This window comes from Vanellus vanellus, assembly GCF_965231255.1.
Source record: "Vanellus vanellus genome assembly, chromosome: 4".
NCBI classification, from domain to species: domain Eukaryota; kingdom Metazoa; phylum Chordata; class Aves; order Charadriiformes; family Charadriidae; genus Vanellus; species Vanellus vanellus.
The window spans coordinates 42,679,819-42,801,714 of NC_138909.1; the positions used below are offsets into that span (position 1 = coordinate 42,679,819).

General features: G+C 38.3%; 2 protein-coding genes across 2 annotated transcripts in view; both read right to left on the reverse strand.

Moving 5' to 3' along the window:
- CBR4 (carbonyl reductase 4) overlaps positions 1 to 3,665 on the reverse strand; it is a 7,577-nt gene extending 3,912 nt beyond the window's left edge. Inside the window, exons 1-3 of the mRNA XM_082482192.1 lie at positions 3,543 to 3,665; positions 610 to 751; positions 1 to 64 (exon numbers count right to left, since the gene is read on the reverse strand). The exon at positions 1 to 64 is cut by the window's left edge and continues 57 nt beyond it. Of these exons, the coding sequence (XP_082338318.1) occupies positions 1 to 64; positions 610 to 751 (206 nt within the window). The 5' untranslated portion in view covers positions 3,543 to 3,665. The remainder of the gene's footprint in view (positions 65 to 609; positions 752 to 3,542) is intronic.
- A 21,487-nt stretch (positions 3,666 to 25,152) lies between these two features.
- SH3RF1 (SH3 domain containing ring finger 1) lies at positions 25,153 to 113,039 on the reverse strand (the record flags this gene model as incomplete). Its single annotated transcript, XM_082482958.1, has 11 exons — positions 25,153 to 25,478; positions 31,984 to 32,318; positions 34,411 to 34,766; positions 38,232 to 38,491; positions 38,667 to 38,837; positions 41,214 to 41,368; positions 49,491 to 49,601; positions 50,313 to 50,615; positions 57,846 to 57,941; positions 59,312 to 59,587; positions 112,653 to 113,039. 11 exons carry the CDS (start codon positions 113,037 to 113,039, stop codon positions 25,310 to 25,312), a joined length of 2,619 nt encoding a protein of 872 aa, XP_082339084.1. The 3' UTR covers positions 25,153 to 25,309.
- Between the last annotated feature and the right edge of the window lie 8,857 nt (positions 113,040 to 121,896).

Sequence of the window (121,896 nt, forward strand, 5' to 3'; positions counted from 1 at the left end):
TCCTCAAAAGTATTTTGGACTTCTTGTTCATTGGATACATCACAGCTAAGTGCCAGATGTCCTTCTGTATGAAATAAAGGCATGTCATAATAATAGTAAAAGATGGTGTACCATTCATAAACCTTCTTCAGAATTTATCAAGTCAATGGCAAAAATAGATGTTGAACTAGTAACTTGAGGAACCTGTTTAATCTACAGAGAATTAAATAAAGACAATTTTCAAGTATTGTATTGATTAGTTATGTAACAATTTCTTGATTCATGTTTTGACCTTTTGAAATCAGAAGCTCAACATGAGTAGACTAGCCTCAGTTCTGGCTTTGTCAGGAGCCAAGGATGACTCAATTCACACCACCTCTCTACTGTGACTTTCAACAATTCCTTTCATCTTACCTATTCTACCCACAAGATATGAATTGTAACATACTTAACTTTCCCAAAGAATACTGCAAAACCAAGTTGTACTGCTATAGCTTTTCTTTCAAATTTCTCAGCCATTACTTTCATTTTCATCCAGTTAAACAATGAGGTTTATATAATGCTTTACTATTTTTACAAATTACCTAAGCCCTGGGCAGTGAAGAAAGTATTGGAAAGCAGCATACGTACCACCAAGATTACGTGCAGTGGTTTGGGCTACTTCCAGATTTCTAGCAATAATCGCCAGGCGGCAGCCTTTCTGTGCCAGTAATTCTGCAACAGCTTTTCCTATTCCTCGGGATCCTCCAAAAATGGCGCAAACTTTGCCCATCTTCAAAAATAATTCACAAATTTACAAACAAATTATAAATTTCAGATCACATATAGCAGAGAATAACCACCATCTTGTCAATATCATGGCCCTTACTAATCTATAGCATTTTGTAATATTGGATTATAGAATTAGTAATTTGTTAGTTTTTTATTCACCAAAAAAGAAATACTTGAACTAAATTACACACTGCTTCTACAAACACAAGTTAATTCTTAATGATTTCTGAACTAGTAAAAAAAAAGCATGTAATCTAGCATTTCAATTCTACTGTTATAATTCCTATTCAGTTGATGAAATATGCGATTTACGTATCTAAAGGCCATAATGTATTGTTCAGCTGTTTATTCAAAGCCAACATAGTAGTTATATTGTTCTTGCAAGCACTATTCTTGTAGTGAAGTCATTTAGCCTCAAGGTCTCACTCCATCCTAAGCATATGTGTTGGACATCCACACTGCAAACATTACTGAGCATGATTCGATACTATTGTATTCACACTAGTTTAATACTAAGCTACACTACATAATACTATGTTTTACAGCTGCCTTAGGTTTTTTTGTTTCTGCTTTTGAAGAAAAAAAAACCCACTTTTTGAAACGTGAAATGGTTGTGAAGTAGCTAGCTTAGATGTTTAGGAAGGAATGTCAGAAGAAAGTACTTCTGTAGAATGATCTTTTATTCTGCAATCTCTATAAACCAATCAGCTGTTTGGGGATTTTCTGAGGAGCCAGAGGCAGAATCCAAGCAATAGTAATAAACCTCTTTTCCACACATTTGAATAAATCCTTTTTGAACTCAATTAAACTTTGTCTCCATAACATCCTAAGGCAATAAGTTTCATTATTTGTGGAAAAGTACTTCATTATTTGTGGAAAAGTGTTCTTAATTTGCTTTCTGATCAGATAATACTATGCATTTCTCTTCATATCTTCCCCTCACTGTTTGTAACTTCAGAGGCTACTCTTCTGCATTTTATCCTCCTCCTATATCCTCTTTCAGATCTATTTAGTTACTCTTATACACAAGGAAGCCGTTCTGTACATCACTGAAGTCTGTACAAGCTCTTAATCCTGCTACCCTACCCTTTCCCTTACCTAGGTCTATTATACACTTTTTGATGTGTGACAACCTGAAGAGAACACAGTGTTAAGCATACAAGAACACCATCAACTCATACAAAGGCATAACAATTTTGGTCTTCTGCGACAGGGCCTGGAAGAGCAGCTGGTACTTTTCTGTAACAGAAAGTAAACCCATGTGCTTCAAATCAACCCATGTGTCTGCTTCCACTAGCAAGTTTAAATCATCTTCCTAGGAGTAGGAAGAGGTTAAATACTTGCATCTCAGGTGGTGGCCCTTTCAAAAGGACATGTACAAAAACATGTCCTGCATGAAGACAATTCCTTAGTGATAAAAACAGACATTGCTGCCTCACCAGAAAGACTAATCTTTTGAATAGACTTTATTAGGTAGCTAGACTGCAAGAGACAAATCAAGAGGTCTTGAACCCCATTAACTGCAGCTTTTACTGTCTTAGCAGACTAAAGGAACAATCAATCAACCCATGTTTTGCTGAGATTTTTTTGTTAGAATCAAAGTCTCCATCTGCCTTCTCCATCACAACTGATCTCTTCTTTTACTGAATTAGCAAAAAGACTCTTAGAAGTTCTTGCCTACTTGTTGCAGCAATGTTGCACTGGGATCTACTCCTCCATTTCCTCCTCCATATTTTGTTCTTACCAGCACTGAGCATACCTACTCTTATTTTTATTTGAAACATGGAATAATACAGATTAGAAAGGAACTCTGGAAGTCATCTTGTTTAACTCCTCCATCCCTAAGCAGTGTCAAGTGAACCATCTCAGACTGTTTATAAATGCTGTCAGACCTATACGCATGCTCTTTTCCAAATAATTCTGAACGTGCTTGGCTGCACAGGACCCAAAAACCTGCCTGCGGGGAGAGAACTTTAGAACTTAGTGATCTACCCTTCCTGTTCTCTATGAGAAGGGAAAAAAATCTTGGCAAGTCTAACGTTCTCAGAAAGAACGGCCAAAGTCCCTTATGCATTAACCAGTTATTTATAGGGGGCGGATAGGGCCTACTTCCAACACAGCAATATACAATTTGTGTTTTAGCACAAAAAAGCCATACAGATTCCTTGGAGTTGTGAGGGGAAAAAAACTTCAGTAAGAGGAATAACCCTATGGTCCCTCGTCAACCAAAGGCAGGGAAAAACAAGTATCTTTTGAGCAACAGGTCTCTTTAGGTCGCCACACAGCACACGGGAGCGGCTGTTCCACCGTTGCCCTCTACGGCCCTCCTCTTCTTTCAGAACGAACCGTTTAATCTGAGACCGCCAGGGCTGCGGTGGCACTGTCGCTAACCACCTCACAGCTCTACATCCGCCGCAGGACGCCATTCAACAAATGCCTCACCTCGGCCCAGGCTGCCCCGCCAGCACACCGCCCCCGGCTCCGACCCACCCAGGACAATCCGCCTTCCCCCTTCCGCAAACCTTGCTTTTCTCCCCCCGCCTTTTTTGGGGGGGGTGAGTGGGGGGGAGGGGAGATCTGGGCTCCCACCGACCTCCTCCGACCCGGGGCCGCACTTCTGCCCCGACCGACCGACCGAGGCCCCTCACGGCAGAGGGCGGCCGCCCACTGGCCCCGCCCGCAACCGCCGCGCGCGGGCCAACCGCTCCCAACCGCCTCTGCCCCGCCCGCCGCCAAGGGGAGGGAGGTGGGAGAAGAGGCGGGAAGGAGCCGCCGGCCGGCTCCGCGCTCACCCTGCTTCGCCTCCTCGCGGGCGGGGTTGCGCAGCCTGACGCGGAGGGATGGATGGAGGGCGGGAAGGTGCCCCCCTCTCAGCCCGTCTCCCGCTCCCGGGCCGGCGGTCGGGCTCAAGGTGGAGCCCGCGGCGCGGCGGCGGCTGGGAGCCCGGGAGGCCGCGGGGCAGGCCGGGAGGCGTAGTGCCGCGCGACGGTGCCACGGTGGCAGCGCGGCCTCCCCTCACGGCCTCAGCCCGCAGCGGGCCGCGCTCCCCGCCGCCCCCGACAGCGGGAACGGGGTGCGCCGCAGGAGACTGAGGAATAAACCGGCTTTTTTTGTGGATTTCAGTTCCCCTTCTGGTTTCTGAGCAGCTTTGCGTTTGCTTTCCGTATAGAGGCTTCCCCCCGCCCCTCCCCAACACGGTGACGGTTCAGCTCTGAAGTGAACACAGGTGTCATGAGATGATGAACTGATGTAGAACAGCTGTTTACAGCAGCCGTTATTGCTGGTAAGCGCTGGAAAGGGAAGGGCTGAGTGAGGTGCTGTGCCCTCTGAGCCGTCGCCCTAGCCTGGGGAAGATGGAGCTCCCCAGGGCAGGGTTGGCCAGTCACGCCCCAGCAAGCGGCAGGGCCGCTGCCACAGTCCCCCACAAGACACAGAGAATGGGTCTTGGCCCTGCTGCTTTGATTTTACACTTTCAAGCTTTCAAAATATGTTTTATGGCTAGTTATCGTGGCAACACCCATCTGAGCCACTGCTACTATGCTTCTTCCCACATAGCCCAAGTACCCACTGCCAGAATTTATACGGAGCAGGAAGTATCTGCCTCGCTCTGAACTGGAGCTTTCAGTCCTGCCCTTGCTTCCCCTTCCACCTAGAAAAAAAGATGTTTCATGTGTAGACACATACAAGCAGATGAACAGGGATTTTGTCCCCTTTGTTTCCACATTTCTTTGCCCTCAAATCCCCAGGATCTTGGAGGCAGCACTATACCAGTACAGCTAAATTGGAAACACTTGAAGGTAGATAAAACCAAAATACAGAAACACCTGTGAGAGTTCCTGTTTAGTAACCAAAATTAGCTTCATGATATGCAATTAAACTAATATAAGAATTTGCTATATTTTAACAATAATGCTGTTAACATTTATGTCTGATGATATGCTGGAGGGGTTTCTGCAGACTCTTTAAGTTACGCCTACTGAGTACATTTTTTCACCTGAGAAACATGAATAAAACCAATCACAATTGTGTACATGAGTACACTTTTGAACTTTTTTTGAGCATTATTATTATTAAAAGGTTCCACGGAGTAACAAGTGTCAAAATCACACCGGAGTTTCTATGAGCTCAGTGGGAATGTAACTTTGTCCAGTTCTTGCTTTTGACTCAAAGGCTGTTATTCAGGATTTCAGATTATAAATGTTTCCAGGGGAGCTGTACAGGGTTTAATAACATTACCTGTATTCATGTAGGATTCTTTTTCCATGGGTCATTCTTTACATATAGAAGGAGAAGCAGATGTAGGCATTGCTAAACAGATGAACATCTGTAAGAAAAAACAATCTTTTTAAGAAAAGCTGCTATGCAAAATTAGTTCCTTTGAGCAAGTATATTTATATTGCAAGCTGGTCCTGTTTTCAAAAGAGTAAATGAGATTTTGGATTCAATGACATTTCAGAATATGCCACATTCTGAAAAGCTGGAGGTCCCAGTGATGAATAAGAAAAGGCATGGAGAGCTGAGACTTTGACTCAAAACAAGTTGCTGACCAAGACTTTTGGTCTTGGATCAGGATTCACAGGGGAAAATTAGGACTTTTCCTTCAAGTGATACATATAAGCAAAGTAACACAGAAGGAAAAGAAAATTGCCCTTAGTGATATGGTATGTTTTCTGAAGATGTGTATACTACAGACAGAATAACCATGAGCACCATATTGTACGAGGACAGCAGCAGGGAGATTTTATGTGAAAATTATATTAGTAATTACGACATTAACCTATCTGTGACCTGTGTCCTCATCCAGAGAGCTGACCCATCCTTGTAAGAAAGATAAAGAAAAGCTGATCTCTGCTGTAGTGTTAGGACTTTGCTGGCACAGAGTCAGGGCAAGTTTAACTGTATTTTTTTTTTTAAACTGTGTTATAGTTGACAAAGTAAATTCCCTTTTCAAAAGTTCAGACAAGATTCTGTTCAATTCTTGTTCATTAACTGCGTGGTTAAAACAAGATGTGTGTTCATTCATTGGCCAAAGTGACATTAGCCTTTCTCTTCTGGATGCTGGGTTAAATCATGTGATCAGATAGTCTAAGCTGAGTTTGTCTGTGCCAGTTTATTCACACTGATTTCCCATTAAAGCAAAATGAGCTAGTGGGGTCCAAAAGAGAAATCAGTGTCGTACTGAGTACCTCCCCTTTCCGGGGGACAGTAACTGATACATGAACTTGATTTGGTAGACCTGCTCCCACCCATCATGTCCCGGTCTGTAGCAGATAGTTCAATACTATTAATGTGGAATTATAAAATAATAATTCTTGTACTCTCTTGTAGCTCTCCATGTGACCGTGTATACACACATTTGGAAACTGCTGACAATATACAAAATGATGCAGATGTCTTTTTGGAAGCCTAATGCATTCAGGCATTAGAAACACTCTTCCTAAGAGAGTTTTTTATTCTTTTCTTAAAATGTTTCAATCATTCTTCCACACAACTGAGATAATAGAGAAATGCTTCCTTGAAAGCAGTAACAGGGGAAAACCAAAATAACCTCAAACAGGAAAGGATATTTAAGGTATCTAAAAGCATAAAACACAAATCAAAGCATGTCACAAAACAGGGGCCACTAGCCGTTTCTGCAATTGAGGTCCCCTGTATCAGCTTTTTCAAATTCCTCTTGATTTTGGATTTGAGGCTAGATTTACAAAGGAATTTGAGTGCTAATTGTTAACCACACCGGTGGCCAAATCTGGGGTCTCTTAAATTTCTGCCACGAGTCACATGTGAAAGAGTCACACTGCTCTAAAGTCCAGCAGCATTTTCACACTGTTCCCTATACTGCTTGTGAAAGCATACCTACCACATTATATGGGTTTTGTGTAAGGCCTGACACAAAGTAACTTGGAGAATTGGCTGCACTGACACGAGTTGGTCCCATTTTAAACAAACACCTGCTAGCTGGAGCACTCGGCTAAAAGAAAACCTGTTTTCAAGTCTTCTATCTTACTGGAAACATGGTCACAAACTACAGTTTTTCACAATCGAACAATAGTGTCATAACCATCAATCTGAAGCAGTTTCAGTTTATTGGAAAAACAATAAAAAATTAAAGCAAGCCCCAGAGATTTGACCCTACAGCTAGATAATTACTGTCCAGAGATGTAAGAGCTTGGGGATTAAACATCTACTGAAATCAACAGTTCATTCAATAAACTATTTTGCTTTTCAACTGGCGTATTAAAAATTACCTTTCTTGGTTAAACCTGATGATGAGAGTGTGTTTCTGGAATACAGGAGTAAATGGACTTCGAACATAATTAAACCAGCGAAGAGTTTAAAAACCAGAGGTTTCTTCCTTTCCAGGCCAAATGACAACTGGGTGGCAGGTCACAGTCAATACACCCCCCTGCATTTCCCTCCTGTAAAAAAGAAGGGTGTAACTGGACTAGGTGCCTCATTCTAGGTGAGCTCTCCTCTAGACCGTGGAGGAACACCATCGCCAGGGCTTTTCAGCAGTTTCTACTTTGCTGGGGCAGCTCAGCACTGAGGCTGCTGAACCTTTCTGTATCCGTCAAGCCTAAATTACCCCTTTCATCAGATGTGCACTTGTGATTTGCATTAGGGAAAAACAGGTGTAGTTACTAATTTTATATATATACAAATATAATCTATAAATTATATAACAAGTTATACATTGCAATTCCCAAATCTGATATGGCTTCTAGGCAAGGGATGCAAAGCCTGAGATGAACTGCTGAGGAAAAAGCCAACCACCTAGTTGTATGAAAGAAAAACACTCCCCTCTCCTCCCAGTATTTTGCAACTTGGCAAACTTTTCCCAAACACACCAGTTCAGATATTTAAGTGGCCAAATTACCGTACTTTTGTTCTTAAGTGATCTTTTTTTTATTACGCTGCAGTCTGTTTTGTTTTTCTAGACTATCTAAAATCTCTGCAATATTTGTTATTGTGTTGTGTAAGTGAACTTTTATCATGCCAACATGAAGTGTTTTGGTACAATTTAGATGTACTTTTTCAACAAATATGTGGGCAAAATTTTTCCTCTTAAGAAACTTATTCCTGGTACCCCTATGAAAAATCTTTCCTCTTAAAAAACAAAACAAAAACCCCAAAAAACAGAACAAAACAAAGCCATCAGAGGCTTTGGCAAATTACCTAATGTTTTCACATCCTCCTGGCTAAACAGGTTTCCCCACTACGACTAGTATTTTTTCACACTTCAGCATGAGGCCTACGTTTAAGTTAGCACAGTCACTGAACTGCTGCTGCTGCTGCTTCTAGTGAGAAGTCAGGCGCACTACGGAGGCAACAGAGAAAAGCTTTTATTATTGCTGCTTAACCTGTTGCTAAAAATCGAACACTTCACTTGCAGTATCTTCAAGAAACATTTGTCGCACATTCAGCCTCTGTCCACAACTCCAGTCTGATCACAGGCACCGGCCACTCCTACCATGTATCAGCAGACTTTGGATCAGAGAGATGGAAATTAGGATCTCAGCATCTCTCCAAATCTCTTGCATCCCTCCATACATCATAGAATGGTTTAGGTTGGAAGGGACCTTGGAAGATCATCGAGTTCCAACCCCCCTGCCATAGGCAGGGACGCCTCCCACTAGACCAGCTTGCTCCATCCAGCCTGGCCTTGAACACCTCCAGGGATGGGGCCTCAACAACTTCTCTGGGCAACCCGTTCCAGTGCCTTATCACCCCCACAGTGAAAATTTTCTAATATCTAAGATAAATCTACCCTTTTCCAGTTTAAAGCTACTCTCCCTTGTCCTATCACTACATGCTCTTGTAAAAAGTCCTACCCCAGCAGTCCTGTAGGCCCCCTTTAGGTACTGGAAGGCCGCAATAAGGTCTCCCTGGAGCCTCTTTGCCAGGCTGACTCCTCATTTAAGGACTCCTTGTTTAAGGACTGCACTGCCACGGAGTGTATCAGTGTTTAGCTCAGCGGTCCCAAGCCAGTGGGGATGGGGAACAAGGAGGGAAGACAGCTCAGCCATCCAGGAAGTAAATTCACCGCTTTCTGTACAGCACCTCTTAGACAGGCAGCTTTTCAAAACTGCAAAAAGCATCACACAAGAGCAGTCAGCATCTCCCAGCGAGCTAATCTGGGAAACAAGCAAAACTGACACCACCACAGAAGGATACGTCTCACTCCCAGCAGTCTCTGCTGACTATTTTGTATAGAAAGGATATTTTTTGTGTATTGCATATTTCATAAGCGCTAAGAATATCCACTGGAAGTCTGGTACAATAAATTCCAAGTGTTTGAATACTCATGACTGAATAACTCTCCTCCTGTTCTCTCAGAGGCAATTTATTTAAAATTGTATCTAATATACTCAATAAAGAAAATAAGTAGTCTCTGGGACAGCACTTAAAAATAGCTAAATGCCATTTATAAAAGTCCACTCGAAATCTTGCATAATTTGCTTTTATTTCATGTATCAATGCAGTCTTAACTCCCCCATTCTGCCTTTCATAGCCTCAACCCTACTCCACTCACTACATATTTATATAAGCTGCAAAGTAAGATCCATGGCCAATCATGTCAAGAATTAATATATCCTGCAAAAATCTGTTTAGCTATCACTGCAATTGCTGGTGAAAAAAGACTATTTTTGAGAAGTATTCATCAGTAACTGGGGTTTAGGTCCTAAATATACAGAAAACTGCTCTCAGCATTAAGACTAACAGAAAAAATTTCTAAACAGCCCAAATTTCCTTCATGTTGTGATGGAGCAAGTATCAAGGTTTTCCTGTCCTAATATAGTACTAATCGGAGTCTCAGATTTTGAATCTCCACAAATGGTATGGACAAGTCCAAACTTTTGCCTGCTCTGGTCCTGTGATGCAATCTTCTGAAAATTTACTGTACCTACTCACATTTACATTTAGTACACTGTATGTGCTGTGTCTTAAAGTTTGCTTTGTTGGGGAAAGGGAAGAAAGCGGGATGTTGGGAGAAGACAAGGAAAAGAGGGCAAAGTCAGAAAGAAGGGTGGGGGGGGATAAAGATGGAAAGATTCTACCTAATGATTTGGACTGAACTCATTAGGGTAAGAAAATTCATCTAAAGGCCTGTACTGCAGGAACAGTAGAACATAGTTAATAAGCAACATGAGTTGGTCCTTCACTGCCATTCTCATGAGAAGCTCTAAGAACTTATACGAGCAAAGTCTTTGTTTTATAAACACAGTAAATAGCCCCCAGGAAATAGCAGACCTGAGACACACAGAAGTGAAATACTTCCACGATTCCTCCTAATATCTACTCTGAAATTTGTAACTTTTATGAAAAGGAAGAGACCAAAAGCTGTTTGAAGCAGGAAACTGAAGGCATATCCACAAGCATTAAACTGTTTTTATAGCCTCACCTATTTTAGCATATGTTCATTATGTGACCGTGAATCTGTTTTCAAGGTTAGCCCTAATGAGGCACAAATTTACTGAGTACAGGAATACCAACTTAATGTAGCACATCTACTTACTGACAGAAAGCAGCAAGTCAAGGGACCGTGTAGTCATCCCCCCACAATTGCAAATCACTGTGATCCTAAACATAAGGACTTACACTGGCAAAACTTCAGCTGATCATTTGCCAGCAATGAGTGTTGAACACAGTCCATAATAAATGGCAACTGTGATAGTGACAATCACTCATCTCTCATAGACTGCTCACCTCCTTTATCTTCACCAGTATTATAGGAAATGTCAAAAACAATATTCTTTACAGCTGTTACCCATTTTGCAGCCCGAAACACATACAGCAACACTTGGAGAGCTTTCAAGGAACTCAGTTCCCAACATTCAATTTTCTTTATCAGATTGTCCTAAATAAATCTCATTTCATGTCGCATCTCCTCACAGAAATATTTTGCTGTCATTTCGTCCTGCTCATGTACTTAACTGAGCAGCTGAAGACTTCATCTTCTTGTGACATACAGAAGCCCTTACTGCTGTATGTCCTTGCAATGTTTGAGTATTAGAGTAGTAAATCATAATAATACCCCATCAGCTGGCTTAATGAGGTAAGAAGTAGGTTATTAAAGATGAGAAGAGGTATTTTTAGATGATTGCTTACACCATTTTTTAATTCATCTATCACAGTGAATATTTTCCTCCAAAAATTACCAGCAGCGATTAACATCCTTGGAAAGAATTAACTATTGCTCGCGCCAGACTATGTCAGATCAAGTAATATTTGATTATATAAAATGCATACCTTATTCCAACAGTTTTATTGTTTAATCATTCCTCATAGGTTTTGATTTTCAAGAGCACAGTTTGTGATGATATTCTACTAGAAGTCAAACATTATTCTACCTCCCTCTAAGAGGTCTGGTAACCACTCCAGCCCTGCCCAACCACACACAGATAATAGTGTGGCTTACAGAAACTGAGGATCGCACAAGCTACCATCTCTAAACTCCAGAAGGGGATCATGTTATGAATCCTGTACATTTATGTTATAGAAAAGAGAAATATTTACTGCAAAGTGTGTGTGTGTGTGGGGGGGGGGGGGTCTAGAAGGTGTGTATTTTACCACACTATGACCATATTGGCTATGAAAATGCAAAAATGATGAACAACTATCCCGATTCAAAGCCATGTGATGCAGGTTGATACAGCTGTAGGGTGCTACAGCAGCCTGTTTTGAGATTCTTTTTTCCAGAACAGGAAAAAAAAAATCACATATATATTTTAAGTACACTTTTTTGGCTTTATCTTCACTTGCCTAAATCTTTTCTATAAGGTTATGTATTGTTTCTAAACTGAACATAAAGAATATACTGTATTCTGCACATTGCAGTGGTAGACTATCCCCAGCCTGCTGTGGACAAGCTCCCCTTTCTGCCTCTCTTTATCCAGTTTCTACATATCACGTTCTTGTTTCTTGACAAAAGAAACACACTCTCACTCTCCCCATCCAAATTCTTTTAACAGACACGAAACACATATACCATTGCTTGAGCAAGGTCTTTTTTTGTTGTTGTTAAGGGAACTAACCTTTGTCAAAAACATCAGTTCTGAAGAGCACCGAAAATTACACAGAAAATAATGAATAAAATTTAGGAATGCAGTACATTTGTCCATGTTTTATTTATTTATTTTTTAAGAAAGCTAGAGGCTAACTTTTCAGAGAGTGGAACTGGAGATTTCAGACTTAACTAAAACACTGAATATTCCAAGAAGATTCAAGCTGGTATTTCCCTCCTAATTTTCAAAGATTAGCTACTAAACCAGAGAAGATGCACAAGACCAAGCATTTATCGAAGACCCTGCTATTTTCCCAAAACCAGATAGCTGGCTTCTCCTCCCAGCTGAGTCTCTGCAGCAAGTGGTTCATTAGGTATGACTTTTTAAGCTGTACCTGCAGCTCCAGCCAATCTTAACTAGAATAGTCCATTGTTTTTATGTCTTTTCCTTCTTCTATATGGTTATTCCATTCATGTTTTTCTCTCTTCCTAGTAGACAAAAGGAAAAAAAAAATGCTTCTCTCTTTCCATCTTACAGGAAAGAGTCATCTTTATTGTCTCCAGCCATAGCCTTTTCCATAATATTGCCCACAGACTGAAGATTTTCAAGCAAAATTGCCTGAATCTGGACTTCAGTGACTATCATTGCATAACACCACACTGCATCATGCATTTCCACTCAGCTCATAATTATTTTAGGCAACCTATACAAGTGGGTAACATTTCTGCAGAGTGTGCAGTGTTTACATAGCAGAACTCATTTCTGTTTACTTCATGGAATCATTGTTGAATTTGAGGATGCCTTTCATAAACAATTATTCTGCTCTAATAGTAACAAGTAACACATTTGCTTTACAGACACCTCAGCGAAGCACTCCTGTCAACATGAGTTGTCTGTCATGTGCTTTAAAATGTTTTGAAAAAAATATGGTATGCCATCTGGCTCACAAATGCTCCTTAAATCCATTGGAATATAAGTGTTTAAGGAAGCTAACATCACATGATGCCCACCACCTAAAAAAAAAAAAAGAAAAGAAAGAATGAATGTATTTATAGAATGATACAAACAAGAAAAAAAGGAAGTGGTTAAATTTTGCTTATAATTTAATTTTCTACAACTAAGAACATGCCAGCCATTTTGGAGAATAAAGACAGATGACAGCTCCTATTCCCAGGAGTTTATGGTCCAAGTTTATTTTCCGAGCGGCAGGGGGAAGGGGAAAAAACCTAGTAAGGGGATGAGATGCTAAAGCAATAGGCTGTTTAGGTTTGTGAAAGGAAGGATGCCCTTATGAACTGAGATTCAGAGGGCATGCTCCAATTTTTTTTAAAGACTTGCCAAGTCAGTTTTTCCCCTCCGAATGTCAGTTCTCCCATCTTTAATTGAGGCTAATGGTTGTCAGCTTGATGTATTGACAGCCCTTGGAAAAGATCTCCTACCCTATAGTTACGGTCTTTTTCTGTGGAAGCACTTTTAGGCCTTACTGTAGAAAGAGGACTACACTTGAAAAAAAATGAATTACCAGATAAAGGCCTTAAATCCCATTTAGAAACGTAACATCTTTTCTTAGGAGAGCTGCTCAATTAACTTTTCATGGGAAATTTAAAAATAAATACATTAGGGAAGGTTGGGAGAGTTTAAAAAAAGAACAATGCTCGATTTAAAAAACCCCAACAAACGGGTTTGACAATAACTGTATTTCCTGTAATTTTTCAAGTAAGATTTATCCTCTTTACTAAAACCTGCTAGATTTCAATTTTCTGAAAGAAGCAAATTCTTAACAAAAACAGAGGGAGTATTTTTGTGGTAATGTATATTTAGATTCAAAAGCTGTTAAATATATGTAAATAAAAGATCTGATAAATATATGTTAAGCAATTCTACTTATGACACATTTGTCCATTGCCTGATGGCAATGACGCAAGAGAAAAGAACAAGCTGTAATCCTGCAGAAAATAGCCCAGAGAATAAAGAGGTGAACAACAGATAACTAAATGGGATAAGCAGTAGAAAACCAGTAAGGCCTCATCCAGCAGACAGCAGGACACCACCTACTGAATAACATGTGAGCTAACGGTGGGTAAATTTTCTCCATTGTAAGAACTGGGTAATGTCGTGCCGACTGACCTTATCCAGCCTCTCGGCATTTTCTCAACTCAATGCATAGCTATTTTTAGCAGCAGAACTCTGCAAAATGTTTTATAACCCAGTTTGGCTGTAATGCTGCATCCAGTTGCAACATCCTTCATAGCTTTAACTAAACTAGGCTTGCTATTTCGTTAAACATTTGAGGAAAAAAAAAATACACTGGAAAATAAATAAGGCACCGAACTCCACTGTTTGACTGTAAATGGAAGCTTTTTGCTCTAAGACTTCTGTAGCCGCAACTCTCGGAAATTACGATGGCAAAGACAAGTCCGTCAATGAAGGGGGGAGAGGGGAGGCTGTAAACAAACACACTTGCTGCCAGCTCTTGTGTTTTGCCATCTGGAACTTTACAACACAGCAGGAGGTTTCAAAACAAGATTCTTGTAAGTTAATAAATCTGTTATGCTGACAAGAGGGTCATTCTGGTTTTGATAAGACAGACTGCTCCCTGAGGGATGAGAAAACTCATGTATGTGGAATTAGTGCGCACTGTCTGTGCTGGCAAATTTATGCGAACACAAGACAAGCCATTGCTGGGCTGTAGTTCTTAATGAGCCTCCCTTGGCATGTGCAGGGCAGCCATGCAGAGATTCATTTGATGATAAAATGGATATGCTATAAAGGCCAGGATGCAGTAGGTATTCCACTCGTGGTAACTCAAAAGCAGCACACGTTTGAAGATTTTTGTACCAGCTGAGAAATCAGAGCTGTCACTAATATTAACCATTTCTGTGTATTTTATCAGCCTAGCAAGCAAATTAGTTGTTCATTTCTTCTGTCAAAAGTAAAAAACACAGGACAGTATGCTACCTAATGGTGTCAGCATTCCATGTATTTCCAAACTTGGGAGAATTACACTTTTGTGTAAATGAAAAATGCAAAGCAAAGCCCAGTTCTACTATCTGACTAAAGCTCTCTCACAGCAACATTGCTGTTTGCATCTCTCATGCCTCTGAATGTAATTGTTTCATAAGTAAGAATTTTCTGGGTTTATTTGAACATATATATGCATTATGCAAAGCACACACAAGTCGATAGAAGAATTTCTAGGTAAAACAGATATCATCAGCCTGGATGACAGCTCCATCTATAGCTCTGTTTCCTATAATAAAATCCATTTATTCTGGTACAGCATGTTTCAGTTCTTTCAGGACACCCACATTAACACATAAATGGCAACTACAGCCATACAAATACTAATGGCATAGTATTCATCCACATATCTTCCCTTGGAGGACAAAGCACTGTAATGCTACAGGTGCTAATTTCTTTTTACAGTATCATTTGAAAGGCACGTCTTTTTTGCAGACATTAACAAACACAGATTATACGTTTGCCATAATTTTCATACCTCTACCACATCCTGTGACCAGAAATCTTCTAGTTAATAGCATGCAGCCATTCAATTCCTAGGCACAGTAATTTTGTTAGATTATTGCAGCCCTTCCTGCAGCTGATATCTAGAATTGGTACCATTTTCAATCCCAGAATTAGTGCTCCCCCTCCCTCACTGATACACTTCCAGTTCTAGTTTGCCTGTAAGGCGAGGAATCAGAGTTATTTCCCTCTTTCCTTTCCCCAAAGCGAACGCTTTCCTTTTTAAAAAGAGCAAAGAAAGGAAGAAAGAAAAGCATATGCACTAGTGTCACACCCTCCAACCCTTTGGACATATTACCCTGAAGTAAAGAGCTTCCCACATCTGTTTCAGAAAAAGACCTCCCTCTCCCACATCCCACTTTTGAACATTCATTGTTCAAACTGTCAGCGCAGATAACATTCACCTTACTTTTTCTTCACAGCTTGGGGAAGTAGTTCTCCCAGGTACCACAAACGTTGCCTTCCTGCCACCAAAACCAAACCCATGCACCTATACTACAGGTGTCTGATCCAATGTCTAGCTTACACCTAGAATTTTATTTCCTTTCCTCAAAGAGAAAGCACATGCTCTCTTAATTTCTAACTCTGCATCTGTAAATTTCTCATCCTAGACTTCAGCAGTTTTCCAGCAATAGCGAGAGGAGACACCACACAACTAATGTTGGACATACACAAGCAGATCAAATTTTTTGTCAGCGTTGCCAGGATTTCTTGGAACAAGTCTCGCTCCGTGCACTGAGCCGCCCGATTACAACAAGTGAAGGCCTTTGCTCTGTACTTGCTTTCAGTGGAGACATGCACTGCTCCCTGTGTGTGTTTGTTTAAAATACCCAGTCGGTAAAGTCTCTGGGATTATTTGCTTAAGCATGGTCCAAGGCATAATTTAAGTCCCTGATTCAGCAAAACTCAGAAGCACCTGAAACTCCCACTGAGGTCAGTATAGCTGTAGTGCGCATACCAAAGGACTACACCAAATCACAGCCATGGTGACTAATGCACAATGTGGGAGGAAGGGAGAGAAAGTATTCTAGGCCAATTCAGTGAACCATGACTATTAAATCTCAAACTAGAAAATGGAAAATGTTACCCGAGCTCTCCAAAGTGCTGTACTTTCCCCTCGTATCTAAGTGTTACAGCACCCAAGAAATCAATTTCATATTTCAAATGTCAATTTAATTTATTTTTGCTGGATTAGAAAAGTATAAATAACTTCTACTTGTAAGTAACATTGCTTTTTTTCTTCCTAGAACCACACTATTTTATTTCCAGGATGGTCCAGAGGGAAAAAAACCCTATGATTCAGCAAAACAACTCATCACACGTTTAAGATCATGTTTAAATCCATTCCTGTTCTGTAAAGTGCTTAACAACATTTTTTGTTCAGAAAGAATCCGATGCACTTAATCCCTCATGAAATGAAGGCCTAGGAGGTTAAGTGGTGCTTGTGAGAAAGACAGAGAAGGAGGTGTTTGGGCATAACATCAGGCTACGTTATAATTAGCCACTAGACATGCTAGTTCTAGCTATAAAAAAGTAATTTAAAGTTATAAGCAAGACATTACATTCATGCCTTAGGGACCTCTTTTATATTTGGAATCACTATTTCAGCATCTAATACCTCTTCCAAAAGCATTTTATCACGTTACTAAATAAATCAGGAAGAGAGCATAAGCCAGTTAGAAGCTATTGTAGATTTGTCAATAGCGCTTTTAGTTATAAGAAGATGGGCTTTCCATTTGTGTTTTTTTTTTCCACTATCAGACACGCTGACAGCTTTAAGAAAAAAACAAAAGTTGATCAGAATATAGTATTTGTCCTTGAAAAAAAATACTATTTTGTTAAAAAATGTTGCTTTTGACAGGATTGTAAAAGCGAAATCATGCAGACAAATAGATGCAGACGGATCTTCAGACACACACAAACAACTAGAAAGAGTTCGAGCCTCTGATAGCATTACCTGATGATGAAGTCCAAAAAGCTGAAAAGTATAGGTTTGATAATTTTTCTCCAAACTAGCTCTTGTACTTGACAGAAAATACTTCTCGTACAGGTGGATTTAGTCATTACTCAACAAAAACAGGGCTTTAGGCTAATTAAATCACAGCTGTGCAAGTACATTCTATTACTGTCAGCTCTGAGAGTGTGATACTTCTCAGTCAAAACCAAACCTGTTAACACAGATTGGCAAAAGTACTAAGAGAGCAGATGGAAAGATTCACACATCATCTCGTTCATCAGTAACACGCTTACGCAGAGTCCACACAACAAAGGTTTGCCAACATAAATATATTACAGTGCACAGACAGACGCATCCTACTGATTGATCTTTTTCCACCAGCGTGACCTCTGAAGAAATGCAACTGCTCTGGGAGCAGACAGCTTTCACTGCTTAGTTTAGCTGTCTGAGGCTGTTGTGCTGCTCCGACAGCAGATCCTGCCATCAGCCCAGACTGCGCTTGCACTTACAGACACGTAACTAGTTAAGTTCTGTTGTGGTCCTCATCTGCCACACATCCAAACACTTGGTCACATCCTGTAACAAACCTCACCAACCTCCTGTGGGAGAGGAGCATTAGCATCATTTACCAAGGGATAGCTTAGTGTCAAAAAAAAGAAAAAGCTGTGGTTGGACCAGACAATGTTTCACTGATCTCTTTAATTACAGGGCTGTTTCTCCTCCCACCCATTCCCCACTGGCACGTTCACTGCTGACACGTCAATCTCTACTAAAAGAACTGCAGCAACTTTCCCAGACTCAGAAACTGGTGTTTAAGCCTGGTTGATCCCGTGGCTGTGGAGAATAGTTGAGAAATGTTACCCCACAGCATTTTATATTTACTATTTAATTTTTCTGGGATCACCTAAGTGTTCACTAACACTACCAAATCAGAGAAACCAAATTATGAGAGCACTGTTGTGTTTTGCAGTTATGGCCAAATTTTATCTGCATTTGACACCAGGTTAATGCAGATTTTCTCACCAAGGAGTATTCTACGTAAGAAAAGGAACAAACGAGAAATATTGTCTGCCATTTTCTTGAGTGCAGCTGTAGCAGACCTCCAAATGGCAATATGGTTGCCGCATGCATTACTGGACCACTAAAAGTTGGTCCTGAACCAATCTCTGGTTCTTCAGACAGAATTCAAAGATCATCTCATTCTTGCTCTCCTTCTCCTATTTACTGGAGACATTCTCAACAGAAACACTCCAGCTCTCTGAGAATTATGTCTAGCAGTCTGTGGCAGAAATCACCAATTCAGTATTAAGGAATATGCATTAGGTGCAAGTAATCAAGAATACTGAATGCCTAGGCAGGATGAGTACCCGTTTTGTTACGAGTTTTAAAACATTATCTCTTTACATGTGTTCTTATCCTCTGTGAATAGGATGATCTTTACAAAGCCCAGTATTATTTTATTTGAAAAAGCTATTGAATTTCATCCTTGTAAAAAAGCTATCAGAGCGTGTATATCAGAGATGTTAAATTACTGAATGCAAAGAATTTCAGTGATATGCAGGGGAAAATAGTTACTTGTGTACTATAAAATTAGAAGTTGGACAGAAGCGTACAGTAAACCTTTGATAAGGAGCAAAAAATAAGCAGATTTTCCTGATCTGCGTGTATTCAAAAGACACACTGAAATTGCCTACCAGAGGAGCGGAGAAAAAGTCTTTGAACTGTAAACGTTTTAGAGCCAGCATTCTTCAGCTTATTGAGAAGTTCAACCAGCTGAAATAAGAAATTTGACCTAGGGCACGTCCCTTGTTGTGGAGAACAAAGTCAATGACCACTTTAAAGTCATTCTGCTGCTGACTCATCTTCTCTCCCAAGCATCCACAGATATACTATGAGAAAATACGGCAGCAACTAACCACAAAAGATTTTGGGGCTAGCAGCTGTTAGCAAACCAAAGCCTACTCTGCAATTGTGGATCTGAAAATTTATAGGTTTGATTGAAAAGTGAACAAGTCTCCCATGCTTTACAGTGCTGCTAAACAGCATCATCTTTGATCTAGTGCCTCAGCTGTACCAGTGGGACAAAGATTTTTTTTTTGAGAAAAGGATAACAACACCCAAATAGCTCTGTATTTTCCAAGTATGAAAATCATCCAGCTCAGTTTATTTCTAACATATTCATTCCTCTAGGGCAGATGAGGTATTTTCTTTCACTATTTAACAGTAGGGGGCATATTCAGTGTATGCCAGCAAAGTTTAATGAAATCAATGAAGTAGCACTGATTTGCAGTAATTGAGAGTCCAACCATGTGTTCTAATGCCAAAGAATCTGGGTATTTTAAAGGCTTATATCGCCTTCCTTTCTGGGAAGGGGGATGCAGGGGGGGAATCAACGTCCATTTGCTTTGTGGAATGGAGTTCCGCCTAAGATAGCGGGGATAACAAAACGCCTGTACAGATATTTAAAAATCTTGAGATTTTTCTTTCTGCCTTTGTAATTAAAGTCGTTTGGTTTTTTTGTTTTTTTTTTGCTGTGCTAGCCAAATATCCCCTTTCTACACTCCTGTACAAGCTGTTCCTACCACTTCGAAGTAAGAATGTAGCTAGTGTTTGGACACATCTTGTGAATTGGTTTTAATCTAAATGACTACTAGAAGCAAACATCAGAAGGCCTTTGGTTTCTGCACGCCACGTAAACAGAACCATTAATATAGGCACTAGAGTTGGCTGCAGAGTGCAGGCAAGTGCTATTCATTTATATGTGCTAAGAGGAATTTTTACAAGCTAGTTATAATTGTGAATAATTGAAATCTGGGGCTAACGTTACTGCACTTAAATTGTATTTACTCCACTGGGTAGGAATGGCAGAGAAGTTAAGAACTGATTTTGCCACTTCTCTTTTCAGCAAAATAATACAGCTGACAGGAGAGAGTACAGTAGAAGGAATGGATACATAGTAATTTCTGACATCTACTAATATTATATTCAGTGCAACCAATATGATGTGATAGACATGCGTGAAATGCTCATTATGATACATTTTGAATGGCTTTTGCACATTGCAGGTTGGATATAGAGAATTCATTTTTGTTTTGTTCCTTGTATCAGGCCAACTCTGATCGAAGTGCTCTTCAGCTGTTCAAACGGATCAGCAAAGTCTCTCACCCACAGAAATCAGTCTCTTGGAGACTTCTCTAGGGGAAGCATTTAGATGTTCCAGCTGTTGATTGTGATCGGAGGCGGGTCTAATCCATCAGAATCTATTTGCAAATTCACAAAAACCAGTCAGCCTTTACTTTTAAAACAAGTTTTACATCACATACCTCGCAAGAACAGGAATCAACAGTTTGGCAAATGAGAAAACTGAGGCTCAAAAAGGTGAGACCTCAGGTTTTCAAGAGGAGCTTCTAACTTCAAGGGTCTCAAGAAGTTTGTCTCCTAGAAAGTAAGAGCAATTTGGATAACACGGTGGAAGAAGAATGCATTGCATCCATACCATTTCCCAAGACAGCCCCCTAATATTAGTATTACTGCATAGACTACGTAGAAAGTGGACACTACCCCATTTATTAATGCAAACCTTCAACTCCTCTTTTGTTTTGTTTTTTTATTTAACTCAGTGTGATATATATACATATATTTTCTCAAAGCACACCCACCATATCAAGCCTTTCAGGTAAATCAGGAATACAGACACATAGTTTTGGATTTCAGCTGTGTTTTGACGTGAGAACAACACTGCAGCTTGGGCCTACGGCAACAGCAGTTGTTCTAGATACAAGGAGCAAACAAATACAAGCTTACGAGACTAAGTAAAGACTGAGGGCTGCATTTTCAGCCTTAGACACCCAAGTTCCTCTTATGTCCTTTCACAGAGCTGGACTCTGGTAACTGAGGTAAGATCACAAGTTAGCCAAGATTCAGGTCCCATATACAGGTCTTCCAAATAATTTTCTCTTTCCCATTCTTTCCCCACATTTAACATCCCTGTCCTCACCATCCACCATCCCCATTCTCTGCTCTTTTGTTTCTATATACAAATGTTTCAAGTATACCAATTTATGAATGATTAAGGCATTCAAACGAATGCCCTGGTCTTGCTCACATCAAACTTCAGATCTGCTATAAGATTTACCATTAACCACTTAGAGTGCAGGGAAAGAGCACCTGAGAGTGATTTGAGAAGTATACATACTGCAGATTTGTGATAAGAATCCAAAGGCGATGGGTGCACTGACATGTCCTACAGAAACCAGTGGCATCGCTATTTATTATGCACACATATGAAAGAGTAGTTTTAGTAGAGGAGTTTTAGTAAGGCCGGACACAAATCTTTTTAACTAGACAAGTGGATTCTTGTGTTTCATTAAAGTCAATATACACCTTTAAACACATTTGCTTAAAGCCACTGGGAAGAACAAGCCAGTTAAAACATTTTGCCAACCCTGTGAAAAAAAGCCAGAATGCTCAGAAGCCATGTTTTTAAGCCTATGCAAAACTATCATAATTGTCGTTACGACTATAAGGCAGAGGTAACGAAGTGAGGTGAACAGGATTTCAGGCACCCTTGGCAAGCCAAATGTTAAAACACACATTAGAATTACTCAATAATTACAATACCAAAAAAACCCCAACACAAAGAAATAGTCTTACTTCTACCGCACAGCCATGATGTTTGTGTGTATTTTTCTCCTACAGACGTACTCATGTCAGATCGCAGTTCTGAAAAACAAATAAGGCTGATTTTCTAGATTCTCTAGTCTACATTTCTACAAATCATGTTGCCTCCCCCCCCTTAATTAAGGAAAGTTAGACTAGATGCTCCTTCTTTACAGAGAGAACTTAATGCTGCATCACTCACTGCTGGCAGAATCTAGGTCCTGGTCAGTCTTAACTGACAAGGTGACTATCGCAGGAGCTGGAACATTTACAGAGTCTAAACATTTTTGCAAACACTTACTTTTAGGATTAACTTTCTACCATTTTCCCAGCAGCCACATGCATACAGTAGACACATAACCGCATTCAAATCAAGAAGATCTCCTAGTTAGGCCGTTACTGTCTGACTGCTGTGCACAGCAAACTTCTTCAGGGCAAATGAGTCTTTTGCCACCAAACACTTTTTCCCCCTCAGTGATAGTTCAGGTAGACACTTCACCCTCAGGGCTGCGGACAATCTCTCAATATACACACAGCAGATCAACGACACTCGACACTTCTTCCTCTAGGGAAAGCACTTTATAGCTATTACATCCCTGATACGCTGTTGACGAGACCAAACCAGTCAGTCATGATCAGACTGAGATGAAAGTTACCTACCTCTTCTGAAGTTACTTGCAGAAATAAGGAGATGGAAAAGATCAGCCACATCCTCAGTTCTCACTACAAATTATATTCATCATCCCAAACTTCTAAAATTACGGAATCTGAAGACTTTCTCTATGAGCAGAAATATGCTCCTATGAATTCTGAAATTAAGTCCTGGTAATTTTATTGTCAAATTCTTTACAAGTCATTTATGTTTTATGTTTCCATACACGTTTTGATTTAGCTGTTTGCTAAGAAAATATTTATTAGGATTGAAAGTTTAACATAGTAAATCAAACACTTAACATTCACTGGACTTCAAACATAGATATAAAATACCTTACAAAATTTTTTATGGATTTACACAATGCAAATGCACAGGGTTTTTCTGTTTCTACACTGAATTAATCCCAAGCCAAAACCAAAAAATAACCCCTAAAAGATCACAAAAAAAGCATGATAAAACTGTGTTTTTGTCATTGTTGCACTGCTATGTAATAAGCCCTTTTTACAAACATTTAGTTAATGTTAAAAAAAAAAATCAATTAAAAATGTATTCCATCTAACAGAACTATTGGATTAACAGCTGATTTTTAACTGACTTTACACCATGAAATTCTATTAATAGAGATACCTTAGTCACTTAGTTTAAAATATGGAGAGTAGAGATAGAAAAAAATTAACCTTTAGTAGTCTTCAATATAAAATGCACTAAGTTTTCCAAAATAAGAATATTATGACACACTAGTGCCAATTTATGCTGACAAAAGCTGATATCAGCTTCTTTCTAACTAAAATTCATTTCACAAAACCTTTATATATTACATGAATATTCAAGTAAACTATTTAAAAATCTTTAAAAACACAAAAACTGAATTATACAGTGTTTCAGAGAGATGGTTAATTTGGGAATGCTGTCATGTCCAACTATATATATTTATAGATATATTTTTTCTTATTTTTAAGACCATCATGATACTACCTGATATTGCAAGAAATCCTTGTCATTAACATTTGATATTTCTCAATGTCTACCTCAAAAAAATTTAAAGTTATAAGGAGTTAACACATCACTGTGTATTTTTTCATCACTCTTTCTGTGTACTGTGTGACACTGAATCACACTACTGGCTTCCCTTTTTAAAGTGCTGAGTACCAGCCAAATTACATCAGATTAAAGTGGAGGTGACTCTGCTCAGTGTCTTGCAAAAAATCACCATTCAACTGCTATAATCAAACAATAAAATAATAATAAAAAAACAAGTTCAGCTGAGTAGCGTGTATGTTCACCAGTGTCAAATCTCTAACAAAACCCTGAAAGACTAACAACACTTTTCTTGCACGCTGCCTTCTTTACATTCGTCAGCTGCAAGGACATTAAAATACTTTATTGATGATTCAAACACTGGCACCTCCTCTGGTTGAAGGCGAGTTGCTCACTAGTTTTGGTCAAGTGGCTTTTGGGAAACTTTCAGAGCAAAATAACCCATCAACAGGAAATTGGAATGGAAAATGCCAACCATGCACAGTTATATTACTGCAAGAATTGAGTAACACATGCAAGACAAAGAAAAGGTCAGAACATACCAAAGTAGCAATGGTTAAGAAGTTAGTAAAGTTTTCACAGTGTTTCATACAGCCTTTTACTTTAACACAAGTGCATCACTTACCACCACTATTGCTCAGACATTTTAAAACATCTCTTGGCCATGCAGATCAGTTTGAGAAGAAAACATAGCAAATTACACTTCCTAGGCAATTTTAGACATTAAGTACAACTTATAATTTTATTTTTATATTCAGTCTTATCAAACAGATGTTTTCAAGATATAATAATTCTAAGTGTTGGGCTTTAACATTCCTTCCAATTTTGTTGGAACCTGAGCGCTAAATGCTCAAAGAACTGGCCCAATATGCAAAGCTAAGCTTTGTTGAAATAGCCAAGTTATTACATAAACAGAAGGTATAGGGAATTTCTTATTGACACTCCTAAATTTCTTCCTTCCTAACCTTGAGATGATCCTAACCTTGAGATGGTTGAATTTTATTCAGTTGTTCATATACATCTTTGCCCCCTGGAAACATTACTCTACTCGGGTGATTTATGAAGAAGTAGAACTAGACTCAAGAACACCACTGACTTTTTTTTTTTTCTCTGTCCAAAGAACAAAATACACATTTATTTTTTTTTTCCCCACTTGGCAAATTCTATTTGACGCCACATCACCACCACTCAACATTAATTCATAAAACAGAGACTTACTCCACTGTCAGACACAGCAGGGGAAAAATGTCCAGAGGATAAACGGGAGGCTCTTTATCAGATATAATTGCTTGCTCATAAGGAGAGAATCCAGCTTCCCCTTAGTTATTCTTTCATAAATTAATAATTTGTTAAAGTCATAGTCACAAGAATTTTAGCCATTACACAAAATTCAAGTTTAAAAAACAAGAATAAATTAGTTACAGCCTTGTAAACAATTGTTCATTTATGTAACATACTTGGGGGGAAAAAAAAGTTCCTCTATATAATAAATCAGACAGTACAAGGCACACATCACACTTAAGAATCCAAAGTGATAAAACCAGCAGATGCCTTCATCTTCTTTGTCCGCTGGTGTAATTGTGCTATAGACACTGTAAAAATATGTAGATTTTTGTTTACATTACAGTCATTTGAAAATATTTCATGACTGTGCTTTTTCTGGTAAAATATTTGTGCTATTTTACAATACAGTATGATTTGAAGCTCTTGGAATGAATCTTCTCAAATGTTCTCTACAAAGCTGCCAGGGAAAAGGCCAGTTTTTCCATTTCGTTGCAGAGTGCCTTTGAACCAGCCATCCTCACGTTTTTTGTGTACGAAAACAATATCACCTTCCTTAAGTTCAAGTTCTGCTTCGCTCTGAGGAGGATAGGATACCACAACCCTGTACCTGTGTAATTAGAAAAAAAAAAAAAAACAAAAAACAAACACACCATCGTTTAGGTTTGGGGTTTTTTTTAAACCAGTGCTTTTGAAAGTATTCCTGCGCACATTAAAACTTACGAAAAGTTTCTTTCACCAAGATTCCTGTAAAAATACATATAATGGTTAAATAATAGGAGAAAATTGTAAACATATTTCTGGATATAAATTTGCAGACTCTTCCAGTCAGTGTGACTCAACAACAATCAAAACGTTCACAGCAGTAACTGAACATAATTTTACAACTGTACGTTTAATACGCTATTATCCCAGGGAAGGCTCTTAAGGAAAGGCACAGAACAAAAAGAAGCAACTAACAAAAATCTATTAATTTGCACTGTTGTTTTAAATTATTTCATTTAACTTAGAAACTTTTCAGGATAAAATGCATGTCATCTTATTTGGACACAATTCCATAATTTTTGTACTACTATATTAACTATAATAAACATTTTTTTAAGTGTTCAATTCAACAATTTTCTTAAGCACCTGATACCAAAAAAAAGTTTATTTTTTCAGTTTACCACAGCAAAATCACTTTTCAAATATGAGTGCATCAAAAAGAGGCTACAACCTTCTATCTTTACTTTTAAACATGCAAAACACTACTCAATGTCTTTTACCATGGTTTGAGTTCACATCAACTTAAAATGCATTACAGCTCTGTGCACAATTGTGTCAATTTCTTGATCAAGTGTTCTGATAGATATTGTAACTCAGTTTCTAGTTGCACAAGCATGTTGTTTCTGCATGTTGAAATCAAGTAGAATCCATGGCTGACTGTAGAATTCAAAAGCTTCCAACGTTAAAAGCCTTAAATGCAACGCTAGCAGATCTGTCGGACAAAATCTAATTTCCAGTTAAAATCGGGACACTCTGCACTCATGAAGATTATATATTACTTAATAGATTAAGATAATAATTATCTTAAGATAATTTATTATTTTAATAGATTAAAATAAATTAACAATGTGATGAAAAAAAATAAGAGAATACTTCTAGTAAAGGATGGAATACCAACTGTAGCTCAATCCAAGTTAATTCTGTAACACCGAAATGGAGAAAGATACTATATTATAGTAGTACATTTTACTTAAGAACATATAAACCAAAAATGAACTCTGTCCCTATAGTCAAAAGCATTCAGAAAGAGTAGCAGCACTGCGTAAATAATTAAAGTCTCTTGGGAAATCTATGTATAGCAAATCATATTAGGACTTAATCAGTTGTCAAATGTTATTTATTAGTGACTTATAAACTATGACTTTGTTTCAGTTATGACAATCCCCAGATTTCAGAGCACTGGAATTATTAGATTCATGCTTCATAGAAGTTACCAAGCCAACTACAAGATTTTTTAGTGTACAGCTTCAGAATGCTCCTCAGCCAACCTAGGCACCATGGCAGATGCCTGCACTAACTTCTGCTGTGGGCAACTTGGGTTTGAATGCTGGCTTGGACATAAGAAGCAAACATTTTTAATAGACTACATGTTTAAGTAAGACTATAAACTACTTGAGATAAAACAATAGCCTATACTCAGGCAGGACAAGATAGTAAAAAATAAGGACTGCAATAAAGCTGTGAAGAACTTCTACTATTGTAATAAACAGTTTGTTTTCAGGCTGAAAATTAACCAGCACACTACATAACACACACATAGCGCTAGTTTTACCCAAAAGAAAGCCCCTTAGAAAACGGGTTTCAAGAAAGAATACCTACCTTCCTTACCTTGTGTTCTGTCAAATGCTGCCCTGTAAACACGACTTGAAATATGCTTGGTTTCAGTTTCTGATGCTGTCCGACAGTAACCTTTGTGTTCTCCTGAACTGATAGACTACTCTGTACTTTCCCTAGCTTCTGTTGCTGCCTCCTGAGCGTTAAAAGCAACAGCTGTGCAAAAACCCATCTTCTCTTTGTCCTCTCTAGAGGATCACCAGCTTACGCAAAAATACTGTTCTCTTGAGCTTTCCGTACAGTTTTGAACTCCCTCAACCCTGCAGTAATTTAGTACTTCCTGTTAACTTTTAGCTTCCCCACTACTTTGATATCCATCTTGTAATCAAATGTCTAAAACAAAGCACAGCAGTCCTGGTGGTAAAATGCTGTTAATGAGAAGAAACCCATCAGGTTTTGCACCTTTAAATCACTTCTTTTGTTACGACAAGCCATAAGATTTTATGCCTCATTTTACAAATGCTATTTGCCCAAATAGAGGTGATCAGATCCAGACTCATCACGCATTCACACAGCTGTCTATTCAGATCACCTTCAATCAGCTATAGAACAAAACCTATTTTTCCAATACCTATTTCATAATCTACAACATACTGCCAAAACTACCAATGTCATGCAGAGTAAAAAGCTTATGATTCAGCTGAAAAGTTCATTGCCAGGTCCCTGGAGAAAAATAATCACATTTACTAATTGTGACCTATGGTTTGGAAAAACATGTTCATTCCCACAGATTTGAATCTTCCAAAACACTTCCTTGTTTATCTCCCTATTCAGTATTTGAAAGTGTTTCCAAAGTCTGAAGGTCAAATTTATGGATCTTTTGTGGTCGCCTAATCTATAATATTCTACATACACCTAATACACAGCATATATTTTCTTTTTATTTTCTTTTTCCAAAGTCTGAAGGTCAAATTTATGGATCTTTTGTGGTCGTCTAATCTATAATATTCTACATACACCTAATACACAGCATATATTTTCTTTTTATTTTCTTTTTCCAAAGTCTGAAGGTCAAATTTATGGATCTTTTGTGGTCGTCTAATCTATAATATTCTACATACACTTAATACACAGCATATATTTTCTTTTTATTTTCTTTTACTGTCTTACAGCATTTTTCATTAATTTTTTTAAATATTATCCTAATTATTTTCATCAGCTAGTAATAAAATATTAATGCTGTAAAATTACGTTATTAATATTATAAAAAGTAAAAGTACTTTAGCTTCCCAGAAGCAGCCACTATATTTGCCATCAGTTTTTTCCCTGATATTCCCAATGTGCCTGGCTGTATCCCACAGTGCTCTTGCTCTTGGTATTTATGAATTTTATTTTTTTGGAGGGAGGAGGTGAGGGGGTGTTGGTCTGTCTTCACTTTTCTCCATTCTACTTTTCAGTGTTAATATTGCCATTTCTCACACTTTTCAATAACATTAAAAAGATTATATATTTCATATATATGTTTCACTTCTGTTTCAGTAGAAACAAAATACTGATTTTCTTCCCAGCTATACGTAGTTGATTTTTGGACAATTATCAGTGGTTTTCCTGATCATCAGGTGGATAAAAATACTTTCTCACATGCAGAAAATTTTAGCTGAGGAAAACACAGAAAGTTGGAATTCCTACGATTACACAAGTTTAAATTTATACTTACTATTCAACTTCTTGCTTTAGTGTCTTTTTCTTACACTTTGAATTTTTACTTTTCATCTCACCTATGTCCTGCTTTTGTACAGCTCTCCTGTCTGCTGAGTAGGTCCCTTGACTCCAACACATAATCAACGCCCATCTAGGGCAGAGTGATGCTCAGCATTTAATTACCAGCACTAAACGCTGCCAGATGTGATAAAACCTGCTGCCCTCTAAAGCCACTGGCCTGCTCACTGGAAGCAGATGTTACACCAGTCATCTTGTGGTGGATAAAATGACTTAGGGTCATTTTAATCACAGAACAAAATTACTGCTGTCCTTCACTGAAACTGGATGAAGGATTCATATTATAGTTTAGGATATGCAGTGATGTGGATTTAGGTTCAACTTCAGGTCTTTAACACCATTGTGGTATGCTGGCAAGTTTATTATTACAGTGCTGTATATTTACTGTAAAGCTTAAGGCTATTTAATCAATGTTTCCCTCTAGAAGAGAAAGGTCATGAAAAGAGCTTGAAATACTCTTTTACTTTTTGTCATGGAAAAAACTAAACCCCTCAGATAACAAAATTACTGTGTATTCATGGCATAACGTGGCTCCCTCTGGGAATTGCTTCAAACTGGAAGCAAGGCTTGGCTGAAATTTCTAACTTCTCTGTTCCTTCTGTACAAGGAACATATGAAGGACAATGGACCACAGCGAGCAAGCCACCTAGTTCACTGGAGGAGAGTGAATATAGGAATGGAAGTAAATTACTGGTTTGCTACAGGCAAGACCTGCAATAGTAAGATGGAATGGAGTGTCATCATCTTCCTGTCCTTTAGAGAAATGGCCACTGGTATTAAGTATACATCTGCAAAGTCATGCCACAAAGAGCTCATTTGCTATCAAACAAATCAAATGCCCATCCATATATTCTGCATGATTGGAAACAAGTTCACTATTTTCACTTTCAATTTTCTGTAGAACATGCAGGAAAGAGGTACTCTACGACAACTTGCAATTTTGGTGAATAGAGAAACAGTGGGATTAGAATAAGAATTTGCTATTGCGTCTTAAAGGAAGCAAGGACTTTGGGGAAAACTCCGTATCCAAACCAGGAACATTTTCAAGTGCTTTCCAGAGTTGAGCCAGCTACTTTGGCTCCTAATTCACGCAGAATAGTCAGCAGAACCTGACTCCTAAATCCTCTAGGCACCTTTGAAAATAAAACTTGAAAACTAATAATTATACTGCAAAGCCAGAGTCAGAACAGAAAGAGTATTTTTTCTTTTTCCAAACAGATGGTAGCCCATGATTAGAAATGTGATATGTAAGAGCACAATAATTTTAGCAATTTCTCTGTTCTTTGGCTTTTTGTTGAGCTTATCCTCATGAATATTTTCCTCCTCAACTCCAAATTTTCACTGAAGATACTCTTGCATCATTAGTATGTTTCTTACCCACCCCTTCTTACAGACTAATAAAGATTAACTGATGCTGTAAATTACTTTGAAGATACTGTGTACAATGTAAGAAGTAAGTATTATTAAGCAACACATTTTAAGCAATTCAGCTTAAAGAAATGGAAACATGACAAGAGCACATCAGCAGGAAAAGAATTAACCCTGCCCTGAAAAGGACAAAGAGAACCCAGATGAAATTCTATTTAAATACACTGACCAAAATTTAACAATTCAACATGACTACTAGGGAGAATGATCTCGTGGTAGCACTTCTCTGGTAGCAATTATTTAAATTTAAATAACAGTAAGGATACAGAGATATATTACTAGATCAATAAAAATATACAGCATCATTTTCTGTAAGTCATTCTGAGAAAAAAAAAATCTCCATCACAGAAGTGAAAACTGCTTTTTGTGAAGATGCAAATAGCTCTACACAAATATCCACTGGTCATGCCAGAATGAATTTGATATTATTTTCACATTCAAAGCATAAAAACATATTATTATGCCAAACAGACTTATGATAATGTGAAAATAAATTATGTTATTCTTAAAGAAAAGTCTTTCAGTATTTATTTTCCATCTGTAAGTGTAAATCTACTTCAGAAATTCAGTATGAAGTAGAAATTTCCTGCAAGGAAACCGCATAGAAAGAGTAATAACCTTTTAAAAAATACTAAGGGTATGACAGAAGTCAAATAAAACACAAACTAGACACTTACACGCTCTCTGGCTCTTAATACATGGATGTAGCTTAAGATCAACGGGCCTCTGGAAATACAACAGTATGCCCACACACCGTGAGTTAATAGTATCAGAACAAAGTCTACAATAGTCAGCATGAATCAGTTCAGTCCCATAGCTGTTAACATTGAAACTCCACTGTTGTTTTTTTTCTGTACACCACACAGTCCTGTAGCTACTGCAAAAGAAATCCTATGACGCTCTTCATATTGCTTGTCTACTACCAAGAATAATAAAAAGAGACAGTAGTTAGAAAACTGCCGCTTCCTTCACAGTCTGTGCAATCTACTGAGGACTTGGAAATTTCAAAATAGGTGGACACAAAAGTAAAGTGACAGAACAGTGCCTGGCAGTTTCAGAGTCCAGACAACTATGTGTTTTTCAGACTCGCTCGCCAGGACACAGAAGCTTCCCTAGAGCTTGCTGTGTGGAGTGCCTAGTAACAGGGCATTCTGGTAATAAAAGCATCTTTGCTCAAGAAATCACTTATTAAGTCTACTCATAAATAATCTCTTTCACCATATATTTAGGTTAGTAGTTAGGCACTGCTAATAACCTTAAAGGACTACCCTGATATTCATAAATGCAATATTATAATGTATTCATGTTTTGCAAAATAGGAGGCCTATTTTATCTACCTCAGTTCTCATACCAGACCTGCAATCGCTGTATTTGAGTGTCTATCCACTCCAAAACCTCAAAGTACCACAAAAGGTAAACAAACATAAACATGAGTGTTGGTTGATAAGCTTATAAAGCACTGTTAAAAAAGTAAGTTTCATTTTTCTGTAAAATCTCAGCATTTTGAAGCAGTTCTAATATAAACTGCAAGTGTCAGAGAGTGGATTTTTTCTTGGTTTGCCTGAGTCTAGCTACGTAGGATAATTTACCTTTCACAGACAAGAGGTCTGGATTCATTCAGGACTGGACCCAGGGATGAGCAAGGCTGCCGTGGTGGAGGTGCTATCGGAATAGAGGAATCCAGGGAACTTGTTTTCCGATGTAGCGTCTCCTGTGCCAGCGCAGAGACCTCGCTGTCAGTGGTACACAATCCAACTTTGCTGTGACCACCTGCTGATGGAAGCTCTGGCCCAACTGCACCTTGCAAGGCTAACTCTGCAGCTGCTTGCTCAGCCTCCAGTGTTGGTGATGCTGGAGGTGACAATCGGGGCTTGCGCTTAGTGGATGCTCCAGAAAGCAGTTTCAGCAAACCTTTCTTTTCTTTCTGTAAACGAAAAGCAGTGCCTCATTTTAGAACAAAAGTCTCCCATGAAGAGCTCAACACTGCCTTCTGATAGATGCCATTATGGTCAGAGAGGACTCAGTAAACTGTGAGAAGATATCGGAGATTGAACAAATTACAAAACATAATTACGAAAATTATAAAAGAGAAAGATAATTATTAAAATTCTAAAGAGAAAAACAGTATGTCATTTAGACCATAGACTAACTAAGTCCTTTCACTTAGTTAAGGCTTACCTTAAAAGTCAATGGCACTGGCCCAAAAGGTTGGCTAGCAAAAGCAGTGAGGAATTAAGATTCCCACAACGGGGAATCTAAGAAGTAGAAAATGTCGTTAACATGGAAGTTTCTAGGAAGGCATAAAGAGTCATTTTAAACCAAGCAGGGAGAAAAGCCTGCCCTGGAGGCTGCTGTTTAGATAAGTGTGTTTTATTTATCCTCCCTCAGTAAGGGAAGACATTCATGATTTAACAGAAATTTGCCACAAGGGCAATGTATTGTGTTTTGCTGCTCTGCTAGAGGGGAGAATTGTAAACATTCTTTTACTTGTCCAGACAGGAGTCCCTGAAAACTATTACTTACCCTGAAGAGAATTATTTAAGTAGCTTTTGTGTTTCTTGTCTTTTTTTTAAGGGGTGTGGCAGTGATCTTCTTACCCACTCTTTGACTAAGTGAATTTAGTGCTTATGAGAGGTGCCAGATTGTAAGCCCTGGAGACAAAAATTAGCTATTTAACCACAGAAAGAGAAACGCATGAGCAATGTGAGATTTTTATTATAGCTTGGGATGCAAATGGAATTGGTGAACTGTGAATGAAAAATCCTCTGTCCTTCCAAGCCTCCAATGACTTAAAGATATTTCAGCAAAAAACTGCTGTCTAGCAAATGGGAAAGAAAAAGAGAAACTCAAAGAAATTAACATAGTCCAAATATTTTAGCATCTTTAACCTTAAACTATAGGTTTTCTAAAAGCCCTGCCTACAGGCACCTCAGTCTGATTCCAGTGGCTATGGCTAAAGTAATTTTAAAACAAAGTTCTAGGTACCTCCATTCAACACTAATCACCAAAAGAATTAAAAAGTGGGTGAGATTAGTGTACAGCCTATGATTAAAACCTTCATAAACTTCATTAAGAAGTGTGTGGGTGAAACATAGTAAGGTAAAGTCTAAAAAATTTGAAATATAAAGTTGTCAAAAGGAGAAAAAAAATTTTAACTACACCACAACTGTAAAACAAAACCAGTTAGAAAGTTGGAGGAATGTTTCTGCCTACAATATAACATAATCACATGGTTTGTTGGACAGTGAGAATGAACTTAGACACAGAGGAAAATACTTCAAATGGAAAGAAAACAGAATAACTACAGACTCTACTGATCTACATTTAGAAAAGATAGAGTTACATGCTTTTTTTCCTTTGTCCCATAAACATTGCTGGTAATGCGTTTTTAATAATCTCTCAGTGTGTCTACTTAGTAAGGAAGGCAACCTAAAAGAATACTGATTTTCACCAAATATTAGGTTTATTTTATTAGACTGAACTTTTTTTGTTCCCACAAGTTAATGGATCTGGGTTTTTTTTGTTTGGTGGGGGTTTTTTGTTTGTTCGTTGGTTGTTTTTTTTTGCATTACAGGGTTATTAGTTTACAGTTACTTATCGATAACATTTGCTAACCATACAACTTTCTAAAGTATTCAGGAAACTGACTGCAGGTAAAGAAAAGCAAAATACTTAAAATTCCAACAGTCAATCTAAAAGTTCTTCTGAACTTTACCCATTCACCTTTTGTTTTTCCTGCTTAGGGTATGAACCTGCTACCCTATTTTAACCCTTCTCCAAGGTCTGCTCTGTATTTTAACCATCCTAAATTATTCTTGTACGGCCAAGAATAAACTTGCCCATAGCTGTAGTCACAAAATGGGTGCCTGAGTTTCGGGCTCAGTCTTAAAAACCTTACAATGCTGCTATTCAGCAGATGTAAGAAAAAAAAAAAAAAAAAAGGATCTCTGGATCTCTTAAAAGCTTGCATGATGAAAATGGAAGAATTCAAGGGAGTGATTTTATTCTCTACGCACCTTGCCATCCTTGTCTGCTTTACTGACAGCAGCATTTCCACCAGCTGCTAAAGCGCTCTCTGGAGACGCAGGAGCTCCAGGGTGAGTGTTTACAGTTCTCCCACTAGTATCTCCCTCCAAAGATGAAGCAGCAATGTTGGGAGAATTCAAAGAAGCTGCTGCACATGCCAGTGGGATGGTTGAGCGGTTCACATTCACAGCCGTGACGTAAGCAGCAGTATTTGGAAGCTGGGGCTGGAGCTGCTGGGAGGCAGAGTGGTGGGGAATGATCACAGCTGCAGGAATAAGGCATGTTGGACTCTGTGCTTGTATGGGTGTGACTGCTGCCGTAGGTCTTTCTTGACTGTGTGCAGCAACTAGAACAAAAGAATAAAAAGTGAGAGAGTTCATCTTTTCACAAGAAACACAAAGTGAGGTACAGTCACTGTATTATAGCTAATCAGTCATAAGAAGCTTCCATCCAACCTTCGTAACTTCCATTTATATTACTATAACGATATCTTACACAGCATCAAATTTAACTCACCAGAATAAAGAAGTAGCATATGCTACCCTACTTGCACCAGTATGCCACAGAAGAATAACAGCACTGCAACTATTGTGGAGAAATGCAAGCTGCTAAGTAAAATGCTTCACGTACAGACAGAGATGCAAAGTGAAGATTACATTTTAGTTTGCAAGAGCTAGCTAAATCCTGCCTGGAACTTGTTTGTTCCTTTTCATATGCTGTGTAGTTGTCAGGGCACATAAAACAAAGTAGGAAGAAACACCCCTTATAGAAGCTGCTAAAAATATAATTGGATTGTTTTCTCTAAACTATTCACAAAATCCACAACAGATTTAGTGGGTCTTTCAAACAATAAGTACAGTGGCAATTACTGCTATGAGTGGTTTCTCTGAAAACGTAAGCTATTGTCTCTTGGGATGTTTAAATATAGAAGTGGATTTATTCATACCCCTGTGAAATAAAAGGAACATCTACACTGGAAGTTGAAGAATAGCACAGGGTTGAATATACTAACCTGAGCTGCAGCCTAGCTGCAAAGCACAGTGCTCTGCATGAACTAATTTATCCTTTCCAAGAAGCAACATTGCTATTACAGTTCTATGGCCAACCCTACACGCTTTTGGATCATTTCAACAGCTTGGGTATCTCCGCACTACTGCGTGGTATGAAGTGCAGACATCTTACCCGAATAATATAAGGCAAAATGCAGCATCCCACTGCTGCACAGCCTCTTTCCTTCAAATACTCTAGGTCAACCCTCTAGCTTGGTGCACTTACATCTCAAATGTATCAATTCACTCTGATTTTTCAGATACTAATTAGAGTTTTGGGCTTCTTATAAGTGATATCCTGGAATCAAGCCTCCAGCACTTGCTCTCTTTATTCTGCCTCTACAAACTCATCTGGTAATTTGGTTAGATTGCATCAACAGTATAGTAGAGAAGACTGACAAAGTTCACAAATTTGATATAACAATCCTATGTTATTATACTCAATTACAATCTCTATGATAAGAAACAAATTCTTTATTAAGAAGAAAGCACCACTAAATGCTGTATCTATCTTTTAATATGTAACCTCTTCCCCTGTAGCAGACCCTCCCTAACTCTGAGTACCATGAACATTTCCAGAAGGAATCAGGAGAGCGCAGCAAGTTTGGTTTTGTAAGAAACAATTAGTAATGCTGCCGTTTGTTCGTGAGACAAAGTCAGTTTTCTTATTAGTATCTGCTATCTTCAAGATATGTCTATAATTACATGCAGCCAATGGAGTACAAGCATGGTCCTGGTTTTGTTTCTTACCCCTAATGGAAACTGTAGGAAAAAATGCTTCAAGTCACCCTATTTTCATACAGTTCATCCTTGAATGAAATAGGCAGAACATACATTTTCTTCCCAGTTCCTTTTAATCAAAGAATACATACCCCCTCAGCGAGGGTGTTGTCAAGCAATGTCTCACTAAGATCATTTGAAGAAGGGTCCTCGAAGTCCTGAGCTAAACTGAAACTGAAGAACAGTCCTGCGAAATGGAGCATTGATCTGTGAAGCCTCATCAAGAGAGTAACATTCAGAAAGGGTGCTAAGGAAAGCTCAAGATGATCGGATTTCAGGTGCTGACTACAACTTGAACTAACACTTGAACATGAAGCAGCCATTATTGCTTCAGTTCTCGTGCTCTTATAAGGGACAGATCTGCATTTGAGACTGAACAAGTACACCTTTACACCGCAATTCGATGTTAAGTTCCCTGTGAAGAGCGTGCAGCCCCTTTGATTTTTCCATTTTGGACCTGAAAAGTTGGTGGAAAGTACGTTGTCATGTCTTCCAGCTGAATGGAACTGTAGAGCTTATTCATCTTGACAGTAGTGCAGAGATGCAGGGACAGAAAGGCCTCTGGAGCCCACAGGAGCATCCTCCTTTGTGCTGTCACTTGCAAGCTTCTAGGCAGCTCAAAAGAAGGATTTAGAGTAGAAACCTCCTATGCCTGAGAGGCAGGAAAGTACAGATGCTTTGCTTAGTTTCTCTTACCAGTTGCCAATAGCACCTGGTTATTTTTATTTAAAGGCAAAGAATAAAGTTGTTACAGAGGACTACCGCATCTGTTCCAGCCTAAGATCAGACAGGAGGAAGATGGGGCCAATTAAGGAAATGAAACATCTAAAGACATATGTGCATATCCTACCTCCAAAAGCAAACATGGTGCTGACATCTGTACATGCACACGGTGTTTTAGGAGACGCATGACTGCGGAGGAAGTGGGCTAATTCATGGATGTTGAAACCATAAGAAAGAATTATCCTTAAGGGAATAAGAGATAATACCATTTGCATCTTTTGCTTTCTCTTCTGCTCTGCCAATAAGAATCTCGTGATGAAAAAAACTTTTGTCATGACTTTCTCAGCCAAGAGATCTTAGGCCGCAAATGCAAGGCTGAAAGAGGGAACCACTGGGATAGTTTGAAATGGAGTATTTTTTTTTCTTTGCTTTTGAGGCCCTAGGAGCAACTGGAACAGATTAGGCTCCAGTTGTGTGGTATTCTCCTAGCCTGGCAAATCCACAGAGGAGTGCACAGATTTGGTAAACAAAAACTCTTGAAAACACCACTATCAATCTTTTAAGATCTGGGTTTAAATAACAAGAAGGCACATTTCACTATGATGTGGCCTGCCCCAGACAGTAAAGTTATACCTGTCAGAAATACAGATGTTTATGACATAGATGCTATGGATCTTGAAGCCAGTATAGTCTTAGTGTTTCAGAATCAAAGATGAAAGAAGCTGCAGTCAAGTTTAGAGAACAAACTGGAATAAATAAGGACCAACCCTGAGCCAGAGCCCTGAAAATAAAGAAGAAATGAATGCTGAAGGTCTTCAAAGATGTTAGGAGAGAATTTAAAAGTGAATGCTAAATTAGAGCAGTCTGTAGCTGTTATGCAGTTAACAATAAAAAAAAAAGCTATGACTCAGATGTTCTTATCACTTTTACTACTATATGAATTGCATATGAGTGGGGAAACTCAAAGAATGACCCCATCCCAGACACTGCTAGAATAAAAACTTCCACCTAAAGTACTTGCTTATAAATTCCCAACAGTAGGAGTATGTATGTACACACAATTGCTTAGAGGAGAATAATAAAAGATTCAACAATTCAGAGAGATATACTGTCATTTCAGAAAGCATTCAACTCTCAAAAACTAGATAAAAATGCCTTAAAAAATCCCAACACATATTTACACATAATCTGACTCCAGCCACTTGCACAGACAGACCCACACATAAAAGGCAGCTTTTTTTTTTTTTTTTTTTTTTTACCTGTTCTAACTGCATTGCGAGCCTGGTTGACTGTCATTTGTCCTGTCACGTGCATAAGGACCTTGGTTTGTGGACTGGTCTGGATATGCGCTGCAGAAACCACAGCTGTGGGTACTGTGCTGGAGCTCACTGTCACACCATTCCCCTGGAGCTTCTGAGATGTTCCACTAGCAGTGGAAGGGCTGACCATAGTTACCACTCGTCCCGTTTGGCCAGCAGTAGACATGGGAACTTTTGTTTGTGATGCACTTGTCACTGTCCTGCCAAAATTAAAAGCAAAACACAACTGAAAAATGAGCTAGTTGCTAAAGTCTGCAGCTCTTCTATTATCCAATTTTAGCATTAAATATAAGAAGAGAATCATGTTGGACTTGAAATTATATAAACTATTTAGAAACTTGTATTAAGTTAACTTGTATATAAACTATTTAGAACCTTGTAACTGGAGCCACATAATTTCCAGGAAAAACACCAATCTTGCTTGTATGCATGGAAGTTCCCTTGAACCAGCCATCTTGACAGCGTTCAAACACTAAGAACATTTCTCCCTTCCGCAGTTCCAGTTCATCATCTTTTCGAGGAGTGTAAGGATATATAGCAATATACCTAAAAGACAGGATAGTAGATGCAATTGGTAAACCTGAAGCACTTGAAAACATCACTTGTGTTTTCTGGCAGAAAGAATTCAGAGATGAGAAGGCATGGCAGAAAGGGTTATGTATTAGTCGATCCATCATACTGCTAAAATATTAAAACAGACATATTAAGGGAAACAATGACCATTAAGAACATCCTCTGAACTGTACTTTAATGTAATATACAATACTTCTAATAAGATTGTCCATTTTCTTTATTAAGTTAGTGAGCTTAATTAAATAGGTGTTTATCAGCTATAGATCCCAGCATATCCCACTTATCTCTCCCTACACCTGTTTCTAGTATGTCTTACACTTTGTGACATGCCAACTCTTTTTTTTTTTTGGGAGGAGTGGGGAACACAGAGAAGTTCTGTTAGTCGGAAGTGAAGGTATGAGAACTACTGTTCAAATTGCAAAATTGCAATCACCCTGTGCAACCGCAGTGACAAAAAATAGATACACTACTAGAACTTGAAGTCTACAGGTAAGGTAGCTAGCAGTTATTAATTTGTAAATGTTATTTCCTTTTTTTCATTCTAAGCAACATTAATGCATAATACAGCGCATCTCAAATCATAGTGAGAGTTCAGAAACATTTTGCCTTTTTTTCTTTTTAAAAAGACATTCTTTAAAAAAAGTAAAACCAAAACAAGCTCCTGCAACAAGCAGTTGCATGCTGGAATATTCCTAGGGAAGTCTTCAAGTAAGATTGCACAATTCCTATTATCACATAAAAAATGATACTGTTTTAACCACCACAGTGTTCTATTTTCTGCCACAGTTTGAACATAAGAAAACTGTTTAAACTTTTTATATAAAAATGTTTATATAATTATGGATCCAGACCTATGGGAAATAGCATTCTAATAAATCACATTTTCTTAAAAAGAATATGCTTTTCACAAGAGGTAGCCAATTAGGATAGATGGGTAGAATATCCCCCTTTTTGAAAAGGATCCACATTTACTTGCAATGCTAGTCTTTCCCACTCTCCTTGTTACTCCAAGGGTAAAAAAGCAGATTTACACAACATTCTCTTCTCAAAATTGTCTCTTGTGCACAGTAATGATAGTATTAACTGTATGCTTCTCCTTTTTCATTATATTTTTGTTCCTTGCTGTCCATCCAGGAAACTGCATTATCTGCAAAAATGCTTTAATGGTATATAGGTACCTGCTAAAGCAAGTCCAAAATATGCTTTAAAGGCACCATATGACACATTGGCAACAAAAGGCTGGTACATGATTTAGGGGTGATCTACAAAGCCACATACTGAAGCTCTACGTGAAAGCAACTGATGTGCTTTAATAGGTGTTCATTACCTTCCCCTTTAGTTAAAACATTCCAAATTTCATTAGTATCCTCATATAGAACCACCTTTAGAAGATGGAGGACGGGAATAAATGAGATGGGAACTTGATTAACTGCGCTAAGCACAATAATCCGTAAGAAGCAGTGTTAAAATGCTTGACACCAAAGAAACAGCCCAAATCCAGATGCACCTGCTATACAAGAAGGGCACTCTTTTGGAGTGGGAGGAAACCTGGTGGGAAGATAAAAATAAAGACACAGAACAAAAGCCATCCTTGCACTATTCAAATGTGTCCTATTAGATGGTTCAGCCACTCCTGAATTTTATTTTTTTCTTTTATCATTCTTATTCTCCAAGCTGCACACAAAGAAGTTTCCAAGAAGAAAGATGTTGTCAGCAGCACGTGTTAATATACAAAATATTTTCACCCAGAAGGATGACGCACATTTGCTTGTATTACAAGTGTGAAGACATAATGCTAACTAGCAGCTTTCTGCCTTTATTCCAAATTGCCACCCACTAATTAACTGAACTGTAGAATCTTCAGTCAAATTTCAATCGCAACTTACACAAGCAGTCTGACAATGACATGCTAATATAACAGTCTAAATGAAATACAGCACTTTCTCTGTTTTGTCATAAGTTATTCCATATGAGACTAGCCTTTTCATTCCATATATAACAGAAAATATTGAACAGATTCACTCCAGAGTTTGCCACTTGCGAGTTATACAGTCTTCACCGCTAACTGAAGGATTCGTTCATCTTCTGTATAAATACTTTATATTTTCGAAGGGAGTCTTTTCTATACACAGCAACAGCTGATCATATTTACCTAAGACATAAATAACCCTCCGTATAAAGGCTGTTTGGGGATATCAACTTTATGTATGTTTTGTTGCTTTTCTTCTGAGTTGTACGGTTGGCTTTCTGGGAATTCTAGCAGAACACAGCCAGCTGGCATGATGTACATGTGATGTTACTGATCTCATTCCATTTTTCTGACTGGCAAAAATTTTCAGTTTTACTTACACACTTGGACGAGTTTGTGGTCGTAAATGTGCCATTTGGTCAGTTGATCCTGATGTAGGCCTTTGTATTACACCTGCAGACTGAGGTCCAGAAGAGGCTGATGCAATGATTGCCGCAGACAAGAGAGGTGGTGGCGGAAGTGGGGGATTCATATTCTGATTTTATGAGAACAAAAAAAAATAGCAACAGATGATCAATATTGTTTGATGAGTGGAATCAGCTGCATTAAAAAAAAATATGATATTCTAAGGAAATGGGAAAAAAAACATCCAAGTTTGGTATTCTTTTATCTACTGGTACTATAGAACTGGAGAGTTATGTTTGTCAGTGCTTCTCTTTTTCCAATTTCAAATCTCGAAGTCTTGGCAGCTAATTAAGCAAATGACAAGCAATTTCTCAGCACAGGAAAAATGGAAAGCATTGTTTCTAATTATAACATCTTTAGGATAGGACTCAACAGAAATTCAGAAGCCTTCCAGGAGGTAGATTTTGCATCCTACTGCTCACTGTAGTTCAAAACATGATTGTTTTTGTAACCTGAAGCTGAAACATAATATACAATTCAGCAGCAGTGCACCCAAACCCACCCCTTCTGGGGGAAATTTTCTTTTGATGTATGGGTTACAAAAGCGAGCACAATATGAGACCATAGTCACTGAGCTATTGTTACCACTTTCTCCTATTCTTCTAGTTTAAAGAGTTAGTTTTTGAAATTCAGTATTATCAAGATTGGTAATCTTTAACAAACACCCCAGTAAAAAGGCACAGTCCTTTTACAGGCAGATCGTAATGGGGGTCCTGCCTACAGACTTCTATGCCTTTTGAGAATCAATGGAGCAATTGTTACCTTCTGCTCTGTAAAGCCTCAGACAATTCTTTAGGACCTTGTGTACTGACACTCCTGGGAAAAGTCTCTCACAAAAGGAGAGCTTTTCCTTCACCCCTTCCAAAAATAATTATTTGTGTTACAACGCACACAAAAAGAGTAATAAAGAACTTCCAACATTTGAAAATGTAAAATTGAATTCGTTTCAAACATGATCTTCGACTTAATGCAATCCTTAATTACTGCAACAAAACTCTACACCAACTCCACTTCAGGTTTAGAAACCACATAACAAAAACATAAATTGACAAAATATACTGTAGTAGTGCCTGGCTCTTCCAGCACATCAGCAAATAAATGGACAGCATTACAGTATCAGTTTGGAAAATAAATAATTGAAAGTCATTGTAATTCCCCTCAAACAACCTACTTCTAAAGTTGGGTTTTTTTGGTTGTTTTTCTAAACAAAAACCTATAAGGAAAGTAAATTTCAGTTCTACACTGTGTGATTATTATCTCTCTGCATTTGGAGAAAGCGTTAGTAAAAAGACAGCTCTCTGAACTAGTTGTATGCTGTCAAAACACAACAAAGAACTGCATGATTAAAAGCTTTCAAATCTAGAGAAAACTGATTAAGTCTTACAGCTTTTCAGTCAAATCCCTTATGCTTAGTCTTGATATAAATTGCATAGTATATTGTGAAATATTCCTATTTTATTTAAAGCTTTTTTTCTGATCATACATTAATTTCTTAAGACCAAACAGGCCTCCTCTATCCAACACAAAGATGACATGACCTGCTGGAGAAACATCATTGTGAGCTTTGATATGAATAGTTGAGTTATTTACAAGAACGGCAATTGCATTTGCTTCACATTCTAGATCCCCATCCAGCCAACAATCTTTTAAAGATATCTTGATAATTCATACTGAAACACCAACATTTCTCTTTCAGTTGCTTTACAGCAGAAGTTATTTCCCCCTCCCAGTCAGTTCAACAAATGTCTTAGATGAATCCAAGCTGAACGTGAGCATCTAACTTTTAGGGAACCTGTCTATAGAATATAAATTCAAATCTTTTTTTAGGCATCTGGATTCCTTTATACATGGTAGAACCTGTAAATCCACATCAGGAAATTATTAGCTGGAAATCTTTAAAATTAAACCTATTCATGCACAATATCAAGGCTGTCACGATTCCACACTTCCTAAAGATATAAACACTGGGCGTTGTATTTTGTTCATTTGAACGCACAATACACATTGAATTTTTAGCTGCAATAAAGGCACCATCCCAGCTCTATTTTATTCTGCTTTATTCAGGTTCTGCTCCCCTCCCCATGTCTATTACTATGGAATGAAACCTGCAGTGAGTCACAGCCCAATTAAACTCCTAAAGTCTTGGCAAGTACTTAGAAATCTAAATAAACTACCTGATAGGCTTTAGAGGACTAACGCTCCTCAGCTTGCATTGCTACAACTTGATAAAATAGATCCAAATGCTCTAGCCAAGTTTTCAGTAAGTTTTCTGGCATGTAACCATTTTTTTAGCTATTGAGAAACGTATCTACCTCCAGAGCACAAGCTAGTTTTGATGGTACCCATCTTCAACAATCTGTGAAAGAATATATGCAAACCCCACGTGATTTAATAAAATATGCTTGTCAAAATAATTAAGAGTATTTTTATTTTAGGTAGTTGAGGGGTAAAAATTGAAAGTTTCTGCAACTACTTTTCAGACAAGTGTACTTTCAAGCATATAAAACAGCAAATAAGTGAGAAATTATTTTTTTAATTAGAAGATGAAATATTACATAATCCGATACTTAATGTAAGTAAAAAGTTCAAATAGTACCTGTACTCATGCTCTAGAAACTCATACATATTACTAAGTTTAAATATATTTAGCCTGCATTCCCGTATCAGTCAACTGAAGATCAATAATCAGCTCACCCAAAGAATAACAAAAGGCACAGCAGTGGAAAAAAACATTCATTAACTGTCTTCGCTCCCACAAGGACTAGGAAAAAATACATGACTTGCAAAATCCCCTGAGGGCTAACAAATTAAGGGGCATGTTTAACATAATTCCTAAACTATAAATATATGTTTATCAAGAACAGGCCTCTCGCTCAAAACCTCATCGTTCCTTTCAGCTGTTTCCTCTTCCCAACAAAAGTTGATGTGAATTTTTGTTGGTTAAGAGTCAGACGGTTTTTATTTAAACCTCCTCCTGACTGACTTACACTATTGAATCAGCTGGAACTACAGGATAGAGCGCTGAATGTCATCAGTATACTTCACAGCTTGTGCTTCATTAATAATAATTCAGATTACCTTATATACTTTAACATAGAAGGGCAATTTTTTACGTGTGTGTGTGGGCAAGAGAACAGGGTAAGAAAGAACAGGGATTTTCTAACTTTTGAAACCTTCAGCACGTAAGTAAATGTAAATCATCCAAATATAGACCATCTATTTCTGCTTGTTAAGTGCACATACCAAAACACCTTTTCAAGTCAACCTATTCAATCTGCAGAAGTAGCAATATGGTTATCTTAGGTCGACTGCAGTCCAAAATACTTTTAACTTCTCCAGAGACTGTAAAGGTAGAATGAAAGGAAGGTAAGTTATCTGTTGTTGCTACATTCTGGTTTTCTTCTGCTGCTTTTGAATGTAACTCTAACTTTGCTGTGGTATATTTTGTCTCTGTTTTTCCCATATCATGATTCAAATCGCATACTTGCTTGAAGAGCTTTTTCAGCAAAATCTATGGCAACTAGATCTCCTCCATTAGATAACGACTTTATAAATTACATCCAAGAATTTCCTCCCAAGTAAATGAGCCTTACATAATTGTACGTGCATATTTTCAGTCAACAACTATTGAACTTGACATCTGCTATTTATATTTTATAAGCAACTTCAAATATACTAAGCACCTACAAGGTTCAAAAAAGCCAGTGGCCAAGAAAAGCAGACCAATTAATGCCTCCATTAAGGGCAAAGTTGTGGTTTGAAGTCCCAGAGAACAGTGTAAGTGATAGTATCACAGTCAAAAGCCTCAGCTGTGAGAAGTTTGTCTCAGCTCATAGCTTCTTCAATTTCAAAGAATCAAACCTCAAAACAAAACAAGAATTAATGCTGCCAGCTAAAGAACAAGGCTAAAGAACTGCTGCTGTATAATAAAACTTTTAAATAAATTATCACAGGTTTTCTGAATGCAAATTAAAATTTGCTTAAGTGATACAAGCAGCAGATAGTGTATATGGTCACTCGACAAAAGCACTCTCATTCTTAAGTCTTATTTGTGTCAATTTTGGCTGCAAATTTGTAAATCACTTACTTCATACATCATTTGGTACCGAATAGCATCTACAAAATATTATTATGGACAAAATAAAATTAATACAATTGGCATTTTTTGAACCACCATAATATTTCCCAAAATAACAACGTAACAAACTAAAACATGATCCTATACGTGTACACAGATAAAAGACTCACAGGCTCCTTTGGGCTAGGAATTAATCTCAACTGCCTTAGAGAAACTTGCTACCCAACAAGACAGCTCAAAATAGCTCCTCTTAATAAAAAAGCCACCTTTATTACAGAAGATAAGAGAAGACCCTAGCTTTTCTTTGCTTCTAGAATCAGGACACATAAATATAGTAAGGACGCATAAATTCAGGATTATTGTAAAGGAATATATCCTTCTTTTCAGTGATGGGGAATCATGCTTCTCCTCTCTGATTTCTTCTTCCTTCCTTAATATGAGTTTGGCATGAAGTAAACGAAGTTGTCTAAACAGCTTGCTCTCAAAGAACAATCAGTTACTTTAAATAGTGTTATATACACAAAAGCAATCGAAAGGAACAAGATTCAATTAAACCATCTTCATGTTAAAGAGAAACTCTCCCTGTTCCAATCCAACTCCCTTGTCATTCAGTAATGAAAAAAACACTGAATGGAAAAGCTTAGAAAAATGTAGGAGTTTATACTTACAAAAGCAAAAAATACAAAAGCAAAAGGAGTCAAGCCAATCACTTCTGATGTATTAAATCATACAATCACAATTGTTCGGTAGCTTAAACTTAATGCTCAAAATGTCAGGGAGGGCATTTCCAGAAGGGAAACATCCAGACAGACAAGAACATGACTTTCTCTCCTGACCTGTCAGAACCGTTTTGCACATTGCTAAAATTAAAACAAGAGTTTATGAAGCTAGAGGAAAAGTGGACGTAAAAGACACACTTCACGGTCTGTGACTATAAACTGCATCATCATCTAATATCATCGATAGTAAAAGAACACAGGAACGACCTGACTGTAGCCTGAGCTGCCAGCTTGTATTTTAGTCATGCTGAAAACAAGTCAAGAAGAAACAGAACATTATGTACAGAAGGTTATTGACTTTTAAAGAGGTTGGCAGAGAATAATTCAGATTCTCAATGGGAATTATATGCCTAATTGGAAACATAACCAGGAACACGGTTATCACAAAGAGAAAGTAGCACTCCAGGATACAGGACGATCATGTGGCAGGAGTTTCACTCCATGCTGCATTTAGCACTGTAATTTAATTCCTGTGGGTACCAATGGTGAGATCGCTTTTGAACAAGCTTATGCAACTAAAGCACCCAAGGTGGTTTAATGACTTTGCACCAGCACCAAAATAAAGTATTTTTCCATGTTGGCATCAAAGAAAGAACTACTGATTCTTAATAACAAACAAAAGTGTTTGTTACTGGGGGGAGCAACTTCTGACAGAACTTTTGAAATTATGCTTTGAATCCTGCCCACCCCATCCTCTCCAAAACATCTCTCATCCACAGATCAAATCAATTACTCAATGTTTGCAACATACATGTTAGCTAGCCTTGTATTCTGCCTAGCAGCACAAAATGGTACCAAAACTGATTTTGTTTGCTCAGTTCTCACAAGTATTTTCTGAAGGACAGGATGAAAGAAGAATACAGGATTACATGGATTAGCACATAAGCAGCTAATTCTTTCTAGTATTATATGTATATCTCATATGCAAAAAAAAGGACCTGGGAGTCCTTCCTGGTGGACACGAAGGTGAACATGAGCCAACAATGTGCCCTTGTGGCAAAGAAGGGTAATAGTATCCTGGGCTTCATTGGGAGCAGCCTTACCAGCAGGTCAAGGGAGGTGATCCTTCCTCTCTCCTCAGCACTGATGAGGCCAAACCTGGAGTACTTTGTCCAGTTCTGGGCTCCCCAGTACAAGAGAGACAGGGACAGGCTGCAGAGTCCAGTGGAGGGCTATTAAAATAATAAAGGGACTGGAACATCTCTCCTATGAGGAAAGGCTGAGAGAGCTGGGACTGTTCAGCCTAGGGAAGGCTTAGAGGGAATCTCATCAATGTTTATAAATACCTGAAGGGAAGGTACAAAGATGACAGAACCATGCTCTTTTCAGTGGTGCCCACTGAAACACAAACTGAAACACCGGAAGTTCAGTCTGATTATCACGAAACAGTTTTTCACTGTGAGGGTGACCGAGCACTGCCACAGGTGGCCCAGAGAGGTTGTGGAGTCTCCATCCTTGGAGATATTCAAAAGCTGTCCGGACGCCATCCTGAGCAACTGGCTCTCGGTGGCCCTTCTTGAGCAGGGAGGTTAGACTAGATGACCTCCAAAGGTCCCTTCCAACTTCAACCACTCTGTGACTTTATAATATGAATCTAAATACAAGGAGATTATTAATTGGTTCAAGATTAACATACATTTAACAGTAGGATTACACAGATGATCTACTGATTGAAGGAGTCATTAACAATAAGAGGACAAAGCATTGCTACAGAGCAACCTGCATTACTCAGTAAGGCAGGGCACAAGCATGCTGTCCGTATAACTGTCAATAATAAGGTCATCTGTCTAAAGAACAAAGAAAGAGAAATACATTTACTTGGATGAGAGTAATTATTACATCGCTACGGATGATAAAAAATTGTGGGATCATGGTGGATATTTAGCTGAACATAAACTTTTTGCTACACTCAGGTCAAACGAATGGATGCAAATTCTCAAGATATAGACATCAGACTAACAGGACAAAAGTGAAAGGGTCATACTATCAATATTTTCATCAATGAAAATGACTGTGCAGTACTGTACCCAGTTCTGGAATGTGCTTACCATGCCAGAAGGAAGTATTGGCGATAATTCAGAAAATAACAGCATAATGATTTTAAGGACTGAAAGAGTCTCAAAGAAAGCTGTCGAAATGCAACCTCTCAGCTGCGACCAAGCCACACGTAAGCATTTACTTAAACAACAAAAAATTGATAATAGAAGACAGACAATTCTGCCTTCGATCTTGCAGACAAATGTGTAAAATGAGCCAAATGCCAAAACTTGAAAACAAAACCAGATAAAGTTAGCAGCAAGGCTATTCATCATGTTTTACTTGCTTTAAAAGACTGCAAGGATAATTAGACACCTAAACAAGATCAAGCCTTAGGGTTTTTTGTTTTGCTTGTTTGGTTTTGGTTTGTTGTGTGGTTGGGTGGGTTTTTTTGTTTGTTTGTTTGTTTTTTAACTGAGGAATTTTTATTCAACTGTGCCCCTCCCCCTAAAGGTTAGGGGCACAACTTTTGGACTTGAAACAAGAATTAAATTTCAAGAATTCCTATGATCAAAATAAAGGCATATTAAGTTCCCTTGAAGATCTCTGCAATCTTTACTGCAGTTAAGGTCAAGCTCTGATAAGTGCAGTATGATATAGGACATTCCAGAGCGTCTCCACTACAAGCATAGCAAAACAAAGAATTTCAGTTGGTTTTGGAATGAAATCCTGCACTTTTTGAATTCTTTGTCCAAATGAAACAGCATTGCAATGTGTTGTTTCCTTTAAAAGATGGCCATTTGCAACAGTTTTTCATATTGACCTCCAAGAACCTAACTTGGACATACTAGATTTTTTTTCATCTGCCACAGGCATACACACAATTAAAATCATTGTATTTAATTAGGAGAAAGCAGAGTTTTGAAACTTATTTCAGAGAATCTTGATAATATTGAGGCAAGTAAGACAGAATTATCTGGTAGCTGTGGTCTCAAGTTGATGGTTTTTTGTTAGATCTTGCTTGTTTCCCCTAACCGCCCCCCCCCCCCCCCCAGTATAATCTCTTTCCTACTCGCACTGAAGAGAAACACTTTTCTGGAAGGAAGCGTGCTTCTTGTGTTTACTACAGAGAAACGACAGAGGAAAGATAGAAAAATGGATATGCATGACAGGATGCAAACATTATTGTATCAATAATGCTTTTGCTATAGTTCCAATTCATACCATTGTCTATCACACAGACAATCATCATAAATCATCATTTCAGATCAGTGTATCAGAACTCGAAAAAAAAAACCCAAAAGACTGTACAGACCAAAGACAAATGTGAAGGCTGGGTTTTCTTAAATGGTACTTACACCAAGAGCGGCTTGGTAGGTAACTTCTGATGGGAAGGTAAATGAAGGCCCTGTTGTGACTGGGCTGCTAGGAGGTGGAGTCACAATTAGCCCTGTAGTACCTATATGAACCTGTCAAAGAAGAAAAAAACAGAAGGGTCAGTTTTGAGTAGTTTAATAAGAGCTGGCTTTGACACAGCTGTAAGCTTCATGGTCAAAATCACTAGTAGTCTACTATCTATAACTTTAGACTAGAACTAATTTTTTGTTAGATACTCATACAAGCAGTATTGGATCACACTGCTCACTTTTTCCTCCCCCGATGTTTCAGAAACTTTGCAGATATGTTGTGACATAAAAGCTTTGAAGAAACAGGAGATTAACAAATAAATAAAGCCAGATAAATATTTCTACTTATCACAATCAGATTAATATGGTACATTTCTAGAATTCATGTAATTTTCAAGTTGAACTTACCTTTTACTTGCATGCGCTTTATTAATATCCAATATCATATTCAATTTAGAAAAATATCCAAGAAATTAAATCACTCCAGTTTCTAGTTTCCACAGTTTAATAAAAATCTTTGTGGCACTTTAGAAATTGACAATTGTGAAAAAAATTAGCTTACAAGACCAAAAATATTTGCTGGCATTGTATAAGAAGTGTTGCAAAATGTTTTCTTTAGATGATCTCATGTTGGAAGATAAACTTTGTCAAAGCATACGTTAGTATTAATTACATATAATTAATAATGTGAAGTAATCTGACAAGATCAGAAGCCTTTATAGTTATTTTTTAAAAAAAATACACAAAAAATACATTTGATTTCATGTAAATTACCTGAGAAGGGGCACTACAGGAAAGTCCCGTCAGCTCACTTATGCGGGCTGCTGCAGTTGGGTTGCTGGAGCTGATGAGGACAGGAGGACTGATTTCCATTGAGTGGCGGTTCTGAGAAGACTGTGAAGACTTGTTGGACATAGTGAGGGAGGTAAAAGAGTGCCGTTTTTTGGTGTTTTTCTTAGTATCAGTGTGCTTTTGAGTTGAATTGTTGTGGGCTGTCCCAGAGGTACCTTCTCCAGAGTCAACAGCAGAACCTGAGGGCTTATCCAGTTCTATCAACTGTTTGGCCGCTGTGTTAAACTACAAAAGATAGTCACATATTAGTATTTTTTTATTTATTAAAAAAACACCATGCAACTTAAAACTGTGATATACTGACCTACTCTACAAATTAGTCATAAGAGTAACAATTTAGTCTACAGAGGGACAACTCTTTAACTACAAACTCAACACACTTACTGTTGGGCTGGCCGGGACTACCCATCAGAGGTAAAATTTCAATCAAGAAAGGACATTATGCTCCAGTGCAGCCATGGATTAATTCAGCACTATGCGCTTCCTGTGTTATCTAGCAGTCAGACTAAATCACAGCGGTCCCCTTTGACCTTATATTATAAAAATCTGTATTACAAAACTTCATGAATGTTCATTTCATTTTAAGCCTTTTTTGTTTTGTTTGTAAGTATACCATAAGCCCCCACCTTTGCACATGGGCTCCTGAAAACATTCCTCCTAGTACCACTTGGTATTTATGCACAGATCTTTTAACACTACCAGTAGTAAAAAACAGACTTCCCAAATACAGATTTAAGAACACAGTAGGACAGACTGAAGAGCCAACTACATCAGTATACTGCCTGACAACAAGTAGCTATATAAGCATAAGACAGTATAATGAGAAAAGAAACATATATTGGCAATTCTGTGGATATACCTTCTCAGCTTCTGAGTTTTCTAATGCAGAGACAGCATCTCTGTGTCTAAGAACCCTCAAATGGATTTTTCTTTTTCTAAGCTTATCTAATGATTTTTTGTTCACAATGAAATTTTCTGTTTGTTGATTTTTTTACAGTAATATTATATTAAATGCAAACAAATCCTTCCTTTCCAATGAAGCAATATGGAATCCCACATACTTTCTTCTTACAATGAAATGTAAGCTATGTAAGCGGAGGAGGGGCAAACAAAAAACCCTACATTTTTTGTTTCCATAAAATCTTATTTTAGATCAATTGGAAACAATAATGTCAGAACTCTCATATATTCATGAGCTGAAGTAACACCAGCACCAGTTTTCTGAATAAGTTCACTAATTTTAATAAGTACCACTAAATATATACTGTACAACACTTATTTGGAGAAGCGTAGCCGATTACGAAGAAAGGAAAAATCTTTTCTGAAGAACATCAGGATGAAAGAATGAAATTAGTTGCTGTGGAAGTACTACTTCTGTTCTTCAGCATATTATTTCTTCTACTTATTTTACCCATTTTTCCACAAGTCTTAAGATACCTACTACAGTCATGAAGAGTTTTAAAGCTGTATTTTACCCCATCAAAACTTTACTAGACAAATAACACATCATTAATCACAATAGCCTCAACGCTGATTTAAATGTAGCTCCCACAAATGACAAGAGCTTATACCCTGAACACTTTCCTATCTCTGAGGACAAGTAGATATATAGGAAACAGTAAAACACAATAAAGAATATATTTTTTTTTTAATGCAGAAGAGATTTGCAAGTGGTATTTGAAAGATGAGATCTGGAAGGAAATTCCATGCATATACAGAAGAAATAGACAAATGAAGTTCAAAACTAGACCTACTGGAACAATGAGGAACTGACATAAAAACCTACAAGGATGTAAGAGCAGGAAAAGTAAAATTATGAAATGCTTGAAGAGAAAGAACTACCTAGAACATACTGCAGCGAAAGAAGGGTGTAATGGAGGATTTGAAAAAGGATACAAAGATGAGAATGTAGAATTTTTTCCTGCATGTTCTTATCGTTGGGCCTTTAGAAGGCAGCTGAAGAGGACAGGAAGGATAGAAGACGATGTCACAGTAGTAAACATTCCTAAGAGAAAGGTGGACACTAGATTTTCCTTCCTGCTAATACCGGACATGGATCATATGGACAAAATAATTTTGTACCACTTGTATAGTACAGAAGATATGTCCATACAGCTTTCTCCAACTAACTTGCAAGCCTGTTATTTAAATAATTATTTTTATTTATTAAATTTTAAATTTACAGTGAACATACTTTTAACAGACCTGTGAGACCAGTGAAAACAATATTATTTTATCACAGAACACCGATATGAGGCTGAAGAATATGAAACAAGTAGAAAATAAGACCAAAAAAAGCCTACTCTGCTACTCGCGTCCTGTCAGGGTCCTACCCTTCATCAAGAAAGACCTTGCAGGCTAATCATTTCATGTACTTTGCATGTTTTATTTTTTCCAACTCAGATTTAAATTCTTCATGTCCTTTCTGAGAATCTGTATCTTCCATATTGTCTTATACAATGGCTGCAACCACTTCTATCCTTATCTAATGTACTCCCTGATTTAGCAAAGAGCCTGTTCACAAAATCACACAGATGAGAGAAAGAAAAGCAGCACTCAATACTAAAACAAGAACTACCTAATCTTAATTGTTAAGGGGCCACCCAGCAGCAAAAAAACAAAACCAAAAGCCACTCTGCTAAAAGCACCCCGAGGTACCTGTTGCACCTAATTATGTTTGTTTACCTCCTGAAGCTATTAACACCTGCAGAATCTGATTACTTCTATACAACGAACAACCTATTAGAGAAAAGTTAAGGCTCACCCATGGGATTGAGTCAAGACTGATTCAAACATAAGCAACGTACGGAACTTTCTTATGTAGAGAAGCAAGCACAAGACAGTAACACAAACCTAAACATGGAAGTGAACTGATTACTGGCTTTTTCTTAGAAGCAACCCGAGGCCAGCAATAGTTGCAGAACATTTTGCAGAGTGTAGTTTACTACTTCCTTGAGAAGAGAAATGAAGAACTTGCATGCCTTCTCCAATGAAATGGCTAGCAACCATTCAAGGTCACCATGGGAATGCATCCCACTCATGCTATGAAGTACTTCAATACAGCATTCCTTTCTGCAACAAATACCCTGTATCTATTCCTGCATTTTCTACGTCAGTTGTCTTCCTGAACAGACGTATTTGACCCAAAGCTTATTTACTTTAACTTTTATATGCAGATTTATTCGTTTTTTTTTTTTTCATTCAACAAAATCTTGTTGCAACAGGTAGCCTGAAATCCAATTCCCCTTCCTGTCAAAATCCAGGAAACAACAACTTTCCAAACGGGGCAAGACAGAGGCGGCCGGCTGAGCCGTGTCTCAGTGCTGCAGGAGGGGTCGAGGCCAGCACACAGGTTTCGCCTGCTTGCAGCCATTGGGAGAAATTACCAAGTAGACTACGGTGCACAACCTATTTCAAGGTCTCTTACAGTTGTGCTTTACTGCACTTATTTTACAAGTGACTTCAGGCATTCTTCACTCACACGTGGATAGTTAGAATTTCAATATCATCACTTTCTGAAATTCAGTGAAAACACCATTATCTCCCTCAAACGATCTTTCTATTCACGTTCATTCAAAATTTTTATGTGTGCAATTTTACTACATCACCATATGCCACGGTGTTACTTTTCCACATTGCCAACACTATTGTTAGTCAAATTCCAATTTCTAGACAAGATTTCACTTTCATATAGGTTTGGAAACAAAGGAGGAAAGTATAAATGGAGCTAAGGTAAACTTTCTCCTTATTTGATGCTATTATTTTTGCTAAGCATCATCCTGGAGGACAGGCAATAGCTTACAAACCTAAACTCAGCTTTGCAATTAAAATTTTGGAACAAATATATTTTGTTCAAATAAACGGAAGAGTCCTTTCACAAATCTTGAACAGATCACAACCATGAGCAAAGCTACATTTATATTAATTTTTGAAACAAACGAAATAGTTCTGTATTACAGGTTTTGTTAGGGAAATTGATCAAAACCATAACACTCAGAAGTTGTCACTGGACTAACATTGAGATTATCACATTCAAGTATAGTGGGGATTACGTGATAATTTTCTACTCAAAATTAACAATCTCAGTTTTCAGGCATAATATACAACATTCACTTTTTACATAGATTTTCTGTTTTAAGGTCTGGGCAGGCAAAACAGTCAAAAAGTAGAGGTAGCTTCCCATAAGAGGTTTTATTTATTCTTCTGAGTTAGTATTGTTACAAAAGCTGGATGGTTTTTTTCTAAGCACTTTAAATCAGATCACATCATTTAACAGTGATAGACAAAGTTTAGCCTAGTAAGTGCATTAAAAAGACCATGCTAGAAATCCAGACTAAAATCCAATCTAAAATGTATAGACACAATAAAAAATAAATATGTTTTGAAACACTCCTGTTTGGTACAAGAGGAGATGCTAATAAAAAACCCAACCTGACACACTAGGTACATAAAATCTTATGTTCTCATTGATTAAAATGTCTTGTTAACTGATGGATGCAGTACTATAAAGTGACAATGAATTTAAAATGCTACTACAGTGAACATTTTAGATCATTTCATGTTTTTTTTCTTCCCCTACATTTCTGTAAGATTGTTTATAAATAAAGCTACAGGTGCTGGATTAATGCAAAGGTGTTTACCAGTTGTTCACCTTAACCTGGGAAAACAAAAGCTGTCATCATTTTCTACTGACATTTTGATCGAAAAGTGATTCCTTTTCCCCAATTTTTATTTTTCTATTCTAGGCATTTATATTTTTCTAGTTGTTCTGTTGAGTGCCAAATAACTTGTAAAAATTTAAGCACTTTTCAGATTTGGAGCATGTTTATTAAGTGATAAACCACTGTACCCAGAACTGTATTCCACATAGAAAAATTCTAATACTGTCTGTTTAGTTCTGATTAATCATTCTCTTTGGAACAGAGATAAACATAAGTTTTATGAACTTCATCATACTTTTTCTAGACTCACTGCATTTTATTTCATCACTGTGCAAGAACCTGGTTGACCTGCTTTTAATGCAAGCACATTGAAATTACATCAGTCAAAAGTCTAGTAATTTAGATACGTTAATCAGGTCTTATGCTAGTAAAACTAAAAGGTTTGTTTGGTTTTAGCACTTCTTAGAAAATAGAATTTCATTTTTTGCAATGTTTTGCATTATTTATTTTTCATTTACAGACACAAGTAATTATTTCATGGTGCTATTTGTCTACAGATAAAGATGTAATGTTTTGTGACTCAGTTAACAAACTATACTTTTAATGGAATCACTATTAAAATTCCTCTCAAAATGTTTCAGTCTTCGCTTTTGTTATTACCACAAATTTATTAAGTGAAAGCAATATAAAAGAATAGAGCAGACAAGAATTATCAAGTCATAAAATGTTCCTCAAGGTAAAAAAGTTGTCCTCAAATATAATCAGAATTTTTCATGGACTTCAACATATCTGAAGTTTATCCTGTGACCTCACCATACAAGATACATCACAAGTATCAGACCTATACTATAGAATAAACATCACAGACTACACTTATTTTAAAGTCAACGACTTCAGCAAATCTCCAGTAAAGGCAGCTACTAATTCACATAAAAAAAAAAAAAAAGAAAAAGAAAAAAAGGAGAAAAAAGGATGGACTAACATACAAAAGGCAAAGATATGTCTGTCATTATGACAAAAAATAGGCAATGATTACAGAATTGGGAAATAGAACAAAAAACACCATATAAAAAATACCTCAAAAATATGAATTACTTCTCACCTTCGGTGTCTTTAATAACAACATACATAAGGATGGTTTGTATAAACTGCATATTTTCTAGAACAACAGTTATATAATCTCAGAAAGCAGGTATTTCAAAATTCAAATCGATGGTTTCTGCAGATCTCACTGCTCTTCACCACAGCATGTTTTGGTTTAGTTTAAACTGAAAAAAAAACCCCACCTATCTGATCTGAAATATCTCTTTGGGTATTATTTACTGTTCTAGATTTCTCATATCATTTTAGTGGGGATTTGCGAGTGTATGCTTGTGCCTGTTCTAAAAGGGTTAATTGAAGATACATTTTCTTAGTTGGTGGAATTTGTCTGAAAATACCAACAGTGAAATACATTTATGTTAAAAATTATATTCAGTCACACATTTTTTTCAAGATTATATCTCCATTTTGCAAACTTTTCTAGAGATGGAAACAGAGTTGTTAGCTAAATAGCTAGCCCAAGTGGCAGCCCTGGAAAGGGCTTTTTCTAACTAGGCTAAGTCAAGTGATTTAACTTTAAAACGCACTACAAAAAACCTTTACTGGCTGAACTGAAGGGCAGTTAATTGCAAGGAGCTAGGAATGAATAGCCAGGGGCAATAACTTCTTAAATTGGCTTTTAAAAACTTCTTAAACTGAAGCCAGAATTGCACTAACCAAGTTAAAACCCCTTTGGTTTTGTTGTTTTTTCAGCCATGCGAAAATTTCTATCTCCAGATACACAGATCCTTACAACAACCTATAAAAATGAATACACATATTTTCCCTTTTTAAAAAAAAAATAAATTCAATGTTGGTTGAATACGGTCATTTTTTAAGAAGTACTCAAACCATCAGCACATTCAGAAACTGAATTAATAAAACCTGACTTTATTCTTAGTATGGTTACACATTTCTTCTGTGGTACATATTTCTCATCCCACAGGTAACGTGAAAAGACTTTTTTCTTTCATCATTCTGCCTCATTTATTTAAATAAAATCTCGTCTGTGGGAGAAGTGTATCTTACCAAGTACCCATAGGATACCTATCAGAAAAAGACAAACATTATTCCAAACCTCTGTATCTTTCAGTAATGCAAATTTTAACAATCATTGTTGCAGCTGTACACACTGTTCTTAATCACCTATGTCCTTCCATACAGAAGATATAGCTTTCAACTCTTAAACTTTTAAAGGCTGGGGAAACTTTCTCACTGTAAATTGTCATTTCATATAAGAAATGCAGGAAGATACAGAAAATTTTATATAAGCATCTTTTGGATGTAGAAGTCAATGCTTTACCTGCCTGCATTCTCTGACTTTCTAGTTGTGCTAATTTGGTTTTGAGAGACAGGTATTAGGGACAGTGCAAAGCTTACTATCCCTCTGACTTGCCGATTGCTTTCATTTTGCAGTTAAGTGTGGTTTGTGATTGACGGCATGACTCCAGTGTTAACAACACTGTCTCCAAATACTTTCATTCCAATTCCATTCAATGAAAACAGGTATCAAACAGCTAAGTAAAAATCACTGGTTTAATTGCTGAGGTAATTAACTCTCCCAGACTAAGCACACAGATCTTGAATTAATTTAGGTCTAAGACTATTTATATCTCAGGTTATTTTAGAATCATCACCAGTACTGATTATTTTTCCTTTTAGAAAATGAAATACACAGTGTGCACAACCTTACTGAGGGCCCAACTTTACTCACCTCAACATACGAAATTGGAAATATTCCTATCTTGTCAGCCAGCATTCCTTCTGCCCAGTTTTCATCCACGCGGCGAATTACAGTCAGAACATCATCCTGTGTGAACATGCAGTGATTATGTCTCCCAGCTCTAATTAAACTTCTAATTTAATTTCCCTCCATAAGGCATGGGTAATCAGAGAGGCGGCACATGGACATGAATCGCAGAGAAGGCACTCTAACAGGAACATGCTGCTTTTGGGGTTGAAGTCGGTTCCAGCTAGTCCTTTCCCTATTTCGCCAGAGTTCAGCTAACTGTCCACAGCTAATCTCAGCCATCTGACTTTGTCCTTAGTGCCAGACTTCCTGCGGTGTTTCAGTTCATGGTATTCATCAGCCCCCCTTTAAGTCCTTGGCATTAATCAACAGAACCGCAATCTTTTTCCTTCTCAACTGACTCATTACCTAGTCTTCCCTAGGTGTTGCTTTTCTACTTAAGTTCTAAAGAACACTGGTAAGCGATACGATTTCTTTCACATCTACGTGGAGCATTTGGATTAGATACAGTTTTGAGTATGTTACATAAAAAAAAGGATTTACATGCACATTAAACATTGTTGTCGCTTATACTGAGATACCTAATTGCTTCCTATGGAAGTTAAAATATTTGGAAACATATATGCTTACTCAAGCGAGACAGCAGATTTAAAAAAAGCAAACAACAGTTTTCCAACTATTAATTAAAATATGCAAGCTAATGCAAATCATTCTCAACAGTATTGTTCTATGCTGTAATATTAACCATTGTCTCTCCACATGGTGATATCTTTCCTTTTTAGAATTTTAGCCATCCTTTTCATTTTTAACAGGCAAGAAAAGTGATTAGCTCACAGTTGATCTTGTGACATTTTTGTGCAATTTGATAAACTAAAGAATCAGAAACTAAAAAAAAGGAACAGCTCTGATTCCTGTTAAAACTCTGTATCATCATGTGCCTTGCAAGACAGAAAATTAATTCCAATAGAAGCAAATAAGAAGAAACATCATATTTTCTAAAAGGCAATTAGTAATATTATAGAATTACAAAGTTTAGTAGTACTTTGTGTCCAGTATGTATATCCTAAAAATGTCACTTACTAAATGCAAAGCTGAAAATAGTACCAAATTCAACAATTTCAAATGAGTGTTTCTTAAGAAGATGGAACACTTTTAATTCGTAACATAGGTTATTTCTCATAAATTAAGAAAATTACTACTGCAATTATAAAAAATTGCATTCTCAAAAATAAAACCTCAGAGAAATTATACATAATTTAGGAAGAGAAGGAAGGCAAAACTAATCAACATAGGAGAAATACCTGCAGAATTACTTGCCCTTTTCATATTTGTGCAGCTCCATTAAAAAAAAACGCAGACAAGAATACAGAACAGTCTTATTATTTCTTACCCAAGTGAATGAAATTATTCAAAAAATATTCTGTTTTTACCTTTGCAAATGGTAAACAGTCTTTATCTGCTTCCTTGTCTTTAACTTCAAAGTCATAAAGTGCTTTGCACTGAGGCGGAGGTTGAGGTAAAGGTTTAATAATTTGAACAAAATTGGTAGGAAAAAAGCCATGGATGCCATTGACTTCTCCATGATACCAATTTTCATCCACCTGTCGACGCAAAATGATGATGTCTCCTTTACTGAATTTAAGATCTCCAGGTTCTTTTCCCTCGTAGTTATACAATGCTTTGGCACATGGTAACTGAGGTACACCCTAAAGAAGAAGAAGAAAAAAAAAAAAAGTCACTAGAATTAGGTAAGTATTACTAATTAGAATTTATATTACATTCTTTGGGAGACTATGAATGAAACTGTATCAAATTGCAAAGTAAAATTAAATACAATAAAATTATTTTATTGCAATGTTTCTACTGATTTTACCCAAACACGTAGGAAGAGTTTCAATTCTCAGTCTTAACATCTCCCAAAATTTCATTATGATTTTCAGTAATGCTACAATGTTGCTAAACACAAGAGAGGCAAAACCCCATAATACTTTAACCCTCATGTACTAGTTCACTAAGCCTAAACATTAAAAAAAACCCCAAACAAACTTGAAAGTATCTTGATTTGAGAGATGTGACAGAAAAATGCTGCAAGAAAATGCAGCACTAGAATAACAAATTTTCTGTAAGACCTTTAAGGCATGTTTTCTGCCTGACTGTCTTCTTATTTTCCTCACCTTATTTATTTCAGAGAATGCTAAGGATGAGGACATAAGGGAGGTGTTTCCCAGCCTGAAAAACAAATCTCCCTTTATTAAAGGTGAGATATTTAATCCTGGGACAACCCCTTTAATTTAATTATTTATTTAAAAGCATAGCTAAAAAGAATTACTGGAACAAAACCCAAAACTGTTGAAGGTCTATCCTTGGGTCTTCTTCAGTTGATTCCTCCATAATATCTCAAAACTATAGGTCATTGGTGCTGGTCTCGAATGCATGTCAGAAGGATTACAATATAATACTCTGCCACCCTCCTTTGTATACGCTGCAGGTATTACTTTTAATTGCTCAGTCCGTGTCTCCACATTTTGCAAGAGTGAGCCATAAAACTCTACAATTCTAGTATTAGGGCTACTGCCTTCAAAACTCTCTTTTCTCTCTAACTAGAGGGGAGCTCACTCTGCTAATGATGCAAATGGCAATAACCTGCATTACTAAGACAGTCTTTCCAATGCAAAGATAGCATTTAGAGTCAACTGGAACACAGTATTTCACGTCTTTAATGCCATCCCTTACGGAAAAGGCAAATTTTAATGCAATTCAATATTGACGATATTATTCACCATGTGGTATGTCTCTACTCTCAAGTATTCTACCAGCTCAGCTTGTAAATTGGAGTTGCACTTGGAATATCTCAACAGATACACACACAATGCAAGGAAGTTGTCAGAAGGAATTACTACTTTGAGTCTGTCTCACTGGGCAGAAGGCAGAGTGCTTGACAATTTATTTCCCATTTTTGTCTTCCAATAGAAACCATTAGAAACCATTTTGTATGGACATCTTTAATTTTTCTGTATGATTTTATAAACAGATTAATAATTTCATGAATGGATAAATATCTTAAAGATTAGCTTATTGGTATAGAAAGAAAATTATTCAAACAGTTAAAGGAAAACCATATGCATATACATAGGTACATACATTTACATATGAATACAGGAAAAATCAGTTCATTCTATTGCTTCTGGGATGGGTACTAAAACTATTATATTAGCAGGATCCATGCAATTGTTCACAAAAACTGATGATCTTCAGACTGAAGCAAATAATGTTTTTCTTCATGATCAAACTTAACTGCATCAGTGCAGAATGTAAACACCACTGGCATACTCTCTATAAACCTAGATAGGGAAAAAGACTAAGACATCAACTGCAGAATTTGCGGGCCTCAACTGATTGAAGGGGCAATTCATGGCCACAATAGAAGAATTTAAAAAAATACTGTAGATACGTGTTTTTTAGTCCTATGTGCTCTCTGCAGAGTAAACAGACAGAATGGAGAAAGCAGTCAGTGTAGATGCAGTACGGACAACTGCAGAGAGAGAATTCAGGGGGAGAGGGCAGGCTGGAAGCAAAAAGAAACACACCTCTACACAAGAGAGGAAACACTGCTCACTTATCCACTTCCATCCCAATAACAAACAAATAAACAAAAAAATATTACAGCCCTTCAGTGATTACAAGCCAAAGAACTACTTGGTAGAAAAAGCGCCCCAGGCAATTAGGGCTACTAGAAGAGATACTCATCTCCCTTGCACTGAGGGAACAGCTGGAGTTCTCCCAGGAATTGCCCTGTTATCCCAGGAGAACGCTTTCTATGTCCCCGTACTGAGGAAGAACTTTAATATCAGTTGTGTGTATAAAATACAGTTAGAAAAAACTGTATTTTTAAAAACAAATAAAAGCAAAATAAACCAGGAATGCCAACACAGCAGATCACATCAAAGTGATCAAACTCATCAATTAGTCATCATTTAATTGTTAGAACTTGATATTGCATTCATGCAGTTTATCACAAAGCCTCCCATGAACAGATCTTCACTCAAACATACAAACATCTGTTTATATTTTACAGGAATAATTTATATTTTACAGGAAGTTTCTACAAAGCTTGTTTCCCACGTTAAATAAAAACGGTTCCAGTCCATAATTTCAAACAGAACAAAGTTCAACAAAACACACACTTAGTTCTCAGTCAGACTGCCAGGGATTAAAGAGAAACGATTAAACTACTCGGAAGAGAAGTAAAGCCAATGCCTTTTCCTTCTGTCCCAGGGGGATGATGAAGCAAGAAGGAGCGGGTGCAATGGGGAGCACCGTTCTCAGTGGTACGGTATCATGGGCCCTCGAGCACTATCTTCACATTCCTCCTCCTCTGCGCAAGCTGGGAGCCGTGGCTCATGGCCGGTGCCTTCTGGGCCATCACGAGGAGCAGCCTTGGGCGGCTTCAGCCCCCCTTCTGCCCCTCCGGCTGTTCAGCAGGAGAGAAGGCCGTGAGGATACGCCGAGCCGGAGTTTACATTTCACTCCATGTCTCTCACTTGGCTAAACATGAAAGGAAGGCTTTGGAAGAAAAAATTTGCAGCCTGCCCTTAGGTTTACAGCTGCCGTTCACCCTGCCAGCTCTTTGAGAAAGCAACAAAAAAAACCCCCAACCTCAGACAAAAAACATTTTAAGGAAATTAAAATATAAAACCCAGAAAGACTCCACACAAAATAAGTTTCTTAGAATTATTTCCTCAGTCCTTATGCAAAATCCTTATGCAGAAATAGTTGAACTTCTAATGCTACTGCTGATATACGAACTAGTTAAAATGCATTTTTAGCTAAGGCACGGATATACATACATTTCACATGCCAGATTCCTTTAAAGAAAATAAAACAATATGCGATGACATCAAAACAAATGGCTCAACAAAAATATGGAAAAAATGCATATGCATTCGTATACATATGAGGCTTGGGTCCCTCAGATTCCTTCTCCAAACCCAGATATTTTGTCTCAGAAACCTACAGAATTAGCTTACAATTTTATACTTTGTCTTCAGACACCTTATTTCGAACTTTACTCCTATTTTTAATGGACAATATGCAACTGTATGTAGTTTTCATGAGCTTAATCCAAGAGAAACTTATGCCTGCACAGAAAAATGAGATCTGATTTCCTTCTTAAAAGGAGTTTCTGTGGCAGAAGCCCAAATATAAATATGCTTACACTGGCATAAACCACTGTACATTGTATAACTTACTGCACTCGGAGCACCAGCATAAGCTAAAGTAGCAAAAATAGTAAATCCCCTCCCAAGGAAATGAATGGAACAGATACTGGGTCATCTGCATCTCTGTTTCCTTCCAGGCTTACCCGGCTGCGGTGCTGCTGGTTGTCACTTTTCCAAGCAACCAAGCCCGGCTGCGAGACCGGGATGCGGCCTGGCTTTCCCTGTGAACCAGTCAGATTTACCCAGAATATCTACACAGTTGTCACCTGTTTGAGGTTTCCAGATACTGAGTGTCATCAAGAGGCCAGGAAGAAATCTTTTGACAGAAGTACTGCTTACGTTAGTAGTTGGTCAGTCAAAAAAGGATTTCTGAAAACCGTCTATGTGCAGAACCAAAGCACGATCAGCCTCCAAAAAAGTGGCCTGCTCGGGCACCTCATCAGCAGTTTTTATGCCTAGCTTTCCTAAACAACTTCTGCCTTCCCTTACAGAAAGTCTAAATCTGAAAGTTGCTATAATTTTGATCTGTGTTACAATAGGATCTTCAATAAACAACCGTTATTTGCAATTTTCTTATAAGTAAAGCCAGAAAAATTATTTCTCGTCATCTACCTTTTTTGCTGCTTTCCATACAGGCCCTAAATCAAACCAGCAGTCACATTAATAACCAGGACAAGATGAGAAACTATTACAAAATCTCTCTAATCACACAGCAATTCTAAGCACAGTAAGTCTAATGCTAGAGGTGCTTTTATCAGTCTTTTTTTTTTTTTTTTCCCCAAAAAAAACCCAACCCAGTGTTATAAGACACACTTGGTTGCCAATAAAAGTTGCCTTTACAAAAAGAAAGAAGCTTGTTAATACAGTGCAGCCAACTTGTTTGCAAGGCAGATTTGGGTTGAGTGACTTCTTTATGTGTACATTCCCCAGTAGATACAGGTATACCCAAGACTTCCTCTTCAGGCTCCTAGTCATTCCTAAATTTAAATAACAATATTGCTTCTTTTAATCTTCTAGTCCATTCTTTTTCATATTGTTGCCTCCTTGACTCAAATCTTTCAATTGCATGCTTTTTATTACTTTTTTCTTTTCTTAATCCGTTGCTTTCTTGCCTTCTTTGGCCTTTACGCTGTCCAGTCCCACATGCAAGAACATCCCATTTGGCACCTATAGGTTTTTCATGTTTCTTTCATCTTGCTGGCTCCAATACCTGTTTACAAGTCTTAATTTAAAGCCATCTGATCTGTCTAGTTCCATTTGCTTTGTTTCAGTCTCCTTTGTTCTTTCTGTACCTACATTTAAGTTTTCACATATTTTGAGACATGGAGCTTACAAAAATGCTTCACTGGAGACCTTCTGAAAATGATTATATTAAAAGATGTGTTTCCTTCAGTAGGATTTCCTTCTAAAGGAAGGAAACATGCTCCCTGTATTAAGCTATAGGTACATTGCTGTCGCCTGAACAAATTAAATACTCAGTTTTTCAGAACACACCAACCAAGAGGCGATAACATTTGAAACTAAGTCTCCCCATTTCTTTTCGAGTTCCAGAACACAAAGTGTCTCCATATTCCAAGAAGAATGTTAAAAGCTGGCTCCCTACATTTATTTTTCTCATCTAAGGAACAATACAAATAAGGTCACATTTGCTCAAAGAAAGGCTAACTCTAGCGTTATTAATCTGCATCTGATGCTAAATTCTTAATGGAATCTATTTTACATACTTCTATCATCAGAACTATCTTGAAAGACTGCTGAGGTCATCAGTGCAAACAAAATTATTTCTAGTTATAGGTTCCTGCTATCTGAATGATAAAAATGCAAGATATTTTTATGTCAGGAGGCTGTATCAGGTTGCCAGTATGCTGTAATAACCATAAAAACAAACCTTTGGTATCACCTGATATGAATTACTATTGCTCTGCTGAATACAGTGAAACAGTATTTTTTTATATGACAGTTCACTAGATTAAGGAAGTGAGCAATGTTAATGTTGGTAAGTATATTCACTTCTATGAGTTTCTAATGACATAGTCGTACTAAATGTCATTGTTCTCAGCACATGTAAAATAAATAACCACACATTTGACTTAAAATAGTAAAAAATTTGTAGTTGTTTTGAAATGCCATATTCAAATGTGGTTATTAGTTGCAGCTTGGTACAGTTTTTTTATTTTAATAAAAGTAGGAGAAGCTGTGCATCAAGAGGAAGCTAGCCAGCCAGGTTACCCTGATGAAAGAGACCAGTTTGAAACCTGTTTGTGTGTAACTTAACAGTGACCTGTATTTGAAGAAATCATTTTGAAGAAAGATTACTTTAGGAAACAATAGCACACAGGATAAAAACCACAATCAAGCCAACATATTTGTTATAATTTCGGAAAGGCTGAACAACTGCAATCAGTAAAAAAATGTAGGTTCTTGATAAATGAAGAAACGGGATAATATTTTAAAAATTATTTAACTCGACCATCAAGTTAAAATTTATTTAGTAGATCTGCAAAGCTTCTCTGCTACTAGCCATTACAGAACATGGTTAACTATTACACAATACGGTGAATTTTCTCTAATACTTATACATGATGACTAACACCAGTATTTGCTCTAGATGTAGTAGTGCATGACATATCAGAATACTCTTTATTAATAGGAATATTTCTTCACTGAAAGGGTTGTCAAGCTTTGGAACAGGCTGCCCAGGGAAGTGGTAGAATCGCCATCCCTGGAGGTATTTAAAAGACATGCAGACACGGTGCTGAGGGACACGGTTTAGGGGTGGACTTGGCAGTGTTTGGTTAATGGTTGGACTCCATGATCTTAAAGATCCCTTCCAACCCAGACAATTCTATGATTCCAGGTTTCAGTCATTTAACTCAGGTTGAAATGCCAAGCATTCCTACAGCCCTTTGCCTGACTCTTTTGAGGACTTTATCAGTTAACTTTGCTCTTTGTAACTTGCAGGAAAAACTTCACACCACAGCCTCAGAAAAACCCAGTAGTTTGTAATAGAAGGGTAGCTCCTCTCCTCATGTAAACAATTTTTATGTGTTTTTTTTTGAGGTAAACTATCAATGACCTACTTAAAGTAGCCAGTTTATGAAAGTCCTTTCTGCTTCCTCTGTCTCAACAGCTTTGGAAGAAAACATCTTGGAATTTTTTATTGTCTGATGTCAAGAAATAAATACAAGGTTGCTTAATATGAGCAACTTGCTCCCACAAAGTTGTTTTGAAATTAAAAGCTGGAATACAGGAGAATGAAAGGAATTTAAAAATGTTGCCTTCAGGCCTAAGCACTCAGACTAATAATATGGAAGGTTAGAAAGGGACATTTACAAAGCTTTCCAAAGGCACCTAGCCCACTCCCTTTCTTTGCAGTACCTGTGGTTTTGAAAACTTTTTTTTTTTTTTTTTCAAATAGAAAGTGTCTTCAGAATGCCACCTTCTTTCCTTTGCCTATCCAAAATGGAAAGTTCTCAGCTACTTACTTTTCCAAGGTTTGTTAAGTAAAGAAAATTTTGAACACTTTCCACTAAACCCTCAAAAGAACTAAACAAGTAAGTAAAAAATAGGAAAAAATGGAGGCGAGAAAATAATTACATCCTGCACACTGCATGTTTCCAAATATTTTAACTGTATGCACTTCTGTAGCCTTCCCTTTTTACTCTGCATTTTAGTTTCCACATAAACTGGAAATTACCGATCTTTGGCATCCTTTGGCTGATCCCCAAATTCATACATATCCTTCTCATCAGGAAGTCACTCTCCCTGTCAAAAGCCATATAGGCAACTGCTTAAAGAACCAAATAATTAATTCCCAAGCAAGAGGTGTGCCATTCTGAGCTCGAAGTCCATATTAAATACAATTTTTCACATAAACCCAGAATACTCTTCTTTCCCATTGGCTTAGTGGGAAGCAGCTAGAGATGCCACGGGCCTTTGCATACCCTTCCATAATCAAATAAAGTATCAATAATGCAACTGTTACAATATGAAATCTGAAACTACTTTTATCAGTCACCAGGAAGAAAAAAAAAAAATCAATCCAACAAAATATTCGCAAAAGATCTTGCTGTAATTTCTAGAGCCAGTACGGCAGACATATTTTACATGACAGCCCATGAGAATTTCTGCAATATATGCAGTAGTTGATGAAGATGTAGAAGCACAGTCAACAGCAGCCCCAGAGAAAGAAGAATCTTGCAATGCTAAGAAACAACTCCCTTCTTTTGTTTAATACAGTCTCTTTTATTTTTTTCTGAATACATTAACACAAAATCTCATTGTATTAGAAAGGAAAAAGGAGTCTACATAACCCTACAGGATATTGCTAACACCTAGAGAAGATCCTATTATTAATGTGGTACACATGGTTGTGCTATGCTGAAGAAACAAAAGTAAGAAACACACAGAAATATTTATGTCGTCTACCAGTCTTAATATGGCTAACCAGAACACCTACCTTCTCTTTCACTTTTGCATGAAACATAAGACATCCATATTGAAAAAAGTCAATCTATTTTACTGTCTGCATTTAAAACTCTCTTACAAATCCGCACTTTACAACACCGCTTTCCAAAACACATTCTGTTTGCTCACTTTAAAAAAAGTTCAACTACTTAGTGCAGAAGATGCGAACATTTGGTTTATCAACAAAGCACTGGAACACAGGAGGCCCTGTCCTTACTTCAGGGAGCTGATATTTTAAACACAACTATCAAAAAAAGCTCCAGAGGGTTTATCAACAATGTAAAAATTTAGGAGTAATGTTCTGTATTGTTCTAAAGGTTTTTACACTTTCAAAATGAACATAAACAAGCTTCCCTCACTGTGATGTGAAAATGAGTATGTTTACTTGTTGCACCAAGAAAAGGAGAGGGAATTACAGGTGAGAAGACAGACTGAAAAAATTGAAAAGAATAAATGAGAAATGAGATTGCCAAGAGCAAACTCTTACCGCGCTTTGAAGGTGAGGAGTTTGAACACGATACAGAAGGAGCAAAGCCAGCAAATGACTCTGAACAAGGGAGTGACTTGGTAAGATTACTCTTGGTGAGATCAGCATGAAGAAACATTCCTTTAATCTCTCAAATACTTTGCTGCTAAAAATTGGGCAATGGGAAAACACAGAGTTGCAAATGAAGAGGTTGCTGCATTTTTTGATGAAAACCTATCAGGGTTGACAGGCGTGACTTTTTATCTGAGCATGCTTTGCTTTCCATTATAGAATCATAGAACAGTTTAGGTTGGAAAGGACCTTGAAGATCATCGAGTTCCAACCCCCCTGCCATAGGCAGGGACACCTCCCACTAGACCGGGTTGCCCAAGGCCACGGCCAGCCTGGCCTTGAACACCTCCAGGGATGGAGCCTCAACAACCTCGCTGGGCAACCTGTTCCAGTGCCTTACCACCCTCAAAGTAAAAAACTTCCTCCTAATGTTTAATCTGAACCTGCCCTCTTCCAGTTTAAAGCCATTCCCCCTCGTCCTATCGCTACATGCCCTAGTAAAAAGTCCTTCCCCAGCTCTCCTGTAGGCCCCCTTTAGGTACTGGAAGGCTGCAATAAGATCCTTCCAGAGCCTTCTCTTCTCCAGGCTGAACAGCCCCAACTCACTCAGCCTCTCCTCATAGGAGAGGTGCTTCAGCCCTCGGATCATCCTCGTGGCTCTCCTCTGGACATGCTCCAGCAGGTTCATGTCCTTCTTATGTTGGGGACTCCAGAGCTGGAGGCAGTACTCCAGGTGGGGTCTCACGAGAGTGGAGTAGAGGGGCAGAATCACCTCCTTTGACCTGCTGGCCACACTTCTGATGCAGCCAAGGATACGGTTGGCCGCCTGGGCTGCGATCACACATTGCTGGCTCATGTTGAGCTTCTCGTCAATCAGCACCCCCAGGTCCATGTCCCCAGGGCTGCTCTCCAGCCATTCCCCGCCGAGCCTGTATTTGTGCTTGGGATTGCCCTGACCCAGATGTAGGACCTTGCACTTGGCCTTGTTGAACTGCATGAGGTTGGCTTGGGCCCACCTCTCCAGCCTGTCCAGGTCCCTCTGGATGGCATCCCTCCCCTCCAGCGTGTCTACCTCACCAAACAGATTGGTATCATCGGCAAACTTGCTGAGGGTGCGCTCGACCCCACTGTCCATGTAATTGACAAAGATGCTGACCAGTACAGGCCCCAGTATCTACCCCCGAGGAACGCCACTCGTCACTGCTCTCCACTTGGACATCGAGCCGTTGACCGCAACTCTTTGAGTGCGACCATCCAGCCAGTTCTTTATCCACCGAGTGGTCCATTTGTCGAATCCATGTCTCTGCAATTTAGAGACCAGGATATCGTGTGGGACAGTGTCAAACGCTTTGCACAAGTCCAGGTAGATGACATCAGTTGGTCTTCCCTTGTCCACTGCCACTGTAACCCCTTCGTAGAAGGCCATCAAATTTGTCAGGCATGACTTGCCCTCGGTGAAGCCATGCTGGCTGTCACCAATCATCTCCTTGTTTTCTACGTGCTTCAGCAGAGTTTCCAGGAGGATCTGCTCCATGATCTTGCCAGGCACAGAGGTGAGACTGACTGGCCTGTAGTTCCCTGGGTCTTCCTTGTTTCCCTTTTTGAAAATAGGGGTTAAGTTTCCCCTTTTCCAGTCAGGAGGAACCTCGCCAGGCTGCCACAACTTCTCAAATATGATGGCTAGTAGCTTTGTGACTTCATCTGCCAGTTCCCTCAGGACCCGCGGATGTATCTCATCAGGTCCCATGGACTTGTGCACCTTCAGGCTCCTCAGGTGGTCTCGCACTTGATTTTCACCTACAGTGGGTGGTTCTCCATTTTCCCAATCCTCGTCTTTGCATTCTGTGTCGTGGGCAGTGTGGCTGCAGTCCTTGCCAGCGAAGACTGAGGCAAAGTCATTGAGTACCTCAGCTCTGTCTCTGTCCCAGGTAACCAGTTCTTGCGTTTCCTTCCAGAAAGGGTCCACGTCTTCCCTAGTCTGTCTTTTCTCACTGACATACTTAAAGAAGGATTTTTTGTTTGTTTTGATGTCCCTGGCCAGATGTAGTTCTATCTGGGCTTTAGCTTGTCTAACCCGATCCCTGGCTGCTCGAACTATTCCTCTGTATACCTCCCAGACTACCCGTCCCTGTTTCTACTCCCTATAGGCCTCCTTTTTCCTTTTGGTCATGTCCAGGAGCTCTTTGTTCATCCATGCAGGCCTCCTGGCTTTTCTGCCTGCCTTCCTCTTTGTAGGGATGCATTGCTCCTGAGCTTGGAGGAGGTGGTCCTTGAATATTAACCAACTTTCTTGGACCCCCCTTCCCTCCAGCGCTTCATCCCATGGCACCGCACCAAGCAGATTCTTCAAGAGGCCAAAGCTAGCTCTCCCAAAGTCCAGGGTGGTCAGCCTGCTGTGCACCTTCCTCGCTGCCTCGTGGATCTCAAATTCGACCATTTCATGATCAGTACAGCCCAGGCTACCCTATGATCAAGTGTTAATGTATTCCCTGCCAAAACAGTGCTAGGTCTCAAATTAAAACAACCCTGCAAATGATACTAAAAAAAAAAAAAAAAAAAAAAGTAACCACACACAGCTCTCCTAAATGAATTTGATTTTAAATTTCTGAGAGAGCATCTGACATTCTACTACCTGCTGAGAAAGTGGTTTTAGGTTTATTTTCCGTCACTTCCACTATTTTCTAGATGTTCAGGTGCTTGTCCAACCTTCTGGATGAACACAACATCACTGTCACACATTCTTCTGAGGTATTCCCTACAAGCCCTTGTTGCCAGGATCTGGAGGTACTTTCACTAAGCTTGATTTAGGACTGGTACCATGTCCTCCCTCTCCCAAAACACCCTCACTCCCTTAAAATTCTTTTGGAATCAATTTAATTCCTTTAATATCCTAACTTCAAACAGCCCCTTGCCAACTGCAGAAAAGAAAAGGTGCTAATTTTAGCTGTCACCGTACTATACACAAACATACCTCCACTGCATTCACAGAGTAAACAACAAACTCCATTTGCAATTTATTTTCACTTATCCTTTAAAATTTTTCATGCCTCACAACTTCCTGGAATATCTATTTTTTTTCCAAAACATTTTTACGGTACTCTACTTGAAGCAGCTGGTCGGCTTTTTGAAAAGGCAACTAATCCTAGCTGAAATTATGCATTTTTTGCAAGATAAATGTTCCTGTATGCTCTTTATTATAACAAAAGAGCTGAGCGAGCCAGAAGAATGCTACGTTAACATTTATCTCTTGTGCCGTGACAAGCTGGAGTTTGCACCTCCCAGTTATTTCAGCCAGACTGTAAAAGTAGACAAACAGCCTGGCGCAAATGAGCCTTCTGCTCAGTGCAGTACTGCTTGAACAGGCCTGAACCCATAACGCCTACAGAGTACTATGCTTCACATTTCATATTGCTCAAAGCAGTACATTTTAGCATAAAAGTATTAGTGTAGAAAACAAAATTCATCCGCATCTTGAGTTTATCAGGTCTGAATTAGGTGGTGGACATTTCCTAGCCATATCTGGCACCACATCACTCCCCTCTGCTGCCACCGTACCTTTATAAGCCCTTCCCGTCAGATCTCCGTAACCTCCCCAGCCTCCGTTCTGCCTGAGCTTTGCCTTTCTTAATTCCATATCTACATGCCCAGTGTTTCTAAATTTCTCTGGCATCACCCATCCCCACTCCCATGTTCCCTACGCTTCCTTTCTGCAAGGGAGCTCAGTGAGGAGCTCCCCACTTTGCCGGCCCAGCCCTCCTGCAAGCCCACCCCACGGCCCCCCCACCTCCAGCCATCCCTGCCCCTGAAGATGATTTAGCTCTCCTGAGGCCCAACATGACTCTGCTCCTTAACTGGCAAACAAATTTCCAGCCATATGTGACTATTTGTCTGTCAAGCAGTGCAGAAAACCATATATCCACCTGTTTATGTTAATTAGCCCCTTACCCCATTAAGAGTTGCCACTGCTTTTAGGTGGGAGCTAATATTTAAGGTGTCAACGTCAGCTACTCCAGCAGATCTTATCCAAGTTTTCTCCCAAGTTGCCCAGCTCTAGACTGCCCTTCACTGTACAGGAGTACTTAATTTTTATTAAAACTATCAACTCAAATATAGCAAAATCTCTCATTATTTTAATTCTACCGTCAGATGCAGGGAGAGTTGCATAAGGAGTCCACAAAGTAGAATTAGATATTTCAGGACAGACAGGAAAGGATTTTCCCTTTTGCTCACAAATGCAGTTGTTTATCCAAGAAGTTTTATTTTGTTTTTGAGCATGACGGGTGAAGAATGGTTAGAAATGCTAGGCAATAGAGGCTTGCACTGAAAGGATAACCTGTTCGCTTCTCGGTATTTTACCACAGAAAAACTACCGGAACTTAGGTCCAGGGAGGTCTAGTTGGTCTGAGCTTGCTTACAGAAGTTCTACTTCTCTAGTCCACTTGCACCGGTGACATTATATTATTAGTTGGTTACAACAAACCAGATTTCACCCTGCCACAGAAACTAGAGGCATGTCAACTACTTAAATGAATGCTCTTTCAGCAACTGTGTTTGCATTCACAGCAGACGGAAGAGGAAATTTGAAAGTAACAACTTGATCATCACTATGCTGTTGTAACACAGATTATATCTCCTGTTTACAGATGATTTCATCAGGAAATCTTCCCCCATCTTTTTTTGCATTTGGTAGACACTGCCTCAAAATGATAAGCTTTGAGTATTATATGCAGAAAGCCCCTTCTTCCCTTCTTGAAAGTAGTCCTCTATTTCAAGATACACATCCTTTCTACTTCAAACAACAATTTAATAGCAATTCTATCCTGTTGTGATATGAGTCTTCCTAAAAGCCCTTTGCCTCTCCAAACGTTATGAGAACCTTGTAGTCATTTTGTAAAACAACATGTGAAGTATCTCTTGGACTTGTACAGCAATTTACCAGTCTCTATCTAGGAAAAACAAGTTTATACAACGTTTGGGATTTTTTTCTTTTCTCAAGTATTTGGAGAAGTTAAGGAAGGTAATTTTCTTCCATTTTTCTATGATATAAACACAAAAGAAACAATCAATTCTTTTATCCAGTTCAATGAAAATGACAATTTTCCTTCCCCAACAAAGGGGGATGAAAATATATACTTCTATATAATGATTTTAATGAAGTAGCTATATGTATGATGACGTTTAATAAGTAGTATATCCTTCTACATATTTTTTCCATTTTGGAGCAGTCTTAAAGTATATGAACTGCACTACATTTTGATGAAACTGAAATGGAAGATGTGCTCCAGCACTGACCTACTGTTCCAACATTCCCTGGAATCAGAGTAGAGTCCAGTCAGAGTATTACCTCTGAAAAAACAGAGGCTGTGACCACCAGGTCCTCAGCAGCCACTGTTTTTCTTCTATTTATCCATTCCCACTGCATATTACTTGCTAATAGAGATATAGCCAAAGCTTTCCCAACTTAAAAGAATTTTTTAGTCCTCGGGTTGTAAAATGTGCCATGATCTCAATGTTTTCTTTGAAATAATTAAAGCAGTTCTCACTCCAGCCAGGTTAATCTCACTAGAAATTTATTCCATGAAAGTTAATTCCCTGATATCCAGACAGATTTTTTTTTTCCCCCCAAACCTGCCTCCTAAGGATTGTAAAACTGCTCAGGTAAAATCACTAATAACAAGAAGGGACTAGATATCAGAAACTCTTTTGCAGGAGATAGAAAGCTCCTCCACAGGGTTGACACCATGCACTTCTTGAGCAATTTTAACATCTAAAACTTTAAGGAGCCTGTCAGCTCCTACTGCACAAGGACCTCCTGCCTTTGAGACTCCACAGTAAGCAAATTAATAACCACCTACTGACATTAACAGGGAATGCACAGAATAATTACGTTCCACAAATAAATTCTCAAGAACAACTTACAAGAAGTACAACTTTCTCATTTAGATAAAAAGTATTTTAATTACGCGGTTCAATCGTAATGCATTATTACGGGAAAGCACTCTTTTGGAGCCAAGAGTTAAGAATCAGATAGGCTAATGAAAGGCAGACGGCTCTTTAATTCTCTCTCTTAACTATTCATGCTACTAAACTGGTTGAGATACATTTGGAAAGCAGAATTCAGTCATGCTGCTTCAGAGTTCTCCGATTGAGACTCCGGCAAGGCCTGGTGGAAGACAACTCCTCAAGCAGGACACTCAAATAAACCGAGACTCCACCACTTTTTGTCGCATTAGTAGGAAAGCCTGCACCTTAAGGTCCACCACTGATGGAGCTGGTATTTCTCAGCTCTTGTATGAAACTGTACCCTATTTATACAGAATCAAACTGGTATCTACTCTTAAAAGAAACACAAATGTACCGTAAACCCCCCGTGAACCGCAACTGCATTAACACGGCCCTCAGCTCTGTAATTGTTGCACTCAGCACATTTGTGTGAATTGGTGCTGACACAAAAATACTGTCCTGAATAAAAAGCCCTGAATATATATGCGTTTGGGTACAAAACTTGCATGTGGTACAACAATGTTGATACTAGGCCAATATACATGCTGTTGTCACACACATTCAACTTTCCTGCAAGGTAAACACTCTTCAACCCACTGACTTGAGCTCAAAGCTCCAAACAAATTATCTCGTAAGCAACTGTTATGGTTTGAAGAACCCACAACAATTTATTGTCATTTAGACAATTATTCCATCATCCAATGACCCCTCCCTACCCAGAAAGGGGCATTGAGGAAAAAACAAGGAAACCTGAAAGTTGAAATATAAACAGATTTAATAGAATAAGACTAAATAATTAACATTAATAATACTAAAGAATCAATATTGATCATGATATCAATATGAAATATACAAGGATTATACCCAGCCAATTCTATCAGCAGGAAGCTGTGCACTCCCAGCAGCGGGCAGCAAATGTCGGACAGTGCGAGTGCGATGGCTTCAGGAGGAAGAGAAGGGCTCAGGGGTCCGGCACTGGGGCAGAGTTCTCTGGATTGCCGCCATCATAGAAGAGAAAACTCTAGAGCAAACTTTCTCATTTATATTGAATGTGATGTTCATGGTATGAAATAACCCTGCTGGCCGCTTGGGTCCAGTGTTCCACTTCGTCCCCACACCTGGTGAGCTCAAAAACACTGAGACTTTGAAACCCGTGTGCCATAGCTGGCTATGAAGTAAATATTTTCACAATTTCACACACTAGAGTCTTCTAAAAATGCAGTTTTCCCAAGCATTAGAAGAGACCTTATTGAAAAGGTAAAATTACTGCTGTGTTGCTCAAACCAGGACAGCAATAAACCCCCCACATTTCTCCTAACTGTCCTTCCTGTGAAGTTTTGTAGTCATTCCATTTTTTCTCTTTATTCACTCAACCCTGTTGTCTCTTTGTAGGATGGCTGAGGATTAGTATTTTATGTGACCTCAGACACAGTTTTGGAAAGTATAGTATAGAAAAACTGATGTATACCATGCCACATTCTGTCCAAAATTTGCTGCCTTCAACAGAGCTGACTTGTAAGTCTGTCCCTGCACTGCCTGAAAGCCTGCATTTAAGGTTGTTTCTGAAGAGCCCATTAAGCCTGAAATGCAGAAAATAATTTTCCAGAAAAGCACCAAGTCTTAAACTGAAAACATCGACAGATGAACAATTTATCCCTTCCGTTAGGAGGTTTCCACTGGCTTACCACGCTGCAAAGATTTAGACGCTTCTTAAAGTACTTGTGTAACTCACGGTAACTTTAGCCCATTATTTACCATCAATCTTCTGATTATGTAAAGCTGTAATTTGTAGTAATTGTTATTCCCTCTTTCTGCCACTTGTTACATGAGATGATTTTTGCTAAATTTGTGGGTTTTTTCAGCTTTGGAAAAGTAGCCCTTTTGTATCACAAAACATATATATACACACATATCAAGGGTTGCTTAAACTGAACATAATTTACTATTTTTCTAAGCAACCAATACTTTGTCTTGAACTTTATTATGACAGCCCAAAGTGACTGAATTCCTGGACTAAGAAATTATACTTCAATCAAATCATATTGTATATGTTTTAATACATTCTGTAAAGTAAAATAATTACCTATATTTTTTTAGAAACGAAAGTTACGTTAATAAAAAGCTGCATAAGATCTTCAGAATAAGAATACTGTACTGAAGAATTTCAGTTTGAGACACTTCCCTTACATTACAAGAAGTGCTTAAGGAGTAAATAATTATTTTCTTTTTTAAGCTTTTTTAAAAAGAGTTGACAGCTAATTACATGTAATATCTCTTTGCTCTCTTCTTCCTTCCAATACTATTTAAGATCTTCTCACATTTCCCAATAGATTAACTTTTTTAAGTACAAAAATCACACTGATCCTATTTCATCATCTCTATCAGTTACAAATCCTGGGAGAGACAGAAGCTAGACCATAAGAACTGATGCAGAAAGCCTGTGAAGGTCTATTTCTAAATGCATTAAAAATCATTCCAAGAGAACAAGCCGTCGTTTACAGCTATCTGCAGGTATCTCCAGTTATTTCCATTATTCTCTATATTGGAAGCAAACCCTGAGAAAGTATTTTGAAATCTGGGATTTGCCAGATCAGACTGGTTACATTAATGCTACCCTTAATGTTGCTGCACTGCACCAAAGTGAGACCTCCTCAATATCAACAAAGGATCAAGTCATACGAGCACAAGTTCTGCAGCTCTGCAATACTTACACTGAACTGGCATATGAATAATTACACTTGTGCCAGTTTTCATGTGTTTCCATAATTGGGTCATGTTATTCCTGTTTCTGTGACTTTCAGCCTTCTGATTTTAGTATTTATTGCAAAACTCTTGGCTTTGCAGTTACTTAAATATACACTCTGATGTATTCACAAATAAATTTAAAACTCTTCTAGCTACGAAAAAAGGCCAAAAAGGTAATACTGCAGTTTCAAAATCTGAAGGTTAAATTAAAGATACCTCCAAACTTTACTTTTTTTTTTTCTTTAAACATGAGTTTGGAAGCCCCTCTCCCCCCTACCATCCTCAATGCTTTGAGCTGCTGGTAACAAAGACTACTTAGTCTTTAACATTATTTATGAGACTTGGAATACAAAACAGAAAGAAGAAAACCACATTCTGCCACGTACATTTCAAAGCATGCTTTGTCTCCTCTACAGGCAACTCAAATCTTCCTTGTTAATAGACTTGACTGAAGTTTCCTCTGGATCCCTTAACAGTCTTTATATAATTTCGGAAGGAAAGGCCAAAGGAATAACTTTCTGTGATAATGATCGTAACAGAAATCCTTATTTACTGAAATGGTAAGACTTTCCACATGAAACTACTTGTTTCAGTTCTTTGGATTCAACTCACAAACTGAGGAGAAAATCTGAATGCAAAAAAAGAAGCCATGGATTTTCTAGTTAAACACAGCTTGAGATGCAAAAGCAAGGTTACTACAGCTTTTTTCCAAAGTATCAAATAAAATACAAAGAAACAATAATTTTTAATAGTATGCTGATTACCTATCCTAAATTCTTGATAATGTTAAAAAAATTAAGAATAGATAAGGTCTGTATAGAATGAAACTAAGATAATTTCTAAAGCATGTCTTCATTTTATATTTACAGTTTTTTTGGAACCTCAAGAAAAGTCTCTCATGGTATGTATCATGCCACTTTCCTTGTAACATGTCTCCACTTTGGTTAGGTATTAGCAAGATCATCCTGCAGTACAAACACAGTTCTACCCTTCAAAAAAAATGGGTATGACACCACATTGCTTCTAAGTATTCTGCTGTGTTGCACGCACACACTTCTGCAAACCTCATTTATCATCCATGTATCAGAGAAAATACGTTGCAAATTTATTACATTGCCTAAAGGAAATCAAACTTATTATCTCATTATTCAAGTGTTCAAATTTAATTTCCTTATAGTTTTTAAGTCTACATTAGCAGATTATATTTAGTTTAAACTTCCAGATGTAAATAATTAGCTCTACATAAAAATAGTCAACCTTGGCAAGATGGTGTCTCCAATGCTCCTTGCATCACACTGTTTTTGTGCTTCCCAAACTTGCAGTTGGGAGTGCTAAATACACATTTCTATTTGTTCCTGCAGAGAGCTATATTGCTCAATAGTTTAGTATCATAAGGTTTGACAGCTGGCTTTTTCCAATTAAATTACTTAGATGTTATGAAGGTCAGACATTGCCTCTCCTTGCCCCTGCTTAAAAAAACCCAAACATTTCTAGGAATATATATAAATTGTTTTCTGCAGGTAAACACAGTGCTGCCTTAAACACCTCCTGCAAATACACCACTAACTAGTTACAAGTAAAAGCTTATCCAGATGTGTAAAACATAGTACAGTTTGTTTTCCTAAATTCTCTTTGCAGCTGATGAAAGATTCTGTGTGAAATGCTATTTAAATACAAGAAACAATTAAAAAATATTCCTTAGCAATTCAATCTACATCTGTAATACTGCCCCTAAAATTAACCATACACAAAAGTCTCCTGTTTAAATTCAACATGAGTCTTTGAACATCGGCACTTAGCATAAAAACATATCAGAAGGAACTGTATTTTACAAATCAGTATTGTCATCATTACAAATCAGCATGTCATTGATTTTCTTTTAAAATATTAAAGACAACAATAATAAAAGCCACACGCACTTTGGAAACTTGTTCTAAACAATAACTGTTATTGTTAACATCTGCTCTAAACATGAGCTAGAATATAAACCTTAACAAAGTGGATGAAAATTCCAAGATTCAATCATGACTTTACGAAAAAAAAAAAAAATCCAATTTGTATGAAATGTTCTATGTCTGCTATGGAGCCAAAGGCAATTTTTAGCTTGGTTACATTCAAAAAGGAATCCCTACAGTCTTGGCCAGCTCCGCTCTCCTCTCTATCAAGCGGCATTAAAACAAGCAGGCATGAGAGTGCCACGTTAGTGCCAGCCTCCGTTTGGTTCTCTGTGGCTGCTGGCTGCTCACTGAAGACATGTACAATTCGACACCAGCCACAGGTGCCGCTTTTCCAGCCGTCTGGTGGAGGACACAACAGTGACAAGCAAACCAGCAAACCACAAATACTGTGGGACCAGTTAACACAGAGGAGATGAAGACGCATCACAGGTCACTGCGATGTTGGTACAGGACTAAATCTTAGTCTAATGAAAGTAAGCAACCTTCTTAACCACAGGAGAGTTCAAATTGAAATGGAAAACTACATGTGCACAAATTGGGGAAATAACGTAGATGGTCGTCTACTCTCCCCCGGCCAAAAGAGCAAAGGAACAAAACCAGTTCTGTCTTTCACTTGGGTTCAGTGGTTTGACTGTTGCAGCTTATCATTAGCTAATATTCAACATACAGAACAAAGACCAATGAGGCAGTAAAGGGAAAAGTGCTAGAAAGCAAACATTCAGGCAGGTACCAAACTAACAATTACAGCGTAACCACAGTTTCAGCAACACACAAACTGAGGCAATGGGATGCCCCTGGTCTCTCGCAGTAGAGACCCATGCTTCCAAATTACCCCAGCACACACTGACCACTTCACTTCGTTCACTGATGAATGTCCATTATCTGACACTCGCTTTCTTAAAATTATCTGCCTTGATAGGGAGTTACAAATCCAGCCTCCCTAAAAAAATCTCATAGCTTGAGAGCGGAAGAGGACAGTAGCAGGCACATAAAACAACCATCAAAATCCAGACTGCGGCAGCCCTGAAGCTACTCAAGCAACGAGTCCTTCACTTCCCTACAAAGAGGATAAAAATACACGTCTGCTATCTTAATGCATAACTTGCTTGCCACACAAAAATAAAGCAAGTCTCAATTTATGAAATGTGTTACAGGGTGACCATTGAGCATAAAGACTTCGGACAGGCTGCTCAGGTTAGGAGATCTGCCTAGCTTTCAAACCTCATCCTGCACAGTGCCAGGGAGCCTCAACACCCCAGCAGGTCCAAAAAACTAGGAGCAACTCATTATTTAACTAGCTCTTAGTAAGGACCAGGACTACCCACATACTGCCACGTGCCCACCTTACAGCTTCTGGTACAAACCACACTGTATTGACTTTAGATACAGCTTGAGAACACATACCAAACTAAAGACTTCAAATTTGTCATTCATTCATATGAAATAATTTCCTGCTTCTTCTTAATTGTTGCTTTCTGCTACATCAACATGGCTTCACAGTCAATGAAGCAGGCTTACCTCCTAAAAATATCAGACTGTAACAGCCACTTCTAAAACATTATGTTTTTTCGTGCCAATGAACTTCAAGAACAAGTGCAAAACCCCCTATACTTAAAATCTCCTATATAAGATCGCTTTAAAGTCGTCTAGAAGAATTAACTGCATCCTCCAACTCAAAATGCCCCTTTAGAGAAAGATCTCACATCAAGAAGAGGAAGGCAAAGATCCCAGTCTAGTTTCTCTTCAAAGAGGTAACCATCTATTGGGTCATCCACAACACAAATTTTAGATTTTCAAAACACACACCTGATGTTTTGGAACACAGAATGTACTAAACAACTTGCTTTGCATAACCATAGACAGACTATTCTCCCCTAAAAGACAGACATCACCCCTAAAAGGTCATTTTAATGATACTTTTTTATGCTTCATATTCCATTAACAAAGGTTCAACTAAAAAGCCTACCAAAAGTTAGCTGCTTCTCCTTAGATGAGATTTTGACACCCAAGTTAGAATAGTAAGACCTCAAAGTTGAATTATTGAGCCTTGTTTTATGTATACACAAATGAAATTATGTTAATATATATAATGCTAATATATTTTCTCAACTTTAATCCTCTGAGATCATATCAATAAAATATAGAGTCAAAAGAAAAATGAGTCAGAACTTGGAATATATTTGGACTGTATACAATAAAACAGAACATAGTTCTACCTCTCTCCAGCCACTTTATCAACATGTTAATTTTTTAAAATATTTTTATATTTACACATACACAGAGGTCATAATCCAAAAGATATTTCCTTGGAAATCTGAATGCAGCAGTTGAGAAGTCAAGATTTGTCTTTTAACATTAGAAATTGAAGAAATCTGCACTTTTTCCAAGAGTTTTAAAACTTGTACAAATTATTTCAAGCAACAAGATTCTTCTCATCTGGCTCTTTGGTGTTTAGTTGATGAAAAATTATATTTATCTGTAACTCCATTTAAGTACCTGTACTAGCACTGTGTGATAACTCTCTTCCCCTCGTGTCTTTGCTACAAATGGTTATTCCTGGCATAGTTAATTACTGTACAGGTTAAGTTTTCTGCTTCTCCAGTCTTCAATTTTATCTTCTACCTTCCATAAAATTAACAGGTCTTTCCAAATCTTTGAGTAAGAATAACTTTTCTTTATACCCCATCCTGATGAAGCTTCCAAAGAAATGCAATATAATAAAAAAAGAAACTATTAAACTTCTAAAACTGTTAGTTTATCCCTCTACATTTTAAGGATGGGGATTAAACCTCCAATTTCTTTCTCTCTCTCTTTTTTTTTTTTTTTTTTTTTTAGCATTTGCCAAACAAATTCTTCAAGTGATGTTTTGGGATATTTTTTACTATATCCAGCAATTAGTTTATTCCAGCAGAGACAACAATTTCGCATCATTAACTCTCCAAACATTAGCTGATCCCTATTGCCTTGCATTTATTACTACTTACAACTATCATTTATTTAAATCCCTAGAAAGTTAATTTGTTTCCACATATGTAAGTGGATGGAATTAAGTGGAGCAGGGAATAGCTTTGGACAAATAGTGTGAGATGAGAACAAGAGACTTCTGGAGAGGCTTCCATAGCACAAGCACTCCACTCCCAGACCTACACCTCCCACATCAACTGAGCAACAACCCGTCTCCTCAGGGAGTTCGGCAGTTCCTCTGGTAAGTGAAAGATATTAGTCTGCTCAACTGGGCTATTCAACAAGCATCAAAAGCTCAATTTTGTTTGTTTTGCCCAAAGTGATGCCACAGAGCCACAGAAACCTGCACTATGAACAGAGAAAGCTTTATCCAAACAATGTTTTGCTCTATTTTACTAAAATATTTACCAAATAAGGAACTTAATACAGCACCTGAGTAAAGAAATAAGGGATGGGAGAGCAAGTAGGGAAAATGAGAGACTGAAGACAGGAAAGGCATGCCCTGTGCCTGTTAGGAGACCCCTCCACAAAGTTAATGCTCCGTTTTTGTATTTAAGAGGAAGGGTATTGATAAGACACATTGCAACACAAATTAGGATTTGAATCTAAAGACAACTTTTCTCATTAGCTTCAGAAAGTGTTAGTATTTTGCCTTGGCTACAGATTGAAATACAAGTCATGCAAAAATTTAATATTTTTCATAAGCTGTACTGATAAGATCCCAGATTTCTGACAGCCAAGTAATTGGTTCAACAAGTGTCATCCCATGGAGGATCTCAGTAGCTCTCCTCCCCCACCCTCTTTTTACCAGGGGGAATAAAAAAAAAAAACAAACACACAACAGAAATCTGTAAGGTGTCATGCTTAAATTCATCCATCCAGGCAACAGTGGAAAACTAATAATCCAAAAATAGCCCTCTCTCTGGAGACAGCAAAATAGCAGATAGTGCAGAGATTGTACTTTACCTACTGGTGTCATACTGAGATCCAAAGATGAAAGGCGTTTTAGTCAAACAACAAAGCAACCCCTCCAACAATACACAAAAGCTTGTCTCATTAGTTCATTGCTGGAACCAATTTACATCTAGATATAAGGTAGCTCTTCCACTGTCTCTCCCTTTCAAATACAACTTATGTTAAAAGCCAGTAACATTACACACTCAAGTCCTCCAAGTTAGTAAATGCTGAGCCAAGACTGCCTGCAGAACTTCACATTATTCCCCTGTATAAGCACTGTAATACAGTCTCTAATTACATGATCACTGTTTCAACTTTCTAGAGACAAGACTGCATTATATTGCTTTCTTATCATTAATCCGTAATCATAAGTCTCCATGTCTTACTCATTTGACCAACCCAGAATACTAAATTTTCAGTTTCCCTTACTAAGGCTTTTATTATGTTAAGCACAACAAAGTTAGTTATAACTATTTAGAATTTATTCAGTGAGATGAGGGAGTGGTGTAACTTTCATTTTACAGATAGAGACAAAAAAAATTAGCAACCAAAAGTCCTCATTCCCTTTAGCTGGCTTGTTTTGCTCCCTTCCAGAAAACACTTAGAGATTCATACAATAGGTACCAGTAATGGCAAACATCAACATGCAAAAATGCACACAGACACACATTTTCCGTACAGGAAACTACTGCATACTTATGAATGGATACTGTGCTATGAATTAATACTAAAATTGATTTGATTACAAAGCCTAGGGAAAAGACAGACATAAGGAAACCACTTCTTTAGAGAGAGTACCTGAAGTACTCAGCTAGCCACCAAGAGACCAAATGATGTTATATCCACATGTGAACAGGAAGAATGCTTTTCCTTTCCAAACATTCAAGAGCAAAAAAAGGTGAGGTTTTTATCTGGAATGCTTGAGAAAGTATTTTGATGGGGCCCACAGTTAGTACTGCCATATCAGCCTTTGTGTTGTGGTTGTCCAAGGCGAGCCAGCTATTAGACTCAATCTCTTTGAAAATAGAGAGAGGTGAAAGTATTGGCCTTTGCAGGAAAACAACCATGGTCCCTTCCTGGTTTGCAGCATTTTCCTGGCCCTGCCTGCCTGAGTGAACCAGTTAAATTACCACTGAAATACCCTGGAGAAGGAGAGAAGAAGGCTTACAAACAATTGCATGATGACAGTAACTCAACCACAAATTTTTAGAACAAAACATCATTTATATCCCAAATGAACACATCAGATTATAGAATTTGTCCCTCGCTTTAAGACCTATAATATCTACTTTCTCCTGTCCTAGACTTTATTTTTTGTTAGCTATAGATTATCTTATACCTTATCTTATCTATCTATACCTTACATATCTTATACCTGGGCCAGAAGAAACTGGATGCAAAATACAACTTTTATTGACTTAACATTTTTTTTTTTTTCTTATTCTCTACCCTCCCCTTCCCCAACAATCTCACTCTTTACTTCTTCAAAATGGACTGAGCTCCACTCCCTTATATGGGCAACTGAGACTTAATTCAAATACTGTGATTAGGCTTACATGCCATCATTATCTATACTTTCATCCATACCAACTCAGGTGTAACCTAAACTTTAAAGTCTAAGCACAAAAAGCTAAAAACTTTGTAACTGTGGTACACTTCCTAATTGTTAAAAATATTAATACTGAAAAAAGTGAATGTACACATTTCCCCCCTCATCCTTCACATCCTACTTGAAGGCAAATATCATTGAAAAACTATGCTTTGCAAATGTGTTTGCCAATGTTGAATAATCAACAAACTCCAGAAAAACTACTGCAGTTAACATTATAAAAAAAAAGTTCTGTAAATGGACCATTTAAATTCATTCTGTTAAATACTTTCCCATTCTGAAAGAGTATTTTGAAGTCTGACTCACAGTTAGGATTACAGTATTTGAGGCAAGCAACTGAAAATGGAAAAGCTAATGCCCATCAGCCTAGCTATTTTCTATATACTGTTTGTATATTAGCATTTCAAAGGACCTATGAATTAGAAATCAGCCATCTCCAGATGTACAGTGGCACTCCGGTTACACAAAAAAAAATTGACAAATTATGTCAGGAAATCCAAGAAAAACTAATCAGTATTTCAAAAAAATATTTAATGCAATAGTTAATGACTGTGTTATTATAGCTTGCAAAATGCTTTTTAAAATCACAAGTGACGATTTAAAAATGCTCACACACACATTTACACTTATGGCAACGCACACAGACTCATCTTAGAAATTGCTTGTTATTACATGGGTAGTCAGCATCCCTACTACAGCAGATTTTATGCATTTTATTACACCCATATGAAAAAAAAAAATTAAATTAATCTCACTCTTATTCTTTTGTTTCTCCAAACAGATAAGCAACGTAAAGTTACAGTTTAGAAGTAGCTGGTGTTACCAGAAACTAGACAGAACATTAATTTCTAGGTGAACAAGCGCTAGTACTTTCATATTTTGGCATGAGCTAGTTCATTAGCAGCTTGATAGTAAAAGCAGAACAGCAGCTTTCTGGAATAAAGACCTACTAGTCTATTTGAATACAAAGCATGTTTTGGACACAACAGAAAAAGGAAATATTTAACATATGAGTTAGAAAATACAAAATTTACCATTCTGATCCTTCAACACATGAAGCTGAATACATTAGAGAAAAATTTACACAGTTAAAATATAACTAACTTCCTTGGGAATAGGTTTCTGTTTTGCAGATGTATTAAGGGCTTCGAGTCTTAGAAAGAAGCACTTGGAAAATGCTGAAGGTTAGAGTTTGTTTTGTTTTCTCTGAATATTTATTGCAGGGAATATAGGCTCTTTAGAAGAAATACACTCTTCTGTTGGCCCTCATTTTTCCCAGAAGACAATAGCTGCTACTGTCCAGCGTTTAAATGACCCTTGCCCTGCCCTCCTACTTTGTTTCCCTTAGGAATGTCATTCATCCTTTTGTAACACATTGCAACTCATTATTGCCTTATTTTTTCCTGCCACTTTTGTTCTCGTCTTTAAAAGAGAACATATACACTCTTTCGGTCTAAGGGAGAAAAAAAATGAAAAGGAAATCATTAGGACTTGGGAGAATGCTCAGAGACAAATATTCATGTTGTACTCCAACGTAATCTGAGAGGTTTTACCCATAAACTTACCAAAAGTAGTTTGTGAGTTAGTGAACTAACCATAGACACAATGAAATACCTCATTAAAATACAAAATTTAAGGATATTTCTATTTTCTCTCATTATTTCTTCTTTCTCATTGCTCCCTTACCTTCATCAACATTTCATCATACGTTCGTAAGGGAAAAGAGATTGCTCCCCAACCCATCTTAGACCAACCTACATGTGATCTTCATATACTCACAGCTTTCCTTAGAACCTGTGAATTTATTTAGTAGATACATAACCCTTATCTACACTAATAGAGTTTTCACAACATATTTGCACTGCTGCTTTTGCTACTTCTGATACACTGGCACTGAAGAACAAAGGCAGACCTCCCACTTCCGTAACACACTGACACAGCAGAGCCAGTATTAGCAGAGACTCAACTTTTTGTAATAACCACTCCTCATGTATACAGAGGTACCACGTTTCTTTGAAAAAGCACCTGCAAAGTATAATTTTAACTTAAGAGTCTAAAAAACAAATGACCTTCAATTTCCTCAACCACTCTACAATAATAGCATTTTCACAGCCAGCAATACAGACTAATACAACTTTCCTTGACCACAGTTCTTTGCCTAAGAGTAGCAAAGACATTAGTAACTAAATAAGAAAATATCCAAAGATCACAGGAGAATGGCAGTTGCAAAAGCTCAAAATTTTAAACTACCCTAGAACTCCTACATATTAAAATATACCTTGGTAATCAAACCTTACTCTCAGAAATATAAAGAGTGGGCATACAAAGATTTTTAGAAGGAATATTCAAAACACTTATTTTAAATAAACATTACATGCAAACAGTTACGGAAAACTTACTGTTACAAAAATGATACAAACATTATTAACAACGCTGTTCACATTGACAATTTATAGTCAAGCCAGTGAGAAAGGCACAATTTAAATCTTTGTCAAAAAAAAAAAAAAAAAAGTTTCTAGAGGATGTGGATGAGGAGACATAGAAAAGATTCAATATTACAGCCATCTACTGTGAACCAGCAACCCTGGAGGGAAAAATGTTTCTTCTCCTTTTCTTTTAGTTCACCAGATATTTCTCCCTGTGCCTGTGCTACATGCTAGCAAGAAAAATGAAGTCTTTGTTTCCCCTTTTCCTTTTATTTATAGTTCTGTGGCTCCAAAAGCTCGCAGTCTCATGCAATGAAAACTGCCACTGGAAACATTACAACAGCATGTCAAATCACACAACGAGGTACTTCCATATCATGTCAAACTACTTGCTGTGGAGAACCAGAGGCCTCTCTTAAAAAAGGATAGCTGATATGTTGAACACGGTATTTCATTCCTGATCCTTTTTCCTTTTCTCCTTTTTCAATCCTACTTAATAACCCAACTGCCAATCACCATACCACAGTCACCAGCGAGAGGGTTTCACGCAACCGCGTTAGCTGGTTCCTGCCACCGAAGCTAACATCAGGATGTAAAACGGGGCCCCCGCAGTCCATCTCTCAATTCAGATCATCTCAACTTTTGCAAACAAATAGGTGCAAAGATCAGCCCAAATCATTTACAGCTTTGCCAACTGGCTCCTCTTTCCTCAGGCTGGAACCCTTGGCAGTTTAGCAGAGCTGCTCTTCTTGGCCACCTTCCAGCTGCCTGCTGGGATGAGCAATATTTACCATCTTACTCTTCAATCAGAGGGCAACAAATAACAGCGTGAGTTAAAAGGGGACCAATTCCCATTCTGACAGGAGTATTTGAACTACTGTCTTTAGGGGAAAAATTCAAATAGCCGCCTACATAGTCACCAAAACTTGACGTAACAGTAGCTTTAATCTTTTAGACACAAGAGTGAAAAGCTCCAGCCACTTCAGAGCAGAAGCAGTCAATGGTCTGAGAGTGCGCATCTTCTCCACTCTACAGCTGCCACCAGCCCAGAAACCTGCTCTGCCGCCAGCTTCCTTTCTGGAAAACTGTTCGGCATTTTAATGCTGTAACACAACAACGTGAGTCACTCTCTTCAAGAGCATCGTGTTGTTTCAAATTAATAGGAACCAAGGAAAAATTACGTTTTACGATCAGTCTTCAATATTATGTTCATACATGAGCATTTGGGATTAGATGCGCGCCGTCCTAAATGCTTGCAAAACAGTGTAAAGGACTTGTAGGAGGAAGGTTCAGGGGCTGATTATATCCACCCCTGCAACTAAACACAACTCTGCCGTGCTAGTAAAAAATTAAAGTTTCAGTCCTTTATCCAGCATGGAGACGAGGGAGGACTAAATTCCTTTTAAATAATACTGCTTTTACAAATTGATATGGCTTACACATTGTGATTGCCTTCAATCAAAAATTATTTTTTCAAAAAAAAGAATTATAAACTATTTCCCTGCACAACCCCCTGTGTAAGCACAATCCATCAGACACACAGTAATTCTAATCATATTTAGTGTGATTTGAACTGCATTCAATTTTTATATTGCAACAACTATAGACAATACAGTTTTCTCCTTAAAGTATCACATCTCTTCTAACGACCTTTCACAAAAGGCTTTTGGCTACCATGGATGACAAATAATGTAAACTAAAACCACAAGAATGTCTAATTAAGAAGAACTGGAAAACGACGCGATTCACTTCAGTTTGCTTTATTTCTTTATTAATGCTGGTACTTTTTTGAAGCAAAACACTGGGCAGAAGTAAAAATAAAGGGCATTTTAGAGTAATTAACAAATTGAAACTTCAAAAAAGAACCAAAAAAGTCAACCTACTTCAGACTTGCCTGCTGAAGTCCCCACTACTTAGGAAACCAGTCTGCTTTTGAAGGACAAGATGACAGTATGAGGCATTCAGCTGATAGACTGTACACTTTTCCCATGTTTCAATGAAGAACGAAGAACAAATGTGAAGAAAAGCACCCTTAATTTTTAAATTTCTTAATTCAAAAATGAAATTTACCTAAAAAAATGTAGTCAAATGAGGGAGGCTGTTTAAAAGGTTTTCACAGAATACAGAAAATTTCTGATTTTGGTGATTTACGGGGCTTTACTTCAAGTAGCAAGTGAGCTTAAAAAAAAAAAAACTATCCTGAGATTAAACAAAAATATTGGATGCCACAGCTCATGGTCTACTTTTTCTGTATCAAAATTTGCCTAGAGCAACCCAAAACATTCACTCCTATTCTTACTTTAGATATTTGTAGTTACTCATAATAGCATGAGATGCTAACAGCTAAACTTCAAATAAGGAGAGGCAAACCTCTGAATTTTATCGCTCATGATTATTAGTAGTGACAGGGCATAATGCTTCTTTGTGCTTTCTCTGATCACTTGAGTGAAATTTGATAGCATCTTTAACACCATACTCTGAAATGGTGCATACATATTGACTTTCAGGAAAGATTATACTATAGGATTTTTAGAACTAATGTGGTAATGTACACAATTGGTTATTTCACACTTTCTGGTCCACAGCATAAAACTTTCTCTATTTAACCTCTAGATCGCATTAACTAGCCCAAAATAAATCATCAAGTTCTGTGGGCAAATCATGCTTATTACTGATTAATGTAAGAATATCTGGCCTTCAAAATAGCACCATGCCAAGGGAAAAAAAAAATCCTATTTGTACAAATGGCAGCAAAGCAGTTAGAAGAAACGTCCGTATCTACCACATACCTTAGGAAACACTCATTGTAAAGTTAAATTTGTACAGTTAATTCTCAAAAAGATCAAGAGATTAACTAGGCAGAGAAGTTTGATTCTCTTCTACTATGTACTATAACATAAAGAAAACTTAATGTTGAAACTTGGGTAATCTCTGTTTTCAAATTTTTATTACTCCTGTAAGGTACTATACTTAACCCACAGCATGCTCTGCTGTGATTTACTATGTACTTCTCATGTGACTGATTAAGGTTTTATCAATCTAAGCAGAGTAAATCAAAACACACGTATCCAAGGTTTAAAAACTGTATTAGAAGATGACACAGTGCAAGTAATTAAGGACTGCACATGAAAAAGGCTAAAGACAAGACTGTATGCTAGTTTAATTATAACTTTCTGAGGTGAATACTCAACCGCACATTAGTAAAGCTGCACACACACAGCTAGAATAAGTAAAAGACCCCTTTTCTGTTTACTGAATGTATAATAGGAATACTTAAACATTAATTAATTAAAAAAAAAAATAACATTCACAAACACAGCACCCTATGCAGTTAATCTAATTTATACTAAAAAATTCTGGTTTATATTACTATAATCTACAGGGGGGTTGTAACCAATTTTGCCAAGACTTGCCTATGTTCTTTTAATACTCTGCTTGCCATTGGGAAATTTCTATTCAATCCGGTTCATCAGTACAATGATTTCCATTTCAACAACTGTGTAGATACAATCTTTAAAAACTCATTTATGAGTAAGCAACCTTAATTTCTTGCGTTACAGAGCTCAAGAGCAACATATAGCATCTGAAAAATACCACACAATATTCTAGCATAAACACCATCAATGTGCAGTACTTCCATGTTTGAGATTTCTCATCTATTACACCCACAAAGGAGATCTAAATGTGTTAGAAACTAAACGTTTTGTAAGTATACAAATTATATGTGCTCATTTCATTAAAAAACAGAAAGTTAGGCAGGGTTTTTTATTGACAAATATCCAACAGAAAACAGATCTGCTCCACTTACTACTTTAAAAAAAAAAAAATTAAAAAAAAAAATCAAATTTGGCCTCAAAATACAATTAGAAAAATTATGTCAAAAAAACAGGTCTATTTCTGTTTGCTACTACTAGTTCTGTCATTCACTGCTTTAGCAATGCAAGTCCACTAATGCAAACAGTAATTTACAATTTCAGTAACATACCTGTTTATGTAAAACTGTACTATTTTTAAGGCTTGTTTTGGGTGTAATGATTTTTGGTTAAAAATTTAGCATAAAAGAAAGCACATTTCATGTATTTAAGAAATGAAAGTTAATTTACTTCAGCAAGCTTTCTGTAAATTACAATTGATAGTTTTAATTGCGTAAATTAGAGAAATGCATTATTTCTCTTTTAGGGCACCTGGATGTTCCTTCATTCCAATATCTAAACGCAGCACAAGATGATTTCTGACCTCCCTTGATCTTAGGTACATCTGCTTGATGGCAGAGCGGTAGATGTGGTCTACCTTGACTTCAGTAAAGCATTTGACACGGTCTCCCACAGCATCCTCATGGCTAAACTGAGGAAATGTGGACTGGATGATCGGATAATTAGGAGGACTGCGAACTGGCTGAAGGAGAGAAGCCAGAGAGTCGTAGTCAATGGGGCAGAGTCCAGTTGGAGGCCGGTAACCAGCGGAGTGCCTCAAGGGTCGGTACTGGGGCCCATATTATTCAATATATTCATCAATGATTTAGATGAGGGAATTGAGTGTACTATCAGCAAGTTTGCTGATGACACTAAGCTAGGAGGAGTGGCTGACATGCCAGAGGGCTGTGCTGCCATCCAGAGAGACTTGGACAGGCTGGAGATTTGGGCAGGGAATAACTTAATGAAATACAACAAGGGAAAGTGTAGGGTCCTACATCTGGGCAGAAACAACCCCAGGTTCCAGTATAGGATGGGGAGCTACCTGTTAGAGAGCAGTGTAGAGGAAAGGGACCTGGGGGTCCTGGTGGACAGCAGGATGACCATGAGCCAGCACTGTGCCCTTGTGGCCAAGAAGGCCAATGGCATCCTGGGCTGTATTAGAAGGGGGGTGGTTAGTAGATCGAGAGAGGTCCTCCTTCCCCTCTACTCTGCCCTGGTGAGACCGCATCTGGAATATTGTGTCCAGTTCTGGGCCCCTCAGTTCAAGAGGGACAGAGAGCTGCTGGAGAGAGTCCAGCGTAGGGCAACTAAGATGATTAAGGGAGTGGAGCATCTCCCTTATGAGGAAAGACTGAGGGAGCTGGGTCTCTTTAGTCTGGAGAAGAGGAGACTGAGGGGTGATCTTATTAGCGTTTATAAATATATAAAGGGGGAATGTCATGAGGATGGAGCCAGGCTCTTCTCAGTAGCAACCAATGATAGGACAAGGGGTAATGGATTCAAGCTGGAACACAAGAGGTTCCACTTAAATTTGAGAAGAAACTTCTTCTCAGTGAGGGTGACAGAGCACTGGAACAGGCTGCCCAGGGAGGTTGTGGAGTCTCCTTCTCTGGAGACATTCAAAACTTGCCTGGACGCCTTCCTGTGCAACCTCATCTAGGTGTTCCTGCTCCGACAGGGGGATTGGACTAGATGATCTTTTGAGGTCCCTTCCAATCCCTAGCATACTGTGATACAAAGTAAATAAGCAGTGGACAAAGTTTAAAAAAAAAAGAAAAAACAAAAAAGGTATTATATTCATTTCACAGATCAAGAACTAAAGACTAATACATCCTGTCTGGAAATTACTACAGCATCTAAAATATTATTGCCTCTATTTTCTGCTCCACTTTCCTGCTGAAGATTATTGTCCATTTGGCAAGGACAACAGGAAAAAGCCCCATGTGCTAGCTCATCAGCAGGCACAGTTCATAACCTGCCGATTAGCCTAAACTGACTTTGTCAGTCACCTTCAGCAGAAGGCAGGAGTGGTAACAGTTTAAATTGCTGTTAAATAAACCTGTTAAAGATCATGATTCAGCTCACAGAGAGACTAAGTGATTTGCCCAATGTCATACATTCAACTTAAGCACTGGAACTTAACAGTATCTCACAGTCTTAATTGCAAGAAAGCACTCATTAATGCATTTTATTATTGAAGGCAAAAAATGAAGTTTCTGACTTCATCCTGATTTTCAGATTTTTGCAACTGCTTCTGGTCTTCTGGTCTTTCTTTCTTTTCCATAACGTACAACACTACCGAAGCCTCCAAAAAGCTACAAAAACCCCACAGCTTACCTAGAATACTCTCTCTTGCAAGATACAAATTCTATCAAATTCATGCACTGCTGTATTTCTGCATGGCTGGGCTAGGGAGCAACCCTGACCAGATGAACCCGAACTGAAAGAGTACTGCTAGATTCATTCTAGAGCTGTGATACAAGGTAATCTCATTCAGCAAATTCAGTTGGAGTTGATTCTTTTTCCCAAAAGTAGTATGTTTATTTTGCCTTTCTTTTCAAAAGTACAAGTCCATCAGCAAAGAAATAAACCAACCTGATAAACAGAAACTAAAAAAGAAGCAATAGTTCTGTTTAGTCACAGCTAGGATTAAGTTATACAACCACCAAGAAAGAGTTTGGTAGATATAGCATTGGATGAAGATTAACTTTGCTCAGTATTTATCTTTTCATCTGCCCATGAAATAAAAAATGCATTTTTTTTTCAATAAACAGACCAAACTATTGCATTTCATGACATAATATTTCATTATTTACTCCAAAAATAAACTACATTTATTCAATACGTGTACTTGAGCTTACCACAGCAAAAAGTATACTGGACATGGCGATTCATCTGTATTGGTTTCTCAAACAGTGAAAGAACACAAGAAAAAAAGCACCATATGAAGATCCTGACCAAATGTGTAGCACTAGAAAGGTCCTTAACACATATATAAAACCAAAGCATGGGAGAAAACTGCCAATATGGTAGGAAATAGAAGAGTATAGGACAGATAATGTATTAAGGGGTACCTTGTATATGTAACATTGGCTGAAAACATAAATATACCAGTATTTATCAATGTATGAATACAATGACTACTAAATATATACTGACAGAGAGAGAGAGAGTATACCGATTGTGTTGCTGTGCCTCCACCTTCACACACACACTGAAAACAACTTTCTAGTACAACCTGTTATTTGTTTCAAAGGAAATAATGGGCTTCAACCATAGCTCTGAAAACAACATGTTATTTTCACAGCTTGCTATACTTACTGCAATGGACAGAAAGATAAACTACTCTGATAAGAAGGTTTAGCAGAGAAGGAAAGTTACAAACCAAAGGAGTGGTATGTAAAATGCATCTTAACTACGGGAGACAGTGTCTTGTGAATCAGCTTCAATTTAATTCTCTTTGTTTCATTCCAATGTACTTGTTGAGAATTACGGGCCTCATTTCCCCAACTGCTGGAAACAGGATTTAAATAGCAATTCATTAAATATATTTTATAAAGTACTTTGGTATCATAATATAATCTTTCTACTAAGTGCTCAGACTCAAATGGAGAATCCAATGGCAAGAAAAAAAAAAAAAAACCACACACCAGGAAAAAATGGTGATTGTTAAAATGCAGATAGTCTTAGGTGAAACTAATAAAAGATTATTTCTTGTCCCTCTTCCCCACAAAAACCTAGGAATACTCACATCACCTCATTTATAAAGAAATAAAACTTCCCATAAGTTTATCCACCAAGTGAATCGCTAACAAGAAAGTAAAAATTCTTATTTCATAATACCTTATTGTTCCTCTTCAACAGTTCTGTATAGAACGTGTACACTGAAATTAATTTTCAGCATCTTCACTCATACACTTAAAGAAAACAAGAAATATTTATTATGCCACTGCAGGAATTAATACTTAATACTGTCCTACTACTACTCAAGTCATACATCTTTAAGAGCCATGTTTAGGTTATGTATTAAGATGTAACATAGACCTGGAATCTTGATGGATCCCATGGCTCTTACCTTATTTATACCACTTAAGACTACAATTTAACCTATTGTTCCAGGCTCCTTCATCTACATATTAATTTATACATAAGACCATTCCATTCAAGATGAAGGCAGCAACATGCTGTCCAGCTGAGGACAGGAGTGACAGGGTGGTTTTGGTGTGCAACTGGTGCCCAACCAGGGTCAACCCATCACAACTAAGAACAGAAGATCATTGTATTTTGGGAAGTACTCAAGTCACTGGAATACTGGGTGAGGTTTTTTGCTGTTGTTGTTTTAAGTGATTGCCCTATTTTGGGGGGAGTTTTTTATTTAAAAAAAAAAAAAAAAACACACACAAAAAACTTTTGAAGGAATCATCAACATAACCAGTTAACTCTAGGAGAGGATTTCAATTTGTGAATACCAGTAAAATAGTCCTCTACAATTCAGAATCAGCTGACTCAGCTGTGGAGAGGCAGGATTTCAGATACTTGCTGCTTCTCTGTCCTACTTATGAGCTACCTGCAGTGGGTCCCTTTTGGAATACGTTGGGAAACCTAAATCAAAGCTCAGCTATGTGATCAAAGCTGCAGTATCTAGCATCTTAACAATCAAGTTTTTCCTCAGTCTAGCAAAAGAACATAAGAATATAAACACAATTGGGTCAGAGAGCCAAATTTGATGTTGCCCACCTGATTACACCACCACATTTCTGCAAACAGCATGTGGGATAAAGATAAACATCTCTCTGCTGAAAAAAAAAAAAAAAAAAAGGTGCCTAAAATTAGTTTCAGAAAATAGCGTTTAACTTAAGATCTCTCACCAATAATTGTCACGGAAAGCACACTGAATTTTAACAAGAGCAACTATGGGGCAAGGTTTCCATTAATAAACTTTATCATTCAATCTACTACCATTAAGTCTATACTCACAAAGACTCTACTGCTTATTAACAGTTCTTTCTCAGCAACATACGAGATTAAGAGGTAGATGAACAGCTTACTTTTACTGCTAAAGTGCTAGAGGCTACATTTAGTTTTTGACAGTCACAGCAGTTTTGATATGCCTTGGTGGCACATTTCATTGCAGTGTTATCGTTACAAATAGAAAAATCCAAACACTAAAAGCACACACAGGAAAACATTAGTGGATAAGCATTTAATGGTCTTGTCCATTTGAGGATGACTCCCTTCAAAGAAGCTTCCAGCACAACTTCGCTTACAGGAAGAAATTCTCCTAATTTTGCCACCCTTGGTCTAAGCAACATCTGAAGCAGAGTACTGATGTAAGCCAGACTCCAGTGTTTTTGGTTCCCCCTCAGCCAAGACCAGCCTGGGTCATACACTGGTAACAACCTTGGCAGCACACTCCTCTACTTCTATCACTGCCAATACTAATGAAACAAAACTAGACGCAAGAGGTTTCTTAGAAACTCAGTGTTAATGCTGCCTGGAACTATCTGTAATGCTTGTACTAATTATTTCTGAGTAGATTAGACCACAGAGTGCCAAGCCAGCCCAGCAGCCGTTTCTGTGCACGCTCTGCTGGGTGACCACATTTCTAAATTCAGAATTATATTAAATGTTTGACACCAACAGAAATTACAACCAAGCTATTAGTTTAAGAATCATTATAGCTATGAAAAGACAATCATCACTGAAGCACCCTGAATTCAAGAGATTAAAAAATACACTCAAGCAATACATAAAAGTAATTTACATAAATAAAAAAATAATCAAGCAATACATAAAAAAAAGTAGTTTTATTTTTAAAAGGCAAACAGTAAAATATACCTGTAAAAATCCCAGTTTTGCTTTTTATTTGAAATACTGCAACGTGGAAAGAGAACAAAGGGATGATTTCTACACACTAATTCAGCTTTCTAGTGCTAACATTTTACATAGCACATTACAGTCACTTTTATGCCCTCATCTGCATGCATCAAGTGGAACAGTTAGTCGTCATCTAGAGCCATAATATGAATATGTACTTGTGCTTCTCAATAATACTATATTTGTACAGCCTCAGTTGTTCTCTCTCCTTAGAGGTAGAAGATTGTGGTTCTATTTCGCTTTTTTAAAAAAAGGAAACAAAAGAATATTACATTGCTCAGTGATTCTTTTTAAATACAGATTCACTACTCAGGCTTTCAAGCACTTCATGCTACAACATAAACCATATAAAATTTAATAATTTTTTCTACCACCAAGAAAGAACATACCTGACACTCATTTCTTATTAGAACACTGAATTGGAAAAAATGAAAGGCTAGATACAATGCTCAAGGTCATATGAATAACTAAAGTCCACATACATCTGAAATCCATTTGCTGGTTATTATTATTTTTAAGGGAATAACATTACACTGAAATTACTATTTTTGTTATTTTTCCTTCAAATTCAATAGCAGACATACAATCCCCACAAGATCATAGAGATATAGCTAACCTGAAACGTAATATTCAAAGTTACGTATGTTTTTAAAGCTCTCTTTTTAAAAGCTATTCAACTTGTAAAAAAAACCTTAATTTATGCTTTGATAAATACTAGTTTCTTTCAAAACCATAATGCTCCAACATCTGAAATTTTATCCCAAGATACTATTTTCTCATTAAAAACAGAAGTCAGAAACAAACTATTTTCTCCTAACTTAATCTCATCTTTACATTACAGAGGAAAATGAGAAGAGAAATATCACAGCTAAGCCAACACAAACAACCAATTTTATGTTCACCATCTGATAGTCAAAAAATAGGGGAAAGCAACTTCAAGCCATACTTAATTTTGTGCTTTCTTGACACAATATACAATCAGAATTATTTTCTCTCACCAAATAATTCACTGGGGATACAAACAAGGATATTAAGAAAAAAAAAGGTGCTATTTCCATAAAAAGTGTCATTAGTGCCTGCAATCCATGATCCAAGATGACATGAGATCCAACCACCAAACCACAGATGTCTTGGCATGGATTTCCTTTAACCTCTATTACAGCGCTGAAAGGGATTGCAAAACAATTCTCTGGCCCAACAACCCAAGCACTCGCTCAGGATGTGGGCAGTTGGGTTTTAATCCTTTTTCCAGTGGATATTCTATTTTCACAGAGAGGAACAACTTCGGGTTTAGAAAGGGGGGCCAAAAGTCTACAAGATTAAGCCACTACGATCACCAGTACCAGTCTCCACAGTACATTAAATACTGAACCAAAGGCTCAATTGCCGTAATTAAGGTGATTCACTTAAAGGAGATTTAATGCATATTGACAAAATGACAGAAGAAACACCAGACTTCTGTATCCAATGCTACTTTTTCTAGTATCTTTTGAAAACGTTGTTTGCAATAATAGAGATAAACCACAAAGTATTTGTTAGCCTTTGATCTGAACAGCTAGCCAACATTCGTAGGTCCTTGCTGGCTTACCTCCATTAGAAAGACAAAAATGAGAATTCAAAGTAGTATTTACCAAGAACAGTCATGAAATCATGAATCCCTGAATATAACATGACCATGAAACAGCCCCCGCATACTACGCAACTGTCAGTGCAAACAGCGAGCCCCGTGCTCTCTCGAGCGTTGTCTGTTACCTTGCTCATTCATGCACACGTCTGCTTTTTTTTTTTTTTTTTTTCCTTCTTTTTAACCTTCTCTCAAAAAAATACATTTTTCTTCAGGCACTAACCAGTCACCCAGCCCTGGTATTTACAGTCAGTTTTATCAGTCCTCATAGGGCAGTCTCCACTGTTACAGGTTTATTATGCTGATCAGTGCCTTTAGCAGCAGCTTCTATTGCTTCAGCTACCACAGGAACACTAAGACCAGTGTCCCTCTAATGAAGGATATCCAACTGCACTCGTTGATTTTTACCAGATCAGTTTTCATGAAAGCCATTAACACTCCTCTGTATTCCAACAGAGTATTTTCCAATGTATATTTTAATAGCAGAGTTCAAAACGGCAATTTTATTTCTATAGCTACAAGACCTTGAAAAATATAAACACAGTGAGTGTTTACATAAAACTACTTTGGACAGATTTCTTCTATTAAACTTAATATGCTCAACAGAAAAAAGAAATCTGCAAAAAGTATTCTTTTCTCAAAACATAGCACAAATCAAATGCTATGGCATCTACTGAGTACCACTACTAAGACATTCAGATTCATGAATCGTAATAAAAATCAACAACCTCCTCCAAAAACAAAGTACAGTTTGGCATCACTATATTTAGTGTAGACTTCAGTAATTGCAGTCTGCACCCAAAGGCAGAGCTCTGTGACACTGACAAAGCCCTGCCATTTGAATTCTGTTCCAAGTTTGGTCTGCCTTTGTACAAAGCAAAGGTTTTCCCGGAGTTGGAAAGCCACACTCTATCAGAAGTTTCATTGACTCTACCACTTTCCCCAAATGGAAACATGCAGAAAGAATGTAAATCTGAGTTTTAAAACACATTCATGCATTCAAACCTTGAAAATCAGTGCATAACTTGATTTCGGCTTATCTGAAATCTTACAAATTCTTCCTAATGTTCTAGCTTTGAGAACCAGAGGTATTTGACTTCACAAGAATTAAATGCTGTTTCTAGGAAGATGTGGGGTCCTAACCTTACATTGTAAATAGCAATTAGAAGAGCGAGCCATGATTTCCTAAACAAGACTGCAGCCAACACCCAGATCTGAGGGTGAAGTTATCCGTTTAAGCATGAAGAGGATTTCTCCATCATCATAAAATATCTTATGCAAACAAAACTTATGAATTCCTGGAGGCAACTATTTAACATTTGCTTGAAACACATGATTTGGAATACCTTGCTTTCCATTTACTATAGGCAAGACTAACCAAGCCCAACTACCAAATATGCTATGATTACCGCATACTGGGCTACAAGATTTTGAGCTATAAGACATATCTAATTACAACGACCAAGTTGTGCTTCTGTTTGATTCAGATAAACCACCTTGAACTTCAATACAGCTATGTGTGATTGGGCTTCAATCTGACTATATCTAAGTGAAGCTGCACTGAAATCTTGCAAGCAGATGAAAAATTTCACACACACAGGTTTCTTCTGAGGACTGTGCCTCTGAATATTATAAATCCATACCCTTCCATTACTGCAAGTACAAAATTGACTCTAAAATAATTTTATTTCTTCTTTTTTAACCATTTCTAATCTAATCTTTATTTTTGAACTGTGCAGTACACTCCAGACAAAAATACACATCCACTCAGACAACCACAGTCTACAAAAAACAACAAACAAGGTCATAAATTTCACCAACCAATCTATCTCATTAACTGTTGTAACTCCCATCAACATAAAAAAAATAAGGAATTGCGTGGTATAGCCTAACTGCATGTGCATTGCAGACATTTCTAAAGCTCTAAAAGGATTAAGGATGCCATGTTACATAAAATTTTACTCAGAGAATATTTTTTAAATGGCATCTGAGATGGCATACAAAATTGTGTGATTGCTGCAGGAAAAAAAGGGGCACAAACACTTCCTGACAGTTGTGTGGTTTTAACTCGCACCTCTTTTTTTCTTGGATTCCTTTAGTGCAAACTCAGAAAATTTGAAACAAGAGTATTGACAGAGACACTTTTTTTTTTTAGTGTAATACTCTTGTAGAATAACCAGTTCCTTTTGTATGCCGTTTAAAATCCATTTTTGACCTTTTTTTAATACTGTTTCTTTTACAGCTGTTTCTTTTACAGCTGGTAAGATAACAAACAGGGAAGCATAAACAACATCAGCTCCCTGTTGCGAGCAGCACAATTCTGACTTGAATATACTAAAAAGTATGATTTCCTGAGTAATGAGCATATACCCACAACAGAAGCTGAAGTTAGAAATAAGCTTTTGTTGACCCTTATGTTTCTTTCTGGGTTGGGAGGTTTCAGTATGAGAAGATAAACACTTCTTGAAATTGTAAACTGCTTTGGGAATCTGTTTCCAGAAACAGCCCACTAGCTATTGTGTTTCTCCACTGAAAAACCGATTCCACTTACTAGTGAAAGTAAAGATAAACAAAAATCTCCCGTACTAAACAAAAATTATGCATTTTGAAAACATGATTCTAGAAAGACAGTTTTCCTTTTACGCATGTTACAGAAAGGTGAGCTGCTCCAAGGGACTGAAAACATAGTCTATTATTTTGCTTGGAGAACCTGCCCCACGAAATTCATTCTTCTTATCTGCCATGACTAAATTCAAAAGAGTAGTAAGATCGTAGCCATGCTCTGTAATGCCAGTAGGATGTTTACATTCTTATTTTCAGCTATTACTAACTGAAGAACTACACAAAAGACCGAAGAAACATGGAAGCAAAGTGAAAGAAAATGCTACAAAATCAGAATAGTCACAAATGGTCTTTTTTTTTTTTTTTCTTTTCTCCCTTCTTTGAGAAACTTTTCTTATTTCCAAGCAATTCTTAGGACACTAGCCAACCTCCTCCTATTGAATGGGAGATTTAAATTTGTAGCTTTATTGGTTCTATAAGAACTGTGAGAATAGTTTATTGGTAATAAAATTGACATTTTTAGAGTCCTGTGAAGAATCTCAAAGTGCTTGAGAGATATGCCAGAAATAATCCTCATGGTCCTGAACAGGAAGTTCTTCAACCATTTTGGAACTGAAATATTCTACATGACACATAGTACATAACATACTATTTCAAAATAAACAACGAAAAATAAAATACGAAGTATTCTGAAATTAAACTACACACATACTGGAAGGATATAGATGGCAGTGAGTCAACACAGCTAATTCTTCTTGTTCTCACCTCTTGTCTAGCCAACTCCTCCACATCAGCTTTTCTATTTTGACGCTCAAACATCAAGCTACCTCTTCAACTTGTTCCTTCAGCACATCCTCCTCACCAGGTCTCTAATTCAATTCTAGTAAGCAGAGACCTGTTTTTCTCAATCCGATTTCCTTCTTTGTCATTTTTTTATCCAATCTGTCTATTGCTGCGTTCCAAATCTACTACCATGGTTTGTTTGCTTTCAACATAATTCACTGTCCTCTATTCCATTATTACTTGACCTTTTGGGTCTTTATCATCCATCAGTATTGAAATTTCTCTGCTGTTTAGTCATCTCCTCACAGAGGCCTTCTCCTGTTCTTTCAATGAGATGAGCAACTGCTTTCATGCCCCATACTCGCTCTGTACTCAGCTCCTCTGCCTCTGCCAAACACAAGGTCACCCTTGGCCTCTCCCAGACCTGGCTTGCACCCTACATCCACCTCCTTTGCTCCTCCACTGTGTTGAACATGTCTGGCAGGGATCCTGCAGTTAGTATTCTTCCACTATAAACTCTTTTTTCCTTCCTTCAACTCCACTACCTCAGCAGCTCTGCTCAGGAGACAGACACAGCTTAAGTTTGACAGGGCTAGAAGAGCCAAAACTGAACAGAAGTAATATGCAGCTTACAGAGGTGGCCACTACCACATTATCTGCATCAATGTTTTCTAAGTTCTGGTCCACAGTCTACTGATTGCCTGAAATCTTTTCAAAGATAGCTTGTGAAACAACCACGAAGAAGCTTTTAATCTGCATATGCATAATGGCAAGGAAACAAACTGTTATCTTCATTTACCCCACTCTATATTTAAAATTTAACCTAATTTTATTGGGCTGTTAAAGCAGGAATTAATACATTAAAAAAAATAATCCTTTATTCCCCCCAGCAAAACAAAGTGATAGCCCTTTTAACTTTTTCCTCCAGTTGTAGGTACTGTGTCTTATACTCAATGGAAGTTCAGATCAGCATTTCTCAGCCTTTCAAAACTCAGAGTAGATATCAACACATATTTCTGGAATACCTATAAGTCTTCCGAAAGATTATCTATTCTTCTTACTTATTGACTATCCCTGCCCTGCTTAGACCGAAGGTCTAAGAAGATTACAGAACCTGGTGGCAAGGCTGAAGGCTTGTTAACTTAATAAGGCTGTGGATTAAAAACTGTGTTAAATTAAACAGGTTTTGAAAATGGCTTAACTCTGCTAGCATGGATAAGATTTAAGACTCTCCTCTCAGATCTTTATCTATCTCATGAAAAAGAAGACTATGTGAGATAGTAGGGCACTGGCACACACAAAAAAGTGAACGTCCACGAGACGTTGATTTTCTTTTAGCAAGCTCTCAGCTTCAGGATAAAAGCTTCATCTTTACTCAAAGGCACATTAGCACAGCACACCAAATTCATCTTTACTGGATTTGTTTAAAATAAGCTTGTAGAACAGCTATGCCCTATATATGCCAACTCAGATTGTCATCTGATTATCTTTGAATACTTTTCATCTTAACACTTTTTAATCAGTCAGAAGTGCCTCATTCTTCCCCAATTTTTTTTAATAAATAAAATGCAGAGCATAACCTAAAGAATTTAGACAGCATGCAAATAAAGAATCGTTGAAGAGACTTGATTCAAATTATTCAATATTGATCCTCTCACTCCTCTGTGCAAGTAAGACTACATTCCTTTTCTTGAGCTCAGCAGCTTGGAAATCTGGTAGGAGTACTTTTGTCTTTAACCAGAGCTTTTCAAAAGCTTGTCTTGTAAAACTGTGGTTCACACAAGATAAAACAGTGTTTCAGTTCTTTAAAAAGCTTTTAATGTACATGTACATTTTGAAAGTTTAGGTGCTGAGAAGTAGTCAAGAGAGGTAATATCCACATATTTCCTTTATAAAAAGGAGAGCAGAGTTACCTCACCTTATTGCAACACTAACGCCATGAAACAAAATCAGTTTTATTAACAAAGGAACACTAAAGACTGGGGAGTGGTTCAGGTGTTATGAAGTCCAACAGGACACTCTCTGATGCCTGGCTTATCTTTTGTGCAACGCTGGCAGCACTCCTTCAGAGAGGAGGAGAATATTTGCATTAATTTTTAAGCAACATTGAAATGCTTACCTTTGATCAAAATGCATTTATGATGAATAGCATACTTCTGAGCTAGAAACTGTAAAATTATACTTTGCACATTTAGAGAAAATAAAACCAGACGATCTATAGTCATCTCTGAAAAATCATGCCAAGTTGAAAGATAGAAATTAAGCAGCAGACCAGAGCTTTTAGTTCAATTTAAAAAAAAAAAAACAAAACACACAACCAAAAAAAAAACACCCCCCCCACCCCCCTAAATTTACACCGTATTTTAAAAATTATTTGTGGAAGGCTGTGCATATCAGTACCATTTCAAACAAAACTATTGTAAGAGAGACAGCACACACACATCTGCACAAGAGAACCTGGTTCTCATTTTTAGTATATCGGACACATTCTCGTAGGTTCTGTTTTTCTTATACTCGAGAGTTTAAGTGCTTATACTATAGGTGGTGGTGGTGAATTAATCAAGGGCCAAACAAGGTAGGAACAAAGACCTAGACAAGAAATTAAATTACTTAAAATTCTGAAGTGTTCATACTCTTATGCTACAAAAACCTAACTTTGAATAACAAATCATAGTGCCACAAGAAGTGTCAAATGAGTGTCACAGTCCTAAGCTTCTAAGGGTACAGGCATAAGTGATTTCTGTGGTGGATTGCTCACATGCACCAAAGTTGATTTTCATGTACCTAGCAGGCCCAGATTCTGAGACACTTTGGCAACAGTGTCTGTAAATGAAACATGAAGAGTTGAGTTTGACTGCCATGTTTCATTTTCCCCTCAACTGGAGAATCCACACCTGTACGCTTCCAGGAAACATTGAATGACATTTTAAAGATATGCATATAACCATCACATGTCAAAGAATTCAAAATTCTGGACTCAGTTTCTCTCTTCGGAGCGATTGTCCTTATCTCTAGAGCATCTTCCTGAGTCCTGATGATTTCCTGACATTTAAGAGCACGCAGAAGAGAAAACAGACTTCACTGTTCGCCTCTGTGCTGACCAAGACCAGATAGGAGCTTTGTGCCCAAACTGCATGGCAGCGCTGGCAATATCTATGGGATGAGAACAAATAAAAGCAGTTATTCAGGCACTCTCACTGCAGCAAGGCTCTAACTAAGTAGGACTAGCCCACTGTTTAGTCTGACAATCAAACAGGGGACAGTGCTGCCATCTCCCCCTCTATACCCAGGATTCTGGTTGCAGAGACAGTGCTATGTCTAGAAGATGCCTGCCAAGATGATAACTTCAACTGCCAGCACTGCTGGGCCAGAACTTGATACAGTTGGAAACCAAAGGAGAACAAAGGACTTCTACAGTAGTGGAATTATTGCTTCCTTGTCCTAACACTTCAGGCTTGGACTGCAGATATTGAAGTATAACTGAAGTACACCAGTTACAAAATTGCAAAACAGCACTCATGCAGGGGCACACATCGCCTCTCAGAAGCTGCTTCTGAAGCAGCATTTTTTCCCCTCTCCCTCTTAGATCTAGAGGAAGGTGAAAATCTGTAACACACACAACATCAACATTCTTCAGCATTCTGAACACATGCCAGAGTCAAGGTACCCATTCGCTTGTAAAGACAGATCAGAAAGGCTGAAGCGATCTTCATTAGTTTGGAAGGTGAAGAAAGATAAGTGCAGAAAAGAGTACTTCCCAAGGAGGTGCCACTCTCCCACCTCAGGGCCATTTCCTTCCTAAAATTAATCCAGCTCACCTCAAAGCAACCATTCTTGGTCCACACAACAGACACAGGCTTTTCCTTCGTGTACCCAGTAATAAGGTGTATGTATGAACAGGGCTGACCAGACAGTATTGCAGCTTTAATTACTGAGACACATTCTTACTCACACTCGGATGTGCATATGGACAACGATTTAAAGAACAGAAAAACAAAACGAGAAAAAGGAAAATTTTAAATCAAAGGAGGCAAAGCAATACAGTAATATTAACCTACACTTTATGTTCCTCACTCATTTAGCAGACTTAGTCATACATACCACAAGAGTGTCTGTAGTCCAGATACTTCAACAGAACATTTTCTTTCTTATTGCTTATTTTATTTTCCCTATGTTTGACACAGTCAAGGACAAATTGGACACAAGAGGGAAGAAAGATATATGTTTTCTTTTTCTTGGAAGTAGTATGCTAAGATCAGAGGCAAGAGAACATTTGAATAAAGGACAACGAAGGAGCCAAAGAAAAGACCAAGGAAGGTGTTAAGCACATCATAAGGAGAAGGCCAAATGCACTGCAAGAGGAAGTCCACCAAAAGAAATACAAACAATTCAACATAACAAGTTTTCAGTTTTATTATCACAGCTGCAGTTTCAGGCTTGCTGTTTTCCACAGTTCCTATCCATACACTAAACACAGGGGTAAGAAAAGGAAGTACCATGTGAAAACCATTTCACTCAGGTAAAGGAGAGGGGAGGAGAAGGAATTCTAGCTGACTCCATCCCAGTCAGGCCCTTCAGCTCTTCCTACTGTACAGGATGTCTATTAAGCCACCAAACAAGAGGTAGCCACTGCAGAAAGCCAGATGCTATGCACACAGAAACACAGCAATAGCACTGCTGACTGACTTTGCTAACCAGACCCTGGATCACCTCTGTAAAGCAATTTTATTGGTATTTGACTTCTGTTGTAAGAAGAGAAAAATTAAAAGATTTTTATTCTCTTAAAAAAAATAAAAACACCCACAACAAAAACAAACTGCTCCCCTTCATGAGCCCATTAAAAGTAAGAGCTTTAGACTTCCTTTTTGTGCAGAAGTTTAGAATTTCTGAATGATCAAAGCTTTTTGAGTAGACCAATAACCTGTAACTCACCGGCCAAATTACAGTGGAGAAAAAAAGACACCATTTTATTTCAGGTAGACTGTTTTAAACGAATCTACAGAAATGGAGGAATATTAAATTGGAAAATGAAGGGAAATAAAGACAGCCCCCTCTTCCACCTGAAAACAAAGCAATCCTACAACAGTATCTTCCACTGACTAAAAAAAAAAAATAAAAATAAAAGGCTCTGAGAAACAAAATCAAAATAGATTTAAGTATCACACTTAAATACTGTGGATTTGTTTAATTTATAAATCAACTTACTTCAAAACCTAATTATTTTCAAAATAAAGGGATTACACTAGTTTCACAGCTATTTTATCAAGCAGATTTATTTTAGCTGGCAGATTAAAGATTGCTATCGAGGTTCAAAGTATGGAATTAAATATTTCCGTACTACCAAACCCATTCACATTATATATTCTCTTTTTATTCTTTTCAAAACACACGCAAATCTACACACCAGCGTGTCAGCTGGATGCAGACTTCTCTAGCTGAAGAACAGAATGCCAGATTACACAGTTGTTTTTTTTTAAGTGTCTGTTTTTTCCTCACTGGGGTATTTATGTGATTCCCTAATAAACATCCAAACACAAAATGAAATTCTTTTAACAATGTAACACTAGGCACTGGACCATCTTTGGTACAGGAAATGGATTATGAAGAGCTCTCCAGTAATGAGGAAATCAATGTTTTAAAGAGTCAACAGCGGTTATCTACTGACCTCAACGGAGACTGTGGACCCATTGTAAAACACCCTATAGATACATCCAAAATAAGAAAGTCAATCTCTGCCCTAAAGAATATACAGTTTAAATAGCAAGTCAAACAAAGGAAGTACTATCAGTCATATCTGCAGATGGGAAACAGAGGCACAAAGAGCTTTGAATGACTCTGTGCAAGGTTATAAAGGCTGCCTGTGGCCCAGCCAGGAACTGAGCCCGGAAGCTCTCAATCCTAGCCCAATGCCTTTAGATACTGAGACAATTCTTCCTTTTGCTTATCCTCCCGCTCTTTACTTTATTACTTATCTCAAAGAGGAAACACGTTAGCACCATGAGAGACAGTCTATTTTCCTTTTATATTTATAATCTCCATTAAATTTTATCTATCTTAACATAGGATACAAAAGAGTTACAAAGAAGTAATTAAAATTGAACAAACAATTGTAAATGTAAAAGCAGAATCTAGTATTTCAGAAAGTGTGAAAGGAAACAAAAGCGTGCATAAATGATTTAGAGAGACTTTTCCAAATGTTTTTTTCTAATGACCACTCTGGAATATGAATATGCACCTATCTCCATATTCTCAAATTAAGATATTTCACGTGTTAAAGTTGCACCTCGACTTACTTTCATAGGATGGAATATATGCAGGAATGGATAATTAAAACTACACAAACAATGATAAGATACTGAAAAAAAAAAAAAAAAGAGAAAAATTGCAAGGGGAAAGCAGATTTTGTATATATTTGTACACATACCTGATTTTGAGGATTGTATCATCAAGTAATGATTCTCCAAGCTACCATCACAAATGCCAATCATGAAACTAACTGCAGTAGCACATTTCTTGCACATTTCTACAACCTTTTTTCCCCCCCAAAGTGGCATGCTTTACAGACTAATCTATTATCACAACGTAAGCCTCTTCTAAGAGTACCTGACCAGCAGATGTTTACCAATACGACATTTCTATACACTGTTTTATTCTACTAACTCTTGTTCAGAGACGATTTAAACATCTGTTCCAATCTACACCTGCTGCTATGCTGGGCAATCCCCATACTTATTTTCAATCCTTTATTAAAGGTATTGATCCATGAACACACATTTTCAGCCCCATTGCTGTTTTCTAATCATTAAGAAGTTTCCTTTGACAACTAAGTTCTGCCAGGGTCTCAGTAGCCCAACAAGTGTCATAGCTATGCCAGAAGCACTTATTTCAACTCCTATCAGGTTTTTGAATCAAACTGTGTGAGCTGCCACCCTGAACTCTTTACTCCAGGGCGGCTAGGATAAAAGAAAATCAATTGCTAACATGATGCATAGAGATCAAGACAGGAGCCTGACCTGCTGAAGTCACCGCAGACCAGAAGGTGGCCCACTGTCACTACTGCCCCAAGCTGTGTGCCAAGTTCAGCTGTGGAAGAGAACCTGGCTCCATTTATTTTCCTTCTTGGCATTAAAGCTGCTTTAGCAGTTTCCAGGCAGGACTACTGGATCACAAATGACCGCTGCTTTGGCAGTATGGATGTGGTAATTTAAAATTTTACTGTTGCTTTCCTGTGTTACACAAGCAGGAGAATGGACATGTGGATTTACACTATGACGCAACACAGCTGAGCATCAGCAGAAACTCATGGAACAACCTTCTGTTTGTGGGTTTTTCTTTCCTCTTCAGTTTATAAGAATTTATTGCAAACATCTCAGATGCTAGTGGTTCTCAACAGAAAAACAAAGTTTTAGGTGTGCATAGAGCAAGAATTTATTGACGAAGTTGGAAAACCTTTAATGAGCATCTTCTAATAACCTGTAATGTTCCTTTACCCTCTCATTTCAAGACTTCACCAAGAGTGCTATTAGCAGAGATATTAGATTTCCAAAATAAAAACAAGAGAAAAGGGAAAAGCTTTAGGACCTTCCCATTGTCCACACTTTAACATTTCTCGGTAAGATTTCCCACTGACGTACAGTATAATACACCCAAATTACCCCATCAATACTTCAATGCATCAATTCAGCATAAGCATCAACTCGATTAGACAGGGACAACTTTTAAGCTATTCATGCTTTTCTTTTGGAAAGGGAAATCATTGGAATCCTTTGCTTATCTCTTCCTGCCTACACTTAGTTCACTGAACAGCTGAAAACATTACTAAAAAAATATTTTCAACAGTGATGAGATTTCAGACTATCTAGAGAACTCCACTCTAAGTTCTGCTGAGAAGACAGTCCTAATTTCTGAAACTCAGACTATAAAGAAATTAGCAGAAGAATCGGTATGTCTTAGGCACATACAAATTCAAGGGAAAAGTCAAACGCGTGTCATCTTAAATCTATGCTCTAATGGAGAAATTAGAACAGCTCTCCAACATCTAGCAACTTATGCACACAGCTACATTTAAGACTGCCGCAATAAGCACACCGTTGTAAAACTACCATAAAGAACTTAAGATAATACTTGTTTGACATACTTTGCGAAAATGACAAGATGAATAACGTGAGCATAAATTTGAAATTAAGTACCCTAAAATTTTCATACACTCTTTTGAAGGAAACACGGCTTGTTATCATGCAGCCCCTCAACAGCCCTCAATAACTTGCTCCTGATAACTAGTCCCAAGCAGATTTGACAACAGACCATGGTTCTTACAGCTCTTCCAAGCTGTCAGCCTAGCTGAAGTTTTTCACTTAAAAAAAAAAAAAAGAAAAGAAAAGAAAAGTATTAAATTAGCATCCATACCAGAGAGGAAGCTGCAGCATGAGTGTAACTATTATTTGTTCTCCCAGGCAAGCTGTCTGCTCAGAACTGAAGAGCTGGGCAGTCAGCACACACAGTTTTCCATCAGGTACAGCAGTATACTGCCTTTGTCCAACCAGTACCCAGGCAAAGGCACAGAAGGCTTTACGCATCAAAACAGCAGGGAATAGAAAGAGGTTAAGAACTTGCAGGGAGAAATTGCAGTTGCTAGGGCAGTGAAAGATTATAGAGGTTACAGAAAGAAACAGGGTTATTGCAGTGGTGGACATACAAGGCACAGGATTTGTTAATCCCCACCACCCACCCAGCTTCATTAGTTTTAAGACTCAAGGAACCATTTGTTTGTTTATTGCCATGTGTCACCATATACATATAGAGAATGCAATATACATAGTACTGTGCAATAACAGGGCAGGCAGCTCCATAGTCATTGATACAGTTCAGGAAATCACACTGCAGTACATGCTGTATTAACCTTTTCTGAAAATTATGGCATCCACTGAAAGGGCATTTATGAGCTTAGTATTACTTCAGGGTATAAGCAGAATGTTTATGACTTGACAGCCTTCATCCACGTTCACTTCATTTAACGTAACAGCAACTTTCATTTACTAGTTCCCCTTCAGCAAAATTAGTTCAGGAAATCTGACTCTGCCACTCATCTAGAAACAGATTTTCCTCTCCAATTCCCAGAGAGGAATTCTGTTTGCAACCATCTTTTATGTTATAGTTAGCAAAACAAGTAGGGCATTCACTTCAACACTGTCTATTAAATTGGCATTTTGCTTTCTGGACTTTTTTTTAAAAAGCATTTTTCATATAGAACAAGGAAAAGTTCTTCATATCTCCCCCTTCTTATCCCTCAGACTCAGCTTGGTTCTTAAAAGTACTGCCTTCCTAGAAAAAAGGGTCTGGGAAAAGTGGACAAAAGATGAGAAGATCATCTTCCTCTGTCTCTCAAAGGGAAGAAGACACAAGAATGCCTGTGAAACCCCAGAAAAAAAGATGTATTCAGACTTACTGTAAAATGCTGAATTACTAACATACATTCAGTATCAGTTAATTGCATGGGGAATGCACATGGTCACAATTTTAATGGCACATGGTACAGCATAACTAATAAATTGAAGCAGCATTCCATATGTTATCACTTTCTACACTGTACAACATCTGGAAATGCAAATGTTGCACAACAGGATATTATAGAACATTTTTTAAATAAAGAGAATATTCCATTCTCAGTTTTATTTTTTCTAGTAACACTTTCAGAAACTCTGAAGCGCAGCCATTCACATATGCAGTACATTGCTGCACCAGAAGCCTTTTTGGAGGAGAAGCCATCTCTGAAAACACAAAGTTATTTACAAAGGTCAACACAAGAATATATAAACAAGTTATACGGTTATTTTGCTTTTTTTTTTTTTAAATTGAAGAGCTTTTGCAAATGCAAGGTACCATGGTAAACACTAAGGTTCTGGAGAAGACCAGACTGGTTTTGATACTGCTGAAGATTCTTTGCAGTATTTATTAAGGTTTACCTTCTGAAAGAAAAAGAAACACCACATCATCTTCTCCCCTCCCTTACCAATTAATCTATATGCAGAACAAAACTCATTAACAGGAAGTGGCATGATAATTATTATTTTTATATTCTAAAGTAAAGAACCTAATGAGAGTCTCTACCAAGCAGAGAAAACAATACAACCTAATGGAAGAGCACCTGTATTTTAAATCCTCATGCAAACTTAAGAGGCATATCTAAGATGTTTTAGAGATATTCCACTCATCTAAGTACAACTGAGGACAAATCAGTGTAAGGCTTCCTTCACTGGGTAAGTAAACTAAATCATTCAGCTATACTTTAAAATGAAGACTAGTCTTGCCTAATGCATGTTTAAGCCCCTCTCCTTGGAACTCCTTAAGACATTTCTTAAAAATAAAATAAACTGCACAAGAAGGAAACCACCTAAACCATTCAAGAAACTTTACTTCAAACACAGGAACTCTGAATATGCAAGCATCACAAAATGGACAGCAAGACCTTTCAGAGAAGCTGATCTGCCTTGTCATTAGATAAAACAAAGCAAGGTCAGTCACCTCACCAAATATATTTGCTGATACAGGCTCCAGAATGTATAATCATAAATGAGGCTATTGAGCCTTGATTATAACATATGACAGAATCTACAGGTTGCATAGATCATAAACAGGAGTACAGACAGAAAGCAATGTTTTCCCATCACAGTACATAGATTGTCCAAATCACTTAGAAAAAATACTTTGAGGAAAAACTAATTAAAGAGGTGAGGACTGAGAGTACAAATAACTTACCAGATCCCAGTAATGCAAAGATTTCTTTTTAAAGGAAGTAAAAACGTAGCTCCTTAGAAGCCAATGGCAAAACCTTCGTCGACTTCAACAAGAAAACTCCCCTGCTCATGTTTAACATTTGTTAGATGTAATTCAGAGAAAATTTACTGATAGTCAGAATCATTACAGAAAGCACAAGAGCCAAAATAAAAACTCTAATCTTGCAGCTGACAAACCAAGAACAATTTCAAGTGTTCTTCACAAGATGTTTATCCTTAACAATTACTTAAGCCTTCCACATAAATTATCTTGTTCTATTTGACTTCCTTTTAATAAGACAATTAAGGTATTGAGATGTTTTTCTTCTCCTTACCTCAACAACTAAGTTTTAATAAGGATCCATTATTACTGGTATTTACATACCATTAAACCAATACTGATAAGAACACTGATGTGTTTTGCTAGAAATCTACAACAGTTCTCAAAACTACCGTTTTGCTGTATTTACTATCTGACTGCCCTTATCCTGAAGCAGAGGCCATCAAATGTTCTGAAACAGTACAGGAAAAGATACGATTGCAACAAAATACCATCATCACATGGTACTTACCCTAACAGGAGGGCTCCGTGCTTGCACCCTTTGCTGCTGTCCAACTTGAGAGGTCTGCAGGTCCTTTGATCCACAATTAGCTACAGTGTTGATGGGGACCCTTAAAGCATTTGTGCTACCAGTCCCACCACCAGCGCTGGGTTTTCGAGGCCTCTGTTTGATGCCATCCAGTAGTCTAACAAGCAAAATATTACTGGGAAGTTCGTCAACACTGCAGTCCACTAAAGTCCTGCACTCTGGGCATCGAAGCTCATTTCGAGAGCTCACAATGCCTAGCAGACAGCGTTTGCAAAATGTGTGTTGGCAAGGCAAGACTTTTGCAGAAGCATCAAGGCGTTCTAAGCAAACAGGACACTCCAACAGATCCAGCAAAGCTGATTCATCCATTTTCTTTGTATTACTTAACCAAAAAACAAATCTTTGCAGAATTTGTGTGTTTTGAGTAGTCCGAGGATATCATGTTACATCCATTCCTCTTCTGACCATGCTCTGAAAATTTTTGAGGGAAAAAGGCATTAACAAGCTGGAAAAAGAGCGAGCAAGACTATTCTGTACAAAGATGCTCATACAAGGAGCAAAATAAAAGATCTCTAGACTAATTCAGTAGATATTTGCAGTAAACGAAAGAAACGTCAAAATAGCAATAAATAACAACAGAAATCTACATTAATATATCTATTCATTTAAAACAGTATAACAAATGCTAATGGCTAAGGTTTTTAAACTCAAGTCCCCATAAATTTTATTCGCGAGCAATTCCATTTTCTCAAGTTATTCCAGAATGAAAAGCTACCCCCAGTACAGCATTATAATACAGCTTACTCCTCATCATTCTTGCTTAATACACATGTATCTCTGAACATATATTTGAAACTAGCCTTTTTCACAACGAGAAGACGGCGACGGTAACTACAGCTGGGTACAAAACAACAGAGTGCACACCAATAAGGCGCAGCAAAGGGGAATTACCTTCATGCCAAGAGTAAGCCAGCAACAGACTACATTTCTAGCATTTCGATGAAAAGCAACAGCAGCACGTTACACACATCAGTCTTGAAAACAGCCTCTAGCTCGCAGGATTTCAAGCTTACCTCTGAGAAGGGGGTTCCTTGCTTACAGTGCCGCCTTTAAGCAGCGCTTCAAAAACTATCGCGAAGTGATTTGCAGCAGGAAGTGCTACTGCCATATCGTTAGGACACCAGGAGCGCTGCGTGTGCAGCCACGGAGGAGGCGAGCCTCCGGCCACCTTCAGCGCATGCAGCGAGGGGCTGGGGAAGGGGGAATAAAATAAAATCCCACCACCCAAAAGACCCCTATAAAAAACAACCATTCCGCGGGAAAGTCGCACCAGGCTGCTCCACAGGGCGAGAAAAGGCGGCTTGTTGAGCTCGGCGGTCCCCGCCGCCCCGCGCCCGCGTACTCGGCGCGGCGAGGCAGCCTCAGCCCCAGCCCCAGCCCCAAGCCCGGGCCCGGGCCGCTGTCCCAGCACTTCCCGCGGTACCACGGCGGAGGCCCGGCACGACCCGGCCGACCCCTCGGGGGCCGCCCGAGGCCAGGCTGCGGGCCAAGTTGAGGTCCTCCACCCAGCCCCGGCCGCCGGCCTGCGGAAGCGGCTGCCTCGGTTCCCCGGACGCGTGCCGAGGCGCTCGTCCCCGCACCTACCTGCTTTCGGGCTCCGCGTCCATACCGACTCCCTTATTTATTTATATTTTCCTCACTCCCCTCTCTCACCGCACCCCCCCTCTCCCCCCAAGCGATTCGCAGGCAGGCAGACCCCGCGGCAGGCGGTACGCACCCCCTCTGCGGGCCCTCCGGGGAGAGAGGGGTGAGCGGGGCCGGCACCCCCCGGGAGGTGCATCCCGCGGCGGGGCGGGGGAAGGACGTGGGCGGGGGGTCGGCTGTCACGCCGCCCCGCGGCCGTGAGGGGAAGGGGGCGGGGGAGGGGGGTCGGGCCTGCGGCCCCTCCGCCGCGCCGAGCCGCCCCTCAGGGGGCGCGGGAGGGTCCCCGGGGAGGCCGAGCACCGCCGCCCTCCCCGTCCCTCACCCGACTCTCACCGTGTGGCGCCGGAGGGGCTGCACCGCCTCCGCTTTGTTCCCGTGAGGAGCCGCCGCCGCTGCTGCTGCTGCTGCCGCCGCCGCCGGCCCCACCGGTGCCTCTCCCGCCGCGGCAGCGCCGAGGCTCCCGTCCCCTCCCCGCCCCGCCGCGCAGGGCTGACGCGAGAGGCGGCACCGCCCCGCCCGGCACCGCCCCGCCGAGGGGGCCGCGGTGGAGGGCGGCCCCCGGGCCGGCCCGGGCCACCTCCCCTCAGCGGCAGCACCTCCCCTCACGGGAGCGGGCGGGACGCGGGGCCGAGCCCTGACGGCCGCCCATTCCTCCCCGCCGCCTCCTCGCCAGGTGCCGTGGGGTGAGGGTTGGCGGGGGATCCGCCGTCGTGCCGGGGGGAGGTGTTTCCCGCCCGGTTCGTGAGGGGGGGAGGCCTGGGCAAGCACATGGGGCTGCCGCCGAGAGCCTGGGGGCGGCGGCGGCGGCGGCGGGGAAAGCGGGCGGGTGGTCATGGGGCCTCCCCCCGGTCTGTGTGGTAAATGAGGCCCGGGGCGCTGGCCTGCGGCTGCCAGGCCCCGCGCAAGGAGGAGCCGGCTTGTGTGGGGCGAGGCGGGGCGCTGTCCCGGGGGGCGAACCGGGGTCTGAGCCCCGGCTGTACGCCCCCTGCTCCCGGCCGGGCCGGGATGGAGGGCGGGGGGAGTCTCGGCGTTTCCCGCCTCGGGGCGGTGGTGGGTGCGGGCAGGGCGGGGAGAGAAGCGGGTGCCCCGTTACACCGAGTGCCGCCCTCGGGTGCAACAGGGCTCTCTGGGGCCCTCGCAGACCCCTCTGTGATGAGGTTGAATGCAGCATAAAGCATTAATCTCGGGCGTGCATGGCCTCTCTCAGGATGACAGAAAGTTATTTGTTAGTGTTGTTCAAGTAAATAACCAAGTGAGGTCAGAAACCGCCCAAAATAGGTGTCCCTCTTGACACATGCACCACCACCCCCCACCCCCTTATGTTCAGGAGATGGAAGTGCTTGCTTTGGAGGCTGTTTTTGTGAAATACTCTACAAGACTTGGAGTGAAGGAGGAAGTAAACCCTAAGGTACATATAAATTTAAAGAAAACAGTAAAAAGGAATTTTAAAGAGACACACTTTTTGAATTGCATGAGGCACCTTGTCTATGGATGGTGAGAAAAATTTAGAGAAACATGTAAGTTTTGACATAAGTTCCAGTTAATGGTCTCGCCTGGTGCAACTAAAAAAGCGAGCAATCTGCAAGCTTCCTTCTTGTGGCTAGTTTTGAGCAGTTCAAGTTTGTTGTCATTCTTACTGAATTGTGTGTGCTTATAAAAAGCTTTTTTTTTTTTTTTTTTAATGAGTTGTGTAGGTTTGCGTAAGTTGATAGCGTGGTAGGCTTCTCTGTCTTGCTTTCTGCATTTGTTAGCTTGGCTGTTTCCTACAGTAATGATAGTCTGTGATCATTAGGATTTCCAAATACATGCTAACACTGAATACATCTCCACATTTTTTAAAATTATTTATTAGGAGTAGCAGAAATATTGAAAGTGCTAAATATCTACAGTTCATTAAGAAATAAGGCTTCCTCCCCCATGAATTCTGGAGTTTAGGAAAACTGATACAGATGGAGTTCTGGTCTGTGTCTGTGCTTTCCAGGGAGTATCGTAATATAAATAGAAGGATATAAACATCTGATATTTAAGAATATTGCCATGTCTCATAGTATTCCTCTGTCTTGTTGTGTGAGTGCTGCCACTACAGAAAGAAGGATAATCAGTGCATTTAAAATAGGGACTTGATGAGTATAAACAAAAGTTCATCTTACAATTGAATTTCACTTTTGGCCATAGCTTTTGCAAAAGATCTCATCAAGGTTGCATGTAATAATTTGCCAGCCTTTCCAGCATAGTTTTGTAAGCAACACAGTTATTGTTGTCTAAACTTAGGTTTCTGCCTAAGGAATGTGAAATCTATTAAAACGGGAGAGAAACTTACAATACAGGTGGTGCACCAGGGAAGCAAGATGAAAGTTCAGGGAAGCAGGATAAAAAGATCAGTTCTTTATCAGGGCTGGTCTTTGATAATGTTTTATGTAAAGTCTGTAAAATACTAAATATATTTTGGGATACTAGCCAAAGCAGTAAACGTTCTGAAGAGTATCAGATAAATATGTTATTTCCTGAGCAGCAGCAGTAGTTAATTTTCAAACAAATATAATCTATGTAAAAAACTGTGCATGTGCGTGCTGATGTACGCCGCTGCCCTCTTACGGATGAAGTGTTTGAGTCGGAGTGGCTGGAATTGGCTCATGCCAGGACTAAAAGGAACAGAGTTGCTGTTACGTTGAAGCATTTATTCATTCTCGCTTCCAGCCTCAAACAGGGAGCTGTACTTTGCACGTATTTACACAAGGAGACCTCCCCTTTTTAAACCATTCTGTTCTTATGTACAGTTCATTAGTTCCTCGTATGATTTTTACTAAGTAACTGATGCAAAGGAGAGATTGCACGGGGTAGAGAACCATTAACAACACAGAGTTGAGTGATGAGGCCTCCAGTTACTCAAATCCCTGGATTTCTACGATTATAATGTCTATTAATATTTGTTCATATTTGTGAAAATACATTTTACACATTTTTGGCGTAATAAATTGTATTTCTGAAGTTGGTTTTCAGTTACAACCTTCTTTTTTTTTCTCTAGCATATGCTGTTTCTCTTCATTTGGAAGCCGTTGGGTAACGGAAGAAGCAAAGGGTGATAGGCAGAACAGCAAAAGCCAAAATGTCAGTAGCAGAACTGGTAACACCTGGTTCCTTTCTTTTTTCTGTGTTGCGTGTCCAGCATTCTTGGTGCATGCAATAAGCCCACTATGTCCTCCTTCCCTTTTGCCAATACCTTCTTTTTCTTCTGTGGGCCTCCTCCCTAAACCCTACTGAAATAATTCCCATTTCTATCACATTTCAAAGTATCCTTAGTTTTTCTGAGTATCCTGTCTTTAAAATGCAAGGCAGAATATACTGTGCCTGGCTTTGAGCAACACTGGCTAATTGATAAGTTGGCAGGCTAGCATGAAGAGATAACTTGACCTTTGCTGCACCCTTTTCTGTAGGTGGGACATTAAATCTTTTCTGCATATGACTACTGTTTTCCATAAAACCTATCGAATCTTAATATCTTTACAAATATTCTGTCAGATTTTGCCAATGAATTATAAATAATTGGGAAGAGCGGCTGACAGATGCACTCGGTAATCATTTACATCTAGTTCTGCAGGAAACAACTAAAAGTAGTATGAGACGTTTCAGAATAGGATTGCACTTGTTAGCATGCAAATCTTTTGAAACACACAGACAATTGTAAACTAATACATGAAAAAAGCAAAAGCATAAATGCACTAAAATACACTAATGCACTGAAAAACAAGACTAGCTCCAATCTGTGTTCTAATACTACAAAATGTCTCTGAAGATTGTGACCCTGAGGGCAGAATAACCTGCATGCCTGAAAAAGTCATGTTAGCAGTATGTATATTTAGATTCGTAAAACAAAACTGAATAACTGAGTGCCAAGTAGAGAAATCCTGTCCTGTGAAAACAAACATATGAATGCATACTTAATTTATTTGTGAATTCCATCCTTAAAATCTTGAGGTGACTGCAAAAGACTCAAAGGTAATAAGAATTGTGGAACAAGAGGTGTTATGTCCTATCAGAAAAAATATAACAGAAGCTGGTGTCTTGTGGCAGTCATAGTCTCATAGTCTCTTTTTTTTTTTTTTCTTTTTTTTTTTGGTAGGTTCAGGGATGAATTTTAACATTAAGATTACTTCTACTGAGAAGAATAAGCAAGTTTTTGTTTTAAGATACATTCTTTGTACTAAACTATTTTTATAGCTTTTTTTTTTGTCAGAAGGGATGATGTTTCCCCATTTGTAATGTCCACATTAGCTTGTCTTTCCCATGCAATATAGATCTCGAGCACAGACCAAAAAGGTTAATCTTATTTCCTTATAAAATGGCCCCTGGAGATGCAGTCGCAATTTCTCTTCAAAGGCCATGCAAAACTGCCACTGACATCAGTTTAGTAAGAGTTTACCACTGATGGCCATGCCGATACTGCTGGCTTTATATTGGCAAGTAGAGCAAATAGTCAAGCGTGGCCAACTTTCTTCAGTCTCTGGTGGAAATGAGCAAGGATGTTCTTCGATGACTTTGTTCCCTTTTCATTAAAGAGTTGGGGATTTTTTTTTTGTAGTTTTGGTTTTTTGTGGGGTTGTGGGGATTGTGGTTTGGTTTTGGGTTTTTGGTTTTTTTTTTTTTTTTACAACAAGATATCTAAGCAGCAGTTAGTGCTAACTTTAAATTGCCTAGCTCAGTTACTGTTACCTACCAGAATTCTAGCAGCATGGAGCTCAGCATGGTTGGTATTGATCCAGTCAGTTTGCTGGCAAACTGAGTTTTGTGCTGCCCCTGCTGCACTTTCTGTGTTGTGAACTAGTCATAACTAGATCAATGACTGTATTATGAATGTACTTCTAAGGCTTCTGCATCCTGACAGAAGGATCTCTGCTGTTCTTGTATTTGTGAGGAGGCAGGAGAAATGGGTTGTTGTGGTTTCCATACATTTTGGCTTCTGGTTTTACATCTTCATTCTGTATTCTAGGCATCTAGCTGGGGGTATAGACAAAAGTTGCCTGGCTGTGTCTCAAACCTGACAAGACAGAGATGACATTTGACTTTTGATTACTCTTTAGTTGCCTGTTTTCCTGAGGATAGTGTCATTTATGTATTAATGTTGGGATCTAGCTCTCTCTGACAACGTGAAGCTGGGATCGTACCTTTGTGCATATTGATGTTTTTGTAGTAACTTAATTTGTGTCGCAATGAGGGAATATGCAATAGAAAAAGTGACTGTGGCATTAAAGAATAAACATGTTACAAATTCTCAGTGTTTAGGTGAGCTCTTTATTACCTGAAGACGTTTCCACCTGGTCACAGGAAAACACTTACTGGGCTTATGGGTGCTTATGATCCACATAGCCTAGCTGCAGCGTCCACTGCTGTACCTTGTAGAAATGCAGTAAGGTGTTGGTGTGTGTCAGTGATCAAGAACTTGATTTAAATGATCGTTACACTGATGGGAACATAGTGCCTGTATCTCATTAACCAGCAAGCTTGAAATTGCCCTTAGTACAGACAAGGTTAAAGAAAAAGCAAAGGAGAATGTTTGTTTAAAGAAATCAAACTAGATGGCACAGCTGTGAAGATTGTAGAAGAGGTACAGGAATGTAAGAATCCATACTTAATAAGTTTGTTCTAAAATCAAATGATCTTTTTCCTTCCTTGCATGCAGCTGGTAAGCCACAGACCTCATCTGTGAGACTGCAGAGTATGTCCTAATGCTCCTTTGTCTCTCTAGAATTAGTGTTGCGTCCACAGGGGAGATTCCTGTGGGGACAGAGCATGCTGGATTCTCTGTTCAATCCTTTTCTAGGTGTCTCCCAGTCCTATTTAGATCTGCTCTCCCGAAGATTCGTAAGTGATTCAGGATTTAGTTTTAGAATTATTGCCTGCTGTAGACTTACATGCCTTTTCAATAGGTCAATATATTGTTAGCAAATGTTAACCTGTTAAAAAGCTATTAATATTTTCTCCACTTGCAAAGGCTACATACAAGTCGCAGGGTAAAGCTGTTTCATGTGAACAGTAAACCAATAGTCATATAAATGTTTAACTAGAATTATTGTGTTACTGACTCTAGACTGAGATCAGGCAGAACTGTAATCAACCACTTCGAGTGATAGTGGGCTGGAGTGACTAAACTCCAATTTTATCTTTGAGGAACATTGTGACAAATGTTTGAAGCTTTCAAAACCCAAACAGAGGCGATGAGTTGTGGGGCCCAAACATTTTATTTTTCTTTTTAAATAAGTGAAAACATAATATCATAGAGGATATTCAACATTCATAAAAGTTTACTCAGTTTTCATTACCACACCTCATTAGCAATGCATCTGAAAGAAGCTGAACATCTGGAAACTGGATACAAAAAAATACAGTATTAGATAGGAGGAGGTGGAACTGTTGTGGAAAATCAGAGGCACTTTCGCACGTGGACTGTGCAGAGGGAGGGAGGTTGTAGGCGCTGGGAGAAGTCTGCATCCATCATGTCAGGTCTACAATTCCTAGATTCTGTCTTCTGTTGTATTTTGTATTTCTAGAAAAGCACTACAGCTTCACGCTCTAAAATCCTGAGAGACACACAAAGCTAGTCAATAAGTTTCACGAATAGGGAAGAATTCACAGCACTGTGCTATTTTATTGAGAGTGGTCCTGCATTCGAATTAACCCTCCTAGAGCAAACATCCTTGGGCAAAGCCTCAGGGTCCTATCCTCAGAAACGCATCCTCCCAAAAGTAGCAGACTGGAACCTCAGACCTCTTCAGGTTTTCACACCAAATATATCTGCAGAACATATGAAGCACCCCCTTCAGTCTTATTAGATGAGAAATTTTGAAGTCCGCTCAGAGCATAGACTCTACGACAGGTGATTTAAGGGATGTTATTTCTCTCTTGGGCAACTGCATGACAACATAATGAGAACTCAGAAATTTCTGGAGGTTTTAACAAACACCTTATTCTAGGTGTCTTATTCTAAGAGCAGTTACTGGAAGTGCATTTACAGAGGAGCAGCTCTTAGAAACCACTTGGGCTTTTGTGGTCATTAAAGCATGAGAAATGTGTAGTAACAGCAAGGATATGTCTGTACTGTGGTTTGTGTGTGTTTTATGGTGAGTCCTGCAGTTCCTCGTACTGTCCAAGTCAGGAAATCTGTTGAAAAGCACTGTGCTCCCTTCATCTAGATCTCTGCAGTGAGAGTCAGTTTGCATATTGTCCCAGAACAGAGTATGAAGTTAGCCATGCCATGCTCCCAGGCTTAGGAGCAGGGACTGGTAAACTGCTCCAGGATAAATACGTGACATATTTTCACATGAAACTCGTGTTTTTAGAGCAAAATATACAGGAAGAATTTGCTAGCTTGTTTAAATTCTAATGTAAGCCATTTCAGAATTTTGAGTGCTGCAACAGTTTGGTAGTTCACCAAAAAAAAAACCCAAAAAAAGAGTTGTCATGTTAATTCTTAAAAGCATGCTCAGCTATTTTTTTCAAAGAGATTTATTTCCTTAAAATAGCATTT